At 37.3% G+C, this 144,179-nt stretch overlaps 1 protein-coding gene across 2 annotated transcripts; it reads left to right on the forward strand.

Annotated features, from left to right (window-relative positions):
- Nucleotides 1–33,177: 33,177 nt before the first annotated feature.
- Nucleotides 33,178–100,602, forward strand: CLVS2 (clavesin 2). Of its 2 annotated transcripts, none has more exons than XM_070556929.1 (6): nt 33,178–33,823; nt 34,285–35,214; nt 46,046–46,220; nt 86,193–86,303; nt 93,104–93,324; nt 99,806–100,602. In XM_070556929.1, the coding sequence occupies exons 2-6, from the start codon at nt 34,826–34,828 to the stop codon at nt 99,891–99,893; spliced, it is 984 nt and encodes a 327-aa protein (XP_070413030.1). In that variant the 5' UTR covers nt 33,178–33,823; nt 34,285–34,825; the 3' UTR covers nt 99,894–100,602. The 2 variants fall into 2 exon arrangements, with proteins under 2 accessions (XP_070413030.1, XP_070413031.1); XM_070556930.1 differs by having other exon boundaries at nt 33,302–33,875.
- The last annotated feature ends 43,577 nt before the right edge of the window (nt 100,603–144,179 follow it).

Consider the following 144,179-nt stretch of genomic DNA (forward strand, 5'->3'; position numbering starts at 1 on the left):
GGAAGTTTAAATCACAATTTGTAGGGCAGAACTTACCAAATCAATCGATTCCTTGAACTACAAATGGTAATCTGAAGGACCTCAAATCCTCCACCATTTTTGCATGTGCATTGATATATTTTTGGCTGACTTAAACCCAGTGGTTTAGCCCAGTGCCTATCATGTTAGTACATTTTCTCCTTTGCTTTTATGTATAGTTGGCTGATAGAACACTCTTTCTGGTCTAAGACTTGGAACATGAACTGTCTACTCTGGATTCCATGTTTCTATACCCCAATTTTTTTTTTTTTTTTAAAGATTTTATTTTTTCCTTTTTCTCCCCAAAGCCCCCCAGTACACAGTTGTACACTCTTCGTTGTGGGTCCCTCTAGTTGTGGCATGTGGGACGCTGCCTCAGCGTGGTTTAATGAGCAGTGCCATGTCCGCGCCCAGGATTCGAACCAACGAAACACTGGGTCGCCTGCAGCGGAGCACGCGAACTTAACCACTCGGCCACGGGGCCAGCCCCTTCTATACCCCAATTTTTATAACATAATGACTAACATTTATCTTGGGCACATAAATTTAAAATTTTGTAGAAAAATTGGGGCTGGGGTATAGGGGTGGGAATTAACAAGGGATTTGGATTAGTTTTGTTACTGGGCACAAAAGAGAATAAACATTTTTCAGTTGGAGGAATTGTACTCTTTCCGCCTGGGAACCATGGAAGATTTGTTTTTACCTCAGAAAATGAGAAAATGAAGCACTTTCCTTTATAAATCTAAGGGTATGTGGAGAACAAATGCTAAGTCTCAGTACACAAGGAAGGAGAGGGAACAAAAAATTATTGAGAGCTGAATGTGTGTGGCACTATGATAGAAGCTTTATAAACATTATAATATTTAATCAGGATAAGAACCCTATAGATCAGGGCACTGAGCCTTACAGATATTAATGACATCCTCCAGCTCATCCCATATGCTTTGGTCTGCAGCTATGAGAACATGTGATTCAAACTTATACATAAGGATTCATATTGCATGAAATCCAAAGTTAAGGGTGGGCTTTAGTATTGACTGATTCAATGAACCAAATATGTTATGAAGGATTTAGGTTCCTTTGATCTCTCTGTGCAGCCGTAAAGTTTGGGCTTCAACCTAAAGAAAGTTCCTTCATGGTTCTAGGATGCCTGCTAGTAGTGACTGAGCTTCATACTTCCTTGTTCAGATGAAGAAGGAGAGAGAATATTGCTTCTAAATGCTCTCTCAGAAGAGCAAGGCAGACTTTTCCAGAACCTTCCAACAATAGCAACCCTTTCCTTGAGTTTCATTGGCCTAAACCCAACTAATCTCATCACTAGCAAATAAAAAGCTACCAAACAAGAACATTTATTCACTAAAACTCTCTCTCAAAAGTGAAGGAAAAATAAAGACTTTCCTAGATAAACAAAAGCAGAGGGAATTCATTACTACTAGACAAGCCTTACAAGAAATTCTAAGGACAGTTCTTCAAATCAAAACAAAATAATGTTAGACAGCAACATGAAAACATGGGAGCACAAAGCTTGCTGATAAAAATAAATAAGTTGATAAATACAGAATATTATAGTACCATGATGGTGGCACAGAAACCACTTTTCCTCTGGGGTGGAACTTAAAAGACAAAAGTATAAAAAATAACTATAACTCTAAGAATGTTAGTGGATACAAAATATGCAAAATGAAATTTGTGACGTCAATAAGATAAAATGTGTGTGGGAGGAGTGAGAATTAAAACGGTAGAGTTTTTATATGTGATTGAAGTTAAGTTGTTATCAGGTGAAAATGGATTGTTATATTCAGAAGATGTTATATGTAAGCTTCACGACAACACAAAGAAAATTCCTAAAAATGATACACAAAAGAAAACGAGAAAGAATTCAAAGCATGCCATTACAGAATATCCCAACATATAAAGGGAGAGAGCAAGAGAGGAAAAGAGGGTCAGAAACAGTACAAGACAGACAGAAAATAATTAACAGAGTGGCAATAGTAAGTGTTCCTTAACAGTAATTATTTTAAATGTAAATGGATTAAATTCTCCAGTCAAAAGACATAGAATGGCTGAATGGATTAAAAAACCCAGATCCAACTATATGCTGTCTATAAGATACTTACTTTAGATTTAAGAATACACATAGGCTGAAAGTGAAGGTATGGAAAAACATATACCATGCAAATAGTAACCAGAAGACAACAGGGATGGCCATAATTATATCAGAAAAAATTGACATTTAAGTAAAAAACTGTCACAAGAGACAAAAACATTGCATAATGATAAAAGGGTCAATTCATCAGGAAAATATGATAATTACAAACGTATATGCACTCAACATCAGAGTGCCCAAATATAAGAAGCAAACATTGACAGAATTGAAGGGAGAAATAGACAGCAACACAATAATAGTAAGAAAAGATTTCAAAGCTCCACTTTCAATAATGGATAGAGTATACACACAGAAGACCAATAAGGAAACTGAACAACATTATAGACCAAATGAATCTAACAGACATATACAGGTTGTTCCACCCAACAGCAGCAGAATCTACATTTTTCTCAAGCATGCACAGATATTCTCCGGGACAGATCACATATTAGGTCACTAAATAAGTCTTAAAAAATTTAGGACGGAAATCATACCAAGTATCTTTTCCGACCACAATGGAATGAAACCAGATATCAACAGCAGAGGGGAAACTGGAAGACACCCAAATGTGTGGAAATTAGACAAGAAATGGATCAAAGAAGAAATCAAAAGAGAAATTCGAAAATATCTTGAGGCAAATCAAAATGAAAACATAACATATCAAAACTCATGGGATGCGTCCATATGATCCAGCGGTTCCAATTCTGGGTATATATTCAAAAGAGATATTGTTCATAACGGCCAAGATGTGGAAACAACCCAAATGTCCACCAATTTATGAATGGATAAAGAAAATGCATACAATGGAATATTATTGATCCTTAAAAAATGAGGATTCTTGCCATATGCTATGACATGAATGACCCTTGAGAACATTATGTTAAATGAAATAGGCCAGTCACAGAAGAATAAATACTACATTATCCCACTTACGTGGGATATCTAAAGTAGTCAAACTCATGGAAGCAGAAAGCAGAAAAGCGGTTGCCTATGGCTGTGGGAAGGGAAAGTGGGGAGTAGCTGTTCAACAGGTATAGTTTCAGTCATGCAATGTGAAAAAGTTCTAGAGATTTGCTCTATAACCATGTGCATATAGTTAACAATACTGTACAACTAAAAATTTGTTAATAGGGTAGAATTCATGTAATCTGTTTTTTACCACAATAAAAACAGATTAAAAAGATTGAGTTCTGTTAGGAGGAAAGGTGTTAAGGTGGACTCTGTGTTAGGTAAACAGCAATGTAGGCTGTACTCTTTTTTTTTTTTTTTTAAAGATTGGCACCTAGGCTAACAACTGTTGCCAATCTTCCTTTTTTTGTTTTTTTTTTTAAGGATTGGCACCTGTGCTAACAACTGTTGCCAATCTTTTTTTTTTCTGTTTTATTTCCCAACCCCCCCCACCCCATACATAGTTGTATATCTTAGTTGCAGGTCCTTCTAGTTGTGGGATGTGGGATGCCGCCTCAACGTGGCCTGACGAGTGGTGCCATGTCCGTGCCCAGGATTCGAACCCTGGGCCGCTACAGAGGAGCCCGCAAACTTAACCACTTGGCCACGGAGCTGGCCCGTAGGCTGTACTCTTAAAATAAGATCTTTGATTTCTGAGGAATCAAGACTGTTTCAGCATCAGAGGCTGGGATGCATTAGCCTATGACTGGAACCACAGGTGCTCTAGGATCAGTTTGAACTGACCACATCTCTTATGAACAGAGCCATTGAGAGTTGTTTTTCAGAAAATTTGCCAAGTCATGCAGACAGAGCATGGACAGAAGAGGAGATCTTGACCTGAAATGACATCAGAACAAAAGATTCTTCACCCAAAGAACCAAAGGGCCAGGACTTGACTGGAACTTGAAAGTCGGATTCTCCTCAAAGGCAAGGGGTCTGTTGTGTAAGAAGATCCCATGTTAAGATCCCTTCCATACCATACCATCAATGCTTAAAGCCCTCCAATCAAAACCTACCCCATCTGCATTTCCACATACCAGCCCATTCTCCATAACCTCTTAAATTTCTCCATAAACCCTTATTGGAGGAGACAGATCTGAGAGTTTATTCCTCCTGTCTCCTTGCAGATCGATGTCACAATGAGACCTTTTCTTTCCTAAAAAGCTGGTGTTTGTGATTATTGGCTTTTTATGTGCATCAGGTAGAACCCCATCTTTGTGCCACAACATGACCAACCAGAAAAAATATTTATTGTAGGAAAAAGGATAGTACATTATATTAAGCATAATATTATTACCTTATTAAGTACCTACTTTGTGTCAAATATGAAGCTTTTTATTTACCTAATGTAACCCTCACATTAATCCTATTAAAGTAGGTACAGAGGAGAGTGACATCAGCATCACGGCAGAGTGAGCTCTTCCCTCAGACTCTCCCTTCTAAAATAAAGCTAGAGGGACATTCAAACATCAACAGAGGACACACACACAACACAGGAGAGATCTGGGAAATCCATGCAGCCATATGCCTGAAGATGGTGGTGAGGCTGGATCCTCTGCAAGAAGGTGAAGCTGCTCTGTAAGAGCTCCACAGAGAAAGAAGATCCACAGCTAGAGGAGGGGCACAGTTGGGGAGAAATGCTCTGTTCCCTCCCAGTGCTCCAGCCCCACACTCCAGTCCTACATTTGCTAGGAGAGTGGCATGGTGACAGAGGGGCTGGTTAGAGGGGTGACTCAGCTGGGGAGGGGTGCTCTAGTCCCACCCTGTGCTCCAGCCCTGTGCTCCAGCTGCATGATTATGGGGTGCACAGCATGGAGAGACAGCAGTAGCAGGTGGAGCCCTGTGAGCACCCAGAGCACCACACAGAGAGAGAGGCATCAGTTGGGGGGAGGCATGCAGGTATAAGAAAGTTCTCCTTACACTGCCTGGCACTCCAGTCCTGCTATCACCCAGAGCTCCACACAGAGTGAGAAGTGGAGGTTGAGGGAAGCACAGGGGAAGGAGAGCACCCCTCCCTCTGCTCAGTCCTCCAGATCTGCCATTGGCCAGAGCATTGCACAATGAGAAAAGCAGTCAGTGGCTGGAGCTGGGCATCCCCAGATTGTGCTGAACCCAGAATACACAGTGCCTGATCCTCACCTAGTGGAGGCACGTGGCAGCAGTGACCAGATAATAATGCCATGAGGAGGCAAAAATACACACGATAAATAATATGAGAAAGTATATTAAATCTCCAGACCAGAAGGAAGATGACAAGTACCCAGAAGTCAACCCTGAAGACATAGAAATCCATAACCTAAATGACAAAGAATTCAAAATAGTTATCACAAAAACCTCAATGAGTTACAAGAAAACACAGACAGACAAATCAATGAATTCAGGAGCTTCTTAACAAGAGAGATTGAAACTTTAAAGAAGAACCAGTCAGAAATGTTGGAGATGACAAACACAATGGATGAGATTTAAAAAAGTCTGGACTCCTTAAACAACAAAACTGACAATATGGAACCTGAATTGGCAATTTAGAAGACAATAGTGTTGAAATGCTTCAGAGGGAGGAGAAGAGAGAACTAAGACTAAAAAGAAATGAAGAGGTTCTCAGAGAATTATCTCACTCAATTAGGAAATGCAACATAAGGATTATAGGTATTCAAGAGGGGGAAGAAAAGGCGAATGGAGCAGAAAGCTTCTACAAAGAAATAATAGTGGAGAATTTTCCAAACCTGGGACAGGAGATGGAAATCCACATAAAAGAGGCTACCAGAACTCCCACCTATGTTAACATAAAAAGACCTACTGCAAGGTATATAGTGGTAAAGTTGGCAAAATTCAATGACAAAGAAAAAATATTAAGGGCAGCAAGGCAGAAGAAAATAACTTGCAAAGGAACCCCAATCAGGCTTTCAGCAGATTTCTAAGCAGAAATCTTACAGGTTAGGAGAGAGTGGAATGATATATTCAAAATCCTAAAAGACAAAAACTTCCAGCCAAGATCTTTATCCAGACAAAATCTCCTTCAGATATGGTGGAGAAATAAAAACTTTCCCAGATAAACAAAAGCTAAGGGAGTTCATAGCCACAAGACCCCCACTACAAGAAATCCTTAAGAAGACTGTCATACCTGAAAGAAAAAAAAAAAAAGAAAAAAGGATAAGGGCTACAAAGCCCTGAGCAAGGAGATGAATAGGTATGCAACAATAAAAAATCAGCAGCTCTCTATCAGATCAGGTTGGTAAACAGTTAATTCTTACATCAAGGGCAAAGAAAAGGAAAACATCAAAATAAAAATTATATCATCATCTTAACCACAAACTCACAACACAAGATGGAATAAGATATGACAAAAATAAACTGGAAGGGGAAGAGGAAAGGGATGGAATCAGTATAGTCTAAGGACATAAGAGGCAATCAGAAAATGGACTGTGTCATCTTTGAGACTTTTTATACGAACCTAATGGTAACCACTAAACAAATAATTAGAATAGAGACATATACAATTAACAAGGAGAAAACGAAGAAAACCAACATAGAAAACCACCTAATCAAATCGGTAGCCCAATATACATGGGACAAGAAGCAAAGGATATGCAGAGGGACTGGAAAATGTGCAATAAGATGGCAATATTAAGCCCTCATATATCAAGAATCATGCTAAGTGTAAATGGACTGAATTCTCCAATCAAAAGATGCAGAGTGGCAGGATGGATTAAAGAACAAGACCCAACAATATGTTTCCTCCAGGAAACACATCTCAGCTCTAAAGACAAACATAGGCTCAGAATGAAGGGATGGAAGACAATACTCCAAGATAACGGCAAACAAAAGAAAACAGATGTTGCCATAATTATATCATACAAACTAGACTTCCAGATAAAACAGGTAAAGAGAGACATAAAGGGGCAGTATTTAATGATAAAAGGGACTCTCCAGGAAGAAGACATAACACTTATAAATATATGTGCACCAAACATAGGAGTACCAAAGCACAGAAAGCAGCTATTAACAAAACTAAAAGGAGACATTACCAACAACACAATAATAGTAGGGGACCTCAACACCCCACTTACTTCAATGGATAGATCATCCAGACAAAAAGTCAACAAGGAGATAGTGTAATTAAATGAAAAACTAAACCAGATGAACTTAATAGATGTATAGAAAGTACTCCATCCAAAAACAGCAGAGTATACATTCTTCTCAAGTGTGCATGGAACATTCTCAAGGATAGACCATATATTGGGAAACAAGGCAAACCTCAACAAATTTAAGAAGATTGAAATCATATATACTATCTTCTCTGACCATAATGCTATGAAGCTAGAAATCACCTACAAGAAAAAAGCTAGGAAAGGAGCAAAAATGTGGAGACTAAACAACGTGCTACTGAACAACCAATGGGTTATCAAAGAAATAAAAGGAGAAATCAATAAATATTTGGAGACAAATGAGAATGAAAACACACCTTACTGACTTATATGGGATGCAGCAAAAGTGGTCCTAAGAGGAAAATTTATAGCAATACATGCCCATGTAAACAAACAAGAGAAAGCTCAAATAAATAATCTTAAACTACACCTAACAGAATTAGAAAAAGAAGAACAAAGCCCAGACTCAGTAGAAGGAGGAAAATAATAAAAATTAGAGCAAAAATAAATGAAATCAAAACAAAAAAGACTGTAAATAGGATCAATGAAAGAAGGAGCTTGTTCTTTGAGAAGATAAACAAAATTGGTAAACCCTTAGCTAGACTCACTACGAAAAAAAGAGAGAAGGCTCAAACATACAAAATTAGAAATGAAAGAGAAGAAATTACAATGGATACCACTGAAATACAAAAAGTTGTAAGAGAATATTCTGAAAAACTATATGCCAACAAACTGGACAATCTAGAAGAGATGGATAAATTCTTAGACTCTTACAACCTCCAAAGACTGAATGAAGAAAAAATTGAGAATCTGAATAGACCAATCACAAGCAAAGAGATTGAAACAGTTATCAAAAATTTCCCCCAAAACAAAAGTCTAGGACCTCATGACTTCTCAGGAAAGTTCTATCAAACATTCAAAGAAGATTTATTACCCATTCTTCTCAACCTATCCCAAAAAAATTAGGAAGTGAAGATGGAAATATTCCTAACACATTCTGTGAGGCCAACATCACCCTGATACCAAAGCCGGATAAAGACAACACAAAGAAGGAAAATTACAGGCCACTATTGCTGATAAGCATAGATGCAAAAATCCTGAACAAAATATTGGCAAACTGGATACAGTAATACATTAAAAAGATCATACACCATGATCAACTGGGATTCATACCAGGGACACAAGGATGGTTCCACATCTGCAAATCCATCAATGTGATTCACCACATTAACAAAATGAGGAACAAAAACCACATGATAATCTCCATAGATGCAGAGAAAGCTTTTGACAAGATCCAACATCCATTCATGATAAAAACTCTCAATAAAATGAGTACAGAAGGAAAGTACCTCAACATGATAAAGCCCATATATGACAAACCTACAGCCAACATCATACTCGATGGGGAAAGACTGAAAGCTATCCCTCTGAGAACAGGAGCAAGACAAGGGTGCTCACTCTCACCACTCTTATTCAACATAGTATTAAAGGTCTTGGCCAGAGCAGTTAGGCAAGAAAAAGAAATAAAAGGAATCCAAATAGGCACTGAAGAAGTGAAACTCTCACTGTTTGCAGATGACATGATTCTATATATAGAAAACCCTAAAGAATCCATAGGAAAACTATTAGAAATAATCAACAACTGCAGTAAAGTTGCAGGGTACAAAGTCAACTTATAAAAATCAGTAGCATTTCTATACTAAAATAATGAACTAACAGAACAAGAACTCAAGAATACAATTCCATTCACAATCGCAACAAAAAGAATAAAATATCTAAGAATAAATCTACCCAAGGAAGTGAAAGCCCTCTACAAAGAAAACTATAAGACATTACTGAAAGAAATCAATAATGACATAAAGAAATGGAAAGATATTCCATGCACATGGATTGGAAGAATAGACATAGTTAAAATGTCCATGCTATCTAAAGCAGTATACAGATTCAATGCAATCCCCATCAGAATACCAATGACATTCTTCATGGAAATAGAACAAAGAATCTTAAAATTCATCTGGGGCAACAAAGGACCCCGAATAGCCAAAGCAAGATTGAAAAACAAAAACAAAGCTGATGGCACTGTAATCCCTGACCTCAAAATATATTCCAAAGCTATAGTGATCAAAACAGCATGGTACTGGTACAAGAACAGGCACACAGATCAATGGAACGGAATTGAAAGCTAAGAAATAAAACCACACATCTATGGACAGCTAATCTTTGACAAAGGAGCCAAGGACATACAATGGAGTAAGGAAAGCCTCTTTAATAAATGGTGCTGGGAAAACTGGACAGCTACAAGCAAAAGAATGAAAGTAGACCATTATCTTTCCCCATGCACAAAAATAGACTCAAAATGAACCAAAGACTTGAAACCATAAAAATTCTGGAAGAGAATATAGGCAGTACGCTCTTTGATATCAGACTTAAAAGGATCTTTTTGAATACCATGTCTACTCAGACAAGGGAAACAAAAGAAAAAATAAAGAAGTAGGACTTCACCAGACTAAAGAGCTTCTGGAAGGCAAAGGAAATCAAGACCAAAATGAAAAAACAACCCACCAACTGGGAGAAAATATTTGCAAATCATATATCCAATAAGGGGTTAATCTCCATAATATGTAAAGAGCTCATGCAAATGAACTACAAAAAAATCAAACAACTCAATCAAAAAGTGGGCAGAAGATACGAACAGACATTTTTCCAAAGAAGACATACAGATGGCCAATAGGCACAGGAAAAGATGCTCAATGTCACTAATAATCAGGGAAATGCAAATCAAAACTACACTTAGATACCATCTTACACCCATTAGAATGGCTATAATCACCAAGACAAAAAACAACAAATGTTGGAGAGGTTGTGGAGAAAAGGGAACCCGCATCCTCTGCTGATGGGAATGCAAACTGGCGAAGCCACTGTGGAAAACAGTATGGAGATTTCTCAAAAAGTTTAAAAAAATAGAACTACCACATGACCCAGTGATCTTACTACTGGGTATTTACCCAAAGAACTGGAAATCAACAATTCAAAGTTATGCACCCCCATGTTCAGTGCAGTATTATTCACAATAGCCAAGATATGGAAGCAACCCAAGTGCCAATCGATGGATGATGGGACAAAGAAGAAGTGGTATATATACACAATGGAATACTACTCAGCCATAACAAAAGACAAAATCATTCCATTCGCAACCACTTGGATGAAACTTGAGGACATCATGTTAAGCAAAATAAGCCAGACAGAGAAAGACAAACACCATGCGATTTCACTTATATGTGGAATATAACAAACTCACTGACAAAGAGAATAAATTAGTGGTTGCTGGGAGAAGGGGAGTGGAGGGTGGGCACAAGGGGTGAAGGGGCATACTTATATGGTATATGACAAACAATAATGTACAACTGAAGTCTCACTGTGTTATAAGCTATTATGACCACAATAAAAAAATTACTGAGAAAAAAAGTAGGTACAATTTTGTCCATTTTACTGATACGAAAAGTAAGACTCAGAGAGTTTAAAGTTGAAGTTGTAAACTGGAAGAAGAATTCAAACCCAGGAAGCATAATTACAGAATGCACTTCCTTAGAATATGTGAGAGAAAAGCCAAAGAGGGCTCTTTTATGGGAAAATCTACCTTAGAGTTAGTCTGCCTTAAACTATAGACAAAATCACTATAGCAGCTCCAAAGCAATGAGAACATAAACATTGATTCACAGCATCTTATGTGATGAGGTGAAGGCAAAGGAAAGAACTAGAATCATTAGCAATGACCATATTTTGTCTCTCCTGATGTGGCTTTTAAATTCTTTCCCCCTTTACTATTCAAGATTTCCTGACATAAAAATGTTAATTCTGTTGCCCTTAGTTAATGCAGAAACAATTAGAGACTCAACGTTTTTGTTCTTCTCTTTTAATTTCTGCCACTTTGATAGACACAGAATACAATTAAATGCTTAAAGTGGTGGTCATAAATCATTTAAGGTAGCTAGACACTCTCCATAGAAAGTTCAGCTCTGTGTCTCTTTAAAAGAAATTGAAAAATTGCCTTGATTGGCCAGTACTAGCATTCTCTCCAGGAGACATTTAATCCCTCGCACTATGTGTTGTTCTGTGTCACTATGGGTGGGACAAGCCTGATGTACTACTTCTCTGTTTTTACTTTACATTCCTTTCCTTTCACAGGTGAGAACTGTCACACCTATGCTGTGGTGCAATCATAAAGAATCTGCAGTCAATTTTGTGTCATTCTTCCCTTGTATTGCCATATAAGGGTCTCAGAGTAAAGTAGTTATCCAACAACACGATTCTTAAGGTCAAAGTCTTCATTTTTCTTCTGAATATTATATTAAATTTGTACATCTTGACTTTATTCTCATATTATTTAAAGCAGTATTCTATAACTTCTATTGAAAATCTCAAATTTAAAGTATTCCAAGCCATATTGTATAGAATTGGAAAATAATATATTCATATGGTATTTTCTTATCATTTCTCCTTTCCACACAGTTCTTCTCATTTGTTCAGAACCCATTGTTCTGAGAAGGGATTTTAATTCTTGTTTTTTATGCATAATTTTCCCTCGGACTGTTTTTTTGTTTGATTAGTCCATGGAATAATTTGAATATTCAGTAAACGTTTTTGAAAAGTGAAAGTTTTGTTTATTGAAAAGGGATGTGTTTAAGTAGAATCTCTGAGCCTGAAGATCTGAGAGTTGTAATCTTGGACTTCCTCCAGAATTACTCTGTTGTCAGCATCCGAAAGAACCATTTACTTGAATAATTTGCTGTCTATGCTCCCAAGTGAGTGTTTCAGAATCCTCTTTACTTTCTTTAACTTTTCATTATGGGGACTTTCAAACACACACAAAATAAGAGAGAATAGCATAGCAAAGTCCCACATATCCATAACCCAGCTTCAATAATTGTCAGCATTTTCCCCATTGTTTTCAAACTTTCTACTACTCTTAATTATTTTTTCTAGAATGTTTTAAAGTAAATCCCAGACATCATGTCTTTTTACCAGTAAATTGGTTCATTTGCATGGAGTTTTTGTTAAAGAGTAAGAGTTGTGCAAGAAAAATATTCAAATGAATGTGACCACCAGAGTTACCCCTCTAGATATGCTCATGCAATAGAGCATGGAAAGGAGCCTTGAGAAGTTTCTAGGTGCCTAGAGTTACAAATCCTGACTCAGACACATATTAACAATGGGATTTCGGTCATGCACATCAACTTCCATGTCCTCCGTTCTCATTTCTAAAGTGGGAATTTAAAAATGTCTTTTACTTCAGAGATAAATACTGGGTTGTTATAAGGATGCCACATATAAAGAATGCAAATTGACTTTGTAAACCTCAAATACAAAGGTACCTTTTATAAAGCCTTGAGCATGTAAGCACCAAATAAATATGTATCAAATGGAAGAAAAAGTATGCAAAAAATGAATTAAAGACATTATCTGTACAAGGTTGCCTGAAAAGTACAAAGTTGAGTCATCTCACCAAATGTTTTGCTCAACTGAAGTTGAGCAGGTAGCTATTTAGGAATAGTAATTGAATATATAGTGTATATAAAGTATACCTTTAGACCATTTGACATTTTAGTCTTATGAATAAAACACCATAAAATTGAGAGACTTTTTCATTTTTGATTTACGTGCTTTATTATTATGTAGTAATAGCAGGAAAAATGCTGTGTTTTGCACACTACTACTTAGGTTAAACATCAGATCTTTGCATCTAATTTACAACCTGTGTGTTTAGGGCAAATTGCAGCCTAACATGATGACTGAATGGATCTTCCCACGTGGACTCTTGTTGATCATTGGTTGTTTACGGTGACCGCAGCAACTGACTGTTTGCAAGAAATTGTGTTTTCTGTAATGGATTTTTTTAAAAAGTAAGATTATTTTGGACTGGTTAAATTAGGCTCAGTTCAACTAGATACAAAAATACTGAGTTTTGTCTCTTTGGAGAGAATTGTTTTTTGCCTCTGTGAGGGATGAAAAGATGAAAAAGTCATGTGTACTGACCGTTAAGAGTTTGCAATCCTGTCATAAAGAAAAACACACAGAAAAAGGCCTACTGCTAGACAGAATAAAGCATGTGCTTTAATAGAGGAGCAAAGAAGCGAGGACAGAGGAAGGAGCAATTAAATCCGGAGGAAAAGAAGAGTGAGAAAGAAACAAAATGCTGACTAGTGGGTTGCAATTTGTATGCAGAGCCTGAAAAAAATCATATATAAGGTAATATATATTCTTGCCCTGAGAGACCACTAAAAAGAAAAAAGAGTGAAACACGAGTGAAGTCTAAAGAAATCAACAATAGTTTTTCCTTTCTTTTTTTATCCACAAGCTCAAAGGAAGTTTGATAATATGTAGAATATTTGTAACTGATAATAGAAAAAAATTTTTGAAATAAGAGAAGTGACGTTATAATCAGCAGTTTCTCTAAATGTGCTATACAACATCGTAGAATTAAGTAGTTTCTATGGGAAAAAAAATGGCATAGAATTAAAGTAAGCTTTTTAGTCAAAAGCAGCTGCTCTCATGATTTGCAGAAGGTTCTCTGAATGCACACTACCCAAAAAGCTTTTTCAGCACCATGAAGATTGCTCTTGCTTCATCACACTGCGGTACTCAATTGTCTGTATAAACCCTAAAAGGTTTACAACATCTAGTAAATGGAGCTGATGAGATTTAAGGCCTTTGCTGTTGCCTTTCTAGCGCTGTGTAGCAAAGTGTAGAACCTGAGGATTTATTTTTTCTGTTTTGAAAGTGCTGTTGGGGGTGGATCTTGAGAATGCTCATCACAAGAAAAAAACTTGTAACTATATATGTGACGGATGTTAACTGGACTTGTGGTGACCATTTTGCATCAGATACAAATATAGAATCATTGCATTGTACACCTGAAACTGATATAATATTATGTCAATTATACCTCAATAAAACAATTTAAAATAATTAAAAAACCATAGTTGATGAATCAGAAAAAAAATGTCGTTGGGCATCTTTGAATGTATCATAGCAGCACTGGGTGGATGTGTTGTGAAATTCCCATTGCTGTGAAGGGATGGTGAGGGATACAGGGACAGTCAACACTTTAAAGGCACATGAGAGATCAGAATTTGCCACTCCAAAATGTGTTCCTTTGGCTTGATTTTTTTTCTTTTTGTGGAAGATTAGCCCTGAGCTAACATCTGCTGCCAATCCTCCTCTTTTTTGCTGAGGAAGACTGGCCCTGAGCTAACATCCATGCCCAACTTCCTCTACTTTCTATGTGGGATGCCTACTACAGCATGGCTTGCCAAGCGGTGCCATGTCTGCACCCGGGATCTGAACCAGCGAACCCTGGGCTGCCAAAGCAGAACGTGCGCACTTAACTGCTGTGCCACAGGGGCTGGCCCCCTGGCTTGATTATTTTTAAGAATGAAAGACTCAGAAAGAAACTTTGACCTTCCTCCCTACTGCCTAGGAAAAATGTAAGATTGAAGGCTTATCCTGGGAAGGAACTATCACCATAGATAACTTTAGGTGTGGTCGACAGGAAGACATCTAGGAAGGCCCATTTTTATCAAAGTTGTCTTTCTAGTCCTAATGTCTGTAGATGGCCCAGCACACATTTGTTTGCCAAACATTTGCTTTTCTGTCTCCAGGTAAATTGCCATCCTCCTATTTGAAGTTCCAAACCACTACCCCCAACATCTTCCTTTGTCTTTAGCTGAAGTTGATATTTAAGGTGGTGGCTTCAGCCATTTTGGTGAGTTACTCAGTTTTCCTGGATTTCTCCTGTGTATACATGTTATTAAATATTTTTGATTTTCTCCTGCTATTCTGTCTCATGCCAGTTTCATTCTTAGATCACCAAGAAGAACCTAGAGGGTAGAGCAATATTTTTAACTCCCTTACAGGCACATATTTTATGCTTTTGCCCTGAGGAATGCATACTGCCTGGCTACAGTGGGAGAAGGGGTCTCTTCTGCCCCTTGCACATATGTTCCCCGTAGTGAGATCTTCTTTCTCCTCAGAGAAGCCCTGCAATGCCTCTCTCTGGGGTCAGCAGTGCACAGAGTTTCCTCTTCAGGCCAGCTGGCAGCTAAGTAGAGTGGGGAGTGTATGCAGGCTTCTGTCTGGTGTTTCCTTGGCCACACATTCTTTGGGACTATCCTCAGGTTTCCTGAACTCCACTACAGTGCTGTGTGACATATGGAGCACATCTGTCTCCCCAGCCACCTCCACAGTTCCATTCTCCTAGACAGTGAGGAGAGGATCATGCTTAGTATACAGATGGAGTCAATTGATTTCCATTCAGCGTGAGCCATGTTTGCGTTAATTGGTACATAATCAATGTCCATTCTACTAAGACTGTCAGTATGATCTTTTGATGAATTGCTTTTAATTTTGCTCTGACAGTTTGTGGATAGATTCTCAAAGGTGATATTACCTTGTTCATCTAAAACTGGATATTCCAGATCTATAGCCAGATGGCAAGGTACTGACATTAAATCATACTGATTTGAAGAAGTATAATGCTAACATTTTGAATTCTCCATGACAGCTTCTGTATTGCTCTAATCAAAGAAGGTAATGCATGAAAAGGTACTGATAAAACATACAGAGTCAGAGAAAAGACCATTCATTTGATAAGTGAATTTCTATGTAAGGTTGAATCATAGTGATTAGAACAGAATTACCAAGAGTAGACTTAAGACCGGGTTTCCAGTCACCTTTTATAGTTGAGACAAACTGTTTTCCACTTCAATTTTATTTCAGAATTAAAATTTCCATTCAGTAGCAAAATTACAAAACAAACCAATTTTTCTGGCAAGTGTGAAAGACATTTCGTCAAACTCTGATGGCTTATAAAGATATATTTTTTCTTTTACTTCCATTTTACACAACTGAATAGAAGTAAGCAAACCATATTGCTAGTTATATAGTGTGGGAAACATTTATACTTTACATAGATTCTACCTACATTTAATGCTATTATCTGAGTGGAGGATTTTACATATGAAAGAAATGTTAGAAACCATCTATCTGAACACTCTTACTTTACAAGTGAAGAAAATGCTGTTAAGAGATCTTAAATAACCTAACCTAATAGCACAGCCAGTAAGAATGACATATCTAATATCTGGTTTCTTGACTCCTACTAATGTAATTTCAACCATATAATTTATAAAGCTATTTCTTGTCTGTTTTAAATTGCTGTTATTATAATTTATTTTATATATTTATTTGAGCTTTTGAATTCCCTGAAGAACCCGTTATAGTCTCTAAACCAGAAAACAAAATGATTTTATTTATTAATGCAACATATGTTTATCACATCCCTACTAGACAAAATCCCAACTTTACAGAACTTATGCACTATAGGGGGTGAGATAAAAAAGGAGAAAGCAGGCAATTACACTGGGGCCTGTTGTGTGATATGATAAGGTTATCATACGGTGTTATGAGCAGAGAGGCGGGTGGGTTGTATAATTAGGTTGATTTTAAGTTGAGTCCTGAATGATTAGAAGTTGTTACCAACACAGTGAAGAAAGATGAAGTATGTCCCAGGATTAGGGAACAGCGTGGAACAGTGTGCCAAAGCTCAGAAGCAGGACTGTGCTCTCCTTTTGTTTTCAAGGGTGTGCAAAGAGATTGATTTTGCTGAAAAGCTGGGTGAATGACAAGAGAAGTGAGTAGAGAAGTAAGCAAGGGGCAGATATGACTTGCACTTTAAGCTGAGGGAGATAGACATCTGTTGAAGGACCTTAAGGAGGAGATACAGAGTTCATTGTGATTGAAGGGCGGGCACTGGCATCACCGTGGCCAGGGTGACTGTCTTACTCTGTGACTCCCCAGCTTTAAATCATGCAGCAGCCCCCATTCTCCTCAGGACAGGATCTAATCTCCTTACAAAGGTTATAGGATCTATCTCTGTTTCTTCCACCCTGATGCTAAATTTAAGCCATGCCAGAATAGAATGTTTTGTGCTAAGAAGACTGGCCTCCAGGACATTGAAAATGGTGCTTCTTACCTAGGACACTTCTCTTTCTCTTTGTCTAACCAATACCTACTCATACTTTAGGTTTTAGCCTAAACGTCACTTCCTCCCGGAAGCCTTCCCTGAAATCACTCAGTCCCACTCTAAGCTAGTTTTCATCTACTCTGTGTCTTCAAGACCCCCTTGTACTATCACTGTCATATCATCATCATCTTATAATATTATTGCATTAAAAAGCTTGTTCCTAAAAATTTCAATATGAATAATATATGTATGTTATTACATGAAATAAGAATAATAAAGCCGACACTGATGGAAACAGAAGTTGTGATTTCAGATTTACCTATTTTTCTCTCCATTGGCTATAAACTCTGCTCAGTAAATGTTTGTTGAAAAGATGCACTGGAGTGGTATCAAGCTGGGACAGTGAGACCAACACAAGCTAGTTACAGATGTGATGGAGGGCCTGACCAAGAAAATGGCAACGAGGTTGGCTGGAAGAGGATGGGCGCTAGGGCTATGAGGGGGATAAAGGGGAAGAGTTGGCTGGCTGAGAGATCAGCTGTAAAGGATAATGGCAGAATAGAGGTTGCTCTTCGGGTTCCTGGCTTACTCAATGGCTTAATGGTGGTACCAGTCACTGGAATAGGGAGCCCAGAGCCAGAGAATTTATGAAAGGTCAAGATGAAGACTTCACTTGTGCGTGTTGCATTTTTAGGCCTGAAAGATCTACGGGTAGAAATATGCTGGAGACTGTGGTAAGGTGGTCCGGAGCTCCTCAGGGTAATTTAGCTGGAGCGATGTGAGGCATTGGCGTGGGAGTGGCAGGGGAAGTATATAGAGTAATAGGAAAGAGCTGAAAATGCAGCCCTGAGGAACACAAAACAGTTTAGGATTGGGAGAAGAATAATGGAACTACAAAGATGCAGTGATTTAATAATAATAGCTAACATTTGTTGTGGGCTTACCACATACCATAGACAGTGCCAAGCACTATATCATTTAATCAATCTGACAATACGATGAAGTCTCTTCTGTCCTTATTTCTCACTTTCCCTTTCATATTTTATAGCTATTGAAGCAATATATGCTTTTACAAAATTCACAGTGATATAAATACATAATTTAGGAGTAACTGTACTATATAACCCATTCCACAAAACAACTTTGGTAAAGTTTAGTGCATATTCTTCAAATTTTTCCTACTCTCTGCATATTTACATTACTATTGATCATTCTTTTCTTTAATGATTGTGTTATTTTTATGAAACTTAATTTTCCGAGATGATCATGACTGATTTATTTTATATTTTACAATGGCTGCCTGGCATTCCATTGTATGGATACCATAAACAGTCCAAGTAATCTTGCGAAGAGTAATCTTTACAGTGAAGAAAATTAGGCTTACAAGTAAAAATAAGCTTAGGGTAAAATTATCAACGGAAAATGGCTAATAAATGGAAGAAACAGGACTCAAAAGAGAGAAGCAAAATAAATATCAGATCATGGAAGCCTAAAGATGACTAGATAATATGACAAGAAAGATGGGGATTAACAGCGCAAATACTACAGAGATTAAGTAGTATTTAGTAAGTATTTGTTAGTGACAACCATTAATGTTGATGAGTACAGTTTCAATGGAGCAGGTTAGAGAGCGTGACTGAGGGTAAATGGAGGATGACTCAGAGGAGATGATGACTTTAAACAGCTTTTTCAAAAATTTTTAAGGAGAGGAGAGGAAAGAGGGCGGTAGTTAAAGAGGTTTATGAGATTGAAGGACTCTAAGTGACACCATTTTTTAAATCCAAAGCCATTCTGATAGCTCATGAAAATATTTTCCTTTGATTTGTAATTGGATGAATACAGAACCATCAGAGAGGCCGAGTGATTGTGTACCTAAAGGCAAAAATCATACTAAATAAATGTGCATCACATACCTTGACCCGTATGTAAAGGTCACCAAAGTATGTGTATGAACCACCTCTGATTTCTTCTTCTTTATTAAAAGCTTATTATGGAAGATTTAAGACATAGAAATAGACAGAAAAAATATCATGAGGAAAACCTGTATATCCACTATGCATACAAAAAATAAAATAGTGCCAAGTTATTTAAAGTCTCAATGTAGTCTTCTTTGATCTTCTCTCAATGCCTTCACCTGAACAGTTACCAATATTATAAATTTGGTGATGCCTCTGCCAGAGGTAAAACTTTTTCTAAAAATACATTCTCATTTGGTCCTTTTCGGGGAAGTAAGATGACAGCTAATAGGGATTAGTATAATGTTGATCTACTACTTGATTCTATAAGAAGTGCTCCATTTTGAAAAAGTTTAAAGCATGTTTTTATACAAGTAGTAAAATGAACTTTAGAAAGTGATTTAAGCCACACCAGCTAAGTTAATTTTCACGTAAACCCCACAGCCTGGGCATTATAGTAAAAGATAAAGCTTATGAGATGAACTAAAGCTTTTGCTTTGACTGATGCTCCTAATTTCATGCCATTTCCTTATCCTCGTGATGTCTAATATAATATTTTATGCTCAAAATGATTTTTTTTTTAAGTTAAGCCTCTTAGGCTGAAGCACCAGTCTTCCTGGTGAATTATGCAGTTCATTTGGCAGAAAGGAGGTGCTGTTTATAAAAGTGAGTCTTGCAGCAGTCCAAGTCAAGGCATTGGGCTTGTGGTGTGAGATGAGAAGACCATAAGATGGGATATTATTCCAGAGGCACATCACCAGATATTAATCAAGCTCATTGCTCCTCTATATGGTACTCTTCATCCATCCAATAATTTAAATCCTGGTCACATCAAATTCACTCTGTTACCAGAGTATAGCTAATGATTTCCCATGGAGTGTTTGGTCTTGCACAGAGATAGTTTCAATAGCTGATATTTTTCCAACAAAGTAAAATATTTTAACTTTATATTAATAAAGAGATGCAATTATTTTTACAAGATTACTTCCCCCCCCTTTTAAAAATCTCAATAACGTTTGATTTACTGATTATTTTTGGAATAAATATAAAATTCTTAATGTTCTGAAAGGTCTATTTCTTCTTTTTGGAGAAAAATAATCTTTAGTCTCATAATCATGAAACATCAAATAAACATAAACATCCACAGCAGCTCCTTTGAGACAGGCTTAGATCAGGTGTTGGGAAGTCAGTATAAATGAGAATTAGTTCTTTTCTTCAAGAAGTCCAAGGATGTCCTTGTGGATGCAAGCAGACACGGTCATGAATGATCTTTTCAGGTCCTTTAAACCACAGCACATTTCAGAGGCTAGGATTATACACAAAAAACACTTAACTCAAACATCCACTGAGTTTCTCTGAACTTCCAACCCTCCAACCCCTCAGTTCCCTTTGCATGAGGCAGAAGAATGTCTTGGAGTCTCTGCCTTACCTCCAAGAGTCAAGGCAATCACATTAAGATAGACCAGATCAGTCCAACGACTGGGCTTCCCAAGCTGCAGATACCCTTAGTGACCTCCTATGGAAGGTCCCTCCCGAATCCACTGCTCAGACCACCCCGTAGTCCTGTAGTCTATTCCTCTGCAGACTTTTGATCACCCATCTGACAGGTGCAGTGCCGTCAGCAGGCGGCTGGCCTTGTTCACCAGCTCCTTCTTCTATTTTTTCCCTGCCTCCACTTCTGATATGGATAAAATAGGCTCTGTTTTTCACTGTTAAAATTTCTTTCTTCCCTTCTGTAGGAACAAACTTTTCAATTAAACCTGCAAGATAAAGTATAGGATGTCCAGTTACATTTGAATTTAATTAAAAAAAATTTTTAGTATGTCTCAAGTATTTCATGGGACATATTTATGCTAAAAAAATGTATTTGTTGTTTTTCCAAAATGCAAATTTATCTGAGCATCTATTGTTATCAGGCAATCCTATCTTCAACTGGCATTAAACAGCCCAGACCCCAAGTGACCATTGTGCTTTGGCCCCTGGACGTTAGTCAGGCTCTATCAAGTTTGCATCTCCCTCCGGAAAGCCAGCCCACATCTTTGACTTGAGTTTCACTCAGGCTGTGAGCAGCGAGTAAAGGGTGGCCCTAGAAGAAAGGATATCATATTTAAATGGGATAGTGAGTAAATCCATTTGCATGAAGCAGGAGGTATTTGAAAATTTGGGCTATAAATCATCTTTTTCCTCAATTGTTTCCTATTTTACGAATTATCAAAGCCTTATGAAGTCACTTACTCTTTGATTAATTTTGAAATCATGACACCAGTATTTTATTTCTTCTGTTCCACACTGAATATACAGCAAACTCTTTTGCTATTGTCTTGTAACTTGGATTCCAGAACACTTGAAACTATCTTTAGAGTCCTGTTTTTCGGCTTCTAGAGGATAACAGGATCAGAAGATAGGAGGAGGATATTATTTTCAGGATTAGTGTTCTAGCAATAGACAGTTGGAAAACTATGATTGGAGAAAATAGTTACTAATAGTGTTTTCTTATTATGATGTTTTCTTCTTATTATGCTTTGCCTTATTGTGAGAGTTCTTCAAACCTTTTTGCATAGTAAGTTGACAGGCATATGCCTCAAAGTTGTTGAGGGGTAGGTAAGTATGTATAGTAAACACATCTCTTAACCTTTACAACCAAGTAGTGCGAAAATGGACAGCTAACAGTTTGAGCCCACTGCCACTTTTTCAGGGCAGAGCATCCTGGCCTGTGTATTTGGATGACTTTCCATCTGGAAGCCAACAGCAAGCCCTCCATCAGTTTCTTGAAATGTGGGGAGAAATTTGCATAATCCAGTGAATGGAAAACTGAAGGCCTATTCTGGCCTATTCAAAATATATTCTCCCTTGAAAAATAACTTTGGTAGACTCAAGATCAACGTTGGTTGGATAATGGAAGAAAGATAGAGTCAGAAAATCTATTCTCTGAGATGCTTTTGTGGAGGAACCAATTTTTTTTTTTTTTTTGAGGAAGATTAGCCCTGAGCTAACTGCTGCCAATCTTCCTCTTTTTGCTGAGGAAGACTGGCCCTGAGCTAACGTCTATGCCTATCTTCCTCTACTTTGTATGTGGGACACCTACCACAGCATGGCTTCCCAAGTGGTGCCATGTCCACACCCGGGATCTGAACCTGCGAACCCCAGGCCGCTGAAGCAGAACGTGTGCACTTAACCGCTGCGCCACTGGGCTGGCCCCACGATGTCTTCCCTACACAGTGTCAAAGAGAGATATGCTCTTGCCGCGATTCTGGAAGCAGTAGGTTGTGGAACCTGGCTGCATGTTAAGCAGTGAAGGTGCAGCCTCCAGTCCTTAGACTAGTGAAAGAATGTTCAGGTTAACACTCATGGTTAACTTCTGGAAAGATTGTCTATTGAGGACTGGTGCCTGGTTTCAGATACAAGGCAATGTTCTAGCCATAAGGAGAGCAACCAGAACTAGGAAAGCAGAACAGCAGGTGCTAGTCAGTATGTAAGGGTCTGGGACATGCTTCATAGCTCAATGCTGCAGACTGGGTCCACCTGTGGGTCAGATATAAGGGAGTTCTGAGGCGCTGTTCCTTTCAAAGGGTACAGTTGCTGGCTAAGGCCAGCTTCTGGCACACTATGTCCCAGGGAGTTCGGCAGCTGAAGTGACCGAGGTTGGGGGAAGGTCAGTGAGGCAGCACAACTTGAGCATCTGGAAGTTTTAGTGGTCCACAGAATCTCAGGTTTGGAGCATAATCGTGGAATAGTGTAGACAGAAAATATTAGTTAATGTCAAGGGCTGCATGCTGGCAGCCCAGCCCTGCACAGTGGGAAAAGGATCAGAATGTCTGGAAGCTGAGTACGCTCTCGAGTTTGCCACAGTCATAATGCTCCCTGTGGCCTTACACAGGCTGCTTACATTTTAAGATATCCTGCTGCTGGGTCCCTAATGACATTTGAACTTGGAACCTGTGGTTGACACCTTACTTTTGTTTTGATGGATCCAGGAAGCTGGGAAGGACCAGAATCTTCAGAAGCAGCCAACACTGAATTCAGCTCTGAGGCACCAGGTCAATAAGAGGCAGAGAAAGTAAGCTGCTAATATTGCTAAAGAGAAAGCTGTCTTCAGAATTACAGTTATCAATGGTGTCTAATTCTGCAGATGCAGAAACTAACTAAGCTTCACTTCACTTGACGAAGCCAACGCCGGGAGCTCCTAATTACAGGGAGCCGATAGACACACTTTGTAATGATCAGGTGTGAGGTGTATCATGTCGCATTGTTACCATGAAGACTTAAAAGTTCCGATGTTTGGAAATTATTTACCCTCACCCATATAACTGAGAGTAGGATTCCAGATTGTACTCATAACTCACTCTTCCTTTCTGATACGCTTTTCTGAGTGGAAGAATACTGCATAAGCAAGCTTTTCAGGGATTGCATAAAATCCAAAGGCCTATCTCATCTATGAGTTTATGGGGTGATCTCTAAAAGAGGTTAAGATAACCTGTTTTGAGTTGTTGAGAAAAACTGAGCTCCACCTAAAGGGATGCTGAAAAGATACCTTTTGGTTACAGCATCATTTTGAAAAGCCACAGTATCACTAGTAGTTGTCATTATCCTGAAGGATTCTGTTTGAATTTATAGATCTGTGTCCATCTTAAACTAGAAAACATGACCTTGGCAATATAACCCTGAAAATAAGGCTTTTGCAAAATAAGCCTCTAATAGTTCAGACAATTTATCTCCAATATTGTAAAGTGGTGAGCTGAAAATGAAGCAGAGAGTAAAGGACCGAAACTCCATCTGCATCTGTAAACAACCTTTTCCTCAAATTTCACATGAGGATAAGTCTGTGACTTACTAGAATGACTTTTTAAAGCACTCTTTGTGTCACTAAGAATGTCATCTTAATAATCCATCAACACATACCCAGCTGGACTGTTTCAAGGCTTTCTTCTACTATATAATCCTCCTTAGCAAGTCAGAAGGTAAACAGTTTGGGAAAAGAAGAAGAATGTCTATAATTGTAACCTGAGAGGAAGTGGAAGTCCAAGGGAAACACTTTCAAAGGATGATTTATCTGCACTGCAAAAGAAATTATAGAAAACCAATTTATAACACATTGAGTCAAATATCAAAGATAACCACTCTCAAGAATCTAAAACACCTTACTTGTATATTATGTGGACTATTCCCACTTACAAAAATTGGCCTATAGGGGCTGGTCCCGTGGCTGAGCAGTTGAGTTCGCGCACTCCGCTGCAGGCGGCCCAGTGTTTCGTTGGTTCAAGTCCTGGGCGCGGACATGGCACTGCTCATCAGGCCACTCTGAGGCAGCATCCCACGTGCCACAGCTAGAAGGACCCACAACGAAGAATATACACAATTATGTACTGGGGGGCTTTGGGGAGAAAAAGGAAAAAAAATAAAATAAAAAAAAATTGGCCTATAGATGGAACACATTGGGATTTTTTTTTTTTAACTTCACAAGCTTTACTTTTCTTCCCCTTGTTTTCACAGGTGGACTTTCTGAGCTTAACATGTGCTGAGCATTGGGGCTATAAGGCAGGACAAACATACATTGGGTTTCCATGTACTTATTGTAGAAAATTTGCTTCTAATTCTTGGGAATTTTAGTTAGTTATGTTCCATTAAAACTAACCCAGGTCCTGGGGCTGGCCTGGTGATGTAGTGGTTAAGTTTACGCACTCCACTTTGGCCCCCTGGGGTTTTCGGGTTTAGAACCCAGGTGTGGACCTACACGCTGCTCATCAAGCCATGCTGTGGCAGCGTCCCACATACAAAATAGAGAACGATTGCCACAGATGTTAGCTCAGCAACAATCTTCTTCCAGCAAAAAGAGGAGCATTGGCAGTGTATGTTAGCTCAAGGCCAATCTTCATCATAAAAAAAACCAAAACAAACCCAGTATTAGATGATTATTAACAGATATGATGCAATACAGGATTGTCAATATATTTGAGAACAAAATCGCTCATGAGCAAAGGAGAGAAATTCAAGTTTTGGTAGTTGGTATGAAAACATGTTACAACTGAAATTATATGCCTCAAAACAAGAGCAATGAGGCAGAATTGAATTTGTTCCTATCTACTGATGAAACATCACCAACAGGGTGATGTCTAGTCACAGCCTTGTTCACTTCATCAACGAGGCTGGATAAAACTGCATTCATTTAAGAAATGACAACTCTGGGAAATTCAGCAAAATGGTAGTTTTCCACATGTTTATCTATTGAAGTATCTTCACCCTGACAGACTCTTTAGTATCGTAAATCAGGGGACTCATTTTAGAGGAGTTAATGTTGCTTATGCCAAAATGCTGCCCTGGGAATGAGCACACGGCTGCTGATTGTGTTAAAAATAGCTGAGGTTCATCTCCATCTATCTGGACCTTCGTCATTCTTTTTACTTACACACACCCACCCACACCCACCTCAAACCTTTTATGGGGTGTTTTTTCATGAAGTGGCCCTTAATGGTTATTTTAATCTAATTTCACCAGTACAACTATATTGGAAGTATTGACACATGGAATTAAGTGACCTATGCAAATTATATCCTTTAGGAAAGCTTTTATTAAAGGTAGAGAGCAAATTTGCAAAATAAAATATAACTAAAAATTAATTTAATAAAAATCTGTGATATGAAATAATATTGCAATAGGTATATATGCGTTATAAATTTAAATAAAACTTGTCAGACTAATAAAATCTCCTTCTTGATTACATTTACTTTTCCGAAAGAAAGAGGAGAAATACAGTTACCTCCACTGCATCTAATAGGGTCCCTGGGAAGCACTTGTATCATCAGGGGAATAGCTGGATCAATTTCCTCTTACTTATTTCTGTGAAGGTGTGAAATCATTGGTAACACAATGCTAAGATGAAAGGAGAATTTGTCAACTACTTCTACAACACCTATTCTATACAATGCTTTTAAAGGCAATACCTTAGTTTTAATTTTGAACTTATCTGTAGTACTACTGAGATACGAAGAAAAAGAGAAAAAAATGAAATAAACCTCTGGAGGAAAGAACGTTGCCTAATAACTACCACAATGGGGATTGTGAACTATTATTGTGACAATGGAGATTGTCAAGACATTATTTCAATGTTCTCTTAATGGTCCCTTGTGTTGGGGAGACTACTGATCTCCCCATAATTCATAATAAGAGGATTATAAATCCGCTAATTGTGGAAGGAAGAAAATTCTAATGTCTTGGTGCATTTAGATATATTAGGGGCACTGGTCTTTGGGCTCTGAGGGTTAAGTGGAACTTCTAGAAGCAGGTGTAGCGATAAAAAAGCAAACATGAGGGATCCTTGTCGGATTGAAAAGGTTCTGTGTCTTGACTATATCAATGTCAATATCCTTATTGTTAGGAGAAACTGGGCTAAAGGTGCATGAGATCTCTCTATATTCTTTCATAAAACTGTATATTAATCTAAAATCATCTCAAAGAATTTCCAATTTTAAATTTTAATTTAATTAAAAGTAAATCTATAAACATTTTCCTGTATTTTGGGGACCAGCTGTCACTTGTCTGTGAGTGAAACTTGCAGATGATGAAATAAATAAGCACTTGAGAAATAAATACTGAAGGGAAAATTTAGAAATGTGTCCTAAGGTTTAAGTAAATTTTTGTTTTTTTCATGAGCATGTGAGATCCTAGTAGTGGTTTAATAATAGTTAAAGTAAAAAATAGTTATGTTTACCAGACAGAGTTCCTGCTGGTAAAATAATTTCATGTATCTCTTAATTATACATTCAGATATAGATGTAAAATTATGATCTCCAATACTAAAAAAAATTGTTTATCAGTAGTAAGAAAATTTGGAAACTGGTTTAAACTATTCTTCAGGCTCTTAAGAAAAAAGACTCAGTTTGGATATTTTGGAGATCAATACTCCTGCTGGGGGTGTCTAGAAGTGACAATCAGCAAAAGTAAACCCTGTCTACAGATATCAGAGAGCCAATAACACAAGAATCAGAGGGAAGTAAGAGGGGGTAAGTCCAGCAGTTTGGGCTACTTTTTCCTTAGAGGCATTTTATGGTTGAAGAGAGAGGAGCTTAGCGTTTGAGAGGCTGACCAACACTCGGACTGCTTTGAACGTCTAGGAGATAAGTATCAGAGTCCCAGGCCCACTGAAGGGAAGTATAGTAGAAATATACTTGCTCTCATAGAGACTGCAGCCTACTTGCAGTAATTTCATTTCCTGAAATAGGATTAAGTTAATCTATGGTTCTAGTGCCCTATTGTTCATAAACATTCCCAGGTGCCTGATAGAAAGCATGGTAACAACTCTTTGGGGTAAGAAAATATTATCCTAGACCTTAATTTATTCCTATAAATAATTTTGTAAGTTCAATGACCATGATATAATTTAGAAAAATAGGCAGAAACTGAAGGAGATAAAACAATATAAATGAAAACCAGCAGAAACAATAGATACTATAATAGATGACAGAGCAGATCCCTGGGAACCCAGATATTGGAGATATCAAAGACTTTAAAAATCACCGTTTATTATGTTCAAGGAGATAAAAACTGAGATTGATAATTACAATATAATTGACATATGGTATATATGTGTCTGTGTGTATTAAATAGAACTCCTAGTACTAGAAAATATAAAATTAAGAATTCAATGAAGAGACAGTCAAGAGACAGAACAGTAGATTAACAAGAGTTGAAGAGTGATTTAATGAATTGAAAGTAGATTACACATAAAATATCCAAAAGGAAAGACAAAGAGAAAATTGATGAAAAGCGCAGAAGATATGTTAAGAGATAGAGAGGAAACAGTGAGGATATATGACATCCGTGTAATTGGAAGTCCAAAAGCAGGGAGAAGGAAAATGGAGCAGAGGCAATATTTGAAGCTACTATGACTTCGATCATTCCAAAATAGATGAGCTCCATCAAGAGAGGGTCAAGAAGCCCTACAAATGTCAACTAGGACTTTAAAAAACATATCAAGTAACACAAGAATAAAAGAGTGGTAAAAGAGCAAAGTGATAAAAAGAATAGAGTAGGGGCTGGCCTGGTGGCGCAGCGGTTAAGTTTGCATGTTCCACTTCTCGGCGGCCCAGGATTCGCCAGTTTGGATCCCAGGTGCGGCCATGGCACCGTTTGGCAAAAGCCATGCTGCGGTAGGTGTCCCACATATAAAGTAGAGGAAGATGGGCATGGACGTTAGCTCAGGGCCAGTCTTCCTCAACAAAAAGAGGAGGATTGGCAGTAGTTAGCTCAGGGCTAATTTTCCTCAAAAAAAAAAGAATAGAGTAAAATTGCTGAAAATGAAGGACAGGAAGGAAAAATACAATCTGCCAGGGAAAAATAGAGACTGCTTTCAAAGGAATAATGAAAAGATTGATACTTAACTGTACAATAGAAATAATACAAACCAGAAAAAAATGGATTAAAATATTCAATGGGCTGAAAGAAAATAGGTGCTAATCTATAATCTTATACTTGGCAAAATTATTCTTTAGGAGTGAAAGTAAGATAAAGTGACTTTCAGGTAAGCAAAACAAGTAATTTATACCCCTCAGATTTGTATTAAAGGACTTGTTAAAGGGTTTTCTTCAGGTAAAAGAAAAACAATTCTTTACGGAAACTCAGAGATACAAGAAAGAATAAAGAACAACAAAAAGGATAAATATGGACATAAATCAAAAGCAAAGATTCTCAAACTTTAATGTAAATTACATTACAATCACCTGAAAGTCTGGCGGGAAAACATTGTGAGATCCCACATCAGGATTTCTATTGCAGTATGTCAGGGATGGGAATTTACATTTCTAACAAGTTCCCAAGTGATGCAAATGCTGTTGATCTGGGGCCTACACTTTAAGAACCACTGAGGAATACTGGTTATATAAAACAGTGATGTCTTGTAGGGTTTAAAATCTACATTGTATTAAAATCCATGCATATATGGACAAGTATTTCGTGACAATGACAGCCCTTCTGTTCAGTAGGAGAAAAAGATAGTCTTTTCAATAAATGTTGCTGAGCCAACTGGATACTCATATGTGAGAAAACAATTACTTGATCCCTTCCTCACACCATGCGCTAAATTCAGTCTCAGGTGGATTGCAGGTTTAAATGTGAAAGGCAAAAATAAAACTTCTAGAAGTTAATGTCAGAGAATATCCGAGTGACTTGTTTAAGATATTCCTGAATAGAACCCAAAAAGCACTGTTTATAGGGGAAAAATTGAACTACATGAAAATTTTAATTTATGTTAATCAAAAGACACTATTAAGACAGTGAAAAGATAAGCCACAGACTGGAAGAAGATATTTGCAACACATGTAACTGACAAGGGGTTCATATTCAGAATCTATAAGGAACTTCTGCAAGTCAATAATAAGAAACTCACTATAAAAATGGGCAAAATTCTTGAAATGACACTTCACACAAAAGACTATGGCCAAAAATTGGCAAAAAAATATGAAAACTTGCTTAACCTCACTAGTAACCATGGAAATGCATATCAAAGCCACCACTTGATACCCCTGTTCAAAATCGGAATGGACAACTCTAAAATGATGGCAATACTAAGAACTTATGAGAATGGGACACAGTGAGAAATCTCATATACTACTAAGGGGAGGGTGAACGCAACCATTTGGAAAATAGTTTAGCATTATTTACTGAATTTGAAGATGTATATCCCGTATGACCTGGTAATTTCATTTCCAGGTATGTCCACGGGCACTGAGAGATGTGTACCAGAATGTTTATACATCATGATTTCATAATAGCTCCAAATGGAAGACAACTCAAATTTCCATCAGCAGTACAATGGAGAAGCATATTGCTTATAAAATGGGATTCCACGCATCATCACTGAATATGGATGAACTAACTACATGCAACAACATAGGTGAGTACCACAAACATGACATTGAATGAAAGCAGCCAATCACGAAATTACATCAGAATGATGACATTCATTCAAGTTAAAAAAAAAAAACAACAGGAAAAACTAAGTTGCAGTCTATAATTACTTAGTCTGTCGGATTACATTTAAGGAAGTGATTACATTTAAAATGAAGATTGATGGCTTCCTTTGTTGGGAAGGAGAGGCCAGGAGTTAGGAGGGAGAGGCGGGCTTTCTGGGCACTGGCAATGTTCTCTTCCTTAGCCTGGGTGGTTACCTATACAGGTGTTGGCTTTGTAATGTGTCATTGAGCTGTACATCTTGTTTCAGGTCTCTTTATGTATATTTTATTTAACAATAAATGAGATGAAATGTTTTAAAACATAAATTACTTATTCTACCCATTTGAAATACAGCAGTAAACTAATCTGTCCTTTCAGGTTGCTTGAAAATACCTGAAGTCTTTCACTCAATTATTTTTCCAATAATGCCGTAATTAATCCTCTTCTTTTGTTAATTTATTCTCATATTCTAGTTCCTACAGAACTTTGCATTAATTTGGCAAAGTAAATTAATATTGAATGAGAATCAAATGTTCTGAAGTCATTTGGATAAACACCATGTTGAATTCTTAGATGGCTTTGTATATTTATGTTGGTTTTAGAACTGACTTCAAATGTACAAGTAAAGAGAGACTAACAGTACAATCACTGGAAGAAAGACTCAATAGTCTGTAAATATAATGAAAAATATTTTTATGTCTACCTATTGACCTATTCCCAAAACCCCACTGCATGATAGAAGCTATTTATATCATATATTGATATATTAAAATGAACCTTATTTGAGGCAATTCTATTATTGATAAATTATAAAAATATCATTAAATATAGGTCACACCATATAACAGACCAACTAATTTTATTTTACTTTATACATTTCTTTCTAAAAATGTGGTCTAATATTTTCATCTCAGAGAACAAAATTAAACAATTGGCTTGTAAGCACCTTGAAGGATCTAAGATTTAACCCTACTTTTTTTTCTTTTTTAAAGATTTTATTTTTTGTCTTTTTCTCTTCAAAGCCCCCCAGTACATAGTTGTATATTCTTGGTTGTGGGTCCTTCTAGTTGTGGCATGTGGGACGCTGCCTCAGCGTGGTTTGATGAGCAGTGCCATGTTGGCTCCCAAGAATCGAACCAATGAAACACTGGGCTGCCTGTAGCGGAGCGCGCACACTTAACCACTCGGCCGGGGCCAGCCCAGGTTTAACCCTACTTTTAAGTTAACAAGTTAGCTGGCCACAGTTTCATGGATGCAGGTAGCAGATGCAAAACTCCAGAGTTAGAGAAGAAAGACTCAGCCGCAGCAGGTGGTCTGAGTATCAGCATATTTTGTGCTGGTTTCCTGAGGCCCAGTTCCCACAAGCCTAAGAGAAGAGGGTTGGGTAGTATTTGCACACACAGTGGGTGGTGTTACAGGAGTAGCTCTGAGTTGAGGGAACCTAAACCCAAATAAGCCTGACTGCTCTTTGCTCAGGAGAGAGACACTATCTCTATCTTGCAAAGCTCTAAGCAAACCTACCCCTCGTTCAGATGGAGGTACTATCTCTAGCTTGCAAGGCTCTTCCACGGTTGTTCACTATACACACGGCCTTGAAAAGATAGTCTGGAAAAGACAGCAGTTAGTGCCTTGCTCAAAAGACATGCATGAACACGAGAGATCCATGGGGAACTCTCTCTCCATATTGCTAATGGATAAAACCTCTTTATACTGTTGAGATAAGACACATTTTCTTCAATTTCTAGAACAGTGGCCAAAACGGAATTTTTCAAAATTTTCTGAAATGGAAACCAAATTATTTAACGGTTAATATTAGATTCAGAATGCTTTTGAGAGTCATAATTACATAAAGTCCTAGAAGGGTCTTCAATATATAGAGTGTGTATATGCGATATGCACACATTTACAGAGTTTATTTTTCTGCCTCTCCCACTTAAAATGTAAATTCCTTGAGAATAATGACTATATGTGTGTGGATACGTGTGTGTTTGTGTGTGCGTATGTGCGCATAATTCATTTTCTTATTCTGGTTCCTACATTACTTTGCATTAATTTAACAAAACAGTACAGGTCTGCCACCCCTCTCTTTCTTTGTCTCTTTCTGTCAACACTATCAACATGAGAACAAAAACAACGTGTGCGCCTGTAACCTGAGGGTTCTATTAGTCCTCAAAGGTGACAATGTTTTCTTATCTTCAAGATCATCTACCCATAGAATCGAGGATAATGCCCCGCCTAGCGGGTCTCAGTAAAGATTTCTTGCATTGAGTTGACTTGAACTCAGGACCCGGTTCTACAGTCTGTAAGCCGAAAGTTGCCCTAGTGACGTGCTCAGTAATACATGTTGTGCTTTGAGAATAGAAAACATTCCTTTTCCTCAAATCCATAGACAGTCATCTTAAGCTCAAAGACTCCTGTTCATTTATGATGATTCTAGAATACCGATGAAAAAAACTGAGGGAAGGATCATATATGTCTCCACAAATATTTGCTTTATTGTGAGATGAGAAGAGAGTCAAGGAGGACCTATTTTTCCTTCCTGTGAGCACCGTTTATTTTATTTTTTTTTTCCGGTGCTCATTTTCATCCTCTTCAAAAGGAATTTAGCAGCCAGAGTTTATGGATGAAATACTATTCATATAAGTTCCTCTGGAGGCTTAATCATCAACACAATGCCTTGGAACCACTCTAGTCTTCTTTTCTAAATTAAACATTTGTGTCAACAACAAACACAGAAAGTACAAAATGTTTCTGTACTCCTTCCACATCAAAATTACCTCCTACGGGAACTAGAAAATGTGTGTCAATGTGAATTACCATCTACAACAGCTACTCGCCTGGCCGCTCAGGGGTCTTGTACACAAAGGGTGAGCGAGGGGCGTGGGGAGGCTACAAGACGTCGCTGCCCCGCCTGGCCAGGCGATGCTCGTCCGACTAGCCTGCCGGGGAGTGGGGACAAGGAGCAGGCTTAACTTGGGGCTCGGGATATTTGAATGCCGCGGAAATTGTCGTTCTACCCCGACGGGTGAGGGAGCGGAGAGCGGAGTGCGTGCGCGAGCTGAGTGAGTGCTTACGTCGCAGCGAGATCTGTGCTGGGATAATTAGAGAGGAGTTGGGCTGTGCCGAGTCCTCTTTTAGCAGCGGCAGCCGGAGCCGCAGCAGCAGCAGCAGCAGCAGCAGTAGCCCGGAGGGGCGCGCCTGAGTCCCGCCACCCGGGCGCGCTCGGGAGAGGCCCGCGCCCAGTTGCAGCCGCCCCGCAGGACCCCGGCCCCGGCGGCTCCGGGCGCACAAAGGCGGCGGCCGCCCGCGTGGCCTTCTCCATCCCGGCGTTCGAATCCCGCTCCCTCCATTCTCCTCTCCCGAAGGCGAGGATGGCAGGGCCGGGTGAGGACCTGGGACAGCGGTGGCCCTAGCCGTGCACCCCCACCCCTTCTACTGGGAGAGGCAGCGGGCTGCTTGCGGACGATGTGGCCACGGCTGCTCCCCAGTGCGTCTTCGGCCCGGGTCCCCGCTACTGCCTCTCTTCTCTGCTTGCTCCATCCCACCGAGAGGAGTTGATGCTGCTGCCGCCGACGCCGCTGAAACCGCGGCTGATGGATGCCGGGGAGTGCCGCATTGCTTAGCGTCCCCGCCTCCGGGTGTGCTGGTAGGAGCCGGCTGCTCTTTCTTCTCTCTTGCTTTGGGGTTATATAGAAAAGGTAGAGACATTTAAATTTTATTCTCCACTCCTCTTCTCACCGACCCCCCCCCCCCCCCCCCGCTTTGAAACGTACGTTCCCACCTCTTCTCCCCAACCCCCCAGCCCCAGCGGCAAGTCCCATGAGATAAACGGCTAGAGGGAGGCAGAAGTTGGGGGTGGGGGTGGGGGGAGCCCACGCTGGTGCCAAAGCCACCAAAAACCGTTCTGGTGCCTTATGAGATCACGGTGTATCTAGGAGGGGAGGCGGAAGGTGCGCTCTCTGCAGCATCTCCACCTAATTGGATCATAATCATTTTAAATAAAATCCCACAAATGTCTTAAAAATAGCATATTTGAATAAGCAGAAGGAGAAATAAGCTCCTTTCCCCTCTTCTTTTTTTTCTCTCTCTTTTTTTTCTCTGGCGAAGACGCCCTCTCCCCGCCCTGGAGCTCAGCGCTGAAGAGCCACCTTATTATTAATCAGAATTCCCATCGTTATCCTGGCAGGCGCATCCTTCAGTGGGTTCCGCAGAAGCATCACAGAGCTGGGGCTGAGATGTGCGTGGGGGTTGTTTGTGTTACATCTTGGAAGAGAAGAGTACAGTACCAAGATCAGCGCCAACTGTGCTGGGTGCGATTAGGGGTGTTTTGTTAGGGGAGAGAAAGGACAAGAAGAGGAGTGCTGGGTCCGCCAAAGGTCCACATCTCTTTAAAGAAAAGAGAAGAGGGACCCGAAGTGGGGCATTGTTTTTAGCGAGTGGAGAAAGAAGTTTATATAGCCCACAGAAAAGCTGTGGGAAAGCAGGAGCAACAGGGTTTTTGATTGGACACCAAGACAAATAATTTCCTGTAAAGAAGACGAAGCAGGCAGCTGCGAGATCTGGAGGCCAGAGTGTGGTGGTGGCAAGTGCCAGGTTTGCTGTGGGACGGTCAGCAAAAGGAAGGGAAGGCTCAGGAACAAGCAGAACAATGACTCATTTACAAGCTGGTCTCTCTCCTGAGACTCTGGAGAAAGCTCGCCTGGAGCTCAACGAGAACCCGGACACACTGCACCAGGACATCCAGGAAGTGAGGGATATGGTCATCACCAGGCCGGACATTGGATTTCTGCGCACGGATGATGCCTTCATCTTACGCTTCTTGCGGGCCAGGAAGTTTCATCACTTTGAGGCCTTCCGCCTTCTGGCCCAATACTTTGAGTACCGGCAGCAGAACCTGGATATGTTCAAAAGCTTCAAGGCCACTGACCCTGGCATCAAGCAGGCACTGAAGGATGGCTTCCCAGGGGGCCTGGCCAACCTGGACCACTATGGCAGGAAGATTCTAGTCCTCTTCGCTGCCAACTGGGATCAGAGCAGGTAAATCCTCAATCCAAACTTGCACAAGGGATATTTTTACTCTCCCATTTTCCAAAATTTACCCTGAATAGTCTCATAGTTTTACAGCTTTGATGTTTTTCATTTGGCTGGGAAAAAAGAGAAATTGGAACTAAAAAATGAGCTTTTGGTGGGTGCCCCTGGGAGTGGGAGGAGGGCTTTTATTTTTATCTTTCACACTCTTTCTTCACTAGTACCCAGTTTCTACTGCAGCTGTAAGTGCTTCCTGAACCATATTCTTGTGCTGCAATCATTCAAATTCTAAATAAAGCTGCTAAATTTTTTACCTTTTGAATAAGTCTACTGTTCTGTTGAGAAATGAGTATAAGAATGGAGACAACGTCTCCTCCTTCCTCCTTAAGAAATTCTTAAACTAGATTCATCATCATCATCATCATCATCATCAACATCATCATCACCTCCACCACCATCATCATCATCTCTCTCCTTAGTACTGAGGTTTTATTTTTAAGAATGCCTGGCATTCAACCAAGATCAAATAGTTTTATAGCTTGGGAACTTTTCTGCTTAGTGATGTGTAGACGAAGGAATAATATCATGAGTGTCACTTCAACGAAAAGGAAGAGTTGTAGCCTCTGTCACTGAGCATGCCTACTGACACTGAAAATAAAGGCTGACTGGTGTGCTTGCTCTACACCTGTCACTGATCTAAAGAATATGTTTCCTGTCTGATGTGATTTTTCATCTTTTGGAAGGAAGTGGAAAATGCTCAGATATGCGAGTTGGTAGGCTTTATGAGGTCTCTTGCTTTTTAATGGGAGAGAAATAATATCCTTATTTCACCTACGTTATAATGGAAGAAGGCAGAGAGTGACCCTTCTGCTGCTTCAATCAGAGTTATTTTCTCAGGCTGAAAGAAATAAGAAATCATAAAAGGCTTTTGTGTAGGGTAGTTTCAATTAAGTTCAACGTTAAATATATTTCATGGAGCTTAAAAATGTTACCAGAACTCTGAATCATAAGAAGCTGGTTGTTAAAATATTGGTGTATTTTTAGTTCTGTGAATGGTGACTTTGGATGCATCTGGTTAGTTTAAAGCAGCTCTGGAGCAATTGTAACAGACTTTTACTTTCTTACAGCGAGAAATCTTATAGGTCTTATAGCTCTCTAGATAGGCTTCTCAGAGTCTTAGGATCTTAGGATGTAAATTAATGTTTTCACCAGGTTTTTACTCTTTCATTGGTCACATTTTCTCTGTAATTCTAGGTTGAGAACTACTCTGATTAATTTTTAGGCAAATATAAAGACAAACTACTACCTGAAGAATCATAAAGCTAAGAAACTCATAGAGAGAGGCAGCCATTGAGGGGATGGAGTTCTGTTACTTACCTAGGTTAGTTACAGAAATCTTACTCCACTTTTTATCTGGTATCAAAGTTTAAAGGACCATGAAATGCCATCATTTGACCACAGTTTCTCTTTAAAAAGTTTTTATTTTTTTATCTGCCACATGTACATTGTAAGGTCATGCAAACCAATTGTTGTATGTAACAAAATTCAAAAATTTATTCATGAAAGAACCTAATATTCCATATGTCAGTTAGATTGGAACTTTATTGAGCTACAGTGAAATGGGAGCTGTGGAAATTTTATATTTAAACGTGTCTCGAAGTCTGTTAAAGACATGACTAGGGGGACGGATTGCATTCAGAGAGACATGCATAAATGTCAGACCTATTTTCGTTTATTTCGGTAAGTGAACTAATATTCACACTGATTCATAAACTTAATTAAGATGAAAGTCACTTATAGTTCTCATGTATATGGGAAGTTGATTATTTCAGATTTACTAAGGAAACTATGTTTTAGTTGCCTATCTCATGCTTTTGTATAAAGGATAACTTACTAGTAATCAAAGTCTATCCCCCTCGAAATCTACAATGGGAGGAGATTTATTAATTGCTATACATAAATTTTTATTAAATCTACACAAAATCTTAAATATTAAAATTTTGTGTGTATGAAATTAAAAATGAGAAGCTATGTCCTGTAAAAATACCCTATCAGGACCTATAGACTAACAATTGTGAATTTTATTTCTATGGTTGGAAATGAACAGGTATAATCAAGAAGTTAGAGTGTATCAAGGTCAAAAGGTGTGCAGTTATTTAGAGCTTGTTTAAAATTCAGTTAAGTTTCCTCCTCCTCTATTCTTTAAAAAAAAATGTCATTCTTTCCTCCTCCCTACTTTCCCCCCATCCCAGATCTACATAGACCCAATAACAAGGACTAGTGGATAAACAGGTCTATCCTCTTGGCATCCTCTGTAAATCTTAATCTTTGGGATACGGGCCTAAGAACTGCCCCGAAACCTGCAAGTCAGCTGCCTTTCTCACAGCACCAGGGTGTCACCAGCCCTTCTCCTACCTTTGGCCTGAATCCCCTTTCTTCCTCCACTCTCCAGAATCAAGTCTTATCTGACCTGACTACTACAAAAGTCTCAGCTATCTTCCCTAGGTGTTAAACTTACCATTGCTCTGTTAGGTGGATATGACACTTGCCAAATTCTCTTGCTCCTCATCCCTCCTCTGTTTTGTGAATCAGATGTCTCCCCTTCCTGCGCTGATCGTCCAGTATAAACAACCTGGGTCTCTGGAGAAGACCGCACATCTGAACAGAATTCTCACCACTTTCCTTGAGTTGGTCAGTGAATTACCTGGTTTTCAACAACTTTTCAAAAAGTAGCATTGTTTCAAAGAAATAAAATAACATTGTTTTAGAGAAACAATAGGTGGGAATGTCCAGGATTACTCAGGGAAATTCCAGAAATGTGGTCGAAGAAAACAAGTTGTTTCCAACTTCCCAAAGGGAAAAGCAAGATTTTTTTAGTGAATTTTAAAAACTTTTGCAAAAACCTCTGAAATAATTGATCTGTATAACAAAATAAGACCAAGCCTTACATTATATTTATAATAGCACCTGAGCTTGAGTTAATCCTCAATAAATATTTGAGTTTAATTGAGCTATGCATTTTTTTTAAAGAAATGAATTCTAATTAGGAAGTTATCTGATACTTTCTCCTATATTAAATTTGTAGGACAGTTTCTGTGCTCCTCAGGAGACTGGAAACAGTAAATGTGTGTGAGACGGTGACTATAAATAAAATAGTGTCTCTTTCTACTGCAGAGTAGTGCAGGTCAGTTTCAGGTTATTGCAAAGAAATGGACCATTTCCAAAGCCTTTACAAAAGACGTGGAATCTTCAAGAAGATAAAGCTCAAATAATAATATTTACAGTGTACTCACCTTCTAATAAATCTAAAAACCAACAATCGAAATACTGAAATGTTAAAGTGACTCTCAGTGTGGTCTGCAGTTTTTTTAAAAAAGAATAGAACAGGCTCAGATGATTTATTACATTTGTTGAACAGGCTGTACCTTGGAAAAGCTTCAAACAATTTTATCTCCTTGTCTAGCATAATTTGTGAAAATAAAAGTAAATTCCACAAAATTAGAAACGAGTGGATTGTTGTGCTACATCCATGGGATGCGGTAGCCTTCTGTGCATTGCATGCAGTGTTTCTTTCTTGAGTGACAGTGCCCTGCTTAGGACTTGGCAGGTACCTCCAAATTGTCCACCTGATTTCAGCACCAGAGTGTGAGGATAACGCACCATGAAGCTAGAAGAAATAACATTACCTTAAGAAAAGGAAGTTTGGAATGAAAGTAGATATGGTCTAGACCCTAGGACATGAGAGCAGATATCTGAGAAGTTGAAATCCACTGGCACCTTATCATTGGGAGTATTCATGAGTTAAATTTGTGTCACCTGAAACAGAATAATGACATGTAGTCTGATAGCTGGCCTGTAATTTGTCAGTCAGCCTGCAAATTTTACCTTATTAAACTTATAAAGGAGTTCTCCATACTTTAGTACAGGAAGCAACCATTTCTCTGGAATCTCAGTAATAACCATTATAAAACAGTTAAATACAGCTGAACTGAAATGATTCTTGATATAGTGGCAATTCAGAAAGTACAGACCATCTTGCACTATGTTTGGCTTGTCCTAATGGACATTGATTATCACTTACAGTACTGAAGCTCTAGAAGGGTTCTGTAGAACACTGACTGGTCAGACATTGCTATGGTCCTCTAACTTATCCTGGAATTTGCCTAAAAGACATTGTTTTCAGTTTGTTCCTATTACGTGGATTTTTCATTAAAAAATAAAATATTAAAGAAATGATCACCTATTTGCAGCTTCAGATTGAATTATGATTATGCTCCCATTTATTAAAATAATGTGGGCATTCTCCAGATTAAAATAAGGTTATGATGATTATAGATTAAAATTTTAAAAATAGCCATAGACTATACAGGTTTGCTTTAATCCGAGGCACAATGCTTTACTCTTCTCTAGAAGTAAACTAAAATAAGGTAAGACAAAACAAAGTAAAAATGACTAGGAACAGATTAATACAGTCAAGGACAATTAACTAGATAATTAGAGAGAAAAACTCATACTCAGTAATCTTGAAAAAAAAGTTGGCTTAATATTTTTGGCCTGATTTTTCAAGGTTTCTTGTCTCAGTTTATTAAAGTAATAAAATCTTCCTCAGCTTTTTGCTTCACAGTGTTAGATATCTGGGCAGGGTCAGGAATCCTTACCTGCAAAATCCTGGAGGTGTTATTGTGCTGTGTTATGGGTGGATCTTGAGATGAAGTCAAAACTAGCAAAGGCAGGCGTGGATTCCATGGGGTTTCTGTCCCAGCAGGGCTTCAGTGTCGCCTCTTCATAGGGAGACCCTTAACAAATATTCTGGAAACTGCAGCTTATTCCAAACTATGCCCTTGGTTCATACCATGGAAAATGGGGGATAGAAAAACTTTCCTGAGAAATCTTAGTGGCATATTGGGACAAATCTCTGAAAAAGTAGGACAGTCCCTAAAAACTGGGGCAATTATGCAGTAATTAGTGACATAATCCTGAAATAATAGCAAAGACCAAGAGTGCCAGCCTTCAGGAGGATGTTGATTGAGGCTGGCCTGAACCAGGCTATGTTCACATTTCAAATACGCAACTTTAAACAAAGTTGAAGAGAAGCAAAGGATTTGAGGTCACTACAGGGCACCGAAAGGATGCCTCGAAAGTAGTGTTAAAAGACATTTTAAAACATGACCCAACAGTTAGCAAGTTAATAAATTATCCTTAGTAAATTAGTACGTTTCCTCCATCCTGGCAAAAGATTGAGCTCTTTTGCATCACTGAGGGCAGGTACATATATTTCATTAACATAATAAGCGGCACTATTGACATGAGGGAGAGGATGTCCCTGTATGTTGGGTCTTTATAACATCAAGTAACAAACTGAGCAAATGGTACTTGATTCAAATCACTTTTTTTAAAGTACACTTTAGTTGAGTATTGGCTATGTAAATAGAAATTTAGTAGATGCTAGGGCAAATAAAGACACATAATACATTCTTTGTACCATCAAGGGACATACAACCTCTCTGGGAAGCAAAAACATGAAAAGCTTTTAAATAACTACCAGGGACGTTGTAAGTTCTGAATGACGGTACTGTTTGCCAGTGCTGGAAGTTCAAGGCAGAAGTGCAGCTGCTGGCTATCCCGTGCTGTACAGAGAGAGCATCCCTACTTCATTAATGGAATTCAACCTTTTATTGTTCCATTTTAAATAATTAATTAATTACCTCGTTCATTCAGAACACTTTGATAGCATGTGTTATGTGCCAGGCACTCTTAAGAACTTCACAAACATTGACTTATTAAATCTTTATCGTGATGATACAGGGCAGGTCCTGTTAATATCCACATTTTTCTGATGATGAAATGGAAGCACAGTGCGGTTAAGTATTTCACCAATGACCATACAACTAGTAAGTGAGTTGGTCAAACTTTTTTTGTGTGTATAGACAGTTACCAACATAAGTCTAGGGAAAAACAATTAAATACAATTCTATTGAAAAATCAAGCTCTGATAATGAAAAAAATTCCATCTATAGTTTAGAAAATCTTGATTAAACATCAGAGTACAGACAGTTAAAAACGGAAAGTTAAGTTGCTAGAATAAATCTTCTGAAGGCAAAGACTGTAGTAGGCCAACACTTGGCTTTGAGTATTCTGCCCTGAAAAGAAGAGTTGCCTTTCTGATACATTTATATTTTTCCAGCACAGTTCTGTTTTGTTTTATTTTATTTTGGTGGTAGTAGGTGCACTTTTTTCTTTTTTCAAAGAAAGACATTTTTCCTCTAGGTGTTTCATTTCTGATGATTCTCTTGTCCTCACTCACCTATATTCCCACAGCCTTGCTCAGACAGCTCATCTTCTTTGCTCAGGGATACAAGCCAGACAGATGGATGTTCCGGAGTTCATATTTTCTCTAGGATTTGTAGACTTTACCTCTTCCCGTCTTGACTCTTATGAATGTCTTGTTGCTTTTCCTTCACTAAAGCCCCTGCTGGGGCCAGGCTGGACTGTGCCCTGGTACCTGGCGTGGCGCCATGTTGGTATTGATTTCCTGATCTATCTTGTGACACACATTATGCCACTGAGACATGAAAAAACAGAACAGCTATTCATCAAACTCTGTTCTAAGTATAAGGCACCATAGGGAATGGAGAGAAAGACTCGACTTCTCATCTAGGCTCCCTGCTTTACTCCACTGGTGATTCTGGGCAAACTGTTTAAATTCTCTGAGACCCTGAGTCTTCATCTCTAAAATTCTCAGACCTCATCTTTGTCCTCATCTCCAAAGTAATAGGAACAAAGTCAGCACAGAGACTATGGGCTTGTTTTGGGATTAAGATAATGCATTTGAAATTGCTTTGGAGATCTTAACTGATTACATAGATAGAGGTTTTATTATTAGGACCACTCAGTAATATAAAACACCTAGATGTGCTCATCAGCTTTATCGTTAACGATACCCTGAAGCTTTAGTAAAGGTAATTCTTTTCCTTCATCACTCCCCCTAGCACCTTTCTGACAGGAAGTGCTTCAGACGTTAGAAAACTTGACAATGAAAACTGAGGGGCGGGGACAGCCTTAATGAAGAATTTAATAATGGCTGATTGATTTAGTGACAAAGGGAGATTTCCTGCTGTTGTGCTGCTCAATGTGATGCCAAGATGCCAGTTCTTCCCTGTCAGGCTGAAAGAAAGGGTTAGAAGGTAGGAAGAAAATGATCTGTTTGTGATTTCAGTTCCTCTGCACTGATTGTAAATTGTGGTAGAGGATGAGATGCTGTGAACCCCAGGAGAGAAGCACAGGCCGGGTAACCCCGAAAATCCTTACCTAGCCAGAAGAAGCTTCCCTGCTCTTGATTGCACGGGTAGTAAATAGGACATATGGGTATCAAAGTCTTCTCCATGTGGTTTTTACAAGTTATGGCAGCTCTGATTTCTTTCAAGAGCAATGGTCTACGTAACCTGGTGTCCCACTTGTGAAATTCCTCACTAGTGTTATTGTTCCTTCTTACTCCATGCTATGCATCATCTTCTCCGAGCTGATTACAGATTCGGGCTTTACTTGATGCTATTTTGGGAAGCACGAGCTGGAGTCAAGAGCTGCATTAATGTGCTAGTTTGTTATTTATGGCTTTCTTCCAACATACAAGGGAAGAATAGCAATGGTGGAGCTCCTACAATTGCGGTGTAAACCCCAAACACGGATTTGTGTAATACTTATTGTAGTGAACTCTAATTTGTAGATTATAACAGTTAGAAATAATTTCAAAGAGGAGTGAAGGTAGGATTCCTTAAGATATAAAGTTCATGAAAAGTTCCTTTTCTTTGAAAGATATTTTACAGACTTTGGCAAAGTCTCACGTAATAGTGTTCGGCTTAGGAATAGCCCGCTGAGCTGCTAATGGTGGTAATGTGACATGTTTGACAACAGAGGACTTGAGTGTTGAGAATGGTTTTGACCTGCCCTTTGAATGTGGTTAGCTAGGATGTTTTTATGTTTCTTTTCTTAAACTTATACATTAATGTGATTTATATAAAGATCATTTAGTTCTCTTCTTAGAACAAGATATTAAATAAAAAACTTGGTTAGATTTACTCTTGAAAACTTTGCAAACCTTTTTTGGTTCATTGATGATCCTGGGATTGGCCTTATTTTATTCTTTTATTCTTATTTTATTCTTGGAAAAATATATATATATATATATATAAATTTTTCTCTTGATTTGGACACAGTTTTTGAAAACCATACTTAAAGTGTGTTAATTAAAACAAAATTGCCTCTTATTTTCAGCTTTTACTGGTGCCATGGTTTATTCTTACTGTGTACAATACATCATCCTTCCAAAGCCGATTTCAGATTCAAGTTTTACTTAATGCTATTTTAGTATTAATGCTATTTGGTATTCTTAAAGGTACCACAAGAATGAGTATAATGAGAGGAATGTTCTAAGTTGGCCTTTTCTAATTTTTAATTTTCTTTCCCATGATATTATTATGAATTTCAGAAATTAAAATGAATATTTTTTGAGGGGGAGTCTAAATTTTAACCAGAGATACAGCCTTGCTGCTCCAACTTTCCAGTCTTTGTAGGTTTATAGGCTTTTGGTCATAACACTGTATTAGCGCATTATGTTTAAAAAGAAGGTAGGCCAACGCCGAAGTGACAGATAAAGGTATTCAGTCATACACGTATCACAGATCTAAAGACAAATAAGAAATAGAGCTCTACAAAAAGTTTTGTTATCTTCTTAAAAGATCTTATTATGTATTCAGGAAGTATTTTGGGATGCCACATTCTTAGGTCTATAAATAGCCTGTATACCTTCCAGAAATTTAAAAAATAATCTCTTGACCCTTGCCTTTTCCAGTAGTAATGAACTATCTAATGCCTATCATTAACCTTTTAAGTAAAACGTACAAACAATATTCTTCAGTTCTGATTATACCTTACCTAGTACATTATGTCTATGGTTACCATTACAACAAAACATATGCTATGTGTGTATTCTAACCACCATTTACTGAACACCTGCTGTATACCTGGCATTATTCAAATATTTTCACTTAGATACTGTCTTTGAATTGAATTCTCTTCCTGCCCCCGACCCCTGCCCCAACCTCCACCACTGCCAGTGAGATAATCATAGGTATTTCTATTTTTTCATACAAGAGAGCTGATCCTTGGAATTATAAATCAACGACATGTCCACAGTTGCACAGCTAATGAGGGAGGGCAGAGATTCCATCATGGAGTCTTCTGACACCATGCCCCAGGCTTGATTAATGCTGGGATCCTAAAGAGATTCTCTTCAAACTACTGATCTTGCAGATGAGAAAATGGGGCCCAGAGAAAGTGAGAAATTGGCTTAAGTTTCGCTGTTAATTATTCCTTCCTTTCTGAACTACTATGTTTTCTCTATTCGCCTCCAAATGTTTTTAAAATTAAAAATAGAACTACTCCCTCATATGTACTCACTGTCTCCTACTGTCTTCCTGGTGAGCCCGTCACTTCCTCTCAATGCCAGTGCTTTCTACTCTTTATCCACCACCCTCCCCATCCCACCTCTTCCCTGAGGTCAGGAATTTTTTGTCTAGCTTTTTCTGGACCTCTCCACCTGAATATCTGAGGAGAAAAAAACTTGAAATGCAGGCTGCCCCAAAATTGAAATTGTTAACATCTTCCATAAATTTGCCGAGTCTTCTTAGAATGCTGGCATTCCCTTCTTAGAATAATTATCTCATTTTCCTTCAGTTCTGACTGCGTTATTTCCTTCACTTCTTTGAACATAGGATCTGTATGCTTTTGATTTCGGCATTTTTGAGCTTGACCTCTGTCTGAATTTAGGATCGACTTTTTCAAATGTTTACTTTGTATCTCTTTCTGGGTGTACTACAAACTCTACATTTCCAGCCGTCCCCAACTGTATCCTCCTTTTGCATTACCGATTTTGATTACAGATTTTACCATTTACTCAGGCTCTGAAGCTAGAATCTGTGTGTCGTTCTTTACTCTTTCTTCAATCTTAGTCCCAACATCTAGATAAATATCAAATTTTAACAAGTTTAGCTCTGAAATCCTTCACAAATTTGTCTTCTCATCTTCATTCTTACTTCCACTGCTTTCGCTTGGGCAGTGTTTTAACCTACAGTTAGTGTCTTTGCACTCTAGTCTAGTCCATTTTACAGGAATGTAAGGAGCATTTATTGGGTTTCTACAACATGCCAGGCACTGTGCTAAGGAACAAGTAGAAAAAGATGAAGTCTCAACCCCTAAATTTGGATGGCCTGCGTTGTAATAGGTAAATTTTCCCTTTTGTTTTCATTCGTCTCCCTTTCTTTCTGTATGTCTCACATTTTCTTCTTTCTTTTATTTTTATGATACAAACCCAATATAAGTATTTAAAGTCTGTTGACATTCCTAACCAGAGCTGTTCACATATAGTGTTTTTGTTTATCGATGTCACTCCTTCAAAACTCGTTCTCAAATATGAAGATATGAAATGTCAGCATTACTGAAAGCATTCTTGAGGTATTTAAAACTACCACGCCTAGTTTTTAGGGTAATTGATGTGAGGCTTGAGAAAAATCATAGGAAGACCTAGAGGTAAAGGAAATGGTTGTAAAATATGAAACAAACTGTGTACTCTGTAGTTCGTTTTGGTAAAGTACACGCATGTTAAATTCTAATATGTCTTCTGAGTACATATAAAGTAAACCTCTTTTTTAAAAAAATTTTTAAACAAAATCATCTCCTTAAGACTCCTGAGGTTTTGTAAAGGGAATTTTAGTGCTGAAAACTATCTATAGTTTCTACAAAAGTGGTTGTCAGATTTAATGCAGTACTTTTCTGTTGCTGGTAGGTACACACTGGTGGATATTTTGCGTGCCATCTTACTTTCTTTAGAAGCCATGATTGAAGATCCCGAGCTTCAAGTGAATGGATTTGTTTTGATCATAGACTGGAGTAACTTCACCTTCAAGCAAGCTTCTAAACTTACCCCAAGCATGCTACGATTGGCTATTGAAGGCCTCCAGGTAAAGGTTTACAAATTACCCAGTTTCTTGGTCTCCCATGTTTGACTTCTCTTATCTAATGTGTTAGAAAAGCAAATATCTGCTTAAAGGATGATAAAAACAAAAGTTTTTAACAATTTTCAAGCACATCCACTAAAACACTAAATGAACAAAGATTATAGAAGAAAAACTGAGGATGTCGGCCTTTTAATAGTCGGGAGTTTGTGATCCTTGACACAAGCCCTCACTATGTCTAAAGATAAATATGGGTTATGACCTGAGATTTTTATCTTGATAATCAGAACAAGCAACACCTTTTGGATTTTACTTACTAGCTATTTAGTCTAGCTTTTGTTTCTCTTTCCTTTCCTGTGGATATTAATTAATTAAATATTTGCTTCATTATTCCATTTAACTTGGTGAATTTGGGATATGATGGGCAACAAAACTCTTATGTTGCCTAAAAAACTATTGGAAAGTCAATCAATATTTTTTTCCATCTCTAAGGTACAGAATGACTGTTTTGAATTACTTCTCTAGACTTAATTGGGGTTTTTGGTGTTCTTTTTCTTTCTTTTTTTTGTTTTGTGGTGGAAGGGCTGTCACATGGAATCTGTATAGGAATGGTGTATCTTCCTGTGAATGACATTTAACTGGTTGGGAAAACCTGCTATTTAGGGGCATGTCATAAACCTACCAATGACGATTTTTTTTTTAACTTTTAGGATGTCCTTCTTCTGCTCTCTCTCTACTTTGCTTCATACTACTTTGTATACAGTATTTATGTAATAAATTTAACCTTTTTAAAAAGGTTTACAAATTAACACTGGAATGATGTTATTCAGTGCTTATTCTCTGTATGTTCAACATGCATTTTAGAACTTTGCAAGTCAGTGGTTAATTTCTATAATTTTTACCACTGAAAATATCACTTTAAAAAAAAATAATGAATTCTATCTATGTCATTCATTAGGCCAGGATGTTAGACTTTTTTAAAAAAAGTTGAATAGCCACATTAGTCGGATCTCTGCTCCATGGTAATTTTTGACGGTGTCTAGCGGCATCTAAATTGATGGATGATGACCCCCTAAAAATGGGCCACTTCTCCAGGCAGCAGGACATCTTAGCCAAATTGAACTCACAGTTTGGATTTTGCCTCTGGAGTGAATAAGACACACTGATCCTTTTTCTCTGCACAGGTTTTTCCTCATGCAGCCTTCCTGACTTGCTCTTGGTGAGTCAGCCTTGCTCCTGTTTTATCTTGAACAACACCTTTTTTTTAACTCCATAGAGACGGTTAATAAGGTTTGGGAGAGTGCACAAGATAACACATATTTGGAAATATGTATATCATGGAGAATTGGTCCTAATTCTGCCCTATTGCCAGCAGTGTATAAAGTGTTCTTCGCTTTGTAAAGAAAATGTGTTACCACCAACGATGTTACTTAACACAGAAAGGCAACCTAGCCTCTTTCATGTGGGATCCCTATTTAACTGCCTTTTCTCTTTGCAGTAGGGGTAGGCTAGGACTTTAGTTGCAGGAAGGCCTGAAGAACTCATATTATTCCTAAGAAACTTAAAAACCCACCTCAGCAATAGACTCAGTACCTTGATATTTGCCAACTTACAAATTTTATGGAGACTTCGAGTAGTAATGTGATAAGTCATTGCAGGAAAAAAAGACAACTTGGATATATCTGAGAGCTTTTCCATTAGCCATGGCCAGTCTCAGAACGTCTTTAAGTGCTAAGTGTCAGCACAACAGGAGCTACAGTCAGATTAAACCTCTGCGCTCCTGTTAGAGAGGGAAGTGATCCCCGCCCTGCAGGGTCCTGTGCTGACTACATGTGGGGGACTGTCTTATCTGTAGTTCCCATAAATGCATCAGTCCCCTTTCCTTTCTCCTGGGATCCAGACTGAGTAAGTAGTGTTAATTCCTTCTCGTGCCAGTTGGGAAGCTACTTAAAAGAAGGTGACCTCTTCCTGAGAATAAATTGACATGTTCCTAAGCTTTAAACTCAATGTTTTTCTCCACTTCAAATTTATTTTTTAAATGTTCTTTATCTAGCATATCTATGTCTGTGTCCATGTCTATATCTACATCTAAAAACAATGGTAATTCTGAGTAGGAATATAAGGTATACTGAAAATGCTCCACCGTGAAATGCATGATTTCATATTTGGTCTTATATTGAAGTAACATTTTCTGACTTTTCTAATCAAGTCTCTCTTTTACTTTGCACTTACCATTTGAGAAATATTATTGTACATTGACTTCTGTTTCATGCAGAGCATGAATAAACGTTTTTTGAGGTTAACATAAGACCATAAAATGTTTGAAGTAAAGGTATATACACAATTTTAGGTCACTAAGCACAACTTCCACCATCACCAAGACCACCAACACCACTGAAATAATAAACCTGCTCCAATTAACCCAGTCAAGGAAATTAAGAGGTGAGAATATTTTTAATAACTCAGTGATAATTTATATCATGCCATAATTATACTATAATATGCTACTTTTATTTAGGCATCATAAAAAATTTTCTAGGTAGTTGAACCAAAAATAAGAAAGGCTACCAATGGGTCTAGTCCCAGAGAGGAAATTTACTTTAATGATGTGTATTGTTAGTGGGATGCATATGTGTTTTGAAGAGGCCCCATCTCTCTTCCTCTTGAGGTGACTGTATAACCTGTCTCTCTGTACATACCAAACCCCTTTTTCTTCAAACAAAAGAGTATTTTGAGTGACCTGGCTAGAAATAGCACCTGACACCTTGGATAAAGACACATAGATCATTGCTATCAGATGCACCCATGATCACAGTACAAGTTCAAGAGAGAGACAATGCCGCAAGAGTGGAAATAGAATGGGCTTTAGCAGCAGACAGACCTGGGTTTGGATGACAACCCTGCTACACATCAAATACTTGGGCAAATTATTTAACTTGTTTGAATCTCAGTCTATTCATTTATACTAATTTTAAAGGATTATGTTAGAAATGATACATCTTGCACCTAGCAGATGATATTAATGATCAAAGTAATTGATATGAATAAGCTCATTATTCAGGTGCCATTTTTTTTGCACATGTGCTGGTTTTCTTACAATTCAGTGACTACCTAGACTACGGAGATTTAAAGCTGATTGACTTTGGGGAGCTGAATAATATTATATTTTGTTTTTAGTGCTCAGATTGTAGATACACAGGTTGCATTTTTTTAAAATCACTTCACTGAGTAGTTAAATAGCATCTAAATATATTCATGTTAGATGCCAAATAAAATATTTTTTCATATTGGAAGCCAAACAGAAAATGAGATTGTTTCACCTGGGGAAAATTACTCCTTGTTTCTTTTGGGAGAAGGTCCAGGCACAATCGGAAAGGTGGTAATTGTGAAGATATTTTTGACCTTGAGAGATGAGCAGGAGGTTGCTAAATGACAAGGACAGGAAGAGCATTTTGGACAGAGAAGCTTTGGGGAGGTGCTTTGAATAAACATACGGCTATAAGGTGTTGAAAGTAAGTGATAAATCTGCTTTGATATGGCTACAGTGAGAAATGAAGTGAGGTGAATGACCAGAGATGAGCCAGGAAAGGCAGGCTGAGACCTGGGTCTATGAGATGGAGGATGGCATGCTATGTGGTTTGGCCTGTTTTTTGCAGACATGGATAAGTTTGGGAGAGGAAGGTGACCTGGTCTCCCCTCTGCCTTGAAACTATCGCTAGGGTAGAAGAATGGTCTAGGATCAAAGAAAGGTGTGGTTCGATCTAGAGAACCTCCACACTACCCCAGAGGTAATTCTGTTGATCTCATTTTGTAAGACAGGAAATGAAACTTCAGGGAGCTTAAGACACTTACTCAGATTTTCTCAACTGACATCAAGGCTTGAGTCTAGGTTGTCTGACTCCAAAGACCAATGTCTTTCCTGCATCTTGTTTCTATTGTCTCCAGGCTGTGACTAAGAAAAAGCAGGTAGACTCAAGTTAGAGTAACTTGCTCTCCCACACCAAAATCCTCACATTTTAATGCAGGTGAAATGTGTTTATTGGAATAGACAGTACAATGCTAACTAAAGAAGTCACAAATGGCTAGCCTGTGGCTTTGCACTTTTTTTGACACTGTATGGCAGAACCATTTTCTTCTTCCCAGTGAGTGGCCTCCTTGAATGATTGCCAGCCTCCTAGTTCCCTGTGTTGGAGGCCAGGAGAAAGGCACCTTTATGATAGCCAAGGATAACTTTTATCAGCGCAACCACAAATTGGTAAGCCACTCATGCTATCAGTCCAAGACAATTCTATATACTTTGTAGAACCTTCAAACATTTTTTTTCTTTATTTTCTAGGTAACACTGGTTTATAACATTATATAAATTTAAGGTGTACATCATTATATTTTTATTTCAGTGTAGACTACATCATGTTCATCATCCAGATTTTTTTTTAAATGAAAAGCATCAAATATTTTTACCAACACAGTGTAGTTCCTTGATAGATAATAGGCAACATCAGATATTTTTGTGCAAATAAAGTACTCAGACTTCATTGGAAAGAAAAGAGAAAGAGAAAATTGTCTTGCTGCTTACAGGAAGTTAATTGATTAGGGTAGTCATGGTAACAGGAAACATCTTAGAAAATCAATACAAGATTAAGTGGATGTGACTTGTAGACTCTAAGATAGCTGTCTAGGAAGCCAATTAAAACATGAAATGTTTGGAAATACCTGGACCAGCTTAGACCGTCTGAATTTACAGCGAAGTGATGTGCTTTTAACATATTTTTGGTCACTGTTGCTCTATTTTTATTTCTTCCTCGTAAAATATTGCCATTCTTAAAACTCTTTAGTAATGAAAAGCTCAAACTCTCTTATGAATCCAGAATCTCTTATTTGTGAATTTTTTTTTAAACTCACCCTAACCCTACCTGTTTTTTCATTGTCCTTTGGATGTATTTATCTGCTATTCCCTCTTAGCTCTGTCCTGCCGTGCCTCTGTGCTTTTGCTTTCACAATTTCACAGGAATCCCCAAACTCCATCTGCTGAAAAGTACATAATGTAGTCAAGATGTGGCTTGCTGGCAAGGGGTTTGGCTGTAACAAGGAACTGAATAGCTCTGAATTGCTACATTAAGACTCAGATATAGGGCCATCACAAAGTGCCTAAATCAGTGCCAGATATTGTAAGAGCCCTTAGTAAATGGGACTTGTGAAAGAATATGTAATCAATTCACAGTACTTAATGCTGGCCCTTTCTTTTGACTCAAGGGTCCAGTGTTACAAGCAGCCAGCGATCTGCTTGCTGTGAGGGCTCTGGTCATTCATGTGGAAGGCAGAAAGTGCTGCCACTACAAACGCTGGCTCTGACTGTTTGGAAGCCCAGTCCTACATAGGGAATCTTGCCAAAAACAGAGGTCATGCTAATGACTTGGAACATCACAGTCCAAGGCTGGTGGGTGAGGAGCTCCATTAGTTTTAGTTTAGCATTAGTTTACTCAGTCCTCCAAATCCTACCAATTTCTGGCGGCTTTGAACTTGCACATGAGTGTGTGTGTGTGTGTGTGTGTATAGGATGGTTAAAGGAGAATATTAAAAAGGAACTCAGCGAGGTATTGAGTAAATTAGGGCTTCGTAATAAAACAAAAGGACTCTGCTTTGCAACAGTGTTCTTTGCAATGGTTGTTAACCTACCAATAGTTTTCAGGCTTATAACACTTCAGACAATAGCAGAAACCGCTCTCATCCAAGCTACCTTGTAAACTTAAGGCAGCGTTATGGTACATTGATGGGAGGGGGCTGAAACAATGCCTGTGTTTTTGAAAATGAACAGGCTCATGAGCTGTATTCATTCAGACAGCCTGGAGGTGGGAGTGCTTATTTCCACATTTTGTATGCACAGGCAGAAACCATACTGAGAAACAGTGACAAGGGCAGTATGTAAAAAAAGTGACATTTTGTTCATCACATGCATAGCTGTTGGAGCTAAGCGTGCTTCCTTTTAGTTGTTACTTAACCTAAAACAAAATGAGTGAAAATTCTAAAGTTGCTTTATTTCATGGTGTGAGAATGAGGTGGTTTTGCTGAGAGGTTTATCCTCCTGAAGTAGGACATTGGAAGTCTTTTAAATGCTGACAGTAGGCATGTAAAAGCTATATGTAATATCAGTTTAGCAAGCTAAGGATTATATAACCTTTGATAGTGGGCTTGGTTAATTCTGTGTGATTACATATATACACTCACATACACACATGCACGGCACATATATGTACATATATATCATTATTTTTTCCCACATTAAAATTGCTTTGTATTTCCTTTGATTAGCAGCTAAATCTGTTTAAAAAGTCTAGTTCTAGGAAGCAGGTGTCAACCTTGACAAAAATGAAGAGATGAGTGCTCTAATGTTACTTTACATGTACTTACTGAATTAAAGAATATCAGTAATTACCAATAAAATTTAATACCGCTAGATTTCAACCACTAACAAAGACACTGGTTATCATTTTGCTTCAAATAGCCAAATAATTGAAGCAACGAAAGGGGAAGAAGAAAATAACAATCTTTTGGTCTGAGTCATTGAGATAATGATAAATGAATAGGAAGTAATTATCCATAATGAAGAACTGAATGAACCACATGAGCTATTCCGCATTTCACTTTATTGGCTATGTTTAGACGTGTCCTTGACTAGAGAACAAAAAAGATGAGCAAGTGCAAGTTCTCTCTATTCTTTTTAGTTGCAATGTAAATGCATCTTGATATATCCTTCTCTCCCAGCGGAACTTCACTTTTTCGCTCTTGTCAAATCAAAACTACAAAATGTGAACATCCATTTATCTTTTTAAAAATTAGTTTTGATACAATGGAATACTGTTCAACCTTAAAAAAGAAGGAAATTCTGCCAGTTACTTCAATATGGGTGAAACCTGGAAGACATTAGGCTGAAGGAAGTAAGCCAGGCACAAAAAGACAAATACTGCATGATCTTACTTATATGTGGAACCTAAAAAAGTTGAACTCATGGTGACAGGGAGTAGAATGGTGCTTACCACAGGCTGGGAGGTGAGGCAGATGGGAAGATGCTGTCAAAGGACATAAACTTTCAGTTGTAAGGTGAAGAAGTTCTAGAGACCTAATATATGGCGTGTGACTATAGCTAATGTATTGTATACATGAAATTTGCTAAGAGAGTAGATCTTGTCATGCACACACACTCTCTCTCTCTCACACACACAGGTAGCTATGTGAGGTGATACACATGTTAATAAGCTTGATTGTTGTAGTCATTTTACAATGTACATGTATACCAAAACTTTATACTGTGCACCTTAAATATATAAAATTTTTATCTGTCCACCACATATCAATAAAGCTGGGAAAAAAGTTAGTTTAGAATCCTGGTGCCATCAGGTTTTCCTATAGATGTCGATAAAATTGGCATCCTTACCTTTCCAATGTCTAATCATTTTGCCTTCATAAATGTAACCTCAAGGACATCTAAATCCAAATCTTTTGAAATCTCAAATTAAAGTGGCATTTATTGTTCTTAAAATTTAAAATTCTGGTACCATATTGCCAGAATCTTGGAAGTGAGTGATTCTTCTGTCTCATCTATGGATAGCATTCTTGTTATAGTCTCTTAAAATTGATCTGGGTATTAAAATGCTTTTTATCTTTCATTGTAACTATTTTGAGGATCTGTTTTAGTGGGCTTAGTTTTCTTCACATAAACAGTTAGGGAAGTCACAATAAACTCATAAAAGGAATGCCTCCTTGGATTTATCCTGGGGTATTCTTTGATGCACAACTAATAACAGTGTATTTCTATGGCTTAAAGTCAACTGTATTTTGAAAGGCTCCAGTCACTCGGAATTTTAAGATGTGGGTGAGTGTGAGGTAGTTACATAAGATAATGATAACTGCTTTAAAAAAAATCCAAAATGTGTGCATTGGCTCAACCATCTCACCATGAAATCAAATAGGATGTTTTTGATCAGCAGATGGTGCTTCTCCTAGTAAGTCAGTGACCCACGTTCCTTCCACCTTCTTGCCCTGCCATTTTCTCCTTGTGGTTTCCAAGGTTACTTTGCTCAATTCCTTTCCATTTCTCTGTAAAGCAAAAAAGCATGGAGGATCACATGTGCTATGTTGCTTTGGGTCGGACCTGATAGCAGTGCACGGTGCTTCCTTTTGCATTCTATTGTCCAGAACTCAGTTCAGTGGACACTCATAACGACAAAGAAGGCAAAGAAATGTAGTCTAATTGTGAACCTGGGAAGAAGAGGAATGGTGGACATCTCATACTCTCTTTTACAAAACTTATCCCCTAAAATAACTTTGATTACTCTTCAATCAGCTCTTTATGGAATGTTTCGTTGATGTTTTCTGAAAGTAAAAGGTGATAATTAGTGTTTCAAGGAAGTTTAATTCATACAGTCAGGCACAAAGGAATAAATACATATTTCCTACAATTCACTTTATATACTGACTGCAATCTCTGTACCTGACTGGTTTTGCATAGGTAAGGGGACTGGCAATTTCTATGTACCTGGGTCACTATAGCTCCATCCCTGGAAGAAAGGTAACACAGCTGTGATTCAGTCACTTCAACTCCCACAAATTATTGTGACTCTCCTAAGATGAGCATTTCCAAACCTGCTGAATTTAAAAGGAGAAAAGATAAGTCATTTTTCCGTAGTCTTAAGACTGTGCCCAGGACAGCTATAGTGATGTTGTAGTTGCTTTGCCTTGAAGTTAGAAATCCTCTGAATTTGGGATTTAATTTTCATAAAATGAGAATAAGACAATTTTTGTATGAGATAGCCTAACATGAGAAACTCCAAGAAAAGAATATTAGCTGCTAAAATACCGAAAAGACTTCACTATAAAGTCTGGCTGCGTGGACTTAGAGAATAGAATCACCCAAGCGTTAAAAAGTAGAGTCTACAAGTATCACCATATTGTTAATATTTATCAAGTGCTTAAAATCAGTTGGAGTTTTACTTACCGTTTAGTCATAGGTTGAAAACATGCAAAAGTCAATATAATTTTAGTCAGTACAGAAATTAATAAATAAAAGTAAAAGTTATATCGTCAGTACCTGCTTTTCAGTCATATTGTGGACTATAAGGAATTCACTTTCCTCTTGAAGATATTCTAGGAACGCTTTACTTCATGTTATCATTTTTACCTCTTGTTTATTAGGTCTGTATTAACACTGTTATCCTAGAAATTTAAAAATTTTACTCTTGTGTTATATGAGCTGTTTATTGGATTTCATTTTCTCAAGTCTGAATTCTTTCTCTTTTCTTTCTTTTCTTTGTTTTGATAGATTCCATCTTAATTTTTTTTTCACCTGAAAGAGTACAGGGGTGGTAAAATTGCTGAGCATTTGCATTCTCTAAAATGAGTTTATTCTGTTTTCACTTTTGGTTGATAGTCTTGCTAGATGTAGATATATTAGTTCAAAGTAATTTCCTCTTAGTACTTTGACATCATTACTTAACAGTTGTTAGGCATCTATTATTTATGATGAGAAGCCTGGCTTCAGAAAAATTCTTTTATTTTGTAGGTACCTGGACATTCTCTGTAAAAGATTTTAGGATCTTTCTTCATCTTTGGCATTTACAAGCATGCATCTGGGAACAGATCCGCTTACTTTTCATTTTTATTTTGAGATCATTGTAGATTCTTGTGCAGTTGTAAGAAATAGAACAGAGAGATCTCACATATGTTTCCCTCAATGGTAGTGTCTTGCAAACTATTGTACAATCTCACAACCAGGATATTAACATTGATATAACAGGGATGATAGTCCTGGCTGGCCACTCAGCCTTCTCTGACATCACACTGGTGGGGGATGGAGTGGCTCATTACAGCCCGGAGAAGGTACAGCTCTAGGCTCCCCTCTCACCCTCTGTTGGTGTGGGTGGAAATGAGGTCACATGTTTTTGTTTGTTTGTTTGTTTCTGTGGTTTTTGGTTATAGTAGAGTAATTATTGTCTAAAAGTTTTGTATGTCACTAGTATGCACCTTTCCTTGTTCCTTGTCTAGTGAGAGTGAGAGCAAGCTTTTGTTATGGCTGTTTTTGTCTGTGCCCATTGTAGTTCCCAGTTTCCAGTTTCTTGAGCTCTAAATCTGGGATATAGGAGGCAAAAAGGAACTCTCCACCATATCATTCCTTGGGTCACAAGGTCCCTAGCTGGTCTGCCTTCTCTTCACCTTTCAGAGTCTTATGTTTGTTTTATATATCATGCCCAGGTTTTTGAGTTATTCTTAATGGGAAGAATAAGGAAAAGTATGACTATTCCATCTCCTGGAAGTGGAAGTCAGGACCACGTATATTTTTTGTCCTCCAAAGTTTTATCAAATAATAATTATTATTTAATAATGTTTACCTCATTTAGTTTTCAGTTCTGTTGTACATTTATTATAATTTGTACTGTTTACTGTCATTAAATTTGTGGAGGGAAGTGGGCAAATTGTGCTTATTCTGGCTGCCTTGTTTACTTGGAATCTCTTTAACAACTTAAAGCCAATTATTGTCTAGTTTATGGTCACAGGATGATAGAAATGAAGGTCATGAGCCATAATTTTTACCTTTACATAAGGACTTAGGAGAGAAGTTATTATTCTCCCATGTGGTAATATTTTTTTGTTACTATTATGTTCTTTAACCTAAATCCCCAGAGATTTTTTTTTCCTGGAGTGAAATATGGAATACATTTATTTTCAGAAAATCAAAATTCCAAGGACTAGATTAATAATTCTTGGCGCATCATATAGACAGACCTGAGCTAAGACTCTAAAGCTTATTAAGCCAGCTTTATTTGCAACTGGGTAGTGATTCAGGCAGATAGGCAACTTAATAACCTGATTTCAAAAAAAGACCTTGGAGGGATGCCCCTGGTCAGCCCATTATCTCTCCTAAGATGGCTAAGGAAAGCACATTCTGCCTGACATAGGACAATGATGAGTTGCTACAGAGCTAGCAAGTAAACTACACTTAATGTAACTGAGGCCTGCTGATCCAACATGGGGTAGATGATCAGCCTCATAGTGGGTTACTGCATATGCTAAACTTAGAGAAGTAATTCAGTCAGTGAAAGGAGAGTCAAGGCACTCTGCTGTAAAGCGTAAGAGGCTGTTTTCTAGTTTCATAAATATTTAAATCTTTGGAAAGCCTTAACTCAAACAAGAGCTACAATGGCTTTAGTGCTGCATAGAAACTATCAAAGGAAGTTTAGGCTGAATTGAGCAGCACCATGGAGAGCTCCCAGAAAGTCAATTGCTGTGGTTTTTTTCTGCTTTGCAGTTCTGGTTTTCCCTAGTCATCCTGGCCTCTACAGGAATCCCCCCTGTACCTCTCAGAATAGGTTACAATCCCTGCAGAAGTAGAAGTTTCCTCCGTTACCCCTGAGTCTCATAGTTCATGTGTTTGAGTCAATTGAGTCAATTTTCCATGTGGCCTAAGGTGCTCCTTTTAAGATTTCTTTCCCTTCATTATTTAGCTTCTGGTTTTGGAATTGTTTACTGGAAGCTCATGTACTGGCATTGAAATTAGAATTATGCCCTCTCTTTCCTTTCATCTTGGAGGCTTCCTATAATGTTATTTATAACGTAATTTTACAAACTCAGAACATTCTTAAGTTGGATATAGGGTGAGAGAAGCAACACTGATTTGTGTTTAATCATGAGACCATGTAAGGAAGAAAGGCACTATTTACTTCATCCCAGAAAACTTGTGGGAAATCATGTTTTGACTCTGCTTTCTTCATAAACAGTTGTTTGGAGAACGATTGTATAGGATATAGTTGAAAGCAAAATTGTCTCTCCTCTTAACAACTGCTAGAATAGGTCAGACTTTAGAATCGAGCATTCCTAGGCTTAAATCTTGTCTCTGCCACATCCAGATTTCAATTTTAGATAGGCTACTTAACTGATCCTGGTCTCTGTTATCACATATAAAAAAGTGGGATCAATACTTTCCACCTGGTATTATTATGAGGAATAAACAAGATAATATATATAAAAGAGATTGACGTGATACCTTGTCAGAGAAGACATTTGGTTAAAGTTAATCTTACCCATACACTTCTTCCATGCCCAGTAATCAAGAAATGAATCTAAGCAAACTTATGTAACACAAAGATTGATTACTCCTTTAGACTGAAATTTGACTGTTATATAATGTAATTAATCAGTATAACTTGACAGGTAGTACAAAACTCACCAACTGAAGTTTTATAGGAAGAAATTGTCCTCCTCTTTTTCTGAAAATGGCGCACCTTTTTAAAAACTGTTGGGAATTTTCTCTTAGAAGTTTATAGTCCCTGCCTTTGTTCTTCCCGATTGTAAGATAATAGTCAAATATGATTATAACAAGTATTGGTGCTTTATAACACATAGAACTCATTAGTTTATTCCTAGGATGTAACACTCTTGGGAATATCATAAATATTTTCTGTTGAAACCACATGAAGACGCTTGTACTGACATGATTAGAATGCATATCTTTCTTCACTGTTCTCAACTAGATGACAAGCTTCTCAATGGCAAGAACAACATTCAGTTTGGCTAAACAACTTAACAGCTGCCTGGCAAGGTGGATCATGTCACTGTTTGGGGTAGACTAAAGTCATATTGTAGCACTGCACTTCTTTTCTCTTTTTTAAACTTAAAATATAGCTGCATGTTCTTTTTTTTTTAAGGTATACTTTTTTGGTGAGGAAGATTGGGCCTGAGCTAACATCTGTTGCCAATACTCTCCCTTTTTTTCATCCCCAAAGCCCCAGTACATAGTTGTGTATCCTATTTGTAAGTCCATAAGTCCTTCTAGTTCTTCTATGTGGGATTCTGTCGCAGCATCGCTTGATGAGTGGTATGTAGGTCCGTGCCCAGGATCCGAACTGGTGAACCTCGGGCCAGTGAAGCAGAGCATGCCAAATTAACCACTATGGTACCAGGCCAACCCCTGAACTGCAATTCTTAAAACATTCCCCTGTGGTGAAGTAGGATGGGATACTCTTGGGAGAGCAAACACTGAAGGGTGTAATATCTCAGGAATTTGAGAGACTCATGGGAAATAGTAATCAAAAGGACTATGGGAAAGAGAGCTGATATATTAGAGAAAGTCAGTGAAAGAACTTCCAGAGCAAAGGGGATGATAGGATTGAGAAATAATACTAGCAAAGTAGTGGCATTTAAACATCAGAAGTATGTTGGGTGCAATTATTATCATGAGTGGTAAGGTTGGAGTGGCAGCCATAAGGGCCTGGCCCTCAGGAAGCTATGGATATGGTTACTAAACAGTGTGCTCCTATGAGAAATATAGTTGAGAAGACAATAGGTTTTGCTTATTCAACTGAAAGAAATGAAAAGGAATGAAGGCAACTATTCCAATAAAAGTTAGAATATCATGCCTAGTTTCTTCATCTGAGTCAGTTCTCAGACTCAGAATCTATGACCTGAAGGAAAATATAGTTCTCCATGAAAAAGGATCCTGCATCCCAAATTGTTTCTGTGATGGATGATCTTTCAACTGTTAGGAGTAATGTTTGCAAAGACTTTGTAATAGTATAGTCAATAGTTTTGTATGATGTTAAGTAAAATATGTGTGATATAAATAAATGCAAAATAAGATCACATTTATGTTAATAATATGTTAGAAAAAAGAGGAGAAGAAAATGCATTGGAATGTAAGCAATGATTATGCGGGAGCAGTAGGGCTATGGTGAAATTCTCTTTTTGCTATGTTTTGCATTTTACACATTTTACCATTGGGAACATAGTATTTTATATCATAAAAACTTTATTTCAAACAGTCATGACATACACTGAAAAATAGAGCAAATTATTTAACAAATAAATATACAATGCACCATGTTAAAAAGGTTAGCTTCTATTTTAAAATAATATTAACATAATTCGATGAGTAAATCAATAGGATCAGGCAGCTGCAGCTGCTCAGCTTAAGAAAATTATGCAGTGCTAACACATATAGCTGTGATTGGTCACATTTGGGTACCACAAAGGAAATTTACAGCGAGACTCAGGGAAGCAGGGTCAGTGGAAATGTAAATATGTTTTGGAGTAAAACATCAGACATGCTTAAAAAAGCATGTTTTATGAAGCCACTAGGCTGATGTATAATCCAAAATATTATGTTGATATACCTCGCTTGTACTAACCAGTTTTTGGTAGGAGGAAGGAAGTTGAATTCAGTCAAATAACCATCAATAAGCCCTATTTAAAAATATTTTTATATAAATCCGAATAAGACAGGCGTGGATAAATTAGGTAAGAGACAAAAAGGTGGACATAATTTACACCTTATAAAGACAACCATGCTTTTAGACAATACATCTTATTTCTGCCTCTCAGTTATATCTTATGTTATTAAAATCAATTTGATAAATGGCAAAATAAATTTTACAGACAGAAAGTGTTTAATAGTTCAGAGGAGGGGGTTATGGTGTATGGACTAAAATGCTAGAAAAGTTTTATAAAAGAGTTGAAAATTGAGCTAGATCTTCAAGAATGACAATCTTTGGGTACGCAGAGAGATATAGGGAGGGAAACAGCAAAGCTAAGATATGAAGGTGAAAATTCGTATGCTGCATTTTGGATATGTAAGGAGTCTAGGCAGTCTGATATGAAGGGTTGGTAACAGGTAGGCAAGAAAAATAAACTGCAAAAATCTGATATTTGAAGTCAAAATGGGATGGACTTTGAATTTAAGTTATATTTCATGAAGAATGGAGAATCAGTGACTATTTTGAGTGGGAGAACAAATCATGAAAAATAGCCAATAGAAAGGTTAATGTGACATCATTCGTTTGTTCATGATTTCATGCTACAAATGTGTTGAGTGGGATCATATTAAAGAAAGAAATTGGAAAAGTGGGAAGTTAGGAGACTTTTATAGCCCAGAGATGATGGCAGTCCAGATCAATGCAGGCCAAGTGATAATGAAAAGAAGAGGAGGGGACCTGTGTCTATGTCCTTTCCTGTCCACATTTTTTTCTGTCCCCATTTAAATCCTTGTTACCTCTCCCCTTGGTTGTCTCAAAAGACAAATCAGTGGCCCTACCTCCAACCTGGGCCTGTCCAGTCTCTCCTTGATGTGGTGATTACAGCTCTCTTTCTAAAACATGATCTTATCACCAGACACTCTCCCCCACCTCACCTCTTTGCTCACATTCTTCTCTTTGCATAGACAAGAAGGAAGGGCCCTGTCATGCTGTGGAGCCCCGAGCTCATCAGGATTACCTTAAATGAAACAAACTAGAGGTTGTGGTAAGGTAACAGTTTGGGACCTAAATTAGAATGCCATTTAAAGAGATTTTTGAAAAAGTTAAATAAGGTGTCATGCATGGTAAAATCTCTTGTGGAAAAAATTTTCTTGAAAAGGTTTATATTTGCATTTGTTCCAGATCTAATGATAAAATGTATTTCTTACATTAATGTCCTGTGCCTTTGCAGAGAAGTACATTGTTTTATATGACTTTTTAATAAAATTAATTTTATTCTAAAATCTGATCAAATGTTGGTAAATTATAAACAACTGTTGGTATACTTGAAATTTTTAGGGGTTATAGATTTGCCGTGAGATATTTCTTTTTCTTGTAGACTTTCTAAACTAAAAACTAAGTGCCAGTGAATGGAAAATTGAGTATTAAAGTATCAGAGAGCATCTGAATGTGATCTTCCTCATCTAACAGGGATGCTGTTTCTTGGCATTTTATGTGATTCTGTATTGGGCTGTTGGCCATGCCATACAGATCGAAACCATTTTTAGCAGGTGCACAACATAGGAACACATGCTATGTCAGATGCTGTAATAAAAAGCTTAGTATAAACATGTCTAGAATCTGAGAATCTTAGAATCTGAAGCAAACTTACAAGTCACATGGGCCATCTTATGTAAGAATTACTTCTATGGTAGTCTTGAGATGATTATGCAGCTTTTGTTTCTACACATGCAGAGCCTGCTAGTGCACCATTTCACAAGGCAACCCTTTTCATCTTTAAGAGTTTGGCAACAAAGATTTTTCTTCAGTTCAGCTAAAATCTGTCTCTGAATGTTGAACCCAGTTGTCCTTATACCAACTCTTGAACACAGGATTAATGCCACTCCACCTAATATACTGTTTCTACATAACAATATTTCAAAAACATGGAATGGCTGTTCCTTTGAACATTTGAAGCTATCTGATCTTTTTTCATTTTATAATTTTATTCTCCAAATACATATGGCCTGTTCCTCCATCCCTTTCTCTCATGACATAGTTTCTAAATAGTGTATCCTTCTGATTGCTTCCTTCTAAATTCACAACGTTTTGTTAGTTTATCTCCAAGTAGAAAAATAATTACTCCCCTTGTGTTTTGATCTGTGTGGCAAATATTTCCCACTGTTAGAAAAATATACTATTAAATAGCCAAAGGTGATTATAACTTAAATTTTCAAATGCTCTGAGAAAGTGAAAATAATATACCAAAAGGAAAGAAAGGAAAGGGCAATTATATTTTACTTTGGGAAAGGATTAAGAAAAGAGATATTCATAGAAGACCCTAGAAGGATTTTGAAAGAAGAAAATGCATCGCTGAAAGCTTTCTAGGCTGAGAAACAGTTGGGGGAAAAAACAGAGATGAATATGTAAATAATGCATTTGAGTGTTAGCAGGTAGGTTGATTGAGTTGTGTCTTGGCATTCATGCAGAAGCAAAGAAGGAAATAAGTTTGCAAAAGTAATAATAGAAGGGCATGAATTCCACTCTAAAGTTTGAATGTTTTCTGAAGGTGATCAGTCAAGTTTGTGACTTGAGAGGGTAAGTGTATTTTAATGGATGAATCTAGTGGTCCTGTGATAAAGAATGGATTTAACAGAGGGAAACATTGTAACAGTTGCAACATGCTGTCAGTTAACCTTAAGCATGTCATCAACTGTATGTCTAACAAATACTGCATTATGACGGAATTCATAGGTAGCAAGGAACCTGTGTATTAAAACACAGATTGATGAGGCAGTTTTTGTGAAAAGCACTGTGAGAATAGTTCTCATGGATCATCTTACATGGAGAATGCTGTTAGACATGAAGATGCATAACCCTCACTTAGTGAATGCTCATACTCTCTGCACACTGGGCATTTAGCGAGCCATATGGACAGAGCAGAGTCAGAGCTCCGTCACAGCCCTACAAATGCCAGCTGTCAAAAAAGGCAGGAAGTTAACGGTTTATCACCATCACAATGTTGTCTTTTAATAGCTCATGTCTCCTTTTATGTCGTTTTTTTTCTTAGTTCTTTGAAATAAGCTTTTAAATAGGCTGTTAATAAAAGTGTGTAAATTTAGTTCTTTTCTTGTTCAATTCTATCTGTGCCTGATCTTTGATCTCATCTCTGGTCCTATGGAGCTATTACAAGAGACAGATAAGAGACTGGATTCTTGAATTCATTTTGTCATGTTTAATCTTTAGTAGAGTCCCAGTTATCCAAGAACCTGATCTCGTAACTCTGTTTTAATTTCTCATTGCTGTAGCAGTGAGAAGCAGGCATGAGTCATTTTGAAGTCAAGCTTATGCCATGTAAAACTACATGTTTTCAGACTCATATATGAATGCTTGGAAAACTGGTCACTCCCTGCTGGCTAAGCAGAAAGGTCAGCCCTATCTTCAGTAACGTTTTCTCCAGATCTGCTTCCCTTTATCTCTTTCCATAGCTCCAAACTGGACTTTGCTGTCCAGGGAATATTGGAGTGTAACCAAGCTGTGCAGATTCAAGTGACAGCACATACTTTTTTATTCACATTAATATTTGAGACTAAACTTGCTCTGCCAAACTACGTGAAGTAAATCCTAGGGCTTTAAATGTTACTTTATTTGCTATGCATTAGGACAGGGTTGAAATAATTTCGTAAGGACAATCTTAATCCTGCCTGAAAGGTTATCATTTAGTTCATCACAGAGCAGGGGAAGGATGAATTTCTGGGGTTAGGTGTCTTTATTTGGCCACTTCTGTTTTCACAAGCAAATACCAGTTCTAACTCCAGCTCACACCCCTGCTAAGGAATCTGATGAACTTTTCAGTGACTATTTCCAGAAGATTGTCAGGGAATATCACTCCAAATTCTGCTGCTAAAACACCCAGGGATATATTTGCAGTCCACTAGTTGTACATTTTTTATTGCATTAGTCTCATTATTGAGCCTCTTAGTCTTATTTTTCCTTCTTTTATGCTTAACTCCATTTAAAAATATCATATCAAGTAAGATATTTACCTCATCATAAAAAATAAGAGAGCTTATAATTAAAAGTGAAAGACTTTTTCCCACTATTTACTGTCAATATCTTACAGTTGTCTTGTCATAGTATTTACTCATGAAATTCCTCTATTCATTTAAAAATCATTCTTCTTTTAGACCAGTCACTTTCTCTTCTAATTAGTCTAATTGCTTTCTAGTTGTGCTGTGTGGCTATCATCCTGGATTGTTTTCCACTAAACTCTTGGTTTAAATCTACCATTTCTCGTTTAACATCCCTACATTTTCCCCCTGGTTTTCATATCTATATTGCCTCTGTTTTACCCACTAGACTTTTATCTCCTTTCCTTTTCTAAAAGTGCTTTGAAATAATTTATGTGATGATGTTTTTTTTCTCCAGTTCCCTCATTATTTATGGTTTCATTTTAAGAAAATGTTCCTTTCCCATCATTTTTAATGAAGTCTCAGGAGTAAGGGAGACAAATACATGTGCTCAGTCTGTCATTTTAAATCAGAAAATATTCACCTACTTTTAAATAATTTTATGTATCACGGTAAGCCACCAAAATGCTCACTGGTAAAACGTAGAGTATAAAATTTGTATTTCAACTAAAAGGCAAAATCCATGGGTGGCAGGGATGGCGTCTTACTCACCATCACTAAGGGAATGGCAAAAAATGGGGCTTAATAAATGTCTTGTAAATTAATATATCATCAATAACATGTGATTTTCTTATTTGCTAAACTAAGAAAATGATAAAGGCGGATGTTGGTGGAAGAGTGGGTGAAGCAGTGCCACTACTGTAGGAGTGTGTGCAGTATTTTCTTAGTATGATATTTAGCTCTAGTTTAACATTCACATTTTGATCTATTTCTCACTAATGAATAAAATGAATGGACTAAGAAGTAGATTTGAAACTATGGTAGAGTCCATGCTTTATCTTTAAACTTTCTACGCCTCCATTTTCTCCATTATAAAATTAAGACCATGCAATGACAGGCTTGTCCACAAGGCGATGGGCATTATGTAAATCATCAACACCAGGGTTTATTTGTTGTCTGTTGTTTCTTTATCTGTGTCAGAGTTTTAAAAAATTATTTCTTGTATTTTTTCCTGCTAGTTTTCTTGATTTTTAGATATATATTTTTCACTCAGGATTGTGGTTTATCTGTTTCATGTTGACATATTAATCTTTTTCTGTTTTAAAGGAAATATTTCAAACTAATATTATTTGGTTCATGAAATTGAAAGATTTAAAATGACAAGCTAATTTTTCAGCTTTTTTGGGGAAGGAATTGTTTCCTTAAAAATCAACTTTTATTTACCTTTCAGAGAATCACATAAGGTTATATTTGGAAAATATTTTTAATTTACATCCTTAAAAGAAGCAGACTTTGTTCTTTTTTGTGTCAAATCTATATAGCAGCAATATTAAAGAGAGATAAATATTGGAGTGTTGTACTGATAGAGAGATAGACGGATCAATGGAATAGAACCGAGAACCCAGAAATAGACTTACACAAATATGCCTAACCAATTCTTTTTTTTTTTAAGATTTTATTTTTTCCCCCCAAAACCCCCCGGTACATAGTTGTATATTCTTCGTTGTGGGTCCTTCTAGTTGTGGCACACAGGACGCCACCTCAGCGTGGCTCCATGTCCGCGCCCAGGATTCGAACTGACGAAACACTGGGCTGCCTGCAGTGGAGCGCGAACTCAACTACTCAGCCACGGGGCCGGCCCCCCAACCAATTCTTGACAAAATGGTGCTGGAAGTTATTGGACATGCATAGGCAAAGAAATGAACCCCGACTTAAACCTCAAACCTTACCCCAAAGTTAACTCAAAATGTATTATAAAAATAAATTTAAAACACAAAGCTATGAAACTTTTAGAAAAAATAGAAGAAAATCTTTAGGATCTAGGGCTAGGCAGAGATTTCTTAGGCTTGATGCCAAAAGTACAATCTATAAAAGAAAAAAATGAATAAATAAGTTGAACCTCGTAAAAATTAAAAAACTTTTTCTCTGTGAAACACTTTGTTTACAGGATGAAAAAAATAAGCTACAAACTGGGAGAAAATATTTGCAAACCATGTATTTGAGAAATAACTTTTATCTAAGATATATAAAAACTCTTAAAAACTCAACAGTATAAAAAATTATCCAATAATAAAATGAGCAAAATACACAAATAAGCACATTAAAAGATATTCCACATCTTTGCCATTGGGGAATTGCAATTAAAACTACAATGAGATATCATTACAAACCTATCAGAATGGCTAAAATTTAAAAAAGTGAAAATACTAAATGATGGCAAAGAAGCAGAGAAACTGGATGTCTCATACATTGTTGATGGGAATGTAAAATGGTACAGCCACTCTGGAAAACAGTTGGCAGTTTTTAATAAAACTAAACATACGACCATATGATCCAGCAATTGCCCTCTAGAGCATTTATCACAGAGAAAGAAAAACCTATGTTCACACAAAAACCTATACACAAGTATTCTTAGCATAATAGCCAAAAACTGGGAACAACCCAAATGTCCTAAAATGAGTGAATGGTTAAAACTGTGGTGCACTCATACCATGGCATACTACCTGGCAATAAAAAGGGGTAGGGGAACTGTTGATTCAACATTTTTGATGTATATCAAGAACATTATGCTAAATGAGAAAAGACAGTCTCAAAAGGTTGTATACTATATCATTCTACTTATATAAAATTCTCAAGATAACAAAATTATAGAGATGTGCTCAGTCTGTCATTTTAAATCAGAAAATAGTCATCTACTTTTAAATAATTTTATCCATCATCGTAAGCCAGGTTAAGGGTTACCTGAGGTTAGGGATTGGGGTCAGATGGGTTGGGTGTGACTCTGAAGGGGTAGTGTGAGGGAGCCCTGTGGTAATAGAACATTTCTGCATCTTGAATGTGGGGATAGTTCAACAAAGCTACACAGATGATAAAATTGCATAGACACTATGTACATACATACACACTCGCAAATGAGTACTTGTAAAACTGGTGTCATCTGAATAGGCTCTGTGGATTGTAGTAATATCAGTTTCCTGGTTTTGATGACTTATGCTAGTAAAGTAGCCTGTTGGAGGCGGCTGGGGGAGGGGTGTGTGCTGATCTCCATGTTCAGCTTTGCAGCTTCTTGTGAGTCTACAATTATTTCAAAATTTAAAACTCAGTGAGTCAATAGATGGATATAGGTACATTCTGAATGGTGAAAAAAGTGAAAATATCAGAGTCTGAATCCCACCGCCAGCATCATGCCAATATATAGTAAAAACAATAAATATTTTTTGTGTGATTTATTTGAATTAATTTTTTTATTAAGGTTATAAAAGTTAACATCCTTGTGAAATTACAGTTGTACATCATTATTAGTCTTGTTGTAGATACACCACTTCACCCCTAGTGCCCTCCCCCCACCCCCATTTCCCCTGGCAACCACCCATCAGTTCTCTTTGTCCATATGTTAACTACCACCTATGAGTGGAGTCATACAGAGTTCGTCTTTCTCTGTCTGGCTTATTTCACTCAACATAATACCCTCAAGGTCTATCCACGTTGTTGTGAATGGGACGACTTTGTCCTTTTTTATGGCTGAGTAGTATTCCATTGTATATATATATACCACATCTTCTTTATCCAATCCTCAGTTGCTGGGCACTTAGGTTGTTTCCATGACTTGGCTATTGTGAATAATGCTGCGATAAACGTAGGGTTGCATGGAACTTTTGGAATTGCTGATTTCAGATTCTTAGGATAGATACCCAGTCGTGGGATGGCTGGGTCATAAGGTATTTCTATTCTTAACTTTTTGAGGAATCTCCATATTGTTTTCCATAGTGGCTGCACCAGTGTGCATTCCCACCAACAGTGTATGAGGGTTCCCTTTTCATCACAGCCTCTCCAACATTTGTCACTCTTGGTTTTGGATATTTTTGCCCTTCTAACAGGTGTAAGGTGGTATCTTAGTGTAGTTTTGATTTGCATTTCCCTGATGATTAGTGATGATGAGCATCTTTTCATGTGCCTATTGGCCATCCGTATATCTTCTTTGGAGAAATGTCTGTTCATGTCCCCTGCCCATTTTGTAATTGGGTTGTTTGATTTTTTATTGTTGAATTGTGTGAGTTCTTTGTATATTATGGAGATTAACCCTTTGTTGGATAAATAACTTGTGAATATTTTTTCCCAATTAGTGGGCTGTTTTTTTGTTTCAATCCTGTTTTCCCTTGCCTTGAAGAAGCTCTTTAGTCTGATGAAGTCCCATTTGTTTATTCTTTCTATTGTTTCCCTCATGTGAGGGGTTATGGTGTCCGAAAAGATTCTTTTGAAACTGATGTCAAAGAGTGTACTGCCGATATTCTCTTCTAGAAGACTTATTGTTTCAGGCCTACCTAATCTTTAGGTCTTTGATCCATTTTGAGTTTATTTTAGTAAATGGTGAAAAAGAATGGTTGATTTTCATTCTTTTACATGTGGCTTTCCAGTTTTCCCAGCACCATTTGTTGAAGAGACTTTCTTTCCTCCATTGTAGGCCCTCAGCTCCTTTGTCAAAGATAAGCTGTCCATAGATGAGTGGTTTTATTTCTGGGCTTTTAATTCTGTTCCATTGATCTGTGCATCTGTTTTTGTACCAGTACCATGCTGTTTTGATTACTGTAGCTTTGTAGTATGTTTTGAAATCAGGGATGGTGATGCCTCCAGCTTTGTTCTTCTTTCTCAGGATTGCTTTAGCAATTCGGGATCTTTTCTTGCCCCATATGAATTTTAGGATTCTTTGTTCAATTTCTGTAAAAAATGACATTGGAATTCTGATTGGGATAGTGTTGAATCTGTAGATTGCTTGTATGGACATTTTAACTATGTTTATTCTTCCAATCCATGTTCATGGAATGTCTTTCCATCTCTTTATGTCGTTGTCGATTTCTTTCAAGAAGGTCTTGTAGTTTTCGTTGTATAGATCTTTCACTTCCTTGGTTAAATTTGTCCCAAGGTATTTTATTCTTTTTGTTGCGATCGTGAATGGGATTGAGTTCTTGAGATCTTTTTCTGTTAGTTCATTGTTAGCATATAGAAATGCTACTGATTTATGTATGTTGATTTTATACCCTGCAACTTTGCTGTAGTTGTTGATTGTTTCTAACAGTTTTACTGTGGATTCTTTGGGGTTTTCTATATATAAGATCATGTCGTCTGCAAACAGCGAGCGTTTTACTTCTTCGTTGCCTATTTGGATTCCTTTTATTTCTTTTTCCTGCCAAATTGCTCTGGCCAAAACCTCCAGTACTATGTTGAATAAGAGTGGTGAAAGTGGACACCCTTGTCTTGTTCCTATTCTGAGAGGGATGGGTTTCAGTTTTTGTCCGTTGAGTATGATGTTGGCTGTGGGTTTGTCATATACGGCCTTTATTATGTTGAGGTACTTTCCTTCTATACCTATTTTATTGAGGGTTTTTATCATAAATGGATGTTGGATCTTGTCGAATGCTTTCTCTGCATCTATTGAGATGATCATGTGGTTTTTGTTTCTCGTTTTGTTAATGTAGTGAATCATGTTGATTGACTTGCGGATGTTGAACCATCCTTGTGTCCCTGGTATAAATCCCACTTGATCATGGTGTATAATCTTTTTGATTTATTGCTGTATTCAGTTTGCCAAAATTTTGTTGAGGATTTTTGCATCTATGTTCATCAGTGATATTGGCCTGTAGTTTTCCTTCTTTGTGTTGTCCTTGTCAGGTTTGGGGATCAGGGTGACAATAAATATTTTTGAATGAGAAAAAACACTTTTATTATTTCTTTTGCATCATTAAAAGAAAGGATTTTTTTGCTGCTTTGTTTTGGTTTTGATCATATTTACATGAGAGAATATTAGAGAGATAAAAGCAAAACTCTTCAAAGTAAAATCCACCTCTTTGTTAATATTTACATGTAAAGGAATTTTTTCATGATTTTACCTAAACGGGAGGATTATTTTTTCAGTTAATATAAAAACCTTCAAATGGAACTTTCCACTGGAAACACACATGTATACATACATGAATGTGAACACAGATAAGACCCATGTTGAATGAATAGGCAGAGGATGGTTGAAAAAAGGAATATCATCAAGAGCTGATCCAATGACAAATTACATGGATGCGTTGGGGAGAGTGTTGAAGATACAGCTGTTGGCGAAAAGGGGTAGCTCTCTATGTTTTTGTTTCCCAAATCTCTAGAATCCACCTAAATTGTAATTCACAGTTGAGCCACAGTCTGTTCTAAAGAGTAGAGAGTGAGTTGCTTTTTTTTTTAAAGATTGGCACCTGAGCTAACAACTGTTGCCAATCTTCTTCTTTTTTTCTTTCTGCTTTTTCTCCCCAAATTCCCCCAATACGTAGTTGTGTATTTTAGTTGTGGGTCCCTCTAGTTGTGGCACGTGGGATGCCACCTCATTGTGGCCTGATGAGCAGTGCCATGTCCGTGCCCCGGATCCAAACCAGCGAAACCCTGGGCCGCCGCACGAACTTAACCACTCAGCCACTGGGCTGGCCCGAGAGTGAGTTTTAAAAAATTTTATGGATCAAAATAACAGCCTAAATATGTCATATACTTCATTGTTTAAAATGACATGCATTACCCTGGTCAGATTCACATGTTATGTAAAACTGATATGTACCAGCTTTGTCACTAGTTCAAAATTGTTGTGTTCACTTAGGTTTCAAGGGTGAGTGAGGGGCGAGGAATGTAGTCTCCTCTCACTTCCACTCAAGAATTGCAAGGAAGAGGTTGAAGCTGGGGAGATCTCAACCACGGAAACACATAACAAAGCATTTGTTGGAAACATTTCTTTATTTAGAAAATCTGTGCTTTCTTGAGGATCTTATGCAATTTTATGTGGCTGGGCTGGAATTGTTTTATTATTATATATGCCATGACTGAGATTATGGAAAGAAAGACTGCAGATATGTGTGGTTGCCCTGATGTGAATGGTTGGACAAATAGAGATGCTTGCATATCTCATTCAGGCAAATTGGCAGATGGAAAACTAATATAAACTCTTCAGTATCATTGCAAGATTCAAGAGTGAATGGAGACCTTGAGTGAAAGGTAACGCTATGGGGAGGGAGTAAGTACTGTCATTGACATCTCCACTCCAGTGAAGTGCACCATGGTTCGACAATTTGTTGAATATTCCTTCCTAAGAAGCTTTATTTGTAGCAAGACTTTGCAGCAGTGTGAAGGGAAACTTCTAGGGAAGAGCTTTGGATGATTATTACTTGCCAATAAAGTCACAGGGGGTAAAGTAAAAGGAAGAAAAATCCTACTCAGGCCACACAAATTTCCTGATGGTTTAATTAGAATCTTCTCAAATTAACCAAAATCGATAAGTATCTATAAGATTTTGTAATAAGCACCAGAAAAGCACAGTAAAATCTTTGAGGCGTTGAATTAGAAGTTTGTTTTTGTAGTTAGAAGTATGTTCGTTAAGTGTTTTTGGATTTTTGGAAAGGGGATGATAATCCCAAACTGAATCTTTGCTTTCTTCCTGTTGTAAAACTGACAGATAAGAGAAAGTAAGTCCAGATAAGCTAAACCGAAGCATCATCTTCCTTACCCCCGGCCTTGCAGGAGACGTCCAGAGGCTAAATAGGAGTTCCCCATCAGCCAGTCAGGTGGAGGGGGCTGCCTCCACGCTGAGCCTCACTCGTGCTGTTGTTCATGTGTGCTTCCGTGGAGGACACGTGCATGAACATCTTTAGACCCTCTCCAGCTATCTTTATAATCCACTGCCTCACAATCCAGATGGACAGCGCACAGTCTTGGACGGAGTTAGTAGAGCTAAAAGTGTTCTGGCAAATGATTGGAAAACGACACTCTTGTTTCAGTGACCCCTTCTCTCCAACTTCTTACTCAAGCCAGCTCATGATATTGATCTAGAACTTAAATCAGGGAGAAAAATATATATTAATATTGCTTTAAAATATACAGATTGCTGTAACATTTTTAAATGCCTTTTAACACATTCATGAATCTCAATTTTTTACTGTGTTTCTGTTTTTCTATATGTCTACTCCAGTCTGAGCTCTCCAAACTTGGAGACATCTCCACATGGACTACTGACACTTGAAGTTCAGCATATCACACCTCCCTCAAATAGGAACTTTTTCCTATTTCAGTTTCTAGTACTATCCGTGGGCTCTCAACTAACCAAGATTACAAACTGCTTTCAGCCATTCTCCCTTATGCCCCATCTGCATCCAGTCATTCACAGCATTTGTCAAGTTATATAGCCTCTATCTTCCACATATTACTAGCATGTGTATCCTGTTTTCCTTGTATGGTTAACACTTTGATTTGACTTAAATTCAAGCTCTAGTTACCTGCAGAATGCTAATAGCTTTGACCTCATAGCTCCACCTTCGATTTCCCCCTACTTGAAATCAACTAAAATAGGACATTTTGAAAGCCTTCATCAAGTGAGCTGGGCAGGTCAAAACATAAAGTCACTGCTTTTTATTCCAAGAAATGTGCATTAGAGACATGTATGACCCTTATTCCACTCCTGTCTTCATCAGTCCCCAAGTCTTATTCCAGCCTTTTCCCATCCCTAACCCTCACTGCCTCATCCCTGCTGCCCAGTGGTGAGTTGCCCTGATGGGAGGACCTGGTGGATGGATATCTGTGTCACACATTACTCGGTCACTTAAGGAAAAAAAAACTCTAATGTTTTTAGAATTTTTAACCTGAAATAGGATGTCTCCATATTAAAGTGGTTGAACGAAAACATAAATATTAAAAGGTCAAATTTCATAACAGACTGCGTACCCCTGCTAATATTCCTACAGCACACTTCAATATGCCACTCTCTTCTCAAGAATGCCCAGTGCTAAGATACATACAGACTCTTCTCTGAGACAGCTTGGATGGTCCAGGCAGACTCCAAAACCATCTTCTCAGACTCACTGCCAACACTTCCTTGCACTTACCTTCAAATCCAGACAAACAGCCCTGGTAACTATGTCTTAAAGGTGGCCCAGTCCTACTCATCTTACCTCAGATCCTACTGCTCCTTCTCACTGGGACACCGTCTTCTATTCGTTCAATTGCCTCATCCACAACAATGAGATTCACATCAACACCCCAAGCTTTACTCCAAATTCTTTCCTCATCATTCCAACTTTTCTCCTCCTTCTGTCATTCTTTCTCTCCTTTAAACCTCATAATACCTTGTGGAAATTATCTTTCCTTGTTTTATGTTACTTATTCTCTTTACCAGAATATAAATTCCTTCAGGATAAGGACTGTGCTTCATTCATATTCCTCCTAATTTCCTAGGCTTGAGGAGTTTTCAGTAAATACATGTTCAATTTAATTGATGCTGACGGTGCCATATTGTTGTCTTTGTATTTATTTTTTTAAAGAATAGCTGTAAGTGTGTGTGTGTGTATGGGACATAGTCATTTCAGAATATTTAAAAAATATAAAATATATAAAGAATAAAATAAAAGTCATCTATTATTCTATTACACAGAGTTAACCAGGCTAATATTTTCACGTATTTTTTCAAGTCTTTTTCATATTCATTTTTAAAACAAATTAAAAGTTTTTCCTGATTTATTAACCTATTATATTTTTCTTGTTTTCTGCCATTAAGAATTCTTTGAAAATGCCATTTTAATGGTTCTTTAGTATTATATTTTACCAATACAATATTCATTTATTCACTCTTTTGTTGAAGTAAATTTAAATTGATTCCAATGTTTTCCTTATGCAAAATATTTGCAAAACATTCTTGTACATAAAATTTTGCCCCAATTAATAATAATTTCCTCATCACTGATTTCTAGAACAAGTATTAGGGGACATAGGAGCATGTTTTTAGGTTTCTTTCAGGAATGTTTTAACCAATTTATATTCTCTCAACAGAATATGACGGGTCCTGTCTTACCAAATTCTTGCTGCCTTGAGTTGCATCATTAAGAATAACCTTGACTAGTTTCACACACCCGATGTAGACAGTGTCCTGAAATATCCACTTAAGGACTTCAGCCTAATTCTTTTTATAACGTGCTTTTCTCAGTTCCTCTAGCTGAAGTTCTGCTGCTTAACGCCCCTTTGGCAATCTTGAATATGAGAACATCAGCGCTTCTGAATGTGTGTTACTAAAGTAGTTTAAAAGTCAAGTGGGAGACCTAATCCATCATTGATATACTGGCAGGGTAATAGTAAGGTCTTCCTGCTGCAGCTGACATATAGATTGGAGTTACAAGATACAGGTCATAGAAAATTACTACATATTCTGTTTTGATTAGAAATGGCACAATTATTTGTTACCCTTGCTATGCATTCAGTTTTAATAAAAGGGCCTGACTTAGGAACATGATGATGCAAAATTTTAGTAAAGTAGTAGTTTTTACTTTGTGATCTCTTCTGCTGCTATACTTGATTGAAATTGGTACTTCATGGATTGAGAAGAGCTGTGAAAATGGCTTTGTGTTGTGTTCCCCAGGCTGTCTCGCCCCCTGTGTGTACCAGGCACACGCCAGCCATGACTAACTTAAGCCTCGTGTCTTCAAGTTAAGGCTCTGTGGCTGTGATTTGCCTCAATCTCTAGTCAACCTTCTCTGACAGAAAAAGTAGCTGGGGAGACCACCATACTTACTTTGCTCACGAAAAAGAAATTTTCTTGCCCATTCAGTCATGTGATAACTAAAGCATGTTACAAATTAGTTTCCAGTGTTGGTTTTACTTCAAGAAATATTTTTAGCTAGGTAAAACTCTTTCAAAGAGGAGTATTTTATATAATATCCCAGTTTAAGTTGTCTCTGTTTTACTGCACTCAAGACTCAGACATTCTCCTCCATATGCCAAGTTGATGCCACCGAGACACCAATGTAATTTGAGAGTTTTATCCAGGTATAGGAATTTATCCATCCTATGACAATAACCTTGTGTTCCAGGGTCCCTTGCAGGGTGAGAAGGGTTGTTCTTGAAGCATAGTTAGCCAGCACCATGTGATCAACTGTGGACAGAGGAAAACAACAACAAAATAATAATTTGTCTGGAAGTGGAATATACCTGAGATTTTGAAATAGATTAGCCATTTCTCACCCACAAACTTCAGAGGCCCTCATCATAAGGTCATAACGTACTCCAAAAGGCTTTCTCTCTATAATAATCCCTTTGGTCCATTTAGTAATTACGTGTGTGTGGCTGGGAGGGAGGGACAAAGATACATTTGCTGACAGAGACACATTCCTCTAACGGGTGAGTGGATTTATCACTGGAACCTAGAAGAAAAGAGTTATGAATTACTTCAATACATGTGCTCAAAACATAGCAGGAAAAGAAAAAAAAGGAATAATATTGTGCTTTCTCTGTGGAGTCTGCATATAACAGTTATTTACAAGTGATAATCTACTGGTGAAAGAGGGAATGAGGTTATTGTTTGTAGATTTAAATAAGCCAACTATACTGTTATTTAAGATTTTTAAAACAAAATTAAAAATTTGGAAATGGTGGTCTTCATAAAGATTACAACAGTGTAAGAGCATCACAAAACTCACTTTCAAGTGCACAGATGATAATCATGTGCTGTGTTAGATGAGGAAGGGATAACTCCTTGCCTTTCTCTGGGCCGGTAGCTTCATAAACTGGAGTAGCCCTGACCACCACTGTGTTCTGAGTGGCCCGCGAAGATTCCTCCTAGCCCTCTTGAGTGGAACTTGAAAGACTGTCTCTGTCCAAACAATAAATGCTGACTGTTGAATCACCAAAACAATGGAGTCAAATCCCTCTGCCTTCAAAATGTTAGTGTGAGACTTGCTTTCCCCACACCACATGTCCACTCACAATTTAAAGGACGTGATTATTCAACACCCTACAATCCTATGGCAAGTCTCCCAGTAATTTGCATTGAGAAGGTAGAACCCTCCAGTGAGTCCCTCTAAGCTTTCTTTTATGTACCCTATAAGAGAGAAAGAACATCAGGCAACATCATTGCACTTGGGCATCATTTAATTAACCTAAAAAATAAAACCAGAGGACACCCTCAGAGGAAAAACCAAAAAAGAGCAAAGTTAGCACATCACTATAATGGGAACTGAATTTCATAAAAGGAGAGTGACAAGGCAAAGAGAGATTCATTAGGAGACATAGTGTCATGAAATCTTCTTTAGCTGAATATTGATGTATTTTTTTTTAATAGAAATGTCAGAAGTGATGTGTATTCGCCTTTGGGTAGAGCATATTCTGTTGACCACCCTTAAGAGAGATTCATGTTGACACACTTATATTCATGACAGACAATTTAAATGATAGCTGACATTTTGCCAAAGGTCTTAAAACAAACAGATACTGTAAAGTATGCAAATGCAAATCTAAGAACATCAATTTTCAAATTCAAAAAGTCACTTATATTTTAGTGCATTTTTAGGTTTAAGATTTTAACATTTGGGAGGGCAAAATCATTTCAAAATAATTCATATCTCAAAAATTTTAAATCTAAAAAGAATTTTATCTATAATGCCACATAATAATAGGAAATTAATATACTTTATTAATCACTCTTTTAAATGATCCATCATGGTTAATCTGTTTCTTAAAACACTTATTAAAATTAAGGCACTGTTTTCTGAAGAATCATGAAAATTTAAATCTTATCTATGCATATTTTGTTCCAGAGATTGCTCATCAAATAGAAACATTTGCTAAGTGCTTATTTTGAAATACAATGTGATGTATCTTTGAAGGCTAACTTGCTTCCTGTAACAGGAATTGACTATTTTTTTAACCATTCAATTACTTTTTTCTATGATGACAAACTCCTAAGTTTCAAATAAACTGGTTATAGAAAATGTTAATCATTATTGTTCCCCTGCTTATCAGAGCAGTTGCTTATTTTGGTGAAATTTTGTTTCTAGTCAATTCTTTGCATCTAACCAAGTTCCTTATTGTAGGCGTCCCTGGATAGCATGAGGTTTTATGGGCAGTTAGAAGTGAAGAGGATGGGAGTGAAATGTCCTCCTGCGTGTACAAGCCCCATTTAAACTCTTCTCTCTGTACCAGGGTCAAGATCCTTTGTTTTCAATCCATTTGCATTCATTTACGTATGGCTCATTACCAGTTATGAGACAGGCACAGAAAAAGACATTCCAATTAGCTGGTAATTAAATAGATTCCTGGCTGTCTCCTCTCAATTTGGCAGAAGACACTAGTTAGAATGGTTTGGTAAAAATCTTTGTTTCCCTTCTGAAGGCTACTGAATGACTTGGCTGAATCTGTCTGTCCACTATTGATGAAACTAAATATATGGGATGACAACTACAGTTCCGTTCTTTTCAGTTGCAAACACTGCACAGGATGCTAGGGGTAGGGAATGGGAGCAGGGCTTTGGAGCTAAGATAAACATGACTGTCTTCAGGAATCTTAACCTTCTAGAAGATGGGTAGGATGTACAATGTAGGATATTTTAGCTATACAAGTAGCTAAAACAACATTCTAAACGATGGATATAAGGTATACAGATACTATTATACCATGTAGAAAGGATAGCCCCAAAAGACATATTTAGGAAAACATAGTGTGATTAGCATATCAAAGCAGAACAATCTTAATAAGTTTAAACATATTTGAAGGAATTTAATGTTGATGCTACTTAAGGAACCAGTACTACCAACTGCTATAATAATCACCTCTACTTTCTATACCTAGGCACACTCTCAGAGAGGGTGATATTATATATGTTATACTCCTATAAGCCATTATCAAAACCTATTATCATAATTCCAGGCTGTTAGGTAGAGTTTCATGTCATCTATATAAAACTTAAATGAAAAAAACTCGAAAGATACCCCAGGATGCTTAGAGTATTGCTTTTGTCTCTGGTTGGTAAGTTTACGAGTGACTTTTTTTATTATACTTTATTTTGGTTCAAAATTTCTACAATAAGCATGTTTTATATTTATACTAAAAGCATCATAAAAGAATAGCACAATATTTTTGATGCTAGTATGACTTTAGAGATTGAGTTACTGAATTAAAGGTGTAATTTCCAGGTACTAGGTGCTGCAATTTATTACTATATGCACTTTGCCATGGTGTATATAGCAGTTGAAACTAGGTGCTTCAAAAAAGTGCAAGGAAGGGAGAAAAGAAGAACACTTTAAAAAGCCTAATAGATTTAATTCTGAATGGGTGAGTTGCACATACAATTTCTGCTTATGTTCACACTGAGAACATTTCTTAACACAGTTGATAGGTTTAGGAACCCTAGACAGTTCTTGTGAAAAAAGACTAAAGTTGTGGATTTAACTCTCATAGAAAAGTTTATTTTGCTCACATTTATGACTGCAAACTGTACCCTGATTGCACCAGAAATTACATTAATATTTATTATTCTCAAATTTGACAATTTACTTGTAGTAATATTAACACACAATTTTTATGTTTCATCAAAATCAAAGAATTTGAACAATATGTTAATAGTTCAGATTCTCTGGTTTTTCTTCTTGAATAGCTAGGCATTTGAGGCAAACATATTTGTGCTACATATATATGAATAAATCAGTTATGTATATAAGATAATATAAATATTTTTACCCCTCTATATAGTGCTTATAGTACCCATGCCTATAGTGTTCACATGCCAATGAGGAGAAGGTCAAGGCTTCACTTTGGTTGACTTCATTTTGCAATTGTTTGCAATAGCAGTAGGGGAGGAAAAATATTTCCTCTACCCACTCTAGCTCATTCTGGCTGGGCTACGAATTAAATTGGCACAAGACAGAATAACAGGAGAAAATCAAACAAAGTTTTATAACATGTATACATGGGAGAAACCCAGGAAAGTCGAGTAACTCGCCAAAATGGCCAAGGCTGCTAGCTTAAATATCATCTTCAGCTAAAGAAAAAGCAGGACGTTGCAGGTAGTGGTTTGAGGCTTCAAAGGGGAGGGAGGCAGTTCACATGGAGATGGAAAAGTAAAAGTTTGGTAGATAAGAATGGGCTTAGCAAGGACCTTCAAAGTCTACCAATACCCAGAGCTATTATGGTGATGGCCTATCTTGGTGACAGGCCTTTTATCTTAAATTCCTTTAGGCAGTCAGGGGGAAAGTCAAAGTTTCTCTTAGAGTCTTTTGTTCTTAAAAATAATCAAGCCAAACAGACACATTTTGAGGTGGCCACTTCTGATCCCCCACACAGTCATCGCTGAGGAAACTCACATATTGCATTCTGGAGGTACTTCCAAATCCATTTCTCCCAAAGAATGATATTTATTTGAATATATGGTCAACAGAGGCTTGGAGAGATGCTGAACTCCACTAGAGCCTTGGTGGGCTAAGATTCCATTAACTGAAGCATTCAGGCAAGACAATCTGTGAATCAAGCACGAAGTATTCCACTCAAGGAAAAATGAATGGAAGAAGGTGAATTGGCAAAAGCTTTTAGAAGGCAGAAATTCTATAAACTTTCTTCAACCCATCTTGGCTGCACTCTCACTAATTGCAAGGCACTTATTTCATTGTCCACAGGAAAGAGCAGTGTGAACAGCAGAGTCAATGATCAGCATAGTGTATGTTGTTGATTACTATTTTGCACTATATATTTATATTTATATTTAGGGCCAAACTACTATCCATTAAACCACATTATAAAATTACCCCCATGGTCATTTCTATGTCTGTAAAATGGGGGTTGATAGTTAATGTAGTAGCCCAGTACCTAGGAGGTGTGCTCAATGAGTAACAGCTATGGTTAGCCATTAGCTGTCCTATTAAATGTGGTTCTCATTTTGCAGATAAGGAAATTGTGGCTCAGAGAAGATAAATAGTTTACTTAAAGCATAAATATTAGAATCTATTCCATTCATTTCTCTAGTTCTGCTCTGGGGCATACACACACACACACACACACACTTGTTTTAGAAACGCTGGGAATATAAAGATGAATCAGGCATGGTCTGGATCAGAGTTCAGTGCGCAAAACAGAAATCCCTCTGGATAGTTTAAGGAAAAATGGATTTAAGACTGGGAGTTAGTGCTTAAAACCCCACTGGAAGAGCAGGAGGAATGAATGTTCGGGGAGGACTGCAACTGCTCTCTTGGTTTTGAGGTCGCAACCATGCAGATGTGATACAGAGGTCAGGAAACCGCTGCCTCCACCCTCTCACTGCTGCTGTCCCAGAAGCCTCTCATCCTTCAAACTGGCACCTAGAAAGTGGAAGGTGGGGTACAGACGCTGATGCAAACAATCGCCCCTCTAGAGCTTGCTTAGCAGCTGTCACTGAAGCAGGAAGGTGACTACTGCTTCCCTTTAGTCCTTTAAATCTTGCTCAAGTGCATCACATTGACAGAACTCTCCTATTCAGAATCCCAGCTGTAAGATTCATATGTTCTCGTCTTCCTGCCCTGTTGGGTGAGGCGTGAAGTGAGTGGAAATGGATGCCAGACTCAGCACCAACGGACCATACAGAACACACAATTTCTGTGCTCAAAGAGCTCACAGTTTAGTAGGGAAGGTGGACAAAGAGACAATTTTGGGGTCATGTGGCAAGTGCAGTGATGGACTTAGGCAATGTGCTGGTGACAGCAGAGAGAATAGGCTTTTATGAGAGACCAGTGGGGTAAGAAGTGAGAGAAGGGATCAAAAAGACCTTCCTGGAGTTGATGTTGCCTGAGGTAGGTCTTAAGCGATTAGTAAGAGCAGGTCATACAAAAAAGGGAGAGAGAACTATGCCAGCTGGGAGAGAACAAAGTCAGCAAGCTATAAAACAGCATCTGAACATGAACAGACGTGAAGTGGGTGCTGGGAAGTGACATGGTGCTAAGCAGGGATGTGGAGGGAATGGGCTTTGGATTTTACTGTGATCACATTCGCCTCATGTGGAGGGTGAATATGAAAGTGCGAAGCTACACAGAGGTGGGGGCGTAAATATTGAAGGACTTGGGACGTGATCAGAAATGAGGGGAGCTCCAGTTTCCAGTTCCACATCTAAGAAGCTTGGAAGTTGCCCCTCTTTTCTAACAAGTAAAAAACTGAACAGACTGAAAAATCAACCCAGATCATCAGAGAGGTGAAGACACAGGGCAAACCACTGTCACCAAGATTGGAGAGAGAGATGAATACAGAGAGTCTCAGCTTATTGGAACAGAGACTTCTGAGGGGACACCACCCCGGGAGCCACTGCGGGGTAGAACAACCTGAACTGCAGTTGATGAATTGCTGGAGGCTCGTTGCGCACAAACAGTGCTGAGAGTGAAAGGTGCCAGGAGGCGCGAGTCATAAGGGGGCCTTCCACACTTTTGTGCGATTGACCTCCATGAGCTCAACTGGGTTCTTACAGTAAATAATTGGAGAAAAACACACTTATGTTTCTGTCAGGGGGAAGGGAAAAGGAACCATTTTGAAATATGCCAGAGCACTCTGTTCTTAACGAGGCCTGCTCTCAGGAGAAACTAGTTAACCAGAGCCTGACCTGCTGGGGAATTGTTAGACCCTAACTGATCAGGAGGTAGGGAAATACCCAACTCTAGCCTTCCACATGGGAGAAGGAAACATCCAATTCCAGGCTACCTGTCCCACCTAAGGGGAGAGAAAATACCTGAGAAACACTTGTGAGTTCACCGTCCAGAGGCACAGGCTCACTTAAGACTGAGACCAAATCATAAGACTACAAAATGCTTTCCCTTCCCCCACACCTTACCCCTACATCACTAAATGTCTATTTACAACAGTACATTATGTCCGGATATTAAGAAAAAATTGTTGACATACTAAAAAAAAGGCAAAAAACCACACAATTTGAAAAGACAGAGTGAGCATCAGAACTAGACATGGTATGGAGGTTGGAATTATCAGATCAGGAATTTTAAACAACTATGATTAATATGTTAAGGGCTGTAATGGATAAAGTAGACAGCATGCAAGAACACATGGGCAATGTAAGCAGAGATGGAAGTCCTAAGAAAGGACCAAAAAGAAATGTTAGAGATCAAAAACACTGTAACAGAAATGAAGAATGCCTTTGATGGGCTTCTTAGTAGACTGGATATGACTGAGGAAAGAATCTGAGCTTCAGCATGTATCAATAGAAACCTCCCAAACTGAAAGGAAGAGAGAACAACAAAGACTGAAAAAAAAACCCAAAACAGAACAGTGTCCAAGGACTGTGGGACAACTACAAAAAGCGTAACATGCGCATAACAGTGATACCACAAGGAGAAGAGAGAAAGGAAATGAGGGGTATCACGGTGAGCAAAGGAAGGGACAAGCATTATGTCCTTGCTGTGGACTTTGATGCCTGAGAGGACAGAGGTGGCATGAAGTCAGAATTTTAAACTAAATCTGCTGGATTGCAAAGTCAGTGCTTTCCCTTCTCTCTCACCCTGTCTCAACTGTGATTTGATGCTGATCACGTCATTCTATAAACAAAGACGTGCTCAAGAACTCTCCTGCCATCATGTGTAAGTTAAGCATATGTCTGTGCATATTCTTTTTTCAGGATAGAAGAAGCATGGTTTGCATATGATTCTCAAAGTTTAAAAATCACTGAGCTGGGACGTTTGGCTTAATAACTTGATAGCTGTTGTTCATTGAGTTTTGTTCTAGAGATCAAATGCTCACTCAGGAGTATATTTTAAAGGCATACTAAGTATTTCTGCTTCAGGTCGTGCAGCAGGTTAAAAATTCTTTAAAAACTTCCTGCCGTGAAACATCAAGGTGTTGGATATATCACAACAAAAGTATTTCCAGATGATTTACTGAACTCTGGGGAATATGAGACAAGTTCCCCCAGAGCCAAGCACACAAAATCTACTGGAAAGAAAGCAGGAGAATAAGTGAAGCCTGGGTGCTTCTGGAGGCATGCGGTGACTGCAGGAACCTAGAGCTTTAGAGAGTAATGATCGCCTGGGGCAGGAGCAGAGCAGGCTGACACACGTTCAGGGCAATGGGGAGCTGGATGTGAGACTGTTCCTCTAGATGCTACAGCCTTGGGGAAAGCTTGTGCTAGGAAAATCCCTGCTGGCCAGGAAACCTTTAAGGAAACTTCTCTGCCTCTCCCATATCCAGGTGGAAAAATAATAATGGTAATAATAATATTGGTATTGATGATGATGATAATAGTTTTCCTTGATAATCTGAGGCCATAATTGTCTCATATAGATCTTAGATTTGAATATACACTGCACAGTCAGAGAAAATTCAAGATGGGAAATTAAATTAAAGCCAAACCAGGTTGAAAGCACCTCGTGGGAGCTGATACGAATCTTGTCTGGAGAAAGGCATCCTCAAGCCAGCTCCTTTGGGAGCCCCAATGACTAACATTAGCCAAATATAAGCTCACCGTAAACAAGATACCGTGAACGAGATCAGCAGAGACAGCAAACAAATTCAGGCCCTCAAGGACTCAGAGACAAAATACCTATGTATAAAATGGTTATGTTGTTAAACATGTTATTAATGATGGAATTAAACAAAATGAGCAAAGCCCGAGGAATTAGTCAAGTAAAATCACATGAAAAGCTATTTTACCCCCACTAGATTGGCAAAAATCAGAAAGATTGACAAATAAAAATGTGATATGTGGAACAGCTGGAACTTTCCTGCATTACTAGAGAAAGGAGCGGTACAAATTGGGACAATTGCTGTCACCAGTTTTGTGAAGTTGAAGTATATACGCTCTATGACTCAGTGTTAACGCTTTTAGATACCTACCCTCCATCCATATACTCTCGAACATGCACAAGAGACACGTCTAAGAATGAGGTCTGCAGAGCAGCAATGCTGGTAATGGCTAAACAAACAAAAAACCTAGAAAACAACGTGCATGGACAGGAAAAAATAAATTAATTGTGGTGTACCATACAATGGTATACTATACAGCAGTGACAATGAACTATAGCCACACACAAGTATAAACCTCAAATACAGCGAGGCTCCAAAACAATGTTATGGAACAACAGAAGAATACATTCACTACAATGACATTTTTGTAAAGGTTAAGTACTTAAAAAACAGTGTATTTTAGGGTTACATAGCAAAAATGTAAAATATAAAAATAAATTAAATATAAGAATAGAGTATAATATTTACGATATTTATCAAATAAAACATAAAATATAAGCAAGGGAATTATAAAATTAAATTTAAAAATGTGGGAGATGGTGAAAGTATGAATACAGTGAACTTGAAGGTTACCGAGCATGTTGCATTTCTTAAGCTGAGTGAAGGGCACATGGGGGTTTGTCTTAGCTCTCTCTTTATCGTATATACATTATGTATCTTCTTTTTATGTATAAAAATGTCATAACTTAAAAAGGCTATTTTGCATTTCTGATTCTTTTCTGTTGTAATAACCTCTTGGTGAATAAAAACTACATGTTTATAAAAGAAGTAAGACTGTTATAAAAGACATTTTTACCTTTAGCTGGTCTAATTTATTTTTTAAGTATTGTTGCTTTTTCATAGTGTATTATTCTCAGAGATAGAAATTACTTTGTAAAAAATGCTCATCAGCTCTGAAAATCAATATACAAAACCACTAATTAATTACTAATGCTCTTAAATGTCCCCCAAAAAGCCAAAATATTTTAATGGGGTTGTGCCATGTATGTTTTTGAACAGAGAATCTTGTTCAAGAGAAAATTTAAATTAAAAAAAAATATTTGCAATTATTTCTGTTCCTTTACTTTTCTTTTGTTCCTGTTCATACTCTAAGTAGAATTCAGAAGAATGTCAATTATTATGTTGCCACTTGAGAAACACTCCAGCGGTATAGTTTTTCAAAAGAAATCTATTGTAGTCAGCTCAGTGTGGAACTTGGAACTAGTAGCAAGAATCAGATCTGTTCACGTGGACTCCATAGCCTACTCAATTGTACTGTCAAATGTTGCAGTTCATTTGGCTTAAGGATTCTCTTTGTATTATGGAGTGGAATTGGGATGCTCCTAGTCATGGGTAGGAAGAAAACAGCTCTCTATAACATTCCAGAGTCACACCTTACACAGATGAGTTCTTCTTAAAGAGGATGCTGGCTTTATGGTAGCACCTTTTTCTTCCTGTGGGGCAAGCTCAGAGGGTTTTGATTTTCATTTAACCTAGGAAAACGCGTCTTCAAATTTCTTATGCTACAACTTTAGCTTTTTATTATGCTTAAGCACATTTCCTTTTTTTATGGTTGAAATAAGGACAGGAGAATGTTTATAATAAAGTTGATAAAATAATGAGATAAAGAGAACAAAGTGAGTTTTGATATCTGACAGTGCTCACGTTGTAGATGACTACAGTGAAATTTAGTAAAATATTTTAATTTAAATATGCTTTAATATAAATATAAATATAAATAATGTAAATAAAACACTTATCTAACATAGATTCATTATTTGCCAAGACTCTAATGTCTTTTATTTCTGTTTCTTGCCCTATAATGACTGTTAGCAGTTTACAGTCTTAAAATATGGCACTCCCAAAAAAGCTGAAATTCTTATCAACAACCTATTCTTGAGAAGGATTTGCTTTATTACATATTGCTTCAGTTTCTGTATGAAAGGTACAATCTTTAATGTTGTAAGATTCTTCCTCCTTTCTTCTCCTTAACTATATAGATAATCTCATTTAAGTGGGTGGAATAACAAATTTGTAAATACCATATGACCTTCCTTGGACCTTCTCAATGTATTAAAGCTTGTTTCGATTTCTTTTTTCCCTCCACGTTTCTCTAGGATAGTTTCCCAGCGCGGTTCGGAGGAATTCATTTTGTCAATCAACCGTGGTACATCCATGCCCTCTACACCGTGATCCGGCCTTTCCTGAAGGAGAAGACTCGGAAAAGGGTATCTATTTATTTCTTTGTTTTTTATCCTTTCTCCTCCCCCATTCAATGAATTATGATGCATACTGTGCATATAATATCAGCCATGGTAAAATGCACTTCTATATTGCATTTAAATATTCAACATACAAGACATTTTAAAATTCTTAGAGACTTTGTGATTAATTCTGAACAGCGTATCTGTAAAAGACGTATTTAAAAGCTAGCTCTCCTGGTTTCCCACAAATGGGGAGAAGATTTTGGCTCATTCATTACATGTTAAAGCATCAGGTTAAAAGTAAACAAAAAAATTATGCCATGTTACTATGTTGTTATAGGTACACTTAATTTCAAGTAAGGGTTAGACAAAAGTTATAGTTTTGTAAGTTGATAAATGGATGTTATTATATCACAATATCTGTTACATTGATTATAGTGAATTTTGTGATATTGAGTATAATTTTGTAGTGATCGTCATGATCGATCACACATTTCAAAAAGAATGCTAATGTGTAGAAACTTTAATATTTCTTCAAACGACAAGTTACTTGAATTCTAAGATTCAGTTTTATCTAACAATGAGGATATTCAAAGTACATACAATAAAATAGTCATTTTTTTCTGAGAATAAGATTTTTTTTTTTTAAAGATTTTTTTTATTTTTTCCTTTTTCTCCCCAAAGCCCCCCCGGTACATAGTTGTATATTCTTCGTTGTGGGTCCTTCTAGTTGTGGTATGTGGGACGCTGCCTCAGCGTGGTTTGATGAGCAGTGTCATGTCCGCGCCCAGGATTCGAACCAAGGAAACACTGGGCCGCCTGCAGCGGAGCGCGCGAACTTAACCACTCGGCCACGGGGCCAGCCCCTGAGAATAAGATAATTTATATAAAGCAATTTATTTAGCGCAGTGCATGGCACATGGTAAATGCTGAATACATTTATTATTATTAATAATATAGGTTTAAAAATGCATTTAAATACATATTATTTCATGTTTTCCTGCAAACAGCTCTGAAAAGTAAGCTTAGTAGAAAAGGCAAGCATGGTCTCCTGTGTCAGAGCTGAGGAGCGTCTCAGGCTGGATTAGTAACTTGTTTCTCATCGACTCAGCTGTAAAGTTGTAAAGCTAATATTTGCATCCAAATGGCTCCACATTTAGAGCTATTTTTATCACTGTGCTGTGACCAATTTTCAAATGATTAGTTCCACAGTAAAATATTCTTACTTCTAAATCTGTCCGGAAGATAATTTTCCATGTTTCTCAATGAGGGAGAAGGTACCTTAGGTGTTTCAGTGCCGTAGGAGCCCCACTGTGAGTGTGAAGTGAAAATAATTGTTACGTGTTTGCATCAAACGTTAATGAATGGAGAGTTTTCTGTTTATGAATTTTTGAAAATGTTCCAGTTGTTTAAGAGGAAAAATTCCTTAAATGTCTAATTTATATTAGGAATTGTTTCCACCACCGAGAATTAAATTAACTTACATTTTAAAATTCAGAAAAATGTATTGACGTGCCTTGCAAATAGCACCCTCAAACCTTGTTTTATGAAGGGATGATCAGGTGACCCAAAACACCTGCTGGGGCTTTTAGTGCAAATTATGTAGTGAATGCTTCTGTCGCATGCACTCTCTGCCACATGCTGTTCTAAGTACTATGCATATGTTAACTCATTTAATCCTTACAACAAGGCTTTAAGGTAAGCATTGTTATTTTTATCCTTTTTAGAAGGGAAAATAAGGCACAGAAGGTTAAGCAGTTTCCTCTAAATCACAGCTAGGAGGTAGTAGAGTGAATATGTGGGTTTACTGGGAAGACTGTTCCAGGCAGAGGAAATAGCGATGGCAAAGGTCCTGAGGTAGAAACATGCCTGGTGCATTTGACAAACAGTAGGGAAGCTAGAAAAGCTGGAGCAGAATGGGCTGTTGGGGAGGACAGTAGGGGACTGGATAGGAGGGAGCGCGGGCCGGATCACACAGGGCTGGTACACCATCGCGAGGATCTGGAGTTTCAGTCAGAATGAAATGAGAAGCACTTGAAAGACTGAGTTCAGGAGCGACTTGTTCTGACATGATTTTAAGATGCTGCTGCTCTGTTGGAAAAGGCTGAAGAGAGTCAAGTCTAGGAAACAAGGAAAGCTTCAGATTTGGGGTTGTTTGATTGAATTTGACAATTTTGACAATGCCTGGAAGAATGCACAGCCAGCATTTTTCCATAGGAAGTGAGGTATCTGAACTTTGTCATTTTAATTGAAACTGTAGGCTTGGAAATTTTCACATGAGAAAATAATCATAGGCTAAAATATCTTTAATTTCTACTTATATAATCAATGCACAATGAAAAACTATTACATTCCCTCACTGGTATTCCAAGTGATTCAGCATCACAATTACTCAAACACCTTATACTACAGATGCTACAAATCTATGTTCTGAAAACTGGGTAGAAGAAAACCTAAGAAGTAGTTGTGAATCTTCTTTCCCAAGCAAGAAATACTTAGTTCTTCATTTTCTTAAATTAAATCTGACTTTGAGTCTCCTACATGCTGGGCTGATGGGAATATCATCCTTAGGTGGTATATAGGTCCCTTCATCTCAAAATCTCATTGGTGTCTGGAATCGTTCATGTAGAGTTGAACTTCCCATCTATCATGGCTACTTCTGATATCCTCATTGTTCAAGCTAGTATTAGTTCCTTAATTAAGGTCTCGTTCTGCTCCCAAGTTGTCTGTGAAAAAACATCTTTGCTGAAGCTAGAACCCAATGGCTAGGCTTCAACCCACTACCCCAGGGCACTCTTCAGCTGGCCTGTGGATGTGGTCTTACACTCCCCAAGAGCTGACAGGAAATAAGCTTCCCTGCTAGTTGGGACAAATTTCTACTTCTTTCTCAATATGGTGGACTCTCACTTCTACTCCTACTCCTTGCTAATTCTCAAAAACACTCCACCCTCCTCCTTTCCACTCAGGTCTCCTACTATAATCTCTTTAATATTTCAGAAAATAAATAAAAACTGAAGTATTATTCAGGCTAATTTTTAGAATTGTAAGGTACCCTGAGGCAAAGGAGCTCACAAAGACAAGATTTCTTGCATGAAATGGAGGAAGAAAAAAAATTCATGTGGAGAAGAATATAGTAAAACTTCAGTAAATAATATTACTACACAGAACTAGCTAAAATAAAGGAAAATCAAACAGCAAAAATTTAATAGTTGGGCAATTACAATGCATCGTTATTGCCCAGTGCAAATGTACAATCACATTTAACAGTTCTAGAAAAGAATCTTCATACAATATATATTTTTCAACAAATCTTGGATTAAGAGAAATGATGGTATTATATTTTATGAATCATCAAAGCAGTATGTGCATAATGTAACTAATAAATTATGTAATATGTTAGAAGGTGAGAGGGGCTATAAAGAAACATGATGTAGGAAAGCAGACGGGGCTTTCCATGTGGGGCAGGGTTGCAATGTTACAAAGGCTCACCAGGGAAGGCCTTCATGAAAGGGAATTTTCAAGCAAAGACTTGAGGGATGTGGGCGAACAAACCATGAGTACATTTGGAGGCAGAAGATGCCTCCATTGTAAGCATCCTGAGACAAATGTGTGAACAGCGTGTTTCAGCAGGGGAATGAATAGTAGGAGATGTGTTCCAAGAAGGAGTTCATGGAGGGCCTTATAGGATCTCCTCTAGGAGAAAGGAGAAGCCAATGGGAGCTGTGAGCAGAGGAATACAATCTGACTGATGTGTTGACATAGTCATTCTGGCTGCTGTGTTGAGAATAGAGTGTAAGTGGCAGGAACGGAAGTAGGGAGAGCAGTTAAAATGCTAACACAGTCATACAATTTAAAGGGTGAGAGTAGCCTGAGTTAGGGTTGTAGCGGTGGAGCTGCTCAGATATTTGGATTCAGGATACATTTTGAAGGTGGCACCAAAATGATTTACTGATAATTTAGATGATGTGAGGAATTAAGGATGAGTCAAAGGTTTTGGCCTGAGAAACTAGAAGCATAGTCACACCATCAACTGATGTTGAAAATAAGGAGGAGCTGATTTGGGGGAGAAAATTGTGATTTCACTTTTGTGCATGTTAAGTTCAAGGTGCCCATTGACCATTTAAGTGATGTGACATAGAGAGTGGAAAAGCCAATATGGAGTTCAAAGGAAAGGCCTGGATTCAGGGTCTAAATTTTCAGTGTATGGACAATATTTAAAGCCACTAAGTCTCCTTCAGTCAATGAGATTACCAAAAGGTGAGTATAGTTAGAAAAGAGAATAAACCCAAGAACTAAAGCCTAGAGCTCTCCAATGTTAAGATATTGAGGTAATGAGGAACAGTCAACATAGGAGACTACAAAAAGCATTTGTCAAGGTAGGAGAAAACTGACAGGTCCTGGGAGAAAATGTTTCAATAAGAAGAATCATCTACTCTATCCAGCGCTGCTGAGAGTTCAAGAAAAATAAGCACTGAGAATTGGGCACTGAATTTAGCAATGAGAAGGATATTGACAAAAGCTATTTTTTTAACGCTATGGTGGGAGGCAGAGCCTATTTGGGTTGAATTTGGGAAAAATTGGGCAAGAGTATTTGGACAATGACTATAGACAACTCTTTTGATGAGTTTTGCAGTAAAGGGAAGGAGAGAAATGGGATAATGACTGGATGTGGCAGGAAGGCTGAGAGAGGTTTTCTATATCTGTATTGGGGGGAGGGGAAGAGTAGAGTTGGCATGGTTGTTCTCTGGTGGGAAAGATCCAGCAGAGAGAGGAAATTTGGTGATGCAAGAGAGATAAGAGAGAATTGCTGGGAAATATAATTGAGTAGAGGAGAACATGCATTCTAGTGCACAGGTGGAGGGGCTGGCCTTTGGAGAGTTTATCCTTCCATTGTACTAGGAACGAAGGCAAAGCATATGGACACAGATGCAGGTGGGTGGGTCTCATCTGGTTGCCCTAGTTTTTCAGTGAAAAAAAGCAAGGCAAAAGCTGAAAGTGATGTTGAGGGAGGAGGAAACAGAGCATTAGCCAAGAGAAAGGAAGTAGCGTGCTAGGATTACATTTACTTCTTTAAGGATTTGTTACCATAACTCTTGCATGACTTGAAAGAGAAGGTTTCCTACATGAAGTAAAATCTAATAAAATAAAGGTTATATACCTAATAAAATAAGGGTTTCAGATGCTGGAACTTAACTTTTCCAGGAAAATTCGTTTTTTACAAGAAGAACCTAGGAATGTGCGTGTGTGTGTGTGTGTGTGTGTGTGTGTGTGTGTGTGTGTTTTCCTGGGCTGTTGTGCTCTGCAAATAGGAGTGGGAAGGTGTAAAGTTTGCAATTAACTTGATCTACTTTGGGGCAGATGGCGTCTTCCACCTCTGTAGGCCCCACATGATGTATTTCAGGCATGATATTTGCTCTGCCAATTTGGGCCAGTGACATGTTCTCATCCGCTTTTACTCCTCCGTAAATTGTTGAAATTACTTGTTGATTAGTGACTGCCATCCCTCTCATTTTATTTGATGTTGCAGACTTCTCTTTCCTTGTTTTCCTGTATGTTTACTTCCGTGGATTCTAAAAGTACAGAAAGAAGAGATGAGCGTGTTAGCCTGTTTGTCTTGAACCTGAAGTGTGAAATTATTTTAAGTCACTTAGAAACTATAATCCTTAAATAAATAATACATAAGTTTACATGAGATGACAACAATGCTATTTCAGAGAAGACTGCTCTGCAGTTTTGAGATTGAAATGAAAGAAGAAGAGGAGATAGCAATATATGGAGAAACAAATCCTGAGTATGTAGCTTGAATAAGTCTCCAATTTTTTTGTGTGTGTGTGGTGAGGAAGATTTGTCCTGAGCTAACATCCGTTGGCAATCTTCCTCTCTTTTTTGCCTGAGGAAGGTTGCTGCTGAGCCAACATCTATGCCAATCTTCCTCTTTTGCACGTGGGATGATGCCACAGCATGGCCTGATGAGCGATGTGCAGGTCTGCACCCAGGATTTGAGCCCGCAAACCCCAGGCTGCTGAAGCAAAGTGCCTGATGCTAACCACGATGCCACCAGATGTCCCCCACTCCAGTTTTTGTTTAAAAAGCCCTATGTAGATAACAATACCAATAATTAATACATGCATACAGTTTTACATTTTCAGTCCATTATTCTATTTTTTATTTGAACAATAAGCATGGAATTCTCTGGTAGAGAAAAGGCTGGCGACATTACAGAGCATAAGTCCTTTGGGACATGAACCTTCACTCAACCTGTTGTTATAATGATGCTAATCTACTTTTATTTACATCACACACTTCACATTATGAAGCAGTAATTTAGTGGTTACAGTATTCTTAGTTTTATTGATGATGAAGAGAAAACCATACTGGTGACCGATTTTGGGCTTAATAACTTGGATTACTTGAGGAGCTGGAGCTGATGAGTCCCTTATGAGAAAGGGCTGCTTTAACAGCATTCATTATGCACATCATCAGCTTTGCACAACTAATACCAGGATCAACATGCCATTGGATTCTGCTCATGTCTCTGACTATGAAGCAGGAAACCAAATTTCTGGTTCCAGCTCTTTAACCCGATAACTATCTGACCTTCTAGAAACTACTTAGAATCTCTGAGCCTCAGGATTTTTATGTGAAATATTAGGATAACAGTACAGCTTTGCCTGTTTCACAGAGCAAGTGAGGGGCTTAAATATTTTAACAGACAGAAAACTCTTGTTTTTGGTCTTCCTATCCTTACTCCTTCCCCTCGGCACTTGGATGGTATTTATTGTCTTCTGTGTGTTCCCCCCTGACCCCTCTTCTTGCATTTATAGATATTTTTGCATGGCAACAACCTGAACAGTCTACACCAACTAATTCATCCTGAGATCCTGCCCTCTGAGTTTGGAGGAATGCTGCCCCCTTATGACATGGGAACATGGGCAAGAACACTGCTGGACCATGAGTATGATGATGACAGTGAATACAACGTGGACTCCTACAGCATGCCTGTGAAGGAAGTGGAAAAGGAGCTCTCCCCCAAGTCCATGAAGAGGTATGCTGGACGTAGCTGGGTAGTGGGCTGGAGCCAGTTATATTTCACCCCTAATATAACTCTAGGTTTTATGTGTTTCAGAAGTAGATATTTGGTGAGATTTTAAAACCTTTCATGCCACCCCGATTAGATCTCTAGGAATTCTGAGTCAAAGATAAAGTCATTTGAGGTAACCCCAACTCAGTGTTGTTCCAAATTCACAGCCTAGCAGGGTCCTTAGAAGTCACCAAATCTAGTGACTTTTTCAAACTATACCTTAGGGGTTCTGGTAGAGTGCCTCAGGCCAAGCAGGTGGGCTGGTGACACTAATCATCTCCACTGCAATGAGAATGACTCTCCTTCTGTCTAAGAAATGTATTAGACTTATATGTAAGATTTCATTTGAAGACAGGGATCCGTAGCAAGCACTCACACACACACACACATACACACACTTCAAAAACTACATTTAAAGCTTATTTTCTCCTTTCGATGTCTCTGCCAAGTTTCTGTTTAAGGGTCTAGCCATTCCTGGGGCAAGACATTCTATTTCCCCACAGCTTTAATCTTTATAAAGTACATTGTTGAGTCAGAGTGTGACTCCCTACTTTGACTCTCATGATATTTTTATGCCTGTTTTCTTTCAATCAATTTTAATCAATCTTTCAATATTTATTGAACATATGTTCTGTAATAGGTACTTTCCTAGGTGTTTTGGATCCAATCTAAATGAAATGTATGTCCAGCCCTAGTCAGGTGGTGGTGGAGGTGGGGAGTTGCCAGACATGCACAGATGCATGACTGCCTCTGAATTTGCATTGTGTAACGAACCAGAAGATGTCTAATTCAGGCTTCCCCAGGCCACACCAGCCCAGGATTCATTTGGCTAACGTAACAAATATTATTTCTTGGTTCATTTTCCATCACAGAAATATAGGAACCACAGCCCCTGCAAGTCTCTCCCTACCTAACTCAGGGAGGTGCCAAGGGCATCTCCCATGTCATCTCAAACACTGTCATGCATCCTTCTCCGATGATAGCCTTATGGTCTTTTGGTCATAGCTCTGACTCATGCAGTGGCACCCCTGTTCTTTGAGGCTGTGCTCTTTTTTTGTTACTGTTGCTGTTGCTGTTTCTGTTATTGGTGTGTATAATGTCTTTCCCACCTTAGGCTGCTCCACAACTCCTTGGAGAGAATTGAAAGGCCAGAGATATCCCCAGCTTTAATTTCTCCCCTAATCAACAAGCTTATGTTTAAACCAAGTTTGCTCTTCTCAACTCCCTTCTTTTGAAACAGGGCTTCTTGATTAGAATTCTGTGCTCTCCTAACCAAAGTGTTTCATGTATGGGATCTCAAAGGGATTTGTTAAGTGCTAAGAGTCGTATTCAAAATGATATGTGTATGTGTGTGAATGAATATATGTATTTTGTGTGTTTTTTCTGGAGAGAAGGCATATATTTCATCAAATTTCCAAAAATGTTTTCTAAAAAAAGACAATTAAAAGCCAACTGCCTAAGAATAACTTTCTTCTAATAAAAATAATAATCCTAATAATAATAGTTGTTACAATCTATCATTTACCATGTACTTATTATGATTAGGCCCTTCTAGGTAACTTTTTTGGTGACATTAATTAATTTAATCCTCAAGGAAGCCCTGTTTAAAACATATTGTGTCCCTAAAGTCACATAGTCTTTATGTGGTGGAAGAGTTTTCCAGTCGATGAGGTGTAGAGTCTTTCATGTTGTTGACATAAACCTTGTCTACCGTTCCTCGACACAATGACATAGAGCGCCCTCACTCTGGAAGTGAGCAATATAAGTCTTTGGAGACACCTGTCACAGGTGTTCCCTAGTCTTTTCCTTTCTCAGTTAACAATGCACATTTCCTTTGGCCACTCCTTCTGTGACATGTTCACTAATGTGGTCCCCTCCTATGAGCACATTTCTCTCCATGTCCTCTCCAACCTTAGCTGTACCCACATCACCTGTACTCTGCTTGCCTGCACTCCCCCCCAAATTTCCTCCCTGCTGTCTCTGCCTCCATCCTTCACCCTGCTCCACATGGGAATCCAAAAGATCATTCTAAAATGTAAATCAGATCACTTCACTTATCTGCTTTAAATTTTTTAATGACTGCTGATTATACAATGAATACAATCAATTCCGTATCGTGGCTTACGACGTGCTACATGATCTGATCCTGCCTACCTCTCTCCTGAGTTTATTTACCTTCTCTTTCCTCCCCTGCTTTTCAGGCACAGCGTCCTTCTTTATTCTCCTTCAGCCTCTTCAGCTTGTTCCTATCTAAGGATCTTTACATTTGTTGCCCCTCTGCCTGAAATACTCTCCTCCATCTTCCAGTGGAAAAGGTCACCCCCTCAAAAGGGTCTTTTGGTCTTTGTCAATCACCAGGTCTTAATTAGCCCTACTTCCTCTTAATTCCGGTCACTCTCTATCAACCACTGTCTATCAACCATCCTTTATTTTTTTCGTAGCACTTATCAGACTGTCAAATGACTGATTTTACCTAATTTTATAGCCTCCCCACCCCCAAATGTAAGCTTCGTGGAGACTTTAGTGGCTTTATCTATCCTGTTCTCCTCTGATCCTCTGAATCCCCAGTGTCTGGAGGAGGGCCTGGCGCCCAGGGGGTGCTCACTCGGTACCAGTTAAATGAATGAAACAGTGATCTGCTCTCTGTCAGTGGCCCCTTTTAAATGCAGTGTTCAGAGTTGAATAGGTGATATCTGACGCTATCACTACTTGCATTTAGGTTTTAGAATTGTGGCTTTGCAGTGTAGACCTCATTGGATTCCTTTGATTGCTGTTGTTGTCACTGTCACTGCCACTCCAGCAGCCAAAGCACATTGCTGACTCATATTGAGCTCCCTAAAACTAGTGTCTCTTTAATTATAGATCCATATCCTCATAATTCTCTATTTCTGTGTTTAGCTTTTTCCTCCAATCACATTATTTCAATTGATTAAACCATCTTGTTAGATTTGGCTCAGTCTGTTCACCTTTTGAAGTCTTTTTGGACGCTGATTTTCTTCTCCAATTAATTAGGCCATTTTGTCCCCTGCAGACTTGGCTCACAGCACATCGACCTCCCCAGCCCTGAGTTTCTTGTTGCTGCCGTGGGCTGATTAGGATTTCAGACGTCCTTTGTTTGGTGTAGGTTTTGTATCATCTGAAGCTTTTATGGTTCTATTTGAAAACTTTCAAAGAATGAGATCAAGAAAGTTGTTTCACTTGATTTTCATCTTCTCTATGTCAGGGAATAGTAATTCCTCATAAAGGATGGGAGGAAATTGTTCCTGGGATCCACCTTGCTCTCCTCTCTTCTGGGTCCTTCTATAGTTTTATATTATCCTTAGATTGAGAGGGGAAAAAAATCATTCCTCCTCCAAAGAGTTGTAGATAATTCTTCCTTTAGTGAATTTAGCTAGATGTATAGGAAGAAGACTTTGTCCCCCGTATAAATTTGTGGAGGGATAGCATAGTCATGTGAAAAGACACAAAGTCGCTAGACTGAGGGTGCCTTAAACTGGGGGAGTATCTTTTACCTTATATCTCCAGTACCTAGGATAGCGCCTGGCATATGACAGTTGTATGAACAACAATACTAATATCGTTATGGTAATATGAGCTTCAATTTTATGGAAGAATATTCGACATCTATTGTTACTACATGCCAGATCCTATCTAATCCTTTGTAAATATTGACTCCTTTGCCTCTCTAAACAACTAATAAGGTAGTACCATCCCCATCCTATTGATGAGGAGACCCAGATACAGAGGAGATAAGTAACTTCCACATGCCGCATAGCTACAAGTATCAATGCTAATATTGGAACACAGGCAACGGTATTCCATAAGTCATTTCCTTAACCGTTACCATTTGCTATCTGCCAGAATTTGTGCTGGAGTTTGTGCATGTAGTATTGAATTTGATCCTCAATACATCTGTATGATGTAGATGTTATTTCCCTCATTTTACAGATAAGGGAACAAAATCTTGGAAAGTTTAAATAGCCTCCCCGTGGTCACAGAGCTGGTAAATAGCAGAATTGGAATTGGAATCCACTTAAGTTCAAAATCTAGCCTCTTAAACACTAAGGTATAGCACAACATTGTAGATGCAAAATAAGTGAAAAAGTGATACCTAGATAATTAAATTTAACTTACTGGTTTTTATGAAAAAAATAAAAGTTATTTATTGCAAAGACAGCAGAGGCTGTGTGGAGACGGCTGAGATGTCCTGTGGGTTAATGACAGACACCTCTGTATTGCAGTTGAAACAGACCAATTCATTAACAGTTATGATCCTGCACAAATAACCCTGCTTTATGTAAGAGAAAGAGAAAAAATCTGGACTAAAATAACAGTACACTTGGGGCAATTAAATACCCCCCCCCCCAAAATTCTTCATCAGAAATTATTTCTGCCTGGCTTATTTTATTGAGGAATTGTTCTCCATATGGAGCCAGCATTCATCATCCAACAATTCTGATCTCTCTAGTGCATGACCAAAGCAAACTAGGAACTTAAAACCAGGTTGAATAGTGCACTGTTACTTAAACTATTTCATTAAAATCATCATATCCTCTAATAATTTTTTTAAATCAAGGAACATAAGGATTTAAACGATTGCACATGTGTATTTATGCTGCGTGTTTTAATAGAACATGATGGCGAATGCTTACGTTGTGTACTTTGTGCTGTCTGAAGAGCTATGCTGTGTCCTTATTGAGTATTATTAGGCTATAGCTCAACATTTATATAATAGATTTATCTTTATGAGAATTTTAAAATACATTTTCTGTTAAGAATTTCTTTCTCCACAGGATAAATTGCTTTATCTTTATTACTCTTCATTTTGAATGCTTAATACTGAACTTCTTTCAGTATGGAAACTATTTATTGGATACAAATTAAGATATCGAGATCCTTCTCTGTAACAGACTCTGTGACACATGTGTTTGCAATAAGGAGAGAAACTGATAAAGTCCCTGCCCATGGAACTTATAGTCTAGTGGGTACCAGCTGTCAAGTTAATGCCTTAGTGCAGGACATTAAATGAGCCTCTGTATGTTTTAGCATGGATTCATCTTGGGAAACCAACTTTTTTAGTTGAGTCTAAGAAAAAACAGTGGTAAAAATCTAATCGCTAAGTGTTTTGTAAAATTGTCTACTGTATTAAAATGTATATTATTCGTGTACTTTTTTGTAAGATAAATTATCATTGCTCCTTCTCTTTCTCTTTTTCTCTCTCTCTCTGGCACATACACACACACACGCACACGCATTCAACTTTACTGTCTCCTTTCTGATATAGGCGTCTAATACCTATTATTGAGATAAAATAGTGAAAATGACTTAGGAAATAAGACCTCCCTGTGTTAGTGTTCTCACCTTCCTTTTCATTCCCTCTTTAGAAAGAAATTTAAGTTTATTTAAATGGAGTCGGTTTATCACTTAGTCCTGTAATTATTTTTGTTTTGATAATTCATTCCATCACTGCTCTTTTTCATTAGCTGGTGCAGTTGTATTTTAGCTTATAGTCTTTCTTTTCGAAAGTTAATGAAGTCTGCTAAGGGGCATATTGCCACAGCAATAGCCAATTGGCTGGAATGCAGCAGCAGGGGAAAATTCATTACGGAAGAGAATTTTAAAAGGGCAGCTGTTTCCTTAATGCCATAGCTATTAAGATGGCAGCTTCCTGCCACAACAGTCGCATGTTTCATTGACTTTCCTCCTTCCCAGCTAAACCTTGTTTCCTAATGATCAGTTGAGATAGAATTCCCACCTGGTATTGAAGGCGTGTCGAAGGGGTTTTCAAATTATTTGCTTTCCTAATCATAAATTGCTGCTGCCTAAACAAGAGGAGTTTTTACTTTTTTAAAGGCTTAAAATATTTCACAAAATTTTCAGGAGTAAGATTGATTTTATTCAGATGTTCTAGTGGGAAATTTAACAAAACTCACATTCAAATTTTGATTTTTTTCCTAATGTGATCATTAAAAATAAAAAATGGTCAAAAAATGCACATTCATGTTGAATTTGTTTCATGGAGCCCTTTCAGACAGGAACCGAGGCTTCTATCATTTCCATTTCATTTCTCATAACAGTAATTTCGCTGTCATAATTTCCCCTTTGGAGATGTTCTATTGGAATACTTCTGTCCTATAGTAGAAATTCTCACTCTCACAGTAAAGACTCGATTGTGAAGCTGAGGACTTAAGCCTATTTTTGCATATTTAGAATCCTTTGCTGCTCATTATTCTCTTTAGAGGCCAGAGGGGATTGTTTCCTCACTCTGATGCAAAACACCACCATAAGTGTGTCTCTCTCTAAATGTGCAGTCTTCTCAGTTCATAAATTTCTTGATGTAGGGGACGATAATCCGCATTCATGAGAGAAGTAATAATAGAGAAAAGAGAGAAGAGAACATGATTATTTGGTAATAACTCACTGACATTGGCTTTGTCATTTCCAGATCCCAATCAGTAGTGGATCCTACAGTACTAAAACGCATGGACAAAAATGAGGAAGAAAACATGCAACCTTTGCTCTCTCTGGACTGATAACTTCTCTACACTCCCCAGGGATTAGAAATGGAAGGTACTTGTTTTCAGCAACAGGGACAGCACTGTGGAGGAATTACCAGCTGGAAACTTATTTATTCATATTAACGTAGCATAATATATAAGAAGGCATCAGGCTTTCCCATTTGCCTGAACCTCGGGTGCCCTGGTCTGGATTAAAAAAAGTCAATAATTTATTCTGTAAGTGCCAAGTTCTTTGTAAATACAATGTAATGTTCATGTCAAGTTTGTAAATTTTGGTAGTAACTTAAATTGGAAAAGATTGGCTCATGAGTCTTTGCCAGTGATATGAACTATAACGAAAAACAGAAAAGACACATAAACAATCAAAACTAATTAAATGTAGCCCTGTTTCCTATGAAGCCATATTTCAGCTATCATAGTGATTGTTTCACTGTTTTTCTTTGAAACTCTGTCATATTCAAATGTACTTTTAATAGACACAGGGAACTAGATGATTCTAGGAAATTATTATGATAAATGTATTTCCTGTCTAGTGGTTTTCATTTCACAGAAAAATGTGTCCTAGTGACTATCACTGGCCTTGCATTTTGGAGATGAGAAATGGCAGATAAGCTGGTAAACTGAACACTTGAATTCTTCTCTGTTATTTAATTCCTGGAGTCTTGTGAGAAGATATGTTCCCTAAATTAAGATGTGGAATTCTGAAAGAGAGTGGATTCTTTTTAAACTACTGTCTTCACAATGTGTCCTTTATTGAAGACCCTATTATACCCCTGTCTGATGTACTTCAAGGACATTTCCCCCCAAAACTCTTTGACCAACAGAAAGAGAACTCGTACTTGAATAGTATTTTGACAGCTAATTTTGAACATTCAAGTTGCCACGTATGGATAACGGGCTAATTTCTAATTCTTGTGCACTGGTTGAAAAACATATATATTCACATACACATATATATTTTTACTGAGCTCTAATAAATCCTTGATGTGACAGGCTTAAAAAATAAATCATACAGGGGCTGGCCCCGTGGCCGAGTGGTTAAGTTCGCGCGCTCCGCTGCAGGCGGCCCAGTGTTTCGTCGGTTCGAATCCTGGGCGCGGACATGGCACTGCTCGTCAGACCACGCTGAGGCAGCGTCCCACATGCCACAACTAGAGGAACCCACAACGAAGAATACACAACTATGTACCGGGGGGCTTTGGGGAGAAAAAGGAAAAAATAAAATCTTTAAAAAAAAAAAAAAAAAAAAAATAAATCATACATATTCAGTGATCTTAGGGATATTATAGATTATTATATGAGATGCTAACTCTGGAAAACCACTTCCACTTAAGTTGATGAAAATGAGGTATAGTGAAACAGACTTGCAGTGAACCTATTTAAGGGAATTTCAATTTAATTTGTAGTGCAATCTTCAATCTGTGCCATTTTAGTGAAATATAGTTTTCTTTCAAAACAACAACAGGTCTTATAGCATAGGCAGTATCAGGTGACTAAGAGTAATATAATTTTTCTCAAATTCAAGTTAATTATCCTAATGATCCTATAAATACACATTTTCTTTTCAGCAAAGATTGAAAGAACATTTTGCATCCAGAAGATATAAAGAAAGCATCTGAGGACATCTGAGATAGCGTATTATAGTTTAAATCTAGATTTGGAATGCTTATGTTATTTAAAGTTTTTATTTCATAAAAATTCTGCAATTATAGCACACTTAAAAAATCTTACATCAAATTCCAGTGTGAAAAAACGAGATTTTTACTACCTTTTCAGAATGGTAACTTTTGAGGTTGAGAATTTACCATTAGAATATTCTTTTGAAAGAAAAATATCTCAAGGAATTCTTGGAAAGCAACAGAAATAAAGGCTTGTAGCAGCCTTTGTATACGTTTTAGCCAAAAGCTAAAAAAATTCCAGTTATAATTCTACAGCCAAAAATCTTAAAATCAAGATGAGTACTTCAATCTGCAGTATCACCAATGAACTGTCTAGTATTTGTAAAAATACATAAGTATACATAAATAACATGAATGAAAGACATCTTAAAAATACCAACCTCTAATCAAGTGCAGAATAGTAATGACTGTCAGGTACTCTGCTCCCCCCATACAGATGATAGATATTGGAATGAATTACGGATAGAAAGCCACAGCAACTCTTAAGCGTGTAAGAACCCTAACCATTGGTGTTCTTACATTTTTGCCTACCTGACCTACATTTTATAGCCTTGGGCTTTATATACTATACAAGCAAGTGTTAGGCAATATGATGCATTGGAATAAAATAGAAACAAAGTACAGAAGGCCAATCAACTTTTCATTCTTGTAAGTTTCTCTTGATATGCACCACTTATTGCCAATTTTCGGAATTCTACCAGCTTGAGATGTCAACTGGCATAGCCAGCTTCTTTCCTCTATCATAAGTCTTGTGTCATATATAAAAATAACTGGGAAGGCATTTTTTATGTGTATACCTATCTAATTATAAGTATCATTCACACTATCTCCCTACCCAACATTTGGGAACTTTGTGTTGGCATTGCTGCTCGTCTGCTCTTCTTCGAATGAGCAATTGAGACTTGGCTGGATTGTGTAAAATATTTTTAAATGAATTAACAGATTACAACAATGATGCTTTTTGAAATCGATATGTCTAGTTCAGTCTGTGAGTAAACTAACTTTCCAGTAATGTTTTTGAAGCTGCTTAGTCAAGGGATATTTGGTCAACTTTATGAATTTTCCCCTCAGCACCAGCTAACTAATTAACTAACTAACTAACTAACTGGGAGTTTTTTCTCTCATGTGATTTTCTGTGTCATGTAGCTATGTCTGTTGTTACATAACTTAGCAAATAAGCACCCATATATTTTTTCAATTTAGTTGCAATAGCACATTCCCGCTCCCACCCAAACACTAGACGTTTGTCCTAATGAATTTGCCTGCCTGTTTTGAGAGCTATGCTTTGGTTTTTCCTTTGGCTTCTTACTGAAAATATGTAGACATCAAAGAATTGTCATATTTGACTTGGAATAGGCCAGTAGTCCACTGTCTTCTTTCCCCTTACCTGCGCTACCTTCTATTTCTTCTTTCTTTTCGTTCCTCCATTGTTTCAGGGGCAGCTGCTTCCAAAGCTGGTTTAAAAATAAATAACTTCTCCTATGTTGTCAGTGATATTTGCACACATTGTTGTGTGATATTTAAAAAGGAAGAGATTATCATGAAAATATACTCTAAGAAATATGAAAAAGTGCCTCTTTAAAAATGGAGTATCAGTGATACTAGACAGTGGATTCTACTTGTACTCTCTTCCAAAAAGTAAATACATGCATCTTTGTTATAAGGGTAAAATATAGATATTTGAAGAAGGATATCTGAGGCCTTGCTTTGAGCATTCTCATACAGTATTGTCTTTATTGTGTAAGTTCAATGCAGTAACTTGAACACGTGTTATTGATAATTCTGGAGCTATGCTAAAACAATATACAAGTATTAAATAGAGTTTTGCAAGCAAGTTTTTGAAGTGGGCATGCATGTTTTATTTTATTTCAATATTAGTTTGCATAAGTGTAGGCAGAGACATCCTTAAGTCTTTTCATGTAAAATGCTTGCTTACTTTACAGTACTGGTAATTCAGACATTCATAAGCAGGAAAGCCAAACAGTTAGGTTCTCTTTAATATTGTTAATTAGGTCACATTGTTAAATTAGACATTAGAATTTTCTGTAATATTCCTGAGGGAACAGAGGTCCCTCCAATGCATCAAGAAAATAGAGAGTTGTTTAGACATCGGGGAACACATTTATCACTCTTCACAAAAAGAACTCTTGGAGCCATGGCAGTGTGTCTGCAGGAACAGACTTCCTTTCCTCCCACAAACCACCTAAAGGTTTACGGACATATTTATGGTCCTTTAGAGAAGTTCTAGCAAGAAAACCTGCTGGAAGTCTGTGCACTCCTCTCTTGTTTTATCTAAACGTGTAACTGGTCTGGTTAGTTAATAATATCTCCTTTGCATCTTATTTTGTGTGTATTTATTAATGATGACTTGAAAAGTTGCCATCAGCCGTGAGGGCATTTCAGGATGATTTTCAACACGCAAAATAAAATGAGCAGAGCTCTGGCACAGTATTTGAACTTTCAGATATGGTTTTTACATTTTTTACATCAATAAGCTGATAGACATATATTCTGTTTTATATGTGCGATATAGATATATAGCCTAAAAACAGTGGGTACATTTTAAATGTATCAGGGCATTAGATCATGTAAGTATCAGCAGGTTATATAAAATATAATGGAACAAAAGTAGAAGATTGGCTAAATATCCAGGGTGTGTAATTCTCTTCAGTAGTGAAAAGGATTTGTTTTTTGGTTTTGTTTTAGTTGAAAAAACTGCTTTCCAATATGCTATTGGAACTATTTAGCACTACTTACTATTTGAAAGGGGGCAGATAAGTAAAAATACAAAAGGTGGCTTGGCTTTGAAACATTATTATGTCATGATCTTAATGGCTTAGAGAATACAATTTTTTTTCATGAATTCAGGTCATTATTTTGTAAACATCCATATGTTAATCCCACATGTGAAGATAATATTATGAACTCTGTTCTGTGCTGAGTATGGAAATTTATTCCCCTGGACTGTAAGAAAAAATATAAAATAGCAATTCTGTAGATTGAAACACCCAAGTTGTACTATTTTCTAAAGCAAGAGGAGTGCAAACGATACTGTTGAAATAAAAAAAGTTATTTAAAAACCAAATAGGTATAGGACTTAAGTACAATAAATGCACTTTTATAGTAAAGAGTGGACATTGTTACAATTTAGAGCGCATCTGATCAGTAGCTGATTTAGTTTTAAGTTTCAATGCAAATATTTTTGTCCTTAATGATATCAATGCCTTTATTCTGTCAAAATTATTTTTCGTGGTGAATGAGGGGGGCCTAAACAAAACTCAAAATAAATTTTAACAAAACTTTTAAGAGTGAACCAATCCTCAACTATTTTGAAAAATCGCAATGGGCTATAATTGGTTTATATTTAACAGAGGTTCAAAGCATTGTCTTGTTTCTAATCCAGTTTTTCAGTTTACATATTTGTTTGAAAGATAAATAAAACTTTGGAAACCAAGTAGTTTTTGTTTTCAAAACTGTCCAGAAAAAGCAAGATATCGGAGATGTAATTATGCAAGTCCTGGATAAGAATACTAAGTACACTACTGTTTGGCTCAAATATCTTTGACCTTTTGAGGGAGTTGTTTATCCCAATATAATACCATAAATGGTATAATTTTTGAATAAATATACAGTTCTGCTTTAAAAAAGCATTTACTTTGCATACAGTAAATGTTGAATTTGGTAATATTGTATCTGTGGCATCTGTACAATGGAGATTTCTAAAACATCCTCTAAAAATGGACAATAATAATTTTATTTTGAGAGAAATTTTAGTGAGCTATGTAAGTTAGGACATCTGAAATTTTCTGATATTTGATTGTTTGGAGCTTAAAGGGGAAAACACATAACACTTCATCAAAATGACATTTTCAGTGTCCTAAACTTTTAGACAAGCTTTCAAAGGATAGTTTGAATGAAAAAGTCAATTAACTTTTAAGTTACATATAGCAATGGGAATGATCGGTGAATAAAATAGCTAACATTTTCACATTTTTATGTAAAGTTATTTGATTAGACATCAGAGACCAAATTCAGAAATATGAATTACAAAAAATCATTCATTTAAATACATCTTATTAAAAATAATCCCAGTTGAAAATAGTAAGTAAAATAAAAACATTCAGCCTGACTTGAAAAAAATGCTTATTCAATAAATACATCTTTGTATCTTCTGCTTGTTTCTATTAATTATCCTACCTGTGAATGAAAAATCACCTAATGAGGGGAAAAGAGACATTAGAACCTTCTACAATAGACTTTATGACTTTCGTTGGCTTAAATGCAGATGATTTTCTCCTACACAGCTTGTGAGGTTATCAAGAATTGTTATTCACACCTCTTCCTAAAGTCATGTCAGAAAGAGCCCAAATTTCTAGTAGCGACTGCAGAAGCATCCTGAGTGGAAATAACTCCAGGGAAACCAGAGAATGCATGAAAAAACAGAGATATGGTCTCTGCTTCTTGTCGCTAAAAAGTGCATTAAAGTGTATTGTAAATACAGAAAACTATTTCAAAATGCCAAAGGTTTATGATGTCAAGAATTAAATACTTCGCCAATGAAAAGAGGCCATGGGATGTGATGGTCACGGCTCTGATGTATGATCTATCTTCACACAGCAACAACAACATCTCCAAAAGTCCTTATCTCTGAGTATCACTTCTCTCCAAAAATAAAAATAAATATGCTCTCTTCTTCCCTTTTTTCTGACTAGAATCGTAAAAATATCAGACACCATAAACACTTTGTTGCCTTCTAAGAAAAACATGCTATAGTATATACATATATACACAATTCAGTGAGTTGCATAGTATTAAAATATTTACATGCTGATTTGTAAATTCTTACCCAAGTGTTTAAAAATATATCATGATAAGATTTTAGTGCTAGAAAGTTATTGTGTTCTTTGTATCTGGGATTCATGGAGAAGACTAGTAACATCCTTTCCTTTGAATACATATATCTAAGCATTTTTACTTGGATGTCTAATAGACATCTTCCATTTAACATTTACAAAACCAAACTTCTCTTCCTTCACCCTGAACCTCCTTCCCCTCTAGCAATCCCATGCCGTAACCTTCCAGTTCCTAAGGCTTAAAACTTTGGAGCCAACTTCTCTTTCTCTCCAATATTTCTCTCACAACCACATCCAATCATCTAGCTCATACTGTTGGCTCTCCTTCAAAATATATGTATCTACACTCTCATCACTTCTCAAACCATCACTACCTTGGTCAAAGACTTCAACATTTTCCTCCTGGAATATTTTAATAATCTGAAAACTAGTCTCCTTTCTTCTGCCCTTGGCCCCTAGAATCAATTTACAACACATTAGCAAGAGTAAGAACGGATTATTTCACTCTCTTCAAAACTCTCTGCAAGAGTAGAAACCAAAGTCCTTAAAATGGAGCATGAGGAGAATTGGTATGAAGTTAAGTAAACACCAGTATGGCAGAATAGTGTATTTTCTGATTGGGTTGGCATTTTTGCCTGTACGATGCAAAAGTAATTGTTAAATACTTTAATTTCTTGCTTCTGAAGTCCTACACAAGATACCCTCTCACCCCTGATCTGTGACCTTGACTTTTCTTAGATCTTAGATCATCTCTTAAGAATGTTTCCTCTTCTCTTTGTTCTCTTGTCAAACTGTCATCCTTGCTGTCCCAGGAGCTTGCCGAGCATGCCTCCACCTCAGAAGTTTTGCCCTTTTGCTCCTTCTGCCTCCTTCCCTGATATCCACTTGGTTTATTTCCTCACCTCCTTCAGATCTTTGCTCAAATGTCACCTTCTTAGAGGGAACTCTCTAGACTTACCTATTTAAAATTACGTGGCCCTTTGGTTTTTCATATTTTCCTTTCCTGCTTTATTTCTTCTCCATAGCTTTTACCACCTTTTAATACACCGTATAGCTTATTTATTTTATTTTATGTTTTCCCCTAATAGAACATGAATTCCACACAGGCAGGGATTTTTGTCTGTCTTGTTTCCTATTGCATTATCAGTGCCTTGAGTAGTGCCTGGAGTTGAGTAGCAAATCCAAAAGGATTGCATGAAGATCTTAATTTTTTTCAGCAAATTATATAATAGACAGGAATATGCATTTAAGGAGAGGTTTTTTTCCTAATGAGAAACATCTTTTTGTTATTTATCTTTGAAGGGGGATTTTTCCCATCTCTGATGATGATGAAATCATGAAACAAGAACTATATCCCTCTTTCCCCCATATCTAGTCTCTACCCCAGGGTCTAAGTTTGACATTAGTGTTTGAGCTTTATCTTTGGGAGTTTCTCTAAGATCATTGGACCCTATATCATATGCATGACTTACACTTACTCTTGGAGAAACCGCAAGATCCTTCAGATGAAAAGTCATTTTGAGCTCAAAACTATAGTTAATTGTTCTTCATTGTTTTCCTAGTTCATTCCAATTTTTAAAAATTAAGGGAATTTAAAAGACCATTATTCCTCCAATATTTGAAGCCAGATTAAGAGGAAATGTCACTAGAGTTACTTTTACTGGAAAGGAGAAGGAAAAGAAGAAGAGAAGGGAAAGAAATTATGATCACTCTCTCTGAAACAGTTATAAGATGATGAGGGACTTTTTGGTAGTTTTAAGATCTTCCCACGATCTACAAACCTATAGAATACAACCATTTAGTCTATGAACCCTCTTAACAGAAGTCTTATATCAATCGAGTTTTATATTTGATATCTTTACATATCTTTTACTTTGAAAATTTACAGTTCTGACATGACATGAATTACTCACGCTCATATATTCTAACTGGCTTTCCAACTTTTTCCCTCTTCTCTGCATTTGATTTGCAGCTATCATTTTCTGAACCTTACAATCACATTCATTGTCTTTATCCCTATACTTTTATTTCCTACGATTTGGACTGACTTCTCCGTAATTTTAATAACCAGATAGCTTAGATATTGGTTCTTGGTGTGACGGGTTTCTGACTTTTATCCTTAAAGTTTGTATTTGCATTTTTACCAAACTTGGGTTATTCCCTTTCCTCTACTGCACTGTCGTGCCTTTGTCTACATTGTAATGGTTCAAGCCCCCAGTTTTATAATTTCCTACCAGACCTGCTACTATGAAGACACTGAAAATAAAGAATTGGCTGGTGGTATTGAAGAGGGAAAAATAACCTGAAGAATAAGGATAGATGTTTGAAAATGTTTTCAAAGACAACCAGTCTTTTAGTGGCTTTGTGATGCATACTATGTAGCATATTGGGAATCAATATAAATCACGTTTGCTGTCAAGTACATAAATATATGGCAATCAGGGTTAACGGATAATTTGGAAAACCCTTCTTCTATGGAGAAGAGACTAAATTGTTCTTAAAGGCAGAATTTTCTTGTGTTTCTTACTATTTGATCCTTGACAGTCTGTGCAGTAGAAGCTATTTGCCTCTGTGACATCCTTTTTTGCCAGTCTTCATGAATGTGTTTAGCAAAACTTCCAAAATAAAGGGTTCAAGCTCAAGTATATACATACATGGAAGATACTGTAATTCAGCCCTTCTATTGAATTTTGTTTCTTTTTATGAATGAATCCTAGGAATATGTTCCTTAGTAAATTTTATTAATTCTATCCTCTTTTTAATGGATTTAGAAATTTTACGGGTCATTCTTTATTATATTCTTAAAACCATAATATTAACTTTTTATTTAATGTCTATATTATTTCATGTCTTTGTTGATTTCTGAGGATGAATGGAGTTCTGTTAAATGAAATGTCACTAAGTGAAACTTATGATTCAGAAATGGATGTGCACATATGCCCTTTCAATCTTTTTAGCTAAATTCCTGTAAATTTAGAAAACACATCATATCAAATAGCTATCAATAAATTTGTCATTAAAATATGGAGACATAAGAAATTGGTGTTAGTATTTGGAAGTACAAAATGCTTTTAAATGGACTTTAAACATGTGCGGGCATATTATACTATTGTCTTGAATTTATTGTTGATTTAATCAAATATACTTAGTATATTTTCCAAATCACTAGAATGTCACTTGACTTCTAGAATGATGGAATGAAGATACAAGCCAGCGTCAGTTATAAAGTCTTCCCCTTGAAGTAGTAGAGTGAATTGGATGATGATTTCAGTTTATTTCATTTTCAACATGAACAAATATTTATTGAGCCCTTATGCTGCCCCAGGCACTGTTCTAGGTTCCGGGGATATAGCAGTAAACAAAATAAAGCCCTTGCCCTTCTGAAAGTCACATCCTAGTGGCGAGGACACACACAAAGCAGATAAGCAAAGTTGTGTACTGTCTGGTGGTGCTTTAAGTGTGATAAGACTTACTAGTTTAATTTGTGTGACCTGTGGCACACAGTTTTCTCCTCTGTGAAATGGGACAATAATTGTGTCAACAATATGAGCTAGATTTTGATAATCTAGTCCCTTCCTTTTCATGGAAAATGCAATATTATCTCCACATTTCCATGCTGTTTTGGGGATAGTTGTTAAGTTTCTTTGGTTCCTTCCTTTCTGCTCAGTGCTGGCAGTACCTGCCAGGGCTGCAGATGCTCAGGGGAAAGGCCTCTCACAATCTGCCTTTTGGGGTCTTCCAGAGGTGGCAGGTTCTGCTGAATTTTGTCCCTTTTAAGGTAAATTCCTTACTGCTTTAATTAATTATACTGAACAATAAACATTGATCTTTGTCAGAAAACAAAGAACCAAAGATAAAAAATTCTCATTGAACAACTTAATCTTCCCATTTAATCTATTTTCCCTTATCCACAAGCAGAACCTCAAACCCATGGTTTTCCTGGGTAGGTTTGGGTATATTCTATACCCAAAGTACCAAAGTACCATAATTAAAGGGAGCTCTCATCATGGCGGTTCCAGAAGTGCTCCTTTAGGTGGTATTAAAAGGATTATTTCCTGCTGGTTTGTGAAACGTAATGAGAATTTTTCTTCTTATAGGGTGTTCATATTATAAAACACCTTGAGAAACTCATCTTAGGAAAGTCTCAAAGTATGGGCAGAGTAGAGAGCACCATGAATATTGATTATAACTCATCTAGGAGGAACCATGAGTAAATAAAAGTTTCTCTTATGGGGGCCAGCCCAGTGGCGCAGCAGTTAAGTTCGCACGTTCTGCTTTGGTGGCTTGGGGTTCGCGGGTTCAGATCCAGGGTGCGCACATGGCACCACTTGTCAAGCTATGCTGTGGTCGGTGTCCCACATATGAAGTGGAGGAAGATGAGCACAGATGTTAGCTCAGGGCCAGTCTTCCTCAGCAAAAAGAGGAGGATTGGCAGCAGATGGGTCAGGGCTAATCTTCCTCAAAAAAAAAAAATTTTTTTTTAAGTTTCTCTTATGAAATAAAGAAAAAAGCAGCAAATGACTTCCATCTTAAGGAAATGTGGAGGTTCCCTATTCTATTCATATAGAAAATCAGTAAAGGAGAGTGTCTCTGTTAGGGTCAGCTGGATTCCATGTTAATTAATGAACAGAAAAATTGAGTCTATGTTCACATATTGACTTTCATTAAGGAATATTTCAGACCATCAACAATTGATTCATTAGTTTTATGAAGGAAAAAACAGATAATCTATTAGGGTCACAATAAAGCATTCTCTTTTTGGAAGCAGGAAAGTATAGACACCTGTCGGATTGCCGATTTTTGTGAATTGACTTGTTTATGAAACCTTTATAAATTTATCTCCCTCATTGATTATATACTGAAGATTTTAGCCAGTCTCTAGAAAAAAGACCAGTGATTTTTACATAGCTTATTTACTAAAAGATATTTGAAAGCATTTTTCTAGTGCAAAGAATTTTAAATCTTATTTTGCCACAGTTCTTTTGTCATTTAATGCACATTATAAACATATTTTTACAAAATTTTCTCAAGAATAATAAAACAAACTATACAAATAATTCAAGATTGGAAAAAACTAGAAATATGTAAGTGTACATATTATTAACTTTGAATACTTACAAGGATATTTGGCAATTACTCAATATATTTGATTAATGGAGAGTGACCAGCAGATAATTATTAACTAAATGAAAAAGCAAAAGAAATTTTCTGATTATCCCTCAAGCATGGCCCTCTCACTCCAACCAAAAAATCCAAATTGCTCATTTTATTAGTATATAAATGGATACCTATAAGATCTGTCTTGCTAGAAGTCACACAGGTAATTATTACTGGAATCAAGGCTCAACCATCACAGTGATATTGTTGTTGTTTTTAATAACTTCTCCTTTGCTCTCCTAACCCTTTTTCTATTAAACTCTGTTCTGCCTGCATATGACTCCATTTCATTTCTCCATACCATTTACTGTGCTTGGAATTCTCCACTGGTATTACATTAGGTAAACATCTGATAACGCAAAGAGGGCAATACTCAGGGATATTCAAATTAGAAACAAATTGCACATATCCACTATTTCCAGCCTTTCAGGATCTTAGCAATCAATACATGTCGGGTGAGCCCAGTCCTGGGGGAAGATGAAACTTTATCAGGCCTATGTCTACATAAAACAATAGTCATTCAATGAAGCCAACCATCTGTGTTTAGAAGCACATGTTCCTTGACTTCAAGAAGAAACTGGGATGAGGAGCAGCTCAAAACACCTACTAATCTTAGCTCTTGATTATCTTCTTTGCATTTGTCAATGATTTAAGGTGAGCAGAAGGCCAGGATGTTGGAGACTTTGCTATCATGATGGCTGCCAAGCAACTCTGTTGTCTATGGGAGAGCTGTGGTACTCTTTGGGGGAGAGCTTCCCACAGGTTGATTCAGACATTTCCTCTTTTGTATTAACTTACAAACTGTTTTTCTCATAGGAGTTACTAAAGGAATTATATGGACTGGAATCTTTAACAGACTGGATTTTCCCAAATCTTAAAAAGAAATTGGAGAGAAGTGTGGATCTTAATCAATTGGTTAATCTAAGCTTACAAAAATATTTAATTCAATTCACTAAAAGGGAGTAAAAAGGCTGTGCATCAGAGTTTACCTGAGATTATCTCAGCATTGCTGTTGTTGTGTTTGGAAAAGGGTGGTTTTGGAGTTACTTGGCCACTATCCTTTTACCTGACTTTTTAACTGCCATTTTATGGCTTTTAAAATAAGGTGTGAAAATACTGTTTTAGACCTATACTGAGAATATAAATGTTACAAGAATCATATTCTCTTAAAATAATGCATTTAAAAAAATCGTGGTATTTATGATACTATTGTATTCTAAGTTGAGAGTGATCTACTTTAAATATGATTTCTCTTTGGAGAAAGAAATTATTATTAAAAACAGCATAGCTCCGTACGTCATACCACATATTATGGTAAATTTCAAATAAAAACAAGAAAACTGTGAAGTCTCAGTAGAAAGCATGAAAGAATGCCTTTATAATCTTGGAGTAAAGGCCTTTATACCCATGATTCAAATTCCAAAAAGTAAAAAAAAAAAGCAAAAAAAAGATACACTTGACTAGATAAAATTCAAAAATTTCTGTATAGGAGAACCCATAAACCAAGTCAAAAAACAAATGACAAACAGAAAATTTTTCAGCTCATATCATAGACATAGAGTCAAGTTCTCTACTGTATTAAAAGATTTCTAGAAATTGATAAGAAAAGGAAAAATCCAGTAGAAAGATGGGCAGCTGGTATGAACATATGGTTCACAGAAAAGAAAATATAGTGTCTCTAAAAATATGAAAAGATACTATACCATACTTAAAATGAGAAAAATAGAAATTCAAACTGTGGAGTAGTTTGATAACACACTCCTTCTTGAGAAGGCTAAGGGGAAATAAGTTCTCCCTTACGTTGCTTTAAGGATGGAGGATAATGTGGCAATATTTATCAAAACTACCAAAGGAAGTGTACTTTGACCCAGCCACTCCTCTTTTGGGAATTTATCATTCAAACAGACTTGCACACATGAGAAGAATTTCATAGGAAATATTCAAATATATTTCCAAGCATATTCATAGGATAATTGCTTGCAAGAACAAAAAGTTAGAAGAAAAAAATTTTAAAAATATATGATTTATTCATGGAAGGGTGGCTATACAGATCTGATACAGTCTGCTGAAATAAACCAGAATACTATACAAATCCAAAAAAATGAGGAAACACTTTATGTGCTGAAATATAAATATCTTTAAGGTATATTGTTTGGGAAAAAAAAGGTACCGAATATTGTAGGGAATATGTTACTTTTAATGTAAAAAAGTGGGGAGGGGAATAAAACTAAATATTGATATCTGCTTGTATATTAAGGAAATGCAGAAAAATATAAAGGGATTAATAACATTGGTTGTTGGGGGAGCTGGAAATAGTTGAGACAAGGGTGGAAAGAAAATTTTCACCTTTCTACATTTTTTTATTGTTGAAATTTTGGAATGCATTATTTACTGAAAAATCAAATAAAAATGTTTAAGATTTTTTTTTATCGTCTGAAGCCATTTTGACATTGCTAATAGTTAAAAAGTTTGTTGTAAAAAATAGAAGAGCAGAAGGAGTACCCATGTGCCCACCACTCAGCCTAACTTATAGAACATTACTAATAGTTTTAAATCCTCCTTCATATCTCTACACGGTGCCCTCAATTACTGCTTAAAGGTAAGTATTCCAAATTATGTTGACTATTAATTTTATTTTCTCTATAGTTTTACCACTTATGTGTATATCTCTAAAAATATATAGCTTTGCAAAGAGTTCATGTAAGATTAGATTATTTCTTCTTTGAATGTTTGGCAGAACTCAGTTAAAATTATCTGAGACTGGTATCTTCCTTATATAAATATTTATACTCTTAATCCCATATCCTCAATGATTTTAGGACTATTGTAATTTTCAGTTTCTAGCTGAGTCAGTTTTAATTATTGTATTTCTTTTTCCAGGAACTTGACCATTTTCAATGAACTTGTGTAAATTTTGTAATAATCTCTATTTTTAAAAATACATCTGCTGCATCTGTATTCATCTCTCTTTCTAATCCTCATATTATTTATATATCTTTTTTTATCAGTATTGCCGTAGGCCTTCTTTAGATAGCTTCATTGAAACTCTATTGTACCTTTGCTTCTTATTTCACTAATTTTACTATCTTCTTTTTTATTTACATCTTTCTTTGTGTTAAATTTTGTGGATCTTCTTTTCTTTAATATGAATTCCTAATTTGGGTTCTGAACTACTGATTTTAATTCTTTCCTATTCTCTAATATTAAAATTTTTAAAAGCTATGGATTTTTCCTTTAGGAAATGATTTTTTTCCTCTTTTTGTTTCCAAAATATTTTACATTTTTACCTCTCACATTTAATCCTTGGCCTCTGTGGAATTGATGTTTGTATGTAGTGAATGGTAGAGATCAAAAATTTCCCTCCCATCACCAGGTATCTAATATTAGTCTTAGGTAGTCCTGACTTCATTTACTGTTCTGTGTTTCAAATGCCCCAGTCTTGTACAGGGCCCCTGCTTTATTTCCTGTACCTTCAGCAACTATCAAACCAAAACTTTAGATGAAACAGGATCAGCAAAAGATCAAGTCAGTGGCTGTCATCAATCTTTGATATCCTTCCTTGGATTCTCACGCCTGTCTTGTATTTATCTTCTGAGGATTTCCCTTATTTTCTTGCCAGTTTAGCATTATTTAATTTTTTCTTTTGAGGAAGGTTGGCCCTGAGCTAACATCTGTGCCCATCTTCCTCTACTTTATATGTGGGACGCCTGCCACAGCATGGCTTGACAAGTGGTGGGTAGGTCTGCAGCCGGGGTCTGAAGCACAGTGAACACCGGGCCTCTGAAGTGGAACGTGTGAACTTAACCACTGTGCCACCTGGCGGCCCCTATATAGTTTTTTTTTTTTTAAATATAGCATTTCTATTTGTTTTGTAGAGGGAGGAATTGTCACGTATCAATAGTACAAGAAGTCTTTCATATTGATTGTCACTATAAGAACTTTGAACTCCAACAGAATAAAAGCATTTGAATAATAAGCCTAATTTAGTTTTTAAGAAATGTATATTCTAGGAACTTTGCTACTCTTTGTAATGTGTTTTTTATTACCAACACTTTTGACATGTGCCTCAGTGCAATTTGTTCCAATATTGTACATTGAAAGAAAGAAAAGAAAATATTACGGGTGTAGGAAGCTAAATACTGATTTGAGAATAAATGTTCTGGATATTGTAGATGTGCAATAATCAAGTTATTTCATATTGGTTGGAATTGGCAGTAAGTTTTCTTGGAATCACAATTGCTTAGTCATTTATTTTTCTCTTGCAAATAATTTACATATTGGTCTAGGCAAAAAGCTTTCTGACGTCATTTGCTGCCTATGCACTCTTCTATAACGCTAGACAGGATTTTCTGAGGTCATGGGGACATGGAAAGTGTTGAAAAGGAGTCTGTCATTTCCCATGAATGTTTCTCTTTAAATAACCACCTAGCAAAGATGAAATCCTTTCGGGATTATGGAGGCAATGTTACGGGAATCAAAACAGTAATGTGGGATTCTTTCTGTTTCTAATTTTTCTAGGGTTTAGAACCTTCAGGTTGTCTCTAATATAGTTTCTTAGCAAAATTATTTTACGCCTTTTAGAATGGGTGATCTAGAATCTGATGTGATCTCTCATGAGATCATCATTTATGGACCAATGTAAAACCTACCACAAGTTACTCAGAACCTAAAGTGACTTTTAGATTCCTGCATAGCTCTCTGCAATTGCCTGGACAAAAAGGTTCAAGGTGGGTATTAATAATATGGATTAGAACAACTGGTATATATTAAAAAATCAGGGACAAAGGAAAATAAACATGTAAGCCATGAAACCCTAGGATAGTGGTTAGCATTGTGGCCTCTCTGGTCAGACTCTTGTGTTTGTCCTTTATGTAAGTTTGCTAAAGCTGCCTTACCAGAATGCCACAGACTGGATGGCTTAAACAAGAGAAATTTATTTTCTCACCATTCTGGAGGCTACAAGTCCCAGATCAAGGTGTCTGCATGTTTGGTTCCTTCTGAGGTATCTCTCCTTGACTTGCAGACAACTGACTTCTCACTGTGTCCTCAGTCTCTCCTCTGTGCACCCACACCCCTGGTGTTTCTCCATGTCCAAATTTCCCTTTCTTATAAGGGTACCAGTCAGACTGGACTTGAATCCACCCTAACAGCCTCATTTTAAATTAATTACTTCTTTAAAGACCCTATTTCCAAATATAGTCACATTCTTATGTACTGAGGATTAAGGTTACAATATATGAACTTTGGGGAGGACACAATTCAGACCACAAGGTCCTTGCTTGTCATTCACTAGCCATGAGTCATCAGGTCGGTTTTTAAAAAAATTTTCCTTGTACTTATTAAGATTGTTGTGATTATGAAAGGATAAGAAACATGCAAAGCACTTAGGATAATGCTTGGTAAATAGCGAATGTTAGCTATCAGTGTTAATTATTATAGAATGGAAACTTTGCATTTTTACATTTAGGTGAAAAATTATAAAATATGAAGCATTCTGAAGATATCGAGTAAGTATAGTGGGTTTATAATGTTCACATATTCTACTTCCTTGTTCATCTTCTGTCTAGTTATTCTATCCATTACTGAAAATGGAATGTGAAGACTCTATTATTGTTGAATTGTTTACTTCCTCCTTCAATTCTGCCAGTTTTTACTTCATGCATTTTGGGGTTCTATTATTATGTGCATAAAGGTTTATAACTGGTACGTCTTCTTGATGGATTGACACTTTTATATTATAAACTGACCTTAGTGTAGAGGAGAACAGCTATAACAGGAAGTCATAAGCTTGGTTCCTCTTTTGCTCCAAATTTCTTCATCTTTTATATTTATATGGGTAGTAGTTCTTTCCCAGGCCTTGTAACCCCATTTGAAGAGAGGAGAAACTGCTACGGTGCTTTTGACCGAGGTCTCCTTCCTTATAGACCATCCATCTTTATGTGCTCTTACCACTAATTCATGCGCCGTCAATGGAGAATGCAGCTTACCAAGGGCAAATGGGGAGTTGGAAAACAGCAACAGTATCATAAAACTGACTAGAAGCCAGAGGAGATCAAGGCTTTCTAGTTTGAAAATTATGACAAAGAAAATTCTAAAAATACTGATGAATGCTGAAATAATATTGGTCATTATGTTCACGGTCAATATTGTCAGCTATACAGACAATGAAATGATAGACCCATTACTAAAGTCACTAAGACACTGAATTATATTACTTAACTTATTGTTTAATACGTAACTTATTCTACTTTTTAAATGTTCATAATAAATATGGAAGAAGAGAACATATTATGTGCCAAGTAATTTTTTAAGGAAAAGAAGGTATTTTTATTCACACTTCACTGTGACAAAAGTAGAGATTTTGTGAGGATGAGTTCAGAGTAATATAGTGGAAGAAGCAGGATTTTAAAACATGGTTATCTAATGCTCGAGTTATTTCTACTACAACTTTCTGCTAACTAAAGATATCTTGACATTGCCAGAAATTAATTTAATCGGGACATTCTGCTTTTTAAAGAGTTCTGATTCATAGAAATTTTGTGACATAACATGTATTATCATGTGCAGCATATCAGGCATGTCATATATAACATGTATTGTGTACTCCAAACAGATTCATTTTTTATCTGCTATTGAAATTGATTTTGTGATTTTACAGCCATAAAAACATTGCTCTCTGTTTTGTTTATTTAGTGTAATGTGGTTTTCACCATTGACATTTGCAAAATGTGTCAATAAAAGGAAGATCTAAGACACAGAAGAGCTCATAAAACAGTGGTGTCTGCGTATGTTGACATACTTTTAGTGCAATGTAGTGACTGATGATGTGACAGTTCTGGTGGGAAAATGTCACTATTTCTATGTCAAAGACAAAGGTAAGTGAAAAATATGAGTTAAAAATAAGGATGGACAGTCTCTAAAAGGAGGTTCATATTGGAAGGATGTGTATTATCTCAAGCTACTTGGAAATGATCATCAAGAAATGGCATCTAATGTTCTGATAACTGAGAAAAATGTAGCATGTATTACATGTATTAGAGCTTTCTAAAGATTTATTATTAAGCAAACCATTTTATAAAAGAATAAAAATGTGAGAAACCTATTTCTACTGACTTACTATTCACAAACAAGTGAGCTTGCTTAAGCTACATATGATCTCCATTGGATGAAGAACGGGGACACTGGGAGGATCTCTTGCTCTCTTCTTTCACAGGACAGGTTTGTTGAGTGCAAAGAAAGGCATAACATGAGAAACACTCAAATGCTTACTCTTGTCTTTATATCCTTTAATTTTAGAAAATCTCACGTTGGCTCAATTTTTCTGATCCAACATTACTCATTCCCTGAGATGACATGGTAAAGAAAAAGATATTGAACAGATTTGGGGGGACACTAATAATTGAAGCAGACTTTTACTTAGTTGATTATATTAACCATATGGCATCTACTGGTTTCTCAAGAGCAAATGGGAACAGGGATTTTGAAAAGAAAAAGAAGGAAAAACAGAGAGATGAGATATGTAAAATAAATTTTGGTTGATTTTTAATTTTTCCTGGATAGTTTCTCTGGAATGAGAAGTGAGAAATTACATACACTGAATCATTTGATTCTGTCTATAGCCAGATAAGTGATATTAATAGATCAGCTGCAAAACTGCCTAGAGAGAGCTTCTGTATGGGACACCAACATATTATTGATGTAAATTGGAAAAAGTTAAATTGTCCCTGCTCTCATTCCCAAGTGATGGAGATGGAGAAAATTTCTTGTTAGCACAATATCTCAGCTGAATTTTTTTTTTCTGCGATTCACACAACAGCAGAAATTTGGCAGCCAGTCGCAGTTAGTTGAAATTCTGAAAATAAATAATTCATGATGCAGTGCTGTTTATGGGAAATTAATATGAATTTTAAACCCTTTGCTATACCTCCCAAGTTATTTCTGAATAGAAAAATAAGTGCATAAAAATGCTGAAAATAAAATCAAAACTATAGAACGAGAGTTATTATAATTTTTTTTAGAATATAAATCTTGCTTTCCCAATTAAAGTGAATCAGTGAGCAAATCTATTTGATATGTAATATTTATAAATAGAAAAGCAGGTCATCCGCTTATAGCAACACCTATAAGCAAGAAGATAACTGGAATGATCACAATATTTTTTAATCCTTTCAAATGCATAGCTGAGCAAGCAAGAAAAAAATAAAGGAAATACTCAAGAAAGTAAAAGTATTGAAGCACTTGAGTTATACTGGGTGGTGGGTTTGTGGAATGGGAGGAGTGGGAAGTGTGGAGGAGGTTGCTGTTCTACTTTGCTTGGGTTTTAAAAGTTTGATGAGGATTTGGTTCCAGGAAAGAGGTGGTGAATTGGAAATAAGATCCTGCAGTAAGCTAGGCCCCCCCAAGGCGTATATTCTCATTAAAAGAGTAGTGTAGCCACTCCATCAGGGAACCCCACCCTCAGAAGGTTCCTTAGAGGTATTAGTCTGGACCCTGGTGGAAAAAATTGTGTCTCCCCTGAGAATTCATTACCATGTGGATCTCAAGTTCCAATTTACACTACATGAGTGATTCAGAAAACCTTCATCAAAAATAACATTTGAAATGTAATCTTAGAGGAGGTTGGCTGGTGACATAGTGGTTAAGTTTACACACTCCACTTTAGTGGCCCGGGGTTCACCAGTTTGGATCTGGGTGTGGACCTGTGCACTGCTTATCAAGCCATGCTGTGGCAGGTGTCCCACATATAAAGTAGAGGAAGATGGGCATGGATGTTAGCTCAGGGCCAGTCTTCCTCAGCAAAAACAGGAGGATTGACAGTGGATGTTAGCTCAGGGCTAATCTTCCTTAAAAAGAAAGAAAGAAAGAAAGAAAGAAATGTAGTCTTAATCGAACTAAAAAGGATCTTTTCAAATACCATATCTTCTCAGACAAGGGAAACGAAAACAAAAAATAAACAAGTGGGAATTCATCAGACTAAAGAGCTTCTGAAATGCAAAAGTAACTAGAATCAAAACGAAGAGACAACATACCAACTGGGAGAAAATATCTGCAAATTATATATCTGACAAAGGGTTAATCTCACACAGCTGAACAATAAGAAAACAAACAACCTGATCAAAAAGTGGGCAGAAGAGATGAACAGACATTTATCCAAAGAAGATATACAGATGGCCAATAAACACATGAAAAGATGTTCAACATCACTAGTCATCAGGGAAATGCAAATCAAAACTACACTAAGATACCACCTTACACCTGTTAAAATGGCTATAATAACTAAGACTAAAAATAACAATTGTTGGAGAGGGTGTGGAGAGAAGGGAACCCTCATACACTTCTGGTGGGAATGCAAACGGGTGCAACCACTATGGAAAATAGTATGGAGATTCCTCAAAACACTAAAAATAGAACTACCATATGACCTAGCCATCCCACTACTGGGTATCTACCCAAAGAACTTGAAATCAACAATCCAAAGTAACATATGTACCCCTATATTCATTGCAGCACTATTCACAATAGCCAAGACATGGAAGCAACCTAAGTGCCCACTGACCAATGACTGGATAAAGAAGATGTGATGTATATATACAATGGAATACTACTCAGCCAGAAGGAAAGACAAATTCATCCCATTTGTAATAACGTGGAAGGACCTAGAGGGAATTATGCTATGTGAAATAAGCCTGTCTGAGAGAGACAAACACCAGACGATTTCACTCATGTGTGGAATATAAACAAGTACTGGGACAAAGAAAACAATTCCGTGTTTACCAGGGGAAGGGGGGTGGGAGGGGCCCAGGGGGTGAAGGCGAGCACTTATGTGGTGACAGTCAAGAAATAATGTACAACTGAAATCTTACATTGATGTAAGCTATTATGAACTCAATAAAAAAAAATGTAGTCTTAGATAGCTGTGCCCGTGGTGTGCCTGGCAGAAGCAGAAGCACAACCATTCTGGAGGAACATACCAGATCCACGTTTCCCAGGGTTTCCACATACAAAGAAATCTTGAAGGTAAGTTCATGATGAAAAATTTAATATCCATGAGGAATAAATTTTCCATGAGCAAGAATCATCAGATAAACAGTAGAAAGGGTACCAATTCCCTTAAAATTTCAGATATTAGAACTATCAGATAAGGCTTCTAATTAGTGAGCATGCCTACCAATTTGTTTATTCAGTGTTCTTAGAAGATGCACACATCTATTTTTTTTTTTTTTTTGCATTCAAAGGGTTAAGAATTTGAATGCGAAAATAAAACTTTAAAATTTTGGAAGAAAATGTAGAGAACAGGAAATTTGAGTTAAAATAACATGATGCAGGGCTAGCCCAGTGGCATAGTGGTTAAGTTCGAGTGCTCTGCTTTGGCAGCTCAGTGTCCAAGGGTTTGGATCCCAGGTGCAGACCTACATAACATTCATCAAGCCATGCTGTGGTGGCGTCCCACATACAAAATAGAGGCAGACTGGCACAGATGTTAGCTCAGGGACAATCTTTCTCAAGCAAAAAGAGGAAGATTGGCAACAGATGTTAGCTCAGGGACAATCTTTCTCACCAAAATAAATAAAGAAAGAAATTAAAGTAACATGATGCTAATAAGATCACACACCCAAAGATTGACAAAACTGCAAATATTTTATAATACCAAGTTCTGGTGAGGTTGTTGAGGAGAGTATAATAAGTGCCACCATTTTGGAGGGTAATTCAGCAATACCTTATAAAGTTGGAGATATGAAACCTTTTCACTTTTCGGGGTGTATTCTTGATGGGGTTCAGGACATGCTCATTCAAAATATGGCACCTTGGTGTATTTATTTTAACATTTATTTTAAACTGAAGGAGTTTGAGAAAGCAGTAGCAGAAGAAAGGTCACTCTGACCCTCGCCTTTCTCCCTGAAACAGGTCATATAGCCTTCTTGTGAGAGGTGCCTTGCCTATACCCTGAGGAAAGGAGCATCCTTATCTCTAAGACAGAGGGACCCTAACAATCAGGGCTTGCTGAATTTCCCCAGTTTACTACAGTTACCTCATACTCTTAAATCTGTCATATTTCTCCACAAGTGTCCATCTTTATTAAACTTAGCATAAAAACACTTGGGTTTAACCATTTCTTCAGGTCTTTTCATTTGAAGACACCTGTGTCATGTAAAACTTATATTAAATAAATCTGTGTGCCTTTCTTATTAATCTGTCTTTGTCAGTTTAATTTTCAGATCCAGCCAAGGACCCTGACAAGGCCAAGGAAAACCTTTTCCTCCCTCAAAATTTCTAGAGAAACGTCTGAACGTGCACACAAGGAGATAGGTACAAAAGTCCTCCTTCCATGTTGTTTGTAACAGCGAACAAAGTGAAAACAATCTAAATGTCCATCAAGAGAAGAATGAATAGTTACAGTGTGATATGTTCTAATCTGGAATGTTATATAAAACAGCTGGAGCTACATCTATAAAAGAAAATTTGAGATTGATAACTATATTATGATACTATTTATGTGAAATTAAAAAAAAAAGAAAAACAGTAGTCTATTTATATGAAGCAAAAGTATAAAAACATCATACCTGGGGGTGAAAAACACCAAATTCAAAATAATGATTATTCATGGGGAAAGAAAGAAGGAAATGTCATCAAGCAAGGATTCACAGGGGCTTCAAATATATTGGTAATATTATATTTATTTTAAAAGAACTATATTATATTAAAAGAATTCTCTTAGAAGAATTTAAGTTTTTATTAAGTTGGATTAATACATGACTATTCACTTGATTATTCTTTAAATTTTCCTGTATGTTTGAAATATTTCACCATAAAAAAAGGAAAAAAAAGAGGTTTTTTACATCTCACTCACTAAATATTGCTCTGATGATTAAATAGTTTGAGTTAAAAAGTGCCATTTTGTTAACCAGCACAAAGGGCCAACGTGTTTCTGTGTTTCCCAGGCCCTGTATAATTTGATTACATTAGTCTCAGGCCCCACCCGTGGGAAACATCGTGCTCCTTGGAAGCGGCCTATAGAATAATGTACAGCTATTCTACTGTCCGCTCAACAGGGTCAGGGAGGTCAATATTCATCAAATATTTAGTCTGCAAAGCTGCGTTATGGACTGAATTGTGTTCTTTCAAATTTCATATGTTGAAACCCTAACCTCCAATATAATGGTATTTGGTGATAGGACATTTAAAGATGTAATTAAGGTTAATAAATGAAGTCATAAGCATGGGACCCTGATCCAATAGGACTAGTGTTCTTATCAAAAGAGGAAAGGGTGCCAGAGAAAAGGCCATGTGGACGCACTGAGAAGGAGGCTGTTTGCAAGCCAAGGAGAGAAGCCTTAGGAGAAACCAAACCTGCCAACACCTGGATCTGGGATTTCCAGCCTCCAGAACTCTGAGAAAATAAATTTCCATTGTGGAAGTCACCCAGCTTGTGGTACTTTGTTATAGCAGACTTAGTAAACTAATACAGCTTTACAGCATGGGAAGATATGAGATTGGAAGCCCAGAAATAAATTGAAGACCAGAAGTAGAAAAGTTATCTATGAAACTGATAGGGCCAAAAGAAGAGCAAATGGCCACTCCAGGAAAGTTGGTATTCACTTGGTTAAGTCACAGATAGCTCAGAGACATCAAAGTGGCCCACGGCTTTATTCAAACATCAGGTGATTGCCAACATGTTTGAAAACCCAAGTGGAAACTTCATCTGCAGGGAGAAATAGATTTTGGTTCGGCTATTGTATGAATGAGGGCTTTCTTTGCTTTGAGTTTTACTCCATTGTTGTCTTATTTATAACAGAATAGCCTATGAATTCTGGCATATTCTATAGTTTACTGCCAAAATATGTAATTTTAAGTTTATACATGTTTTTAGAAATCACAAACAATAGCAAAACACAAACAAATGAAAGCAAACACCACAACCAGGTTTGAGGTAGGTCTTGGGTTCAATTAATTTCAAATAAGTCAGTGTTTGAGTTTTTAAAGTAATATTAGTGTTATTCATTGCTGCCTTTTTCAGACATGAGTAACTTCTTGTCTTTATTTCTTTGGATGATCGGATGTTTTGAGCTGAAAGGGAAAATATGATATCAAGGCTCTTCTGAGGAGGGTTAAGCCAAAGGAATGACTAAATAAAAAGAAATAAATGAAGGTAGTGACAGATAAATGAGCATTGGATTATTACAGAAACAGAGAATGAATATAATACCCTTAATAAGATCTATCAGTTTTTGAGCCTTATCCTGCATCTGATTCTATGTTCTGCTTTTTGTATACTGTATTCCATTTGATCCGTAAAACTACTCTATAGCGTAAGAACTAAGATTAGCCAAAATTCTCAAATGAGGAAACTGTGATTTAGTGACATCAATTAATCTACCCAAGGACACATAACTAGTAAGTGTCAGGATCCGAATCCAGTTCTGATTCATAAGCCTAGGTCTTTAACATACCGCTTCCCAAAGGGCAGACGTTACTTTTAAGGAATTATAAAAGTCAACGTGAAGCTTTATATTCTAAATCTCTTGCTCATTGTCAGCAGTCAGAAGAGAATAGAGCTGAAGGCTGACTCTGCTTCCCCCACCACATCATTTCAGGACACCTTGTACTCCGACGCACGTTTGCTGATGACTCAGAGTGGCCGACATCTCTGTAGCACAGCAATTAGAGTAGAGCATCAGGCCTCTCACAGAGCTCACGTTGGCCCTCAAGGTAGCGTTCACCAATCAGGCCTATCCTTGGAGGACTCCGTAATCAGATTTGGGAAGTTGGAAGGAGGCCAGGCTTTCTATTCAGCAGGAGTGGGCTGAGATTCAGATGTAAATAGAAGAGAAAGTCTGCTGTGGCAGTGGAAAATAACTATGTAGCCCTGGATTGTCGATTTAGCATAAATGCTGCAATGATTCATCTCTGAGTTGATAAACATGTTTTCCAAAGTGAAAGGCAGACAGGATGCAGTCCCCAGCTAGATGGGCCTCATTACTGAAAGGTTTATAGAGGGAAGCTGCTCAGCTCACGCCTCCATAATGCTGGGGATGGATTGGTGCTAGAGGCATAGGTTTTCTTTCAATGAAACGTGGGCAGAAGGGAACTCTAGCAGTTTATCACAGAATAGTTTGAGGTGGATGCTTAGCTTTACTTTTTGTAGAGTGACGAAGCTCCAGTGTCATAGTCAGGGCTCCCACTGATAACGGGGATGCAGGAAATGCTCACTGACTCATTGATGTGGTCACCAATGTATTTCCAATCTTCAGGGGTAAAAAAGGACCAGACTCAGAATTCAAAAATACAGCTAGCATTGTTTACTCGGGATCTACGTGGAGAAAGAAATTAGGCCCCGAGCCACCAGGTAAATGCAGGGAAGCTACCACATTGCAGTTATTAACATAGCCAGTTTGCTGTACAGATTCTCTTTTACATGTCGCTACAACCCAAGTTCACCATCATTACCACCTCCGGCTTTCAAGAATTACCTGTATAATTTGCAGGGGAGAAAGAACCTCCTGCTCACAAGTAACCAAACTTCCAATGTCTATTTGAAAGAGAAAACTGGTAATGTGCACTTGAAAGGAGTTCAGTCACATCTGGAAATAACGAAAAGCAGAGTATTTTCAGAAGAGGAAAGTGTAGTACACCTTGAAGAACTTTACAGGGGCCCCGTGGGGGTTCAGGGAAATAAATATTAAGACTTTTTTCTTCATGGAGTTTTCAACTTTTAGAATTTGTGACATGAAATTCTATTGATTATGCATGAACTAATTGCCTTTTCATTACCCAACAGTGTCAGGCAGATTGAAGGTGAATCATTGTTAATTAAATAAATATAAAATTTAGTTGTGAAATAGCCAAGTGGTGTATTGTTTAGATATTTGGCTATAGGTCAAAGGCTTAGAAGAGAGGGTGAGAAAGAAATATAAATCTGACTTATATTCATGATTTAAAATGAATAGAAGGAGATAGAAACACTGAGGAAATGAGGAGAAATTTTAACGTGTAGATGGACTAGAGCTGAGTCCTACAAAATTCCAATGTTTAAATATCTAGGTAGTGGAGAAGGAGTTGGCAAGTGTCACTAGAAGAGGCTGCCTGAGAAATTAGAGGAAAAATAGGAGAATGTCCCAGAAAGAGGAAAAGAAAATGGGATGTTCCAAGAACAGTAAGTTGTTGAATCTCCTGAAAAGTCAGACAAGTTTTCCTGTGCTTTAGCCATTTGGGTGGCAGTGGTTTCATTGACAAGAGCAATTTCTTAGAGTGGTAGGGCCAGAAGTAAGAGCGGAGTAAATTGAAGAGAGAGATGAAAGTGAAGAACTAAAGAAAATATTGTAGAAACTCTTCTAAGAGAAGTTGCATAGTTAGATTCATTGAGAACTGTGATTTTCTCATTTGGGTGTGACGATAAAGGACAGGACAGGGGAATTAGTTTCACCTGTAACAAGGTAACGAGTGTTTATGGAACTGAGGCTGTGTAGGGAAAGATGTTAAGACAGAAAGGCTGTTAGGTATAGTAAAAAGGGTAGGGTAGTGAATGGGTGATCCCGATGATTCCTATGAATAATTGCTGCAGGGGTAGAGGGAGGTGCTTGGCAAGAATAGGACATTGCGGTCAGAGTGGGATATCTGAAATGGGTACTATGGGAGTGACTGAGTTTCTTGAGATCACAGAGTTCAAGTTGTAACTGAGGGAGCAGGTGGCTTAGGGTGAAGTGGAGGAAATCACTAGGAAGCTCAGTGAGCAGAGTCAAGATTGTTGGCTGGTTAATCCATGGGGCTATTGTATTCAGCTGGATGATTACAGCAGCTAAGGTGAGGATGGAGATTGTGCACAGGTGCTAACGTCTTCAAGGAGGACTTGGAGGTTGAAGCAGCAAGAGTGGTGAAGCTGCATGATATGAATCTCAAAGTTCCAGAAAAGGATTTGGATGGAGCTGTTGGAAACCAGGAGGATACTAATCCAACTTCTTAGCCCACTGCTTAAGTACTGGAGGCGTGAGAGGGAAAACAAACAAAAAAGCACCTTGCCTGAGTAGGATAAAGGAGAAATCATGTTTACTGGGAACATCGAGGTTTCAGGTAAGGTAATTTTTGAATAACAGGTAATTAGGAGGCATATCAGTGGCCACTGTGGGAGGTTTGAGAGAGGAGGTTAGAGTGAGAAATTGGGTCAGGAGAAAATATCTTTAGAGCACTGTGGGGATAAGAGTTGAAGAAACAATTGAATGATGTGAGAGGCTTGGACTCTGGGCAGTGACTAATACAAACAGGGAGGAGATATAACATATGCTTGGTCCTGAGCCTGTCCTAGAGGCAGGTGATCTTATGAACTGATGGGATCAGCTGCAGTCTGGAAGCCAGGCCTAGCAATTGCTGTGTAGGACCAGGGTTCTAGTGTATGGCTGTTGTCGGCTGCAGTGCGGATATCAGTGCTTGCAGCAGTAGTCAATGATGCTGGAGTCAAGCGATTCTTCGCTATGGCAAGACTTGGGATCCTATGTTAGCATCAGGTCTAAGTGGGCTCAGCGAAATTTCTGCGTTGTGTGGACATCCCCAAGGATTGGTCAGAATTCTCCATGGCTTCTAAATGGCTGGGAACAAATACATCTTGAGGCAGCCTGAGGGGTCTGACCTCATTTGGCTGTGGTGCTTGTCTCCTGGCATCTCCAGCATCACGTGAGGGAGGCTTCAACAAACACAGGCTTAGCTATGATAAAATATCCCTTTAATTTTATTTATTGCAAAACACAATTTTTTAAATATACTGAATATAAATTGGAGAGATGTTTTTGTTTAATCCCTAGAGCATAAATTTTATTTGAGTTTGAAATCTAGCTGCCTTACTTCTTTAGAGAATGACATGGAGAAAGTTTGCTATCTTTTTTCAGGTTCAGGCTCCCTATCTTAAAATGAGAAAAAAAATTAATCTGTAGGGGCCATCTAAGAAATAAATAGATCTCTGTGTGTGTCTACATGCATACATATATAGCCTTGCATAGTTTCTAATGAATATGGCGCAAATATAAGTCCTATTTTAATAGGATGTTATTTGGAGGTGATATGCAAATTATTTAACAATTAGTGAGGCAGACGGGGAGAGGCCACCTGACCAATGAGAATGCATTTTGGCCAGTTTGTGGTACTAAAGCATACCATGATGAGTATCAGTTCTGATGCAAGTGTATTGAAATAGTAAGAGCAGCAGACAATATTCTATTTTATCATGGCCACGTGGTCTTGTGACTTTACTTAAAATGATCTGGCTTCTTATTTTCACCCACTAACTTAGTAATGCCGGAAAATGCAACAGGTGGTTTCCTCTACTGAAAATTAGGGTCATTATTTCAAATGTATGGCATAGTAGTATTTAAGAAGATTTCTAAACTAGTCCTCATAAGTGAAGAAATACTATAACGAACAAGTCAGAATTTCCTAAAACAAGTAACAGCTAAAGCAATTACTCCCTGATATCTTCTTTGGAGAGGTCAGTGTTTTGAGGAGGTGGTGATATTTACTTTCCTAAGATCTCTCTTAAAAATATGCTTATTTCCATTTATCACAACTTACGTTTTTTTGATGAGTGAGGTAGTATTTGAACATTGGGTTTATCAGACTACTGTGTTATTAGACTTAGAAAAAAAGAGTAACAAGATAGTCCATTTGCAAAATTCAAATTTTATTGTTATGTTGCATTTATGTTTTATATTAAAATAAAAAATTTAGACAAGTTTTTAAAAAATCTAGGTCTTTTCTCTGCCCCCAACCCTATCACATCCAATGAAAAATACCTAGAAAATTGAATGCAAAGTTAAGATTTAGACTTAGGTAAATAATTGTTTCTCGATAGCAGTTTGAGGTATGGAATCAACACATATCTTTATCGTCCCTAGAGATAGTAAAAGGCTTTGAAAGAGTTTCTCTCCAGAGTTTGATAAAAATTTGTTAAGATCTATCCAGAGCATTATTTAATCACAGCACAATTTTCATTTATGTTGTTAAAATAGATATTTGTCAGGAATGTCATAGAGGGATATGTTGATTTATCCTTTTCTATTTGAATCTTTAGGGTCCATGACCCTTGACCTTGAAACAGGAAAGTTTTGTTTCCTCTTTCCAATCTAAGAAAGTATTAATTTTTTCTGGAGTCTAGGATGTCACTCTAAGTTTTGGCCAAAAACTATTTTTATTTTGTCATAATTAAAAAAAAATTTGCATGTGGCACTGTAATAAAATTGATTCTTTACTGGGATCTATCAAGTGACTTAAAATAATTTATTGCTGCTGTGATTGAAATGATTTAGTCTAAGAGAAATTGAAGGGATCAAAGCCAGTGTGACAGCTATTGTAAGTCTGTACTCAATAAATATTTAATAAATGGAAAAATAGTTTTTAGTAATAATTGACCATTATTATTTTTAATTTTTTTCTTTGATTGTAAGCACCATTTTAAAAAATGTATTTTATCCAAAATTGTGGGGAAATCACAATACTAAATATGTACAACCAAATCAATCTAGATAACTTGCATGTCGACTCTTGGTCTTGCTTCTGTAAAATAACAAGATTACTGTAGGGCTGAACTCCTTTGACCTCCTTTATGGTTCTTAGAAATTGTTGCATGATTGATTGCTCTGTAGATTATTTAAATAAATACAACCAATGGGCATGCAGAACCCAACTCACTGTTTCCTCTGTGACAAGCTTTCATTTCATTTTAACCCAGCAAGAACATATTGGGCATCTAATATTCGGTGAGCCCCATCTAGTTGCTAGGATAGGAATACGGATAAGAAGCAATTTTAATCCTCGAGGGCCTTACAATCTAGTAAGAGACACAGACACATAGCACAAATTAGTGTCATGCAACATGAAAAGTGGTAGAGTTATAAAGTAAAATGGGAAGACTGATGAGAAAGGGATTTTTTCTGAATAAGATTAGAGAGTTGAAAGTAAAAACAGAATTACAGAAAGCTGCAGGTATGGGGTACTATTTGTGCTAGTTCTTGAAACCTGAGAAAACCATTTTTCAGGTAGACTGGTGGACAAACACGTTCCAGACCTAGGGAAAAGCATGGTCAAAGTCATAAACAGAGGGCCTGTGTGTGATATATTTTAGCCATAGTGAGCCCCCAGGAACAGCTATAGGGTGAGATTTTGTAGGGACGGTGTGGAGGTGAGACTGGAAAGGCAAACTGTGATCAGGTAAGTGGAGCTGGTAGTGGGTGGGGGTGGGGAGGTGGGGAGTAGTGGTGTTACCCTTCATGGTACGGAAGGTGGAAAGCAAGCAGAAGCTTTTAAACCAGAAGCTAATAGGATCTGAGTTCAGATGCAGATAAACCATCTTAATCCCTTTACTCTTCCTTTCATTAAATCCCTTTGCTTTTTCCTCTTAGAGAAAATCTGCTTTTCATAAGGCTGTATTTTAGTCAGAATAGCATTTATCTGGCAGTACTGTCAAAGTAGAAAACTAAACATGGGAGAATGGAAAATCAGGAGAGTAATTTATATAATCAGGAATTGAAATGAACATTCAAAGGTCATTGTTCTGCCTTTTGCCTCTTGGAGCTGACAAATGTAGGCACAAAGAGTCAGAGCTGGTACTTTTTTTAACCTTAATGATAATAATATCAAGATTCTTTCACAGCACACAATGCTCCTCATAATTTGGGTCCTGCTTATCAGACAAGTCCATTCTTTGGCAGCGCCATATATGGAACTTTCACTTGAGTCCTTCGTAATCAATTGCAGAACCTGGAATTCACTAGGCTTTCTTCCTTCTATGCCTTTCATATTCCAATTGCTACTTGAGGTAGTCTTTCCTCTGATGCTTTTTTTAACTGGATAATTCATATTTACTCCTCGAGAATCAGCTCAGACATAATCTGCTCCAGGAAGCCTTCCCTGTATATTTTGAGTCTGGGTTAGGCCTCCCCTTTCATTTCCCAATGCAATCCCATGTATATCTTGATATTTCCACTTTTTCCATTGTATTGCAGTTGCCTAACTTTCCCACATGAAACAGCAAGCTTTTGGTAGGCAGGCACTGTGTCCTACCTCTAGATTCTTGATGTCATATGCTTAGAAGATCTCTTAACATTTGTTCAACCTAATGAAACAAGATGGAATGGAAGAAATGAATAGATTAATTGAACTTGATTCTTAGACAAAGAAAAGTAAGATAAAGGACTCCTCCATAGCCAAGGCCTGGATGGTTCTAAGCCAGTACATATGCGTGGAGCGTAAAGCAAGCAGGTTTCCCAGGCAGTTTCAGATTCAAACATACTGAAGTGCACATACATAAAATACAAGTATAGGTGTATACATTTCGACAATTCAAAAATTAATGCATCCCTTTTAGAATAGAATCTATTTTTTCTCCTCCAAATTCGGAAACAGGAAGGATAGATAGCTTCCCCTGAGATAGTGAGTTATATGAATCAACTAATATTAGTCCAACTATACCAAACTAATCAGAGTCCAGAGCCTTTGGACCATAAATCCACCACACTTTGAGCTTCTAAAAGCTTGAGACCACGCTTTATTTATTCCCATTACCTAGCACCATATCTGGGATATCGCATATTCCAAATAACTGGTTGGAAAGGGAAAAGAAAAGGAGAGTGTAAGGATAGTTCAAATACTGCTTCCTGGTTCTCAGCTTTATGAGACTTCAGATCAATATATATCTTTCTGTCTAGTATACTATTTGGAGTTTATCTAGATAATGTGTTAAAAAGCTGATTTTCTTTCTCTTCTGTTAAGCAGATTGGAGGTATTGGGAACTTGAATTTCAATTCAAAAGCAATTAGCAACATTTTATGAAACAAATATAAGCTTAGTCATTTTGGGGACTGTATAATTTAATAATGTCCCTTCAGAAAAAAATAAACATTTGCACATGTACTTGCTATGCTTTGGTAGATGTTCTCATAAGAAAAATTTTATTACTCTTTATCCCAGATTATAGGATAAAATGATAACTCACTTATTGTCAACTAATTTATAAGTAAAGGTAACATACTCATTTTAAGTTTTGTGGTTTTTGAAACATAGTAAGATCTTGTTTTCCTGAAACTTGAAGAGATAATATTCAGGAAATTATTCATTGAATTGGTTTTCCCTATTAATTCATGTTGACTTTTACTATTGCTCTCATGGTCTATTAAATTTGAGGTAGCAGTCATTATTTGATTAAATAATCCAGGAGAGTAAGTAACATCTCATCATAATCCATAAGCACCAATGTTCCTCAAAGTTTTTCTCAGCATATATATGTGAAATCACTTGAAGTTTTGATCAATGATATTTTGAGGCCAGTCCCTATCTATGCCATTCAACAAAGATTTATGTGGCCATAGGCAGTGTCCTGGGTTCAGGAAGTAAAGACAAAGTCTCTGCTCTCAAGAAGCTTACATTTTTAACATTAGAAAGTTGTCTATAGTCATGTAAACAAGTCAATGGGATAACTTCAGAGATGGATAAATGCTGTGGAGAAAATAAAACAGGAGAGGCAATGGCAAAGAGAGTAACTTGAGGAAAGAAAGGGCCACTTCAGTTAAGATGGTTAGGGAGAGGCTATCTGAAGAGATGACAACTGAGCTAATTACAGAATGGGCAAACATGAAAATCTGGGAAAAGAAAGGAGTTGGTGCCTTCCAGGCATATGGAACAGCAGGTGCAAAGGCCTTGTTGCAGGGAAAGATTCTGGCCTATTTAGAGATCAGAAAGAAGTCCAGAATTTTTTGGATAACAACTAGTGAGAGAGGTGGAGAACAGTAGATGATAAAATCAGGGAATGTCAGAATTTGGATTTCAGCTGGATGCAATTGAAGGCCATTGAGGGGTTTTAAGACTATGTTAAAAAATACAAGGAGATTCGACTGTAAGGCATTAGAAGAGAATTAAAGAGACATCTTAGAGGCTACTGAAGAGGGTTAGGTGAGAGATAACCATAGCTTGCATTAGAAAGTAGCAGCAGAGATGGTGAGAAATGGTAGGTAGGATTTGGGATATATGTTGGATGTAGAGTCAACAGGACTCTTACTTTTCAATTGGGAATGGGGTAAAAATCATCATAGATGAGGCCTAGGTTGGGACTCGAGCAGATGGTAGTGCCATCAATCAAGGTGGGAAGGAATGGAAGAAAATCACTTTGAAAGTGATATGAAATCAATAGTTCTCTTCTGACATGTTGAGTTTACAATGGCTATTAGACATCTAAGTAGAGATCGGCAGATAGGTAGAAGTGAGCTCACGGGAGAAACCAGGGCATGAAAATAAAAATTTGGAAATGGTGAGATGAACATTTTTTAAAGTCATTGACCTTAGATGAAATCTCCTAGAGAGGGAATGTAGATGAAAAAGAGGAGATGAGAGGATCATATCTCTCTCTCCAGTGAAGACAGGAGTTATTGTGCAAGAATACTTCTATTTTGGGCTGAGGTAAAAGAGTAGGTTTGTACAGGTCCACCAGGAAAAACTCCCGTTCGATTAATTTAGAGTCAATTGATTGGAGACTTTAATTATATCTGCAAAATCCCTTTACCTTTTCCATATAGCCTAACTTAATCAAGGAAGTAATATCCTATTCTATTCACAAGCTCCACCCCCACTCAAGAGAGGGAGTTTACAAGGGTGTAATTCTTTGGAGGTCATCTTAGAATTTTGCCTACCTCACTTGGATAAGTAATTTCATTTGGGCTAATCTTTTCTAACCCTAACACTTACCCAAACTGTAAACAAATCAGGAATCGTAAGCTCAAATGCCTACAGCGCCTGGTAGGCTTGTTAATGAATAAAATGAATAGGGAGGGGTAGAGAACCTGGGAAATTAGAAAGCCTCCAGCCTTCTGAATAACCCATCTCTCCTCAACTCTAGCCAATCGTTGCCTTGTAGGAGTTCTGGCCAAATGAATCATATCTGATATTTTCAGATCAGCCAGGAATCCAGATTTGTATATGTGTATGTGTGTGTATATGTCTGAGTATGGAATCTTCTGATTTATATATATTACTAATTAATTCAAATAATAAAGACACTCTGCAGGTCAATACTATGCAGAACAAATAAATATATTTGCAGGTAGAATTGTCCTTGTGCCATTACTTTGTAAATTTTGCTTTAAGTGATTATTTGTGCTATTATTTTTTTAAAAAATACATTTGACCCCTCTAGACCATAAGTGCCCGAGGACTGGATCAAGTCTGTCTCATTCATTTATATACTTCACCGCCTAGCACAGCACATGACACATAATATATAATCAGTACATACTTGTTGACTAGATTAATAAGTGGAAACATTGTGAGCTTTCTCACCAAGGTAGACCTGGATTAGAATTTTGACTCACCAACTGGGCAACTTGATCTTTGACAATTGCTTAACATTTCTGAACTTTAATGTCATCATTTATAAAATGGGGTTACTAGTACTACAGTTGTGAGGACTGACTGGAATAACAAGTATAAATTGCTTAGCACAGAGGCTTCTCTTTGTAAGTCAGTTTCTTTTCCTTAAGGATGGCTTATGGATGTGAGTACCATCTACTTTTGTATAGTTTCTATGTTTATAGTAGTGGATGAACTCTATCAAATTCAAATGTTATATAGAAAGCTTACGTATTTTAGTATACATACATAGAAGACGTATATGTGAATAATGTATGTGTGTATATGTATGTGAGTATATTTATATTTGTACATGTGTATATATATGTGTATATATATAGCCAAAATATATACACATATGTATTTTCATATGTCAAAGGCGAATGTGTTTTGGTTAGGGGAAGAATGGAAAAGTATATTTCTTGGGTCTTTGGCAGGAAGAATGGGGATCAGTCAAAGGTATTTTGCCCCAGGTAGGATGAGGGCAGAATGATGTTGTATGCAGCCCCTTTTCTGCCTCCCAGGCAAAAAAGTGTGGAAAAGGAGCTACACCCTATTACCAGCAAATATTTTAAAAGGAAACGAAATCCAATTTGTTTCTAAGTGCCTTCTTACACAAATGCTGACAGGAAGGGAAATTCTTATTGTGCGTGGTGGATAAATTAAATTCTAGATTTTAGTATTATGCTTTTTCCAGGCCTAGTTATAAGCATTATTTATAAGCAGATAATCATAGATAGCTTAGAATCCATCATAAAATAGAAAACCTATGTCCTCCTTTAAAATTGTGAATGTTGTAGTTAAAATGATCAGATAAACCTACATTAGCAAAGAAAAGAAAGCCACAAGAAGCAGCCCTGCAGAAGGATCATTCCAGCATTTTGTAAGTATCCAGCGTTATTGTCCTTATTTCATTTTTAAGCTTCTATTGTGTCCACAATGAAAGCTATATTATTTTGTCATACATCAGAAGGAGATGAGAAAGTGCTTCAGGAGATTTGACCCAATTAGTGTTACATTGCTGACCTTTAGTAAAGAATACACCACATGAATTCAAGACTAGGGTTGAAATAGATAGGTTATATATTACATATATTCTAAAGGGTCAAAAGTGTAGAAAATTTTACTTTGTGATTACAAGCAAGTGCATTTTAGGATTTTATAATCTGAATTGTTCACAGCCGTAGGGCATCATTTCCATAAACTATTCTTAGGAGAGAAAGACAGGCAAATGAAGCTGAACCATGTAGCAAAATTAACAATATGCATTTGGTAAACTACTTCCTTCTAACTGTATTAATATCACCAAGGCCGATCTCTCCTACTATCTGTAGAAGCAGTTAAAACCTAGAAGAGTAAGTTACTTCCACAGTTGTCCAATTTGCGTTATTACAAAACTTGTGAAATTATTTTATAAATTACCTCATAAGACATTAACTTGATAGTCATTAACATTGTTACATTGCTATCTGGTGTATTTTTAAAGAAGGAAATTTTAAGTATAGATATAAGCAAAAGAAATCTGGCTACAAAATGGAACTAAGTAAATTTCTTCCTTTTATTTTCCTCAGGGTTGTGACAATTCAAATTTTCCCCCTTGGAAGTACTGCACTAGAAGTAGGCCATAAAGAAGAATTTTCAGGACATAAAATAGGGCAGATTTGGAATTAAGAGATGCAGCATTCAATAAAGGTGGACCTTATTTTACATAGTGAGTATGTCTCAAAATTATATATGCATGTGAACCAAGTAGGGAATGATTTATGCATATAAGTGGTAGCTAAACTTTTAGTAAGTGCAAATGATATTGCCCAGGGAACATTCTTATCCATTCTGGCTTCAGCTAAGATGTCCAAATTTATCCCTTTAATCAATGCAAGAAGATGTATCTACAGTGTCCCTTACTTCACTCACAATGGGGCTTAGAAAATATCTTTGACTGCTTTAAACTATGCACTATTTTGGACTCAAACTCAGGTGGTAAGTCTCTGAAGTTATTTCTGTAGAGTGGCCTATCTGACCCTCACTTCTGCTCTTAGTGGCTTGAAAGTCTGGTACCTACTCATTCGCCTGTGTCTTTAGATCAGACCTTCCACCTCTTAGCATTTTTCCATGTGTGCTGTAGATCCTGGCATCCGTTGTTCTACTCAAGGACTTTGCTCCAGCAGTTTGCCCTTCTTCTTGCATCATCGTCTTTTCCTTTTTACTGGATCATTCACATCAGCAAACGTTATGGTATAGTTTTCCCCATTTTTCAAAGAAAACAAGCAAAAAAGCTCCCTTGACCTCACATTCCCTTCCAGCTACTTCCCAATTCTTTGCTCTCCTCCATAGCAAACCTCTATAATTCTCTTTTAAAGTATCTGTTTTTTTTACCTTGATTGTCTCTTGAACTCTTTCCGGTTTTTTATCTCCACCTCTCTACAAAAGTTACTCTTGACAAGGTCACCAATAACCTCTATGGTAATAAATCCAAATTCCAGTCTTCATCTTTCTAGACTTTTCAGCAACATTTGAAGTAATCTTTCTCTATTTTTAAGTACTGTCTTGTCTTGTCTTCTGGAATATCATTCTTGTTTACTTTCATTTGCTTTACCTGGATCCGATTCATCTTCACAGCTAAACGCGGCATGCTCCAGATTCACTCCTCGGTTATTGTCTTTTCTGTAACTGCATTTACCCTCCTTCATTTTCAGGATCTTAACGTCATTGAGATGCTGATAACGCTCACATTTATAACTTCAGCCCTGACTTCTCTCCTAAACTATATATTTGTATGTATCCAACTTCCAAATTCCAACTTGATATCTCCTTTAGGATATGCAATAATTATCCCAAATTAGCATATCTTAAATTCTTGATTTCTTGATAATTCAAAATGATTTCTTCTTTGTTCTAAAACAGTAGTCCTCAATTGGGGATAATTTTGTCCCCAAGGGGACATTTGGCAATGTCTGGAGACATTTTTGGGTGTAACAACTTGAGGATGTATGCTATTGGCATCTACAATGCTCAGGATTGTCTCTCACGATAAAGAGTTATCAGGCTCAAAGTGTCAACCTTCATTCTTCCCTTCCTCTCATCCTAATATCCCACTCATCAGTACACCTTGTCAACTCTGCTTAGAGAATATATCTGGAATTTCTCCTCAGCCCCAGTGCTATTTCTACAGTCTCTGCCACCATCTCCTCTCACCCAGAATAACTCACCTCCTGTCTCAGCTCATCTCTTCTTTTCTACTAGTACAGATGAAAATTCTACACATTAGCCATAGTGATCCTTTTAAAACAAAGTTAGAGGTTTCCAAAGACTTCTTATCTACCTCAAAATAAAATCCAAAGCTCTTACTTTTATTCATAGCCAATTTTATGTTTGTTTCTTATTTCTGTCTCACTTTGTTAAAATATGAACTCTAAAAGACAAATGACTATTTTGTTTATTGCAATATTCCAGAGCCTAGAAAAGTATAGTGTGCATAGTGGGTACACAATACATATTTATGGACTACAAGGCTAATCTTACCTGATGACCCAACCAGCCAGTAAAGATCTTTTAAGTACCATGTATGAACAATATTATCTGCAGAGCAGGTCATGAGGTTATATCAGAACATCCTTTTTAAATGTTCTTTTTTAGCCAAATAGAATGTTGGTAGTCTATGTTAGTCCTCCATTTAAAAAGAATTATGAGAGGCTTATGAAATCTAATTCTGGAGATACTGGTATGGACTATTTTTGTCCTTATCATTCCCATTTCCCTTTCCACACTCTAAATCAGGACCAAATTCTTTCCTGTCTAAATTAGTACAAGATCCTCCTGACCAGACATAAGCTTCGTTTTCTTCTTACTCAATTCACCCTACCCTTTATAAAAATTATACGAAAGTGAACTCCTTGTTTGCCAAGTTAAGGAAATTTTTCTCTTTTTGATATTGATGTTATTGAAAATATGGGTTCAAATGATTTTTCCAGTTTCAGTTTTAACTATTCCTTCATACAGATTCTAAATTTCAGCCACTGAGAAATTCTGTGTTAGCTTTTAAGACCATGTTTCTTTAACTCCATGCCTTCACTTTCCCTGTTCTCTCTAGGCAGAATGATGGAATGCCTCCCTCCCTCACCGCAACATCTCTCCCTTTAATGTTCTATTAAATCCTTGAGTTTTATCTTAAGTGGCATTCTCTCTTATAAACCCTCCCTACCTGCCCTGAGAAAGAATTTGTCTTTCCCTTGAATACATAAAGCTCTATTAGTACCTTCTTCATGCTCCTATTTTCCTCTACCAGATGTCAAAATTGTTTGTATATTTGTCTTTTCTCTACTCTGAGATTTGTCTTTTCTCTTCTGCTTAAGGAAGGTGATTGATTCTTTTTTCATTTTATGACTTTTGTAATAGTTGCCAATATATATTTGGACTTAAGATAATCACATATAACATATGTCTTCAATCGCATTGTAAGTTCTTTACAGCCTACAACTGTGTCAGATCTTTTTGCATTATATAAAATATATTTTGAATACCATCTTTCCTAGATCTATAATAAAAGCTAAGTAATTATTGAACAAAATTCCATCTAAAAGCTTTTAGATTTATTATTAGAATAATTAAATATTACAAATATATTTTTATATTCATGCTGAAGTAAATTTTGAATTTTACTTTTGAAGAAAGATACAAAACACGTGAGCTTGCTGTCATTATTTCTGAAAACAACTTAAATTTGCACTACCTTTTTGGCACTAGTTTTCCTTTTAACACAGCTAAGCAAACTCCATCCTGGACTCAAAAGTTATCATTATCCTGATGAACTGGATCTGTTTCATCTTTCCCATATCTCCCATTCTCTCTCTCTGTTGGGATAACTTCAGCGTACTTTTTTTTAAGATTTTATTTTTTCCTTTTTCTTCCCAAAGCCCCCTGGTACATAGTTGTATATTCTTGGTGGTGGGTCCTTCTAGTTGTGGCATGTGGGACGCTGCCTCAGCGTGGCTTGATGAGCAGTGCCACGTCCGCACTCCGGATTCGAACCAGTGAAACACTGGGCTGCCTGCAGCGGAGTGCACGAACTTAACTACTCAGCCACGGGGTCAGCCTCTAACTTCTGTGTGTTTTTAAGAATAATTTAAAATGTTTCCTACCTTCCCTGACCTTCCCAATGTAATTCTGATAGGAGACTCTCCCTCCTTGCATCAAAGTAATCATAAAGTGCTATGTTTTCTTATTCTTTGTATCAGATCATCATTGAATTTTTTAAACAGCTAACAAAATTAACATATTACTAAACCAACATGTCACTACTTAAATATATTGTGTTTATGTTTAAAAAGTTGAAACTATATATCGAGCCATGAAAAAGTGTTCTGATTTTCTGTTAAAAACATGGACTAACTTTCATACCAGTCTCAGGGTCTCATTCCTGCCCGAGGGATCGGGCCCCAAGACACATACGCTCACTCTTACGTCATCAATCTTTCTCTTTACTGAATATTCTCCACAGAGTATAAACACGCCAAGTCTCTCCTATTCTAAAGAGTACACCACTCCTATATACAATTGTCTTATAATCATTTAGTTTCTGCCTCTCCTCCCTTCCTTTCACAGCCAAACTTTCTGAAAGAATAGTTAAAACCTCCTGGTCCACTTTCCCAATATTCCTCAAACCAAGGCATTCTGACTTTGGTCCCTGTGATAGTTAATTTTGTCAATTTGGCTAGGTCACAGTACCCAGATAGTTGATAAAACATTATTCTAGACATTTCTGTGAAGGTATTTTTTTTTTTTTAGATAAGACGAACAGTTAAATCAGTAGACTTTGAATAAAGCAGACTACTTTCCATAAGGTGGGTGCATCTCATCCAATTAACTGAAGACCATAATGGAAAAAAGACTGACCTCCCAGGGAAGAAAGGGAATTCTGCCAGCAGACTGCCTGCAGACTCAGACTGCAATTCTTCCCTGGGTCTCCAGCCTGCCAGTCCACCCTGCATGTTTCGGGCTTGCTAGCATCCACAATTGTATGATCCAATTCCTTGAAATTTCTGTCTCTATAGATAGATAGCTGTAGATGTAGATATAGATGTGGATGTGGATGTAGATATAAATAAACACATATCTTATTGGTTTTGTTTCTCTGGAGAGGCCTGACTAATACAGTCTCTACTTTGCTTCTCAAATTGATCCACTATGGCCACCTACTTCATTCAGACTATTTTAAACTTCTCCTACTCTTTAAATATTTCTAGACCCGGTTATCCTTTGACCTTATATGTTTTCCGTCAAGTCTCATGGCTTCAATAGCCACATGCATGTAGATAGTTGTAAGATTCATCTCAGATCTCTTTTCTCAAACATGTATATCTATTCATATGCTTTGGAGTCAAAAATTGAGCTCTTCAGGGCCGGCCCGTGGTATAGTGGTTAAGTTCACATGCTCTGCTTTGGCGGCCCGGGGTTTGCTGGATTGGATCCTGGGTTCAGACCTATGCATCACTTGTCAAGCCATTCTGTGGCAGGTGTCCCACATGTAAAGTAGAGGAAGATGGGCATGGATGTTAGCTCAGGGCCAGTCTTCCTCAGCAAAAAAAAGAGAGGAGGATTGGTGGCAGATGTTAGCTCAGGGTTAATCTTCCTCAAAAAAAGAAAAATTGCGTTCTTCATCTTTCCTCTCTCCTTGTCCTTTTCTACTTCAAGAAATCCTCTCACCATCCCCTCCAAAACTGAAGTGGGAAACCTGTTCGATGCCCACAACTCTTCATCAACTTCCACTTTCAATCAGATACCAAATTCACTCCATTTTATTAGTGTGTGTATTAGTAGAATTCTAGATTTGTAGTTATTTTGTCTCCTCATTCTAAAGATATCATTCCATTGTTTTCTGGCTCCCATTATTTCTGTTGAAAGGGCAAATGCTATTCTTATTATTTCTCCTTAAAATGCTCAATAATTCTCAGGCTACTTTGAAGATATATATTTTTTTGCCTTTGGTTTTAAGCAGTTTTACTCTGATTTTTTTCTTTTTGTTTAAGGAAGATTGGCCCTGAGCTAACTCCTGCCAATCCTCCTCTTTTTTCTGAGGAAGACTGGCCCTGAGCTAACATCCATGCCCATCTTCCTCTACTCTACATGTGGGATGCCTGTCACAGCATGGCGTGCCAAGCGGTGCCATGTCTGCACCCGGGATCCGAACCGGCAAACCCCGGGACACCGAAGTGGAATGTGTGCACTTAACCACTGCGCCACCAGGCTGGCCCCTACTCTGATTCTTTTAAGTAGAGGTTCTTTAAAAAAAAACTGTCAATTTTGAAAAATGTTAGGTCATTACTTCTTCAAATGATTCATCTGCTCCATTCTCTCTCTCTTCCTACAATCCATTAGCATGTGTCTTGGACATTGTCATGAAATCCCGTATGTCTCTTATGCCCTTTTCTATCTATTTTTCATTGTTTCATTTTCATGCTTCAGTTTGAATGTTTTCTATTGACCTATTTTCTAATTTAGTATTACATGACTAACAAGCTATTAAACCCATCAACTGAATCCTTAATTTTCTGTTATTGTATTTTTTTGTCTTAGAATTTTATGGCATCTTCTTTATAGATACCAGGTTTCTGTTAAAACTTTCCACTTTATCCTCCAGTTACCTGAATATATTAATAACATTTATTTTAAATTTTGTGTCTGATGACTCTAAATATTTTTCACTTTGGTCCACGTTCTTCTGTCTAGTCTTTTTCCCCTGTTTTTCTTAACTTGATTTTCCTAATAAATTTTATTGATTTCTAGTGATTGTATGTGAAAAATTTGAGTCCCTGGATGACTTACAATTGATTTTCTTTTAAGTCTGGTAGAAAGCTAGGGTAGATCACATCAATCCAATCTAGATTGAAATGATTAAATTCTAGGCTTTCTGTTTTTGTGTAGATTGCTCTATGTCCAGTTTTCCCTTGCTCCTATACTGCATCCTTTCAGGTGACAGTATAGATAGTTCAAGTTTTATAGTTTTCCTCTCAGGAAACTCTTGTATTAAAAAAAAATTTGAAAACTTAGAAGAGTACTAGAAGACAGTTTTCAGAATGATAAGTTCACATTGGCTCTAATGACTATGAACGCCTTCTGTCTTCCGAAGAAGATAGCAGTGAATGCAAATAGTTTTAGCTAAAGAATCCAGTAGGGGTACTAAATCAAAAGGTTTTTGTTTTTCTCCTGAAGATAAATAAGATTATGTGGTGTTGTGAGCAAAAGAGAAAAGACTTAGAGCAGAAAGTGTGATGGAAAATTTAAGTGAAGGTTAGAGATGAAGATGGTGGAGAGCCTTTATATCCAAAATTGGACAATCACTATATCTCCCCACGAAAGAGAGATCTCTGGGCCTCGTAGAGCAACTGGCAACTTGTTTAGAGGGTATCTCTCCTCTAGACATGGGCCTGTTATTCTATTTTCATAGAAAAATATGCATGTGTGTGTGTGTCTTATCTGCTTAGGGTAGAAAGCAAGCTAAACATACAAAAATTATAGTATTAGACTTGGCTTTATCAATATATAGTATCTATATTGTAGGACTTCAGTGATACTAAGAAAGTTTCTCTGCCCTAAAATATATACATAAGCACTCATGATAATGCTAACTTGCACTTCTAGAAATGTTTTCCTTTGGGAGTTGATTTTTTTGGTGAGCAAGAATCTTTATAATACTCCTGGGAGATGTTACTATTGAACACTTGACGTTTTAAGGGGTATTATCTTGCTTTCTTAATTAGTGACAGTTAAGAGAGCCTGCTTTACTGGGACTGGAGAGAAATATGCCTCAGGTAGGGAGTAGAATTATTAGGAAAGAGGAGAAACTGGCAACAATAACTTGATCTATTTCACAAGTTTGCTTAGGGCTGGCTCTGAAAAATGCTGTGTTACTGACACATGGTAATTCTTCAACTTTAAACTACAGTTTTAGAGAGAAGACCATCATATATCTAAGAAGGAGCCACTCTTGTGTTTACACAGCAGAGATATAGGGCAGGGCCTTCCTTTCTTCTGTAATGCCTTACAGCCTAGACTCCAACCTTTTGACTCATATTTCTCACACTTCTCACAAAAGGGATGCTTCCCTGGTAAAGGACTACACTGCCACGAACTGTGCCATAATTTCTCTACATTTTGTGTGAGAAAAAGTGACGAATATTAAAGTGCCTGAGATAGATAACATTTTCTCTGATTTGAGCTGAAATTGACTCAATTTCTTTACA

The sequence above is a fragment of the Equus przewalskii genome, chromosome 9 (assembly GCF_037783145.1).
Source record: "Equus przewalskii isolate Varuska chromosome 9, EquPr2, whole genome shotgun sequence".
Lineage (NCBI taxonomy): Eukaryota > Metazoa > Chordata > Mammalia > Perissodactyla > Equidae > Equus > Equus przewalskii.

What these genes read in the sequence shown, in the direction of transcription:
- CLVS2 (XM_070556929.1), top strand. Translation starts at nt 34,826, where the DNA reads ATGACTCATTTACAAGCTGGTCTCTCTCCTGAGACTCTGGAGAAAGCT. An exon ending in AGGAGAAGACTCGGAAAAGG is followed by an intron (nt 86,304 to 93,103) that starts GTATCTATTTAT and finishes TTGCATTTATAG; the next exon opens with ATATTTTTGCATGGCAACAA. An exon ending in TCCCCCAAGTCCATGAAGAG is followed by an intron (nt 93,325 to 99,805) that starts GTATGCTGGACG and finishes TGTCATTTCCAG; the next exon opens with ATCCCAATCAGTAGTGGATC.